Below are 120,199 nucleotides of genomic sequence, written 5' to 3' on the forward strand. Positions count from 1 at the left end.
TAGAATCCCCTTCTACAATCTCAGGGTTAGAATCCCCATGTACAGTCCCAGGGTTAGAATCCCCATGTAGAGTCCCAGGGTTAGAATCCCCATATACAATCCCAGGGTTAGAATCCACATGAACAGTCCCAGGGTTAGAATCCTCATGTACAGTCCCAGGGTTAGAATCCCCATGTACATTCCCAGGGATAGAATCCCCATGTCCAGTCTGAGGTTTAGAATCCACATGTACAGTCCCAGGGTTAGAATCCCCATGTACAGTCCCAGGGTTAGGATCCCCATGTACAGTCATGGGGTTAGAATCCCCATGTACAGTCCCAGGGTTAGAAAACCCATGTACAGACCCAGGGTTGGAATCTCCATGTACATTCCCAGGGTTAGAACCCCCATGTACAGTCCCAGGATTAGAATCCCCAAGTGCAGCCCCAGGGTTAGAATCCACATGTACAGTCCCAAGGTTAGAATCCCCATGTACAGTCCCAGGGTTAGAATCCCCATGTACAGTCCCATGGTTAGAATCCCCACGTACAGTCCCAGGGTTAGAATCCCCATGTATAATCACAGGGTTAGAATCCACATGTACAGTCCCAGGGTTAGTATCCCCATGTGCAGTCCCAGGGATAGAATCCCCATGTACAGTCCCAGGGTTAGAATCCCCATGTACAGTCCCAGGGTTAGAATCCCCATGTACTGTCCCAGTGTTAGAATCCCCATGTGCTGTCCCAGGGTTAGAATCCCCATGGACAGTCCCATGGTTAGAATCCCCATGTACAGTCCCAGGGTTAGATTCACCATCTCCAGTCCCTGGGTTAGAATCCCCATGTACAGCCCCAGGGTTAGAATCCCCATGTACAGGCCCAGGTTTAGAATACCCATGTACAGTCGCAGGTTTAGAATACCCACGTAGAGTCCCAGGGTTTGAATGCCCATGTACAGTCCCTGGGTTAGAATCCCCATGTACAGTCCCAGGGTTAGAATCCCCATGTACAGTCCCAGGGTTAGAATCCCCGTGTACAGTCACAGTGTTAGAATCCAAATGTACCGTCCCAGGTTTAGAATCCCCATGTACAGTCCCAGGGTTAGAATCCCCATGTACTGTCCCAGCTTTCGAATCCCCTGTAGAGACCCAGGGTTAGAATCCCCTTGTACAGTCCCAAGGTTAGAATCCCCATGTACAGTCCCAGGGTTAGAATACTCATGTACAGTCCCAGGGTTGAAACCCCATGTACAGTCCCAGGTTTAGAATCACCATGTACAGTCCCAGGGTTAGAATCCCCGTGTACAGTCCCAGGGTTAGAATCCCCCTGTACAGTCCCAGGGTTAGAATCCCCATGTACAGTCCCAGGGTTAGGATCCCCATGTACAGTCCCAGGGTTAGAATCCACATGTACAGTCCCAGGGTTAGAATCCCCATTTACAGTCCCAGGGTTAGAATGCCCATGTACGGTCCCAGGGTTAGAATCCCCATGTACAGTCCCAGGGTTAGAATCCCCAAGTACAGTCCCAGGGTTAGAAACCTCATGTAGAGCCCCAGGGTTAGAATCCCCATGTGCAGTCCCAGGGTTGAAACCCCATGTACAGTCCCAGGTTTAGAATCACCATGTACAGTCCCAGGGTTAGAATCCCCGTGTACAGTCCCAGGGTTAGAATCCCCCTGTACAGTCCCAGGGTTAGAATCCCCATGTACAGTCCCAGGGTTAGGATCCCCATGTACAGTCCCAGGGTTAGAATCCACATGTACAGTCCCAGGGTTAGAATCCCCATTTACAGTCCCAGGGTTAGAATGCCCATGTACGGTCCCAGGGTTAGAATCCCCATGTACAGTCCCAGGGTTAGAATCCCCAAGTACAGTCCCAGGGTTAGAAACCTCATGTAGAGCCCCAGGTTTAGAATCCCCATGTGCAGTCCCAGGGTTCGAATCCCCATGTAAAGTCCCAGGGTTTGAATCCCGATGAGCAGTCCCAGGGTTAGAATCCCCATGTACAGTCCCAGGGTTAGAATCCCCATGTACAGTCCCAGGGTTAGAATCCCCATGTACAGTCCCAGGGTTAGAATCCCCATGTACAGTCCCAGGTTAGAATCCCCATGTAGAGTCCCAGGGTTAGAATCCCCGTGTACAGTCCCTGTGTTAGAATCCACATGTACAGTCCCAGGGTTAGAATCCTCATGTACAGTCCTAGGGTTAGATTCTCCATGTACAGTCCCAGGGTTAGAATCCCCATGTACATTTCCAAGTTTAGAATCCCCATGTACAGTCCCAGGGTTAGAATCCCCATGTACAGTCCCAGGGTTAGAATCCCCATGTACAGTCCCAGGGTTAGAATCCCCATGTACAGTCCCAGGGTTAGAATCCCCATGTACAATCCCAGGGTTAGAATCCCCAAGTACAGTCCCAGGGTTAGAATCCCCATGTCCAGTCCAAGGTTTAGAGTCCACATGTGCAGTCCCAGGGTTAGAATCCCCATGTACAGTCCCAGGGGTAGGATCCCCATGTACAGTCATGGGGTGAGAATCCCCATGTACAGCTCCAGGGTTAGAATCCCCATGTTTAGTCCCAGGGTTAGAATCCCCATGTACAGTCCCAGGGTTAGAATCCCCATGTACAGTCCCAGGGTTAGAATCCCGATGTACAGTCCCAGGGTTAGAATCCCCATGTACAACACCAGGGTTAGAATCCCCATGTACAGTCCCAGGGTTAGAATCCCCTTCTACAATCTCAGGGTTAGAATCCCCATGTACAGTCCCAGGGTTAGAATCCCCATGTAGAGTCCCAGGGTTAGAATCCCCATATACAATCCCAGGGTTAGAATCCACATGAACAGTCCCAGGGTTAGAATCCTCATGTACAGTCCCAGGGTTAGAATCCCCATGTACATTCCCAGGGATAGAATCCCCATGTCCAGTCCGAGGTTTAGAATCCACATGTACAGTCCCAGGGTTAGAATCCCCATGTACAGTCCCAGGGTTAGGATCCCCATGTACAGTCATGGGGTTAGAATCCCCATGTACAGTCCCAGGGTTAGAAAACCCATGTACAGACCCAGGGTTGGAATCTCCATGTACATTCCCAGGGTTAGAATCCCCATGTACAGACCCAGGATTAGAATCCCCAAGTGCAGCCCCAGGGTTAGAATCCACATGTACAGTCCCAAGGTTAGAATCCCCATGTACAGTCCCAGGGTTAGAATCCCCATGTACAGTCCCATGGTTAGAATCCCCATGTACAGTCCCAGGGTTAGAATCCCCATGTATAATCACAGGGTTAGAATCCACATGTACAGTCCCAGGGTTAGTATCCCCATGTGCAGTCCCAGGGATAGAATCCCCATGTACAGTCCCAGGGTTAGAATCCCCATGTACAGTCCCAGGGTTAGAATCCCCATGTACTGTCCCAGTGTTAGAATCCCCATGTGCTGTCCCAGGGTTAGAATCCCCATGGACAGTCCCATGGTTAGAATCCCCATGTACAGTCCCAGGGTTAGATTCACCATCTCCAGTCCCTGGGTTAGAATCCCCATGTACAGCCCCAGGGTTAGAATCCCCATGTACAGGCCCAGGGTTAGAATACCCATGTACAGTCGCAGGTTTAGAATACCCACGTAGAGTCCCAGGGTTTGAATGCCCATGTACAGTCCCTGGGTTAGAATCCCCATGTACAGTCCCAGGGTTAGAATCCCCATGTACAGTCCCAGGGTTAGGATCCCCGTGTACAGTCACAGTGTTAGAATCCAAATGTACCGTCCCAGGGTTAGAATCCCCATGTACAGTCCCAGGGTTAGAATCCCCATGTACAGTCCCAGGTTTCGAATCCCCTGTAGAGACCCAGGGTTAGAATCCCCTTGTACAGTCCCAAGGTTAGAATCCCCATGTCCAGTCCCAGGGTTAGATTCCTCATGTACAGTCCCAGGGTTGAAACCCCATGTACAGTCCCAGGTTTAGAATCACCATGTACAGTCCCAGGGTTAGAATCCCCGTGTACAGTCCCAGGGTTAGAATCCCCCTGTACAGTCCCAGGGTTAGAATCCCCATGTACAGTCCCAGGGTTAGGATCCCCATGTACAGTCCCAGGGTTAGAAATCCCATGTACAGTCCCAGGGTTAGAATGGCCATGTACAGTCCCAGGGTTAGAATCCCCATGTACAGTCCCAGGGTTAGAATCCCCATGTACAGTCCCAGGGTTAGAATCTCCATGTACACTCCCAGGGTGAGAATCCCCATGTGCAGTCCCAGGTTTAGAATCACCATGTACAGTCCCAGGGTTAGAATCCCCGTGTACAGTCCCAGGGTTAGAATCCCCCTGTACAGTCCCAGGATTAGAATCCCCATGTACAGTCCCAGGGTTAGGATCCCCATGTACAGTCCCAGGGTTAGAATTCCCATGTACAGTCACAGGGTTAGAATGGCCATGTACAGTCCCAGGGTTAGAATCCCCATGTACAGTCCCAGGGTTAGAATCCCCATGTACAGTCTGAGGGTTAGAATCTCCATGTACAGTCCCTGGGTTGGAATCCACATGTACAGTCCCAGGGTTAGAATCTCCATGTAAACTCCCAGGGTGAGAATCCCCATGTGCAGTCCCAGGGTTAGAATCACCATGTACAGTCCCAGGGATAGAATCGCCATGTACAGTCCCAGGGTTCGAATCCCCCTGTACAGTGCCAGGCTTAGAATCCCCATGTACAGTCCCAGGATTATAATCCCCATGTACAGTCCCAGGGTTAGAATCCCCATGTACGGTCCCAGGGTTAGAATCCCCAAGTACAGTCCCAGGGTTAGAATCCCCATGTACAGTCCCAGGGTTAGAGTCCCCATGTACAGTCCAAGGGTTAGAATGCCCATGTACACTCCATTGGTTAGAATCCCCATGTAGAGTCCCAGTGTTAGAATCCCCATGTACAGTCCCAGGGTTAGAATCCCCATGTACAGTCCCAGGGTCAGAATCCCCATGTACAGTCCCAGGGTTAGAATCTCCATGTACACTCCCAGGGTTAGAATCACCATGTACAGTCCCTGGGTTAGATTCCCCATGCACAGTCCCAGGGTTAGAATCCCCATGCACTATCCCGGGGTTACAATCGCCATGTACAGTCCCGGGGTTTGAATACCCATGTGCAGTCCCGGGGTTAGAATCCCCATGTACAGGCCCAGTGTTCGAAACCTCATGTACAGTCCCAGGGTAAGAATCCCCAGGTACAGTCCCAGACTTAGAATCCCCATGTACAGTCCCAGGGTTAGAATCCACATGTACAGCCCAGGGTTAGAATCCCCATATACAGTCCTAGGGTTAGAATCCCCATGTACAGTCCCAGGGTTAGATTCCCCATGTACAGTCCCAGGATCAGAATCCCCATGTATAGTCACAGGGTTAGAATCCCCATGTACAGTGCCAGGGTTAGAATCCCCATGTACAGTCCCAGGGTTAGAATCCCCATGCACAGTCCCAGAGTTAAAATCCACATTTACAGGCCCAGTGTTAAAATCGCCATGGAGAGTCCCAGGGTTAGAATCACCATGTACAGTCCCTGGGTTAGAATCCCCATGTACAGTCTCAGGGTTAGAATCCCCATGTACTATCCCGGGGTTACAATCGCCATGTACATTCCCAGGGTTAGTATCCCCATGTACAGTCCCAGGGATGGAATCCCCGTGTGCAGTCCCAGGATTCGAATCCCCCTGTACAGTCTCAGGGTTAGAATCCCCATGTACAGACACAGGATTAGAATTCCCATCTGCAGTCCCAGGTTTAGACTCCCAATGTACAGTCCCAGGGTTCGAAAACCCATGTACAGTCCCAGGGTTGGAATCCCCATGTACAGTCCCAGGGTTAGAACCCCCATGTACAGTCCCAGGGTTAGAATCCTTAAGTGCAGCCCCAGGGTTAGAATCCCCATGTATAGTCCCAGGGTTAGAATCCCCATGTACAGTCCCAGGGTTAGAATCCCCGTGTACAGTCCCATGGTTAGAATCCCCGTTTACAGTCTCAGGGTTAGCATCCCCATATACAGTCCCAGGGTTAGAATACCCATGTACAGTCCCAGGGTTAGAATCCACATGTACAGTCCCAGGGTTAGAATCCCCATTTACAGTCCCAGGGTTAGAATGCCCATGTACGGTCCCAGGGTTAGAATCCCCATGTACAGTCCCAGGGTTAGAATCCCCAAGTACAGTCCCAGGGTTGGAAACCTCATGTAGAGCCCCAGGGTTAGAATCCCCATGTGCAGTCCCAGGGTTCGAATCCCCATGTACAGTCCCAGGGTTAGAATCCCCATGTACAGTCGCAGGGTTAAAATCACCATGTACAGTCCCTGGGTTAGAATCCTCATGTACAGTCCCAGGGTTAGAATCCCCATGTACAGTGCCAGGGTTAGAATCCCCATGTACAGTCCCAGGGTTAGAATCCCCATGTACAGTCCCAGGGTTAGAATCCCCATGTACAGTCCCAGGGTTAGAATCCCCATGTACAGTCCCAGGTTAGAATCCCCATGTACAGTCCCAGGGTTAGAGTCCCCGTGTACAGTCCCAGTGTTAGAATCCACATGTACAGTCCCAGGGTTAGAATCCTCATGTACAGTCCTAGCGTTAGATTCTCCATGTACAGTCCCAGGGTTAGAATCCCCATGTACATTTCCAAGTTTAGAATCCCCATGTACAGTCCCAGGGTTAGAATCCCCATGTACAGTCCCAGGGTTAGAATCCCCATGTACAGTCCCAGGGTTAGAATCCCCATGTACAGTCCCAGGGTTAGAATCCCCATGTACAATCCCAGGGTTAGAATCCCCAAGTACAGTCCCAGGGTTAGAATCCCCATGTCCAGTCCGAGGTTTAGAATCCACATGTGCAGTCCCAGGGGTAGGATCCCCATGTACAGTCATGAGGTTAGAATCCCCATGTACAGTTCCAGGGTTAGAATCCCCATGTATAGTCCCAGGGTTAGAATCCCCATGTACAGTCCCAGGGTTAGAATCCCCATGTACAGTCCCAGGGTTAGAATCCCCATGTACAGTCCCAGGGTTAGAATCCCCATGTACAACCCCAGGGTTAGAATCCCCATGTACAGTCCCAGGGTTAGAATCCCCTTCTACAATCCCAGGGTTAGAATCCCCATGTACAGTCCCAGGGTTAGAATTCCCATGTAGAGTCCCAGGGTTAGAATCCCCATATACAATCCCAGGGTTAGAATCCACATGTACAGTCCCAGGGTTAGAATCCTCATGTACAGTCCCAGGGTTAGAATCCCCATGTACATTCCCAGGGATAGAATCCCCATGTCCAGTCCGAGGTTTAGAATCCACATGTACAGTCCCAGGGTTAGAATCCCCATGTACAGTCCCAGGGTTAGGATCCCCATGTACAGTCATGGGGTTAGAATCCCCATGTACAGTCCCAGGGTTAGAAAACCCATGTACAGTCCCAGGGTTTGAATCTCCATGTACTTTCCCAGGGTTAGAACCCCCATGTACAGTCCCAGGATTAGAATCCCCAAGTGCAGCCCCAGGGTTAGAATCCACATGTACAGTCCCAGGGTTAGAAGTCCCATGTACAGTCCCAGGGTTAGAAAGGCCATGTACAGTCACAGGGTTAGAATCCCCATGTACAGTCCCAGGGTTAGAATCCCCATGTACAGTCCCAGGGTTAGAATCTCCATGTACAGTCCCAGGGTGAGTATCCCCATGTACAGTCCCAGGGTTAGAATCCCCATGTACAGTCCCAGGGTTAGAATCCCCATGTAGAGTCCCAGGTTTAGAATCACCATGTACAGTCCCAGGGTTGGAAACCTCATGTAGAGCCACAGGGTTAGAATCCCCATGTGCAGTCCCAGGGTTCGAATCCCCATGTACAGTCCCAGGGTTCGAATCCCGATGAGCAGTCCCAGGGTTAGAATCCCCATGTCCAGTCCCAGGGTTAGAATCCCCATGTACAGTCGCAGGGTAAGAATCACCATGTATAGTCCCTGGGTTAGAATCCTCATGTACAGTCCCAGGGTTAGAATTCCCATGTACAGTGCCAGGGTTAGAATCCCCATGTACAGTCCCAGGGTTAGAATCCCCATGTACAGTCCCACGGTTAGAATCCCCATGTACAGTCCCAGGGTTAGAATCCCCATGTACAGTCCCAGGTTAGAATCCCCATGTACAGTCCCAGGGTTAGAGTCCCCGTGTACAGTCCCAGGGTTAGAATACCCATGTATAGTCCCAGGGTTAGAATCCCCATGTACAGTCCCAGGGTTAGAATCCCCATGTACAGTCCCAGGGTTAGAATCCCCATGTACAGTCCCAGGGTTAGAATCCCCATGTACAACCCCAGGGTTAGAATCCCCATGTACAGTCCCAGGGTTAGAATCCCCTTCTACAATCCCAGGGTTAGAATCCCCATGTACAGTCCCAGGGTTAGAATCCCCATGTAGAGTCCCAGGGTTAGAATCCCCATATACAATCCCAGGGTTAGAATCCACATGTACAGTCCCAGGGTTAGAATCCTCATGTACAGTCACAGGGTTAGGATCCCCATGTACATTCCCAGGGATAGAATCCCCATGTCCAGTCCGAGGTTTAGAATCCACATGTACAGTCCCAGGGTTAGAATCCCCATGTACAGTCCCAGGGTTTGAATCTCCATGTACTTTCCCAGGGTTAGAACCCCCATGTACAGTCCCAGGATTAGAATCCCCAAGTGCAGCCCCAGGGTTAGAAACCACATGTACAGTCCCAAGGTTAGAATCCCCATGTACAGTCCCAGGGTTAGAATCCCCATGTACAGTCCCATGGTTAGAATCCCCATGTACAGTCCCAGGGTTAGAATCCCCATGTATAATCACAGGGTTAGAATCCACATGTACAGTCCCAGGGTTAGTATCCCCATGTGCTGTCCCAGGGATAGAATCCCCATGTACAGTCCCAGGGTTAGAATCCCCATGTACAGTCCCAGGGCTTTAAACCCCATGTACAGTCCCAGGGTTAGAATCCCCATGTACAGCCCCAGGGTTAGAATCCCCATGTACAGTCCCAGTGTTAGCATCCCCATGTGCTGTCCCAGGGTTAGAATCCCCATGGACAGTCCCATGGTTAGAATCCCCATGTACAGTCCCAGGGTTAGAATCACCATCTCCAGTCCCTGGGTTAGAATACCCATGTACAGCCCCAGCGTTAGAATCCCCATATACAGGCCCAGGGTTAGAATACCCATGTACAGTCGCAGGTTTAGAATACCCACGTAGAGTCCCAGGGTTTGAATGCCCATGTACAGTCCCTGGGTTAGAATCCCCATGTACAGTCCCAGGGTTAGAATCCCCATGTACAGTCCCAGGGTTAGAATCCCCGTGTACAGTCACAGTGTTAGAATCCAAATGTACCGTCCCAGGGTTAGAATCCCCATGTACAGTCCCAGGGTTAGAATCCCCATGTACAGTCCTAGGTTTCGAATCCCCCTGTAGAGACCCAGGGTTAGAATCCCCTTGTACAGTCCCAAGGTTAGAATCCCCATGTACAGTCCCAGGGTTAGAATCCTCATGTACAGTCCCAGGGTTGAAACCCCATGTGCAGTCCCAGGTTTAGAATCACCATGTACAGTCCCAGGGTTAGATTCCGCGTGTACAGTCCCAGGGTTAGAATCCCCCTGTACAGTCCCAGTGTTAGAATCCCCATGTACAGTCCCAGGGTTAGGATCCCCATGTACAGTCCCAGGGTTAGAATTCCCATGTACAGTCCCAGGGTTAGAATGGCCATGTACAGTCCCAGGGTTAGAATCCCCATGTACAGTCCCAGGGTTAGAATCCCCATGTACAGTCCCAGGGTTAGAATCCCCATGTACAGTCCCAGGGTTAGAATCCCCATGTACAGTCCCAGGTTAGAATCCCCATGTACAGTCCCAGGGTTAGAGTCCCCGTGTACAGTCCCAGTGTTAGAATCCACATGTACAGTCCCAGGGTTAGAATCCTCATGTACAGTCCTAGCGTTAGATTCTCCATGTACAGTCCCAGGGTTAGAATCCCCATGTACATTTCCAAGTTTAGAATCCCCATGTACAGTCCCAGGGTTAGAATCCCCATGTACAGTCCCAGGGTTAGAATCCCCATGTCCAGTCCCAGGGTTAGAATCCCCATGGACAGTCCCAGGGTTAGAATCCCCATGTACAATCCCAGGGTTAGAATCCCCAAGTACAGTCCCAGGGTTAGAATCCCCATGTCCAGTCCGAGGTTTAGAATCCACATGTGCAGTCCCAGGGGTAGGATCCCCATGTACAGTCATGAGGTTAGAATCCCCATGTACAGTTCCAGGGTTAGAAACCCCATGTATAGTCCCAGGGTTAGAATCCCCATGTACAGTCCCAGGGTTAGAATCCCCATGTACAGTCCCAGGGTTAGAATCCCCATGTACAGTCCCAGGGTTAGAATCCCCATGTACAACCCCAGGGTTAGAATCCCCATGTACAGTCCCAGGGTTAGAATCCCCTTCTACAATCCCAGGGTTAGAATCCCCATGTACAGTCCCAGGGTTAGAATCCCCATGTAGTGTCCCAGGGTTAGAATCCCCATATACAATCCCAGGGTTAGAATCCACATGTACAGTCCCAGGGTTAGAATCCACATGTACAGTCACAGGGTTAGAATCCCCATGTACATTCCCAGGGATAGAATCCCCATGTCCAGTCCGAAGTTTAGAATCCACATGTACAGTCCCAGGGTTAGAATCCCCATGTACAGTCCCAGGGTTTGAATCTCCATGTACTTTCCCAGGGTTAGAACCCTCTTGTACAGTCCCAGGATTAGAATCCCCAAGTGCAGCCCCAGGGTTAGAATCCACATGTACAGTCCCAAGGTTAGAATCCCCATGTACAGTCCCAGGGTTAGAATCCCCATGTACAGTCCCATGGTTAGAATCCCCATGTACAGTCCCAGGGTTAGAATCCCCATGTATAATCACAGGGTTAGAATCCACATGTACAGTCCCAGGGTTAGTATCCCTATGTGCATTCGCAGGGATAGAATCCCCATGTACAGTCCCAGGGTTAGAATCCCCATGTACAGTCCCAGGGCTTTAAACCCCATGTACAGTCCCAGGGTTAGAATCCCCATGTACAGCCCCAGGGTTAGAATCCCCATGTACAGTCCCAGTGTTAGAATCCCCATGTGCTGTCCCAGGGTTAGAATCCCCATGGACAGTCCCATGGTTAGAATCCCCATGTACAGTCCCAGGGTTAGAATCACCATCTCCAGTCCCTGGGTTAGAATACCCATGTACAGCCCCAGGGTTAGAATCCCCATATACAGGCCCAGGGTTAGAATACACATGTACAGTCGCAGGTTTAGAATACCCACGTAGAGTCCCAGGGTTTGAATGCCCATGTACAGTCCCTGGGTTAGAATCCCCATGTACAGTCCCAGGGTTAGAATCCCCATGTACAGTCCCAGGGTTAGAATCCCCGTGTACAGTCACAGTGTTAGAATCCAAATGTACCGTCCCAGGGTTAGAATCCCCATGTACAGTCCCAGGGTTAGAATCCCCATGTACAGTCCTAGGTTTCGAATCCCCCTGTAGAGACCCAGGGTTAGAATCCCCTTGTACAGTCCCAAGGTTAGAATCCCCATGTACAGTCCCAGGGTTAGAATCCTCATGTACAGTCCCAGGGTTGAAACCCCATGTGCAGTCCCAGGTTTAGAATCACCATGTACAGTCCCAGGGTTAGATTCCGCGTGTACAGTCCCAGGGTTAGAATCCCCCTGTACAGTCCCAGTGTTAGAATCCCCATGTACAGTCCCAGGGTTAGGATCCCCATGTACAGTCCCAGGGTTAGAATTCCCATGTACAGTCCCAGGGTTAGAATGGCCATGTACAGTCCCAGGGTTAGAATCCCCATGTACAGTCCCAGTGTTAGAATCTCCATGTACAGTCCCTGGGTTGGAATCCACATGTACAGTCCCAGGGTTAGAATCTCCATGTACACTCCCAGGGTGAGAATCCCCATGTGCAGTCCCAGGTTTAGAATCACCATGTACAGTCCCAGGGTTAGAATCCCCGTGTACAGTCCCAGTGTTAGAATCCCCCTGTACAGTGCCAGGGTTAGAATCCCCATGTACAGTCCCAGGGTTAGGATCCCCATGTACAGTCCCAGGGTTAGAATTCCCATGTACAGTCCCAGGGTTAGAATGGCCATGCACAGTCCCAGGGTTAGAATCCCCATGTACAGTCCCAGGGTTAGAATCCCCATGTACAGTCCGAGGGTTAGAATCTCCATGTACAGTCCCTGGGTTGGAATCCACATGTACAGTCCCAGGGTTAGAATCTCCATGTACGCTCCCAGGGTGAGAATCCCCATGTGCAGTCCCAGGGTTAGAATCCCCATGTACAGTCCCAGGGTTAGAATCCCCATGTACAGTCCGAGGGTTAGAATCCCCATGTAGAGTCCCAGGGTTAGAATCACCATGTACAGTCCCAGGGTTAGAATCACTATATACAGTCCCAGGTTTAGAATCCCCATGTACAGTCCCAGGGTTCGAATTCCCATGTACAGCCCAGGGTTAGAATCCCCATGTACAGTCCCAGGGTTAGAATCCCCATGTACAGTCCCAGGGTTAGAATGCCAATGTACATTCCCAGGGTTAGAATCCCCATGCCCAGTCCCAGGGTTAGAATCCATATGTACAGTCCCAGGGTTAGAATCCCCATGTACAGTCCCAGGGTTGAAATCCACATGTACAGTCCCAGGGTTAGAACCCCATTTACAGTCCCAGGGATAGAATCCCCATGTACAGTCCCAGGGTTAGAATCTACATATACAGTCCTAGGTTTAGAATACCCATGTACAGTCCCAGGGTTAGAATCCCCATGTACAGTCCCAGGCTTAGAATCCCCATGTACAGTCCCAGGTTTGAAATCCACATGTACAGTCCCAGGGTTAGAATCCCCAAGTACAGTCCCAGGGATAGAATCCCCTTCTACAATCCCAGGGTTAGAATCCCCATGTACAGTCCCAGGGTTACAAACCCCATGTACAGTCCCAGGGTTAGAATCCCCATGTACAGTCCCAGGGTTAGAATCCACATCTACAGTCCCAGGGTTAGAATCCCCATGTACAGTCCCAGGGTTAGAATCCCCATGTACAGTCCCAGGGTTAGGATCCCCATGTGTAGTCCCAGGGTTAGAATTCCCATGTACAGTCGCAGGGTTAGAATCCCCATTTACAGTCCCAGGGTTAGAATCCACGTGTACAGTCCCAGGGTTAGAATCCCCATTTACAGTCCCAGGGATAGAATCCCCATGTACAGTCCCAGGGTTAGAATCTACATATACAGTCCCAGGTTTAGAATCCCCATGTACAGTCCCAGGGTTAGAATCCCCATGTACAGTCCCAGGCTTAGAATCCCCATGTACATTCCCAGGTTTGAAATCCACATGTACAGTCCCAGGGTTAGAATCCCCATGTACAGTCCCAAGGCTAGAATCCCCTTCTACAATCCCAGGGTTAGAATCCCCATGTACAGTCCCAGGGTTAGAAACCCCATGTACAGTCCCAGGGTTAGAATCCCCATGTACAGTCGCAGGGTTAGAATCCACATCGACAGTCCCAGGTTTAGAATCCCCATGTACAGTCCCAGGGTTAGAATCCCCATGTACAGTCGCAGGTTTAGGATCCCCATGTACAGTCCCAGGGTTAGAATTCCAAAGTACAGTCCCAGGGTTAGAATCCCCATGTACAGTCCCAGGGTTGAAATCCACATGTACAGTCCCAGTGTTAGAATCCATATGTACAGTCCCAGGATTAGAATCCCCGTGCACAGTACCAGGGTTAGAATCCCCATGTACAGTCCCAGGGTTAGAATCCCCATGTACAGTCCCAGGGTTAGGATCCCCATGTACAGTCCCAGGGTTAGAATCCCCATGTACAGTCCCAGGGTTAAAATCCCCATGTACAGTCCCAGTGTTAGAATCCCCATGTACAGTCCCAGGTTTAGAATCCCCATGTACAGTCCCAGGGTTAGAATCCCCATGTACAGTCCCAGGGTTAGAATCCCCATGTACAGTCCCAGGGTTAGAATCCCCATGTACAGTCCCAGGGCTAGAATCCCCTTCTACAATCCCAGGGTTAACATCCCCATGTACAGTCCCAGGGTTAGAAACCCCATGTACAGTCCCAGGGTTAGAATCTCCCTGTACACTCCCTGGGTTGGTATCCACATGTACAGTCCCAGGATTAGAAACTCCATGTGCAGTCCCAGGGTTAGAATCCCCATGTGCAGTCCCAGGGTTAGAATCCCCATGTACAGTCCCAGGGTTAGAATCCCCATGTACAGTCCCAGGGTTAGAATCCCCATGTACAGTCACAGGGTTAGAATCCCCATGTAGAGTCCCAGGGTTAGAATCACCATGTACAGTCCCAGGGTTAGAATCACCATGTACAGTCCCAGGTTTAGAATCCCCAGGTACAGTCCCAGGGTTCGAATCCCCATGTACAGCCCAGGGTTAGAATCCCCATGTACAGTCCCAGGGTTAGAATCCCCATGTACATTCCCAGGGTTAGAATCCCCATGTACAGTCCCAGGGTTAGAATCACCATCTCCAGTCCCTGGGTTAGAATACCCATGTACAGCCCCAGCGTTAGAATCCCCATATACAGGCCCAGGGTTAGAATACCCATGTACAGTCGCAGGTTTAGAATACCCACGTAGAGTCCCAGGGTTTGAATGCCCATGTACAGTCCCTGGGTTAGAATCCCCATGTACAGTCCCAGGGTTAGAATCCCCATGTACAGTCCCAGGGTTAGAATCCCCGTGTACAGTCACAGTGTTAGAATCCAAATGTACCGTCCCAGGGTTAGAATCCCCATGTACAGTCCCAGGGTTAGAATCCCCATGTACAGTCCTAGGTTTCGAATCCCCCTGTAGAGACCCAGGGTTAGAATCCCCTTGTACAGTCCCAAGGTTAGAATCCCCATGTACAGTCCCAGGGTTAGAATCCTCATGTACAGTCCCAGGGTTGAAACCCCATGTGCAGTCCCAGGTTTAGAATCACCATGTACAGTCCCAGGGTTAGATTCCGCGTGTACAGTCCCAGGGTTAGAATCCCCCTGTACAGTCCCAGTGTTAGAATCCCCATGTACAGTCCCAGGGTTAGGATCCCCATGTACAGTCCCAGGGTTAGAATTCCCATGTACAGTCCCAGGGTTAGAATGGCCATGTACAGTCCCAGGGTTAGAATCCCCATGTACAGTCCCAGGGTTAGAATCCCCATGTACAGTCCCAGGGTTAGAATCCCCATGTACAGTCCCAGGGTTAGAATCCCCATGTACAGTCCCAGGTTAGAATCCCCATGTACAGTCCCAGGGTTAGAGTCCCCGTGTACAGTCCCAGTGTTAGAATCCACATGTACAGTCCCAGGGTTAGAATCCTCATGTACAGTCCTAGCGTTAGATTCTCCATGTACAGTCCCAGGGTTAGAATCCCCATGTACATTTCCAAGTTTAGAATCCCCATGTACAGTCCCAGGGTTAGAATCCCCATGTACAGTCCCAGGGTTAGAATCCCCATGTCCAGTCCCAGGTTAGAATCCCCATGGACAGTCCCAGGGTTAGAATCCCCATGTACAATCCCAGGGTTAGAATCCCCAAGTACAGTCCCAGGGTTAGAATCCCCATGTCCAGTCCGAGGTTTAGAATCCACATGTGCAGTCCCAGGGGTAGGATCCCCATGTACAGTCATGAGGTTAGAATCCCCATGTACAGTTCCAGGGTTAGAATCCCCATGTATAGTCCCAGGGTTAGAATCCCCATGTACAGTCCCAGGGTTAGAATCCCCATATACAGTCCCAGGGTTAGGATCCCCATGTGTAGTCCCAGGGTTAGAATTCCCATGTACAGTCGCAGGGTTAGAATCCCCATTTACAGTCCCAGGGTTAGAATCCACGTGTACAGTCCCAGGGTTAGAATCCCCATTTACAGTCCCAGGGATAGAATCCCCATGTACAGTCCCAGGGTTAGAATCTACATATACAGTCCCAGGTTTAGAATCCCCATGTACAGTCCCAGGGTTAGAATCCCCATGTACAGTCCCAGGCTTAGAATCCCCATGTACATTCCCAGGTTTGAAATCCACATGTACAGTCCCAGGGTTAGAATCCCCATGTACAGTCCCAGGGCTAGAATCCCCTTCTACAATCCCAGGGTTAGAATCCCCATGTACAGTCCCAGGGTTAGAAACCCCATGTACAGTCCCAGGGTTAGAATCCCCATGTACAGTCGCAGGGTTAGAATCCACATCGACAGTCCCAGGTTTAGAATCCCCATGTACAGTCCCAGGGTTAGAATCCCCATGTACAGTCGCAGGTTTAGGATCCCCATGTACAGTCCCAGGGTTAGAATTCCAAAGTACAGTCCCAGGGTTAGAATCCCCATGTACAGTCCCAGGGTTGAAATCCACATGTACAGTCCCAGTGTTAGAATCCATATGTACAGTCCCAGGATTAGAATCCCCGTGCACAGTACCAGGGTTAGAATCCCCATGTACAGTCCCAGGGTTAGAATCCCCATGTACAGTCCCAGGGTTAGGATCCCCATGTACAGTCCCAGGGTTAGAATCCCCATGTACAGTCCCAGGGTTAAAATCCCCATGTGCAGTCCCAGTGTTAGAATCCCCATGTACAGTCCCAGGTTTAGAATCCCCATGTACAGTCCCAGGGTTAGAATCCCCATGTACAGTCCCAGGGTTAGAATCCCCATGTACAGTCCCAGGGTTAGAATCCCCATGTACAGTCCCAGGGCTAGAATCCCCTTCTACAATCCCAGGGTTAACATCCCCATGTACAGTCCCAGGGTTAGAAACCCCATGTACAGTCCCAGGGTTAGAATCTCCCTGTACACTCCCTGGGTTGGTATCCACATGTACAGTCCCAGGATTAGAAACTCCATGTGCAGTCCCAGGGTTAGAATCCCCATGTGCAGTCCCAGGGTTAGAATCCCCATGTACAGTCCCAGGGTTAGAATCCCCATGTACAGTCCCAGGGTTAGAATCCCCATGTACAGTCACAGGGTTAGAATCCCCATGTAGAGTCCCAGGGTTAGAATCACCATGTACAGTCCCAGGGTTAGAATCACCATGTACAGTCCCAGGTTTAGAATCCCCATGTACAGTCCCAGGGTTCGAATCCCCATGTACAGCCCAGGGTTAGAATCCCCATGTACAGTCCCAGGGTTAGAATCCCCATGTACATTCCCAGGGTTAGAATCCCCATGTACAGTCCCAGGGTTAGAATCACCATCTCCAGTCCCTGGGTTAGAATACCCATGTACAGCCCCAGCGTTAGAATCCCCATATACAGGCCCAGGGCTAGAATACCCATGTACAGTCGCAGGTTTAGAATACCCACGTAGAGTCCCAGGGTTTGAATGCCCATGTACAGTCCCTGGGTTAGAATCCCCATGTACAGTCCCAGGGTTAGAATCCCCATGTACAGTCCCAGGGTTAGAATCCCCGTGTACAGTCACAGTGTTAGAATCCAAATGTACCGTCCCAGGGTTAGAATCCCCATGTACAGTCCCAGGGTTAGAATCCCCATGTACAGTCCTAGGTTTCGAATCCCCCTGTAGAGACCCAGGGTTAGAATCCCCTTGTACAGTCCCAAGGTTAGAATCCCCATGTACAGTCCCAGGGTTAGAATCCTCATGTACAGTCCCAGGGTTGAAACCCCATGTGCAGTCCCAGGTTTAGAATCACCATGTACAGTCCCAGGGTTAGATTCCGCGTGTACAGTCCCAGGGTTAGAATCCCCCTGTACAGTCCCAGTGTTAGAATCCCCATGTACAGTCCCAGGGTTAGGATCCCCATGTACAGTCCCAGGGTTAGAATTCCCATGTACAGTCCCAGGGTTAGAATGGCCATGTACAGTCCCAGGGTTAGAATCCCCATGTACAGTCCCAGGGTTAGAATCCCCATGTACAGTCCCAGGGTTAGAATCCCCATGTACAGTCCCAGGGTTAGAATCCCCATGTACAGTCCCAGGTTAGAATCCCCATGTACAGTCCCAGGGTTAGAGTCCCCGTGTACAGTCCCAGTGTTAGAATCCACATGTACAGTCCCAGGGTTAGAATCCTCATGTACAGTCCTAGCGTTAGATTCTCCATGTACAGTCCCAGGGTTAGAATCCCCATGTACATTTCCAAGTTTAGAATCCCCATGTACAGTCCCAGGGTTAGAATCCCCATGTACAGTCCCAGGGTTAGAATCCCCATGTCCAGTCCCAGGGTTAGAATCCCCATGGACAGTCCCAGGGTTAGAATCCCCATGTACAATCCCAGGGTTAGAATCCCCAAGTACAGTCCCAGGGTTAGAATCCCCATGTCCAGTCCGAGGTTTAGAATCCACATGTGCAGTCCCAGGGGTAGGATCCCCATGTACAGTCATGAGGTTAGAATCCCCATGTACAGTTCCAGGGTTAGAATCCCCATGTATAGTCCCAGGGTTAGAATCCCCATGTACAGTCCCAGGGTTAGAATCCCCATGTACAGTCCCAGGGTTAGAATCCCCATGTACAGTCCCAGGGTTAGAATCCCCATGTACAACCCCAGGGTTAGAATCCCCATGTACAGTCCCAGGGTTAGAATCCCCTTCTACAATCCCAGGGTTAGAATCCCCATGTACAGTCCCAGGGTTAGAATCCCCATGTAGTGTCCCAGGGTTAGAATCCCCATATACAATCCCAGGGTTAGAATCCACATGTACAGTCCCAGGGTTAGAATCCACATGTACAGTCACAGGGTTAGAATCCCCATGTACATTCCCAGGGATAGAATCCCCATGTCCAGTCCGAGGTTTAGAATCCACATGTACAGTCCCAGGGTTAGAATCCCCATGTACAGTCCCAGGGTTTGAATCTCCATGTACTTTCCCAGGGTTAGAACCCCTATGTACAGTCCCAGGATTAGAATCCCCAAGTGCAGCCCCAGGGTTAGAATCCACATGTACAGTCCCAAGGTTAGAATCCCCATGTACAGTCCCAGGGTTAGAATCCCCATGTACAGTCCCATGGTTAGAATCCCCATGTACAGTCCCAGGGTTAGAATCCCCATGTATAATCACAGGGTTAGAATCCACATGTACAGTCCCAGGGTTAGTATCCCCATGTGCAGTCGCAGGGATAGAATCCCCATGTACAGTCCCAGGGTTAGAATCCCCATGTACAGTCCCAGGGCTTTAAACCCCATGTACAGTCCCAGGGTTAGAATCCCCATGTACAGCCCCAGGGTTAGAATCCCCATGTACAGTCCCAGTGTTAGAATCCCCATGTGCTGTCCCAGGGTTAGAATCCCCATGGACAGTCCCATGGTTAGAATCCCCATGTACAGTCCCAGGGTTAGAATCACCATCTCCAGTCCCTGGGTTAGAATACCCATGTACAGCCCCAGGGTTAGAATCCCCATATACAGGCCCAGGGTTAGAATACACATGTACAGTCGCAGGTTTAGAATACCCACGTAGAGTCCCAGGGTTTGAATGCCCATGTACAGTCCCTGGGTTAGAATCCCCATGTACAGTCCCAGGGTTAGAATCCCCATGTACAGTCCCAGGGTTAGAATCCCCGTGTACAGTCACAGTGTTAGAATCCAAATGTACCGTCCCAGGGTTAGAATCCCCATGTACAGTCCCAGGGTTAGAATCCCCATGTACAGTCCTAGGTTTCGAATCCCCCTGTAGAGACCCAGGGTTAGAATCCCCTTGTACAGTCCCAAGGTTAGAATCCCCATGTACAGTCCCAGGGTTAGAATCCTCATGTACAGTCCCAGGGTTGAAACCCCATGTGCAGTCCCAGGTTTAGAATCACCATGTACAGTCCCAGGGTTAGATTCCGCGTGTACAGTCCCAGGGTTAGAATCCCCCTGTACAGTCCCAGTGTTAGAATCCCCATGTACAGTCCCAGGGTTAGGATCCCCATGTACAGTCCCAGGGTTAGAATTCCCATGTACAGTCCCAGGGTTAGAATGGCCATGTACAGTCCCAGGGTTAGAATCCCCATGTACAGTCCCAGGGTTAGAATCCCCATGTACAGTCCCAGGGTTAGAATCTCCATGTACAGTCCCTGGGTTGGAATCCACATGTACATTCCCAGGGTTAGAATCTCCATGTACACTCCCAGGGTGAGAATCCCCATGTGCAGTCCCAGGTTTAGAATCACCATGTACAGTCCCAGGGTTAGAATCCCCGTGTACAGTCCCAGTGTTAGAATCCCCCTGTACAGTGCCAGGGTTAGAATCCCCATGTACAGTCCCAGGGTTAGGATCCCCATGTACAGTCCCAGGGTTAGAATTCCCATGTACAGTCCCAGGGTTAGAATGGCCATGCACAGTCCCAGGGTTAGAATCCCCATGTACAGTCCCAGGGTTAGAATCCCCATGTACAGTCCGAGGGTTAGAATCTCCATGTACAGTCCCTGGGTTGGAATCCACATGTACAGTCCCAGGGTTAGAATCTCCATGTACAGTCCCAGGGTTAGAATCCCCATGTACAGTCCGAGGGTTAGAATCCCCATGTAGAGTCCCAGGGTTAGAATCACCATGTACAGTCCCAGGGTTAGAATCACCATATACAGTCCCAGGTTTAGAATCCCCATGTACAGTCCCAGGGTTCGAATTCCCATGTACAGCCCACGGTTAGAATCCCCATGTACAGTCCCAGGGTTAGAATCCCCATGTACAGTCCCAGGGTTAGAATGCCAATGTACATTCCCAGGGTTAGAATCCCCATGCCCAGTCCCAGGGTTAGAATCCATATGTACAGTCCCAGGGTTAGAATCCCCATGTACAGTCCCAGGGTTGAAATCCACATGTACAGTCCCAGGGTTAGAACCCCATTTACAGTCCCAGGGATAGAATCCCCATGTACAGTCCCAGGGTTAGAATCTACATATACAGTCCTAGGTTTAGAATACCCATGTACAGTCCCAGGGTTAGAATCCCCATGTACAGTCCCAGGCTTAGAATCCCCATGTACAGTCCCAGGTTTGAAATCCACATGTACAGTCCCAGGGTTAGAATCCCCATGTACAGTCCCAGGGATAGAATCCCCTTCTACAATTCCAGGGTTAGAATCCCCATGTACAGTCCCAGGGTTACAAACCCCATGTACAGTCCCAGGGTTAGAATCACCATGTACAGTCCCAGGGTTAGAATCCACATCTACAGTCCCAGGGTTAGAATCCCCATGTACAGTCCCAGGGTTAGAATCCCCATGTACAGTCCCAGGGTTAGGATCCCCATGTGTAGTCCCAGGGTTAGAATTCCCATGTACAGTCGCAGGGTTAGAATCCCCATTTACAGTCCCAGGGTTAGAATCCACGTGTACAGTCCCAGGGTTAGAATCCCCATTTACAGTCCCAGGGATAGAATCCCCATGTACAGTCCCAGGGTTAGAATCTACATATACAGTCCCAGGTTTAGAATCCCCATGTACAGTCCCAGGGTTAGAATCCCCATGTACAGTCCCAGGCTTAGAATCCCCATGTACATTCCCAGGTTTGAAATCCACATGTACAGTCCCAGGGTTAGAATCCCCATGTACAGTCCCAGGGCTAGAATCCCCTTCTACAATCCCAGGGTTAGAATCCCCATGTACAGTCCCAGGGTTAGAAACCCCATGTACAGTCCCAGGGTTAGAATCCCTATGTACAGTCGCAGGGTTAGAATCCACATCGACAGTCCCAGGTTTAGAATCCCCATGTACAGTCCCAGGGTTAGAATCCCCATGTACAGTCGCAGGTTTAGGATCCCCATGTACAGTCCCAGGGTTAGAATTCCAAAGTACAGTCCCAGGGTTAGAATCCCCATGTACAGTCCCAGGGTTGAAATCCACATGTACAGTCCCAGTGTTAGAATCCATATGTACAGTCCCAGGATTAGAATCCCCGTGCACAGTACCAGGGTTAGAATCCCCATGTACAGTCCCAGGTTTAGAATCCCCATGTACAGTCCCAGGGTTAGAATCCCCATGTACAGTCCCAGGGTTAGAATCCCCATGTACAGTCCCAGGGTTAGAATCCCCATGTACAGTCCCAGGGCTAGAATCCCCTTCTACAATCCCAGGGTTAACATCCCCATGTACAGTCCCAGGGTTAGAAACCCCATGTACAGTCCCAGGGTTAGAATCTCCCTGTACACTCCCTGGGTTGCTATCCACATGTACAGTCCCAGGATTAGAAACTCCATGTGCAGTCCCAGGGTTAGAATCCCCATGTGCAGTCCCAGGGTTAGAATCCCCATGTACAGTCCCAGGGTTAGAATCCCCATGTACAGTCCCAGGGTTAGAATCCCCATGTACAGTCACAGGGTTAGAATCCCCATGTAGAGTCCCAGGGTTAGAATCACCATGTACAGTCCCAGGGTTAGAATCACCATGTACAGTGTCAGGTTTAGAATCCCCATGTACAGTCCCAGGGTTCGAATCCCCATGTACAGCCCAGGGTTAGAATCCCCATGTACAGTCCCAGGGTTAGAATCCCCATGTACATTCCCAGGGTTAGAATCCCCATGTACAGTCCCAGGGTTAGAATCCCCATTTACAGTCCCAGGGTTAGAATCCACATGTACAGTCCCAGGTTTAGAATCCCCATGTACTGTCCCAGGGTTAGAATCCCCAAGCACAATCCCAGGGTTAGGATCCCCATGTACAGTCCCAGGCTTAGAATTCCCATGTACAGTCCCAGGGTTAGAATCACAATGTACAGTCCCAAGGTTGAAATTCACATGTACAGTCCCAGGGTTAGAATCCACATGTACAGTCCCAGGTTTAGAATCCCCATGTACAGTCCCAGAGTTAGAATCCCCATGTACAGTCCCAGGGTTAGAATCCCCATGTACAGTACCAGGGTTAGAAACCCCATGTACAGTCACAGGGATAGAATCCCAATGTAGAGTCCCAGGGTTAGAATCCACATGTCAGTCCCAGGGTTAGAATCCCCATGTACAGTCCCAGGGTTAGAATCCCCATTTACAGTCCCAGGGTTAGAATCCACATGTACAGTCCCTGGGTTAGAACCCCATTTACAGTCCCAGGGATAGAATCCCCATGTACAGTCCCAGGGTTAGAATCGACATATACAGTCCCAGGTTTAGAATCCCCATGTACAGTCCCAGGGTTAGAATCCCCATGTACAGTCCCAGGCTTAGAATCCCCATGTACAGTCCCAGGTTTGAAATCCACATGTACAGTCCCAGGGTTAGAATCCCCATGTACATTCCCAGGGATAGAATCCCCTTCTACAATCCCAGGGTTAGAATCCCCATGTCCAGTCCCAGGGTTACAAACCCCATGTACAGTCCCAGGGTTAGAATCCCCATGTACAGTCCCAGGGTTAGAAACCACATGTACAGTCCCAGGGTTAGAATCCCCTTCTACAATCCCAGGGTTAGAATCCCCATGTACAGTCCCAGGGTTGGAATCCCCATGTACAGTCCCAGGGTTAGAATCCCCATGTACAGTCCCAGGGTTAGAATCCCCATGTACAGTCCCAGGGTTAGAATCCACGTCTACAGTCCGAGGGTTAGAATCCCCATGTACAGTCCCAGGGTTAGAATCCCCATGTGCAGTCCCAGGGTTAGGATCCCCATGTATAGTCCCAGGGTTAGATTTCCCATGTACAGTCGCAGGGTTAGAATCCCCATTTACAGTCCCAGGGTTAGAATCCACATGTACAGTCCCAGGGTTAGAATCTACATATACAGTCCCAGGTTTAGAATCCCCATGTACAGTCCCAGGGTTAGAATCCCCATGTACAGTCGCAGGCTTAGAATCCCCATGTACAGTCCCAGGTTTGAAATCCACATGTACAGTCCCAGGGTTAGAATCCCCATGTACAGTCCCAGGGCTAGAATCCCCTTCTACAATCCCAGGGTTAGAATCCCCATGTACAGTCCCAGGGTTATAAACCCCATGTACAGTCCCAGGGTTAGAATCCCCATGTACAGTCCCAGGGGTAGAATCCACATCTACAGTCCCAGGGTTAGAATCCCCATGTACAGTCCCAGGGTTAGAATCCCCATGTACAGTCCCAGGGTTAGGATCCCCATGTACAGTCCCAGGGTTAGAATTCCCATGTACAGTCGCAGGGTTAGAATTCCCATTTACAGTCCCAGGGTTAGAATCCACATGTACAGTCCCAGGTTTAGAATCCCCATTTACAGTCCCAGGGATAGAATCCCCATGTACAGTCCCAGGGTTAGAATCTACATATACAGTCCCAGGTTTAGAATCCCCATGTACAGTCCCAGGGTTAGAATCCCCATGTACAGTCCCAGGGTTAAAATCCCCATGTACAGTCCCAGGTTTAGAATCCCCATGTACAGTCCCAGGGTTAGAATCCCCATGTACAGTCCCAGGGTTAGAATCCCCATGTACAGTCCCAGGGTTAGAATCCCCATGTACAGTCCCAGGGTTAGAATCCCCATGTACAGTCCCAGGGCTAGAATCCCCTTCTACAATCCCAGGGTTAACATCCCCATGTACAGTCGCAGGGTTAGAAACCCCATGTACAGTCCCAGGGTTAGAATCTCCCTGTACACTCCCTGGGTTGGTATCCACATGTACAGTCCCAGGCTTAGAAACTCCATGTACAGTCCCAGGGTTAGAATCCCCATGTGCAGTCCCAGGGTTAGAATCCCCATGTACAGTCCCAGGGTTAGAATCCCCATGTACAGTCCCAGGGTTAGAATCCCCTTGTACAGTCACAGGGTTAGAATCCCCATGTAGAGTCCCAGGGTTAGAATCACCATGTACAGTCCCAGGGTTAGAATCACCATGTACAGTCCCAGGTTTAGAATCCCCATGTACAGTCCCAGGGTTCGAATCCCCATGTTCAGCCCAGGGTTAGAATCCCCATGTACAGTCCCAGGGTTAGAATCCCCATGTACAGTCCCAGGGTTAGAATCCCCATGTACATTCCCAGGGTTAGAATCCCCATGTACAGTCCCAGGGTTAGAATCCATATATACAGTCCCAGGGTTAGAAACCCCATGTACAGTCCCAGGGTTGAAATCCACATGTATAGTCCCAGGGTTGGAATCCACATGTACAGTCCCAGGTTTAGAATCCCCATGTACTGTCCCAGGGTTAGAATCCCCATGTACAATCCCAGGGTTAGGATCCCCATGTACAGTCCCAGGCTTAGAATTCCCATGTACAGTCCCAGGGTTAGAATCCCAATGTACAGTCCCAGGGTTGAAATCCACATGTACAGTCCCAGGGTTAGAATCCACATGTGCAGTCCCAGGTTTAGAATCCCCATGTACAGTCCCAGAGTTAGAATCCCATGTACAGTCACAGGGTTAGAATCCCCATGTACAGTCCCAGGGTTAGAATCCCCATGTACAGTACCAGGGTTAGAATCCCAATGTAGAGTCCCAGGGTCAGAATCCACATGTCAGTCCCAGGGTTAGAATCCCCATGTACAATCCCAGGGTTAGAATCCCCATTTACAGTCCCAGGGTTAGAATCCACATGTACAGTCCCAGGGTTAGAACCCCATTTACAGTCCCAGGGATAGAATCCCCATGTACAGTCCCAGGGTTAGAATCTACATATACAGTCCCAGGTTTAGAATCCCCATGTACAGTCCCAGGGTTAGAATCCCCATGTACAGTCCCAGGCTTAGAATCCCCATGTACAGTCCCAGGTTTGAAATCCACATGTACAGTCCCAGGGTTAGAATCCCCACGTACAGTCCCAGGGATAGAATCCCCTTCTACAATCCCAGGGTTAGAATCCCCATGTCCAGTCCCAGGGTTACAAACCCCATGTACAGTCCCAGGGTTAGAATCCCCATGTACAGTCCCAGGGTTGGAATCCACATCTACAGTCCCAGGGTTAGAATCCCCATGTACAGTCCCAGGGTTAGAATCCCCATGTACAGTCCCAGTGTTAGGATCCCCATGTGTAGTCCCAGGGTTAGAATTCCCATGTACAGTCGCAGGGTTAGAATCCCCATTTACAGTCCCAGGGTTAGAATCCACATGTACAGTCCCAGGGTTCGAATCCCCATTTACAGTCCCAGGGATAGAATCCCCATGTACAGTCCCAGGGTTAGAATCTACATATACAGTCCCAGGTTTAGAATCCCCATGTACAGTCCCAGGGTTGGAATCCCCATGTACAGTCCCAGGCTTAGAATCCCCATGTACATTCACAGGTTTGAAATCCACATGTACAGTCCCAGGGTTAGAATCCCCATGTACAGTCCCAGGGCTAGAATCCCCTTCTACAATCCCAGGGTTAGCATCCCCATGTATAGTCCCAGGGTTATAAACCCCATGTACAGTCCCAGGGTTAGAATCCCCATGTACAGTCCCAGGGGTAGAATGCACATCTACAGTCCCAGGGTTAGAATCCCCATGTACAGTCCCAGGGTTAGAATCCCCATGTACAGTCCCAGGGTTAGGATCCCCATGTCCAGTCCCAGGGTTAGAATTCCCATGTACAGTCGCAGGGTTAGAAACCCCATTTACAGTCCCAGGGTTAGAATCCACATGCACAGTCCCAGGGTTAGAATCCCCATTTACAGTCCCAGGGATAGAATCCCCATGTACAGTCCCAGGGTTAGAATCTACATATACAGTCCCAGGTTTAGAATCCCCATGTACAGTCCCAGGGTTAGAATCCCCATGTACAGTCCCAGGCTTAGAATCCCCATGTACACTCCCAGGTTTGAAATCCACATGTACAGTCCCAGGGTTAGAATCCCCATGTACAGTCCCAGGGCTAGAAACCCCTTCTACAATCCCAGGGTTAGAATCCCCATGTACAGTCCCAGGGTTAGAAACCCCATGTACAGTCCCAGGGTTAGAATCCCCATGTACAGTCCCAGGGTTAGAGTCCACATCGACAGTCCCAGGGTTAGAATCCCCATGTACAGTCCCAGGGTTAGATTCCCCATGTACAGTCCCAGGGTTAGGATCCCCATGTACAGTCCCAGGGTTAGAATTCCCATGTACAGTCCCAGGGTTAGAATCCCCATGTACAGTCCCAGGGTTGAAATCCACATGTACAGTCCCAGTGTTAGAATCCATATGTTCAGTCCCAGGGTTAGAATCCCCGTGTACAGTACCAGTGTTATAATCCCCATGTACAGTCTCAGGGATTAGAATCCCCATGTACAGTCCCAGGGTTAGGATCCCCATGTACAGTCCCAGGGTTAGAATCCCCATGTACAGTCCCAGGGTTGAAATCCCCATGTACAGTCCCAGGTTTAGAATCCCCATGTACAGTCCCAGGGTTAGAATACCCATGTACACTCCCAGAGTTAGAATCCACATGTACAGTCCCAGGGTTAGAATCCCCATGTACAGTCCCAGGGCTAGAATCCCCTTCTACAATCCCAGAGTTAGAATCCCCATGTACAGTCCCAGGGTTAGAAACCCCATGTACTGTCCCAGGGTTAGAATCTCCATGTACACTCCCTGGGTTGGAATCCACATGTACAGTCCCCAGGGTTAGAAACTCCAAGTACAGTCCCAGTGTTAGAATCCCCATATGCAGTCCCAGGGTTAGAATCCCCATGTACAGTCCCCAGGGTTAGAATCCCCATGTACAGTCCCAGGGTTAGCATCCCCATGTACAGTCACAGGGTTAGAATCCCCATGTAGAGTCCCAGGGGTTAGTATCACCATGTACAGTCCCCAGGGTTAGAATCACCATGTACAGTCCCAGGTTTAGAATCCCCATGTACAGTCCCAGGGTTCGAATCCCCATGTACAGCCCAGGGTTAGAATCCCCATGTACAGTCCCAGGGTTAGAATCCCCATGTACAGTCCCAGGGTTAGAATCTACATATACAGTCCCAGGTTTAGAATCCCCATGTACAGTCCCAGGGTTAGAATCCCCATGTACAGTCCCAGGGTTAAAATCCCCATGTACAGTCCCAGGTTTAGAATCCCCATGTACAGTCCCAGGGTTAGAATCCCCATGTACAGTCCCAGGGTTAGAATCCCCATGGAGAGTCCCAGGGTTAGAATCCCCATGTACAGTCCCAGGGTTAGAATCCCCATGTACAGTCCCAGGGCTAGAATCCCCTTCTACAATCCCAGGGTTAACATCCCCATGTACAGTCGCAGGGTTAGAAACCCCATGTACAGTCCCAGGGTTAGAATCTCCCTGTACACTCCCTGGGTTGGTATCCACATGTACAGTCCCAGGGTTAGAAACTCCATGTACAGTCCCAGGGTTAGAATCCCCATGTGCAGTCCCAGGGTTAGGATCCCCATGTATAGTCCCAGGGTTAGATTTCCCATGTACAGTCGCAGGGTTAGAATCCCCATTTACAGTCCCAGGGTTAGAATCCACATGTACAGTCCCAGGGTTAGAATCTACATATACAGTCCCAGGCTTAGAATCCCCATGTACAGTCCCAGGGTTAGAATCCCCATGTACAGTCGCAGGCTTAGAATCCCCATGTACAGTCCCAGGTTTGAAATCCACATGTACAGTCCCAGGGTTAGAATCCCCATGTACAGTCCCAGGGCTAGAATCCCCTTCTACAATCCCAGGGTTAGAATCCCCATGTACAGTCCCAGGGTTATAAACCCCATGTACAGTCCCAGGGTTAGAATCCCCATGTACAGTCCCAGGGGTAGAATCAACATCTACAGTCCCAGGGTTAGAATCCCCATGTACAGTCCCAGGGTTAGAATCCCCATGTACAGTCCCAGGGTTAGGATCCCCATGTACAGTCCCAGGGTTAGAATTCCCATGTACAGTCGCAGGGTTAGAATTCCCATTTACAGTCCCAGGGTTAGAATCCACATGTACAGTCCCAGGTTTAGAATCCCCATTTACAGTCCCAGGGATAGAATCCCCATGTACAGTCCCAGGGTTAGAATCTACATATACAGTCCCAGGTTTAGAATCCCCATGTACAGTCCCAGGGTTAGAATCCCCATGTACAGTCCCAGGGTTAAAATCCCCATGTACAGTCCCAGGTTTAGAATCCCCATGTACAGTCCGAGGGTTAGAATCCCCATGTACAGTCCCAGGGTTAGAATCCCCATGTACAGTCCCAGGGTTAGAATCCCCATGTACAGTCCCAGGGTTAGAATCCCCATGTACAGTCCCAGGGCTAGAATCCCCTTCTACAATCCCAGGGTTAACATCCCCATGTACAGTCGCAGGGTTAGAAACCCCATGTACAGTCCCAGGGTTAGAATCTCCCTGTACACTCCCTGGGTTGGTATCCACATGTACAGTCCCAGGCTTAGAAACTCCATGTACAGTCCCAGGGTTAGAATCCCCATGTGCAGTCCCAGGGTTAGAATCCCCATGTACAGTCCCAGGGCTAGAATCCCCATGTACAGTCCCAGGGTTAGAATCCCCATGTACAGTCACAGGGTTAGAATCCCCATGTAGAGTCCCAGGGTTAGAATCACCATGTACAGTCCCAGGGTTAGAATCACCATGTACAGTCCCAGGTTTAGAATCCCCATGTACAGTCCCAGGGTTCGAATCCCCATGTTCAGCCCAGGGTTAGAATCCCCATGTACAGTCCCAGGGTTAGAATCCCCATGTACAGTCCCAGGGTTAGAATCCCCATGTACATTCCCAGGGTTAGAATCCCCATGTACAGTCCCAGGGTTAGAATCCATATATACAGTCCCAGGGTTAGAAACCCCATGTACAGTCCCAGGGTTGAAATCCACATGTATAGTCCCAGGGTTGGAATCCACATGTACAGTCCCAGGTTTAGAATCCCCATGTACTGTCCCAGGGTTAGAATCCCCATGTACAATCCCAGGGTTAGGATCCCCATGTACAGTCCCAGGCTTAGAATTCCCATGTACAGTCCCAGGGTTAGAATCCCAATGTACAGTCCCAGGGTTGAAATCCACATGTACAGTCCCAGGGTTAGAATCCACATGTGCAGTCCCAGGTTTAGAATCCCCATGTACAGTCCCAGAGTTAGAATCCCATGTACAGTCACAGGGTTAGAATCCCCATGTACAGTCCCAGGGTTAGAATCCCCATGTACAGTACCAGGGTTAGAATCCCAATGTAGAGTCCCAGGGTCAGAATCCACATGTCAGTCCCAGGGTTAGAATCCCCATGTACAATCCCAGGGTTAGAATCCCCATTTACAGTCCCAGGGTTAGAATCCACATGTACAGTCCCAGGGTTAGAACCCCATTTACAGTCCCAGGGATAGAATCCCCATGTACAGTCCCAGGGTTAGAATCTACATATACAGTCCCAGGTTTAGAATCCCCATGTACAGTCCCAGGGTTAGAATCCCCATGTACAGTCCCAGGCTTAGAATCCCCATGTACAGTCCCAGGTTTGAAATCCACATGTACAGTCCCAGGGTTAGAATCCCCACGTACAGTCCCAGGGATAGAATCCCCTTCTACAATCCCAGGGTTAGAATCCCCATGTCCAGTCCCAGGGTTACAAACCCCATGTACAGTCCCAGGGTTAGAATCCCCATGTACAGTCCCAGGGTTGGAATCCACATCTACAGTCCCAGGGTTAGAATCCCCATGTACAGTCCCAGGGTTAGAATCCCCATGTACAGTCCCAGTGTTAGGATCCCCATGTGTAGTCCCAGGGTTAGAATTCCCATGTACAGTCGCAGGGTTAGAATCCCCATTTACAGTCCCAGGGTTAGAATCCACATGTACAGTCCCAGGGTTCGAATCCCCATTTACAGTCCCAGGGATAGAATCCCCATGTACAGTCCCAGGGTTAGAATCTACATATACAGTCCCAGGTTTAGAATCCCCATGTACAGTCCCAGGGTTGGAATCCCCATGTACAGTCCCAGGCTTAGAATCCCCATGTACATTCACAGGTTTGAAATCCACATGTACAGTCCCAGGGTTAGAATCCCCATGTACAGTCCCAGGGCTAGAATCCCCTTCTACAATCCCAGGGTTAGAATCCCCATGTATAGTCCCAGGGTTATAAACCCCATGTACAGTCCCAGGGTTAGAATCCCCATGTACAGTCCCAGGGGTAGAATGCACATCTACAGTCCCAGGGTTAGAATCCCCATGTACAGTCCCAGGGTTAGAATCCCCATGTACAGTCCCAGGGTTAGGATCCCCATGTCCAGTCCCAGGGTTAGAATTCCCATGTACAGTCGCAGGGTTAGAAACCCCATTTACAGTCCCAGGGTTAGAATCCACATGCACAGTCCCAGGGTTAGAATCCCCATTTACAGTCCCAGGGATAGAATCCCCATGTACAGTCCCAGGGTTAGAATCTACATATACAGTCCCAGGTTTAGAATCCCCATGTACAGTCCCAGGGTTAGAATCCCCATGTACAGTCCCAGGCTTAGAATCCCCATGTACACTCCAAGGTTTGAAATCCACATGTACAGTCCCAGGGTTAGAATCCCCATGTACAGTCCCAGGGCTAGAAACCCCTTCTACAATCCCAGGGTTAGAATCCCCATGTACAGTCCCAGGGTTAGAAACCCCATGTACAGTCCCAGGGTTAGAATCCCCATGTACAGTCCCAGGGTTAGAGTCCACATCGACAGTCCCAGGGTTAGAATCCCCATGTACAGTCCCAGGGTTAGATTCCCCATGTACAGTCCCAGGGTTAGGATCCCCATGTACAGTCCCAGGGTTAGAATTCCCATGTACAGTCCCAGGGTTAGAATCCCCATGTACAGTCCCAGGGTTGAAATCCACATGTACAGTCCCAGTGTTAGAATCCATATGTTCAGTCCCAGGGTTAGAATCCCCGTGTACAGTACCAGTGTTATAATCCCCATGTACAGTCTCAGGGATTAGAATCCCAATGTACAGTCCCAGGGTTAGGATCCCCATGTACAGTCCCAGGGTTAGAATCCCCATGTACAGTCCCAGGGTTGAAATCCCCATGTACAGTCCCAGGTTTAGAATCCCCATGTACAGTCCCAGGGTTAGAATACCCATGTACACTCCCAGAGTTAGAATCCACATGTACAGTCCCAGGGTTAGAATCCCCATGTACAGTCCCAGGGCTAGAATCCCCTTCTACAATCCCAGAGTTAGAATCCCCATGTACAGTCCCAGGGTTAGAAACCCCATGTACTGTCCCAGGGTTAGAATCTCCATGTACACTCCCTGGGTTGGAATCCACATGTACAGTCCCAGGGTTAGAAACTCCAAGTACAGTCCCAGTGTTAGAATCCCCATATGCAGTCCCAGGGTTAGAATCCCCATGTACAGTCCCAGGGTTAGAATCCCCATGTACAGTCCCAGGGTTAGCATCCCCATGTACAGTCACAGGGTTAGAATCCCCATGTAGAGTCCCAGGGTTAGTATCACCATGTACAGTCCCAGGGTTAGAATCACCATGTACAGTCCCAGGTTTAGAATCCCCATGTACAGTCCCAGGGTTCGAATCCCCATGTACAGCCCAGGGTTAGAATCCCCATGTACAGTCCCAGGGTTAGAATCCCCATGTACAGTCCCAGGGTTAGAATCTACATATACAGTCCCAGGTTTAGAATCCCCATGTACAGTCCCAGGGTTAGAATCCCCATGTACAGTCCCAGGGTTAAAATCCCCATGTACAGTCCCAGGTTTAGAATCCCCATGTACAGTCCCAGGGTTAGAATCCCCATGTACAGTCCCAGGGTTAGAATCCCCATGGAGAGTCCCAGGGTTAGAATCCCCATGTACAGTCCCAGGGTTAGAATCCCCATGTACAGTCCCAGGGCTAGAATCCCCTTCTACAATCCCAGGGTTAACATCCCCATGTACAGTCGCAGGGTTAGAAACCCCATGTACAGTCCCAGGGTTAGAATCTCCCTGTACACTCCCTGGGTTGGTATCCACATGTACAGTCCCAGGGTTAGAAACTCCATGTACAGTCCCAGGGTTAGAATCCCCATGTGCAGTCCCAGGGTTAGAATCCCCATGTACAGTCCCAGGGTTAGAATCCCCATGTACAGTCCCAGGGTTAGAATCCCCATGTACAGTCACAGGGTTAGCATCCCCATGTAGAGTCCCAGGGTTAGAATCACCATGTACAGTCCCAGGGTTAGAATCACCATGTACAGTCCCAGGTTTAGAATCCCCATGTACAGTCCCAGGGTTCGAATCCCCATGTTCAGCCCAGGGTTAGAATCCCCATGTACAGTCCCAGGGTTAGAATCCCCATGTACAGTCCCAGGGTTAGAATCCCCATGTACATTCCCAGGTTTAGAATCCCCATGTACAGTCCCAGGGTTAGAATCCATATATACAGTCCCAGGGTTAGAAACCCCATGTACAGTCCCAGGGTTGAAATCCACATGTATAGTCCCAGGGTTGGAATCCACATGTACAGTCCCAGGTTTAGAATCCCCATGTACTGTCCCAGGGTTAGAATCCCCATGTACAATCCCAGGGTTAGGATCCCCATGTACAGTCCCAGGCTTAGAATTCCCATGTACAGTCCCAGGGTTAGAATCCCAATGTACAGTCCCAGGGTTGAAATCCACATGTACAGTCCCAGGGTTAGAATCCACATGTACAGTCCCAGGTTTAGAATCCCCATGTACAGTCCCAGAGTTAGAATCCCATGTACAGTCACAGGGTTAGAATCCCCATGTACAGTCCCAGGGTTAGAATCCCCATGTACAGTACCAGGGTTAGAATCCCCATGTACAGTCACAGGGTTAGAATCCCAATGTAGAGTCCCAGGGTCAGAATCCACATGTCAGTCCCAGGGTTAGAATCCCCATGTACAGTCCCAGGGTTAGAATCCCCATTTACAGTCCCAGGGTTAGAATCCACATGTACAGTCCCAGGGTTAGAACCCCATTTACAGTCCCAGGGATAGAATCCCCATGTACAGTCCCAGGGTTAGAATCTACATATACAGTCCCAGGTTTAGAATCCCCATGTACAGTCCCAGGGTTAGAATCCCCATGTACAATCCCAGGCTTAGAATCCCCATGTACAGTCCCAGGTTTGAAATCCACATGTACAGTCCCAGGGTTAGAATCCCCATGTACAGTCTCAGGGATAGAATCCCCTTCTACAATCCCAGGGTTAGAATCCCCATGTCCAGTCCCAGGGTTACAAACCCCATGTACAGTCCCAGGGTTAGAATCCCCATGTACAGTTCCAGGGTTAGAATCCACATCTACAGTCCCAGGGTTAGAATCCCCATGTACAGTCCCAGGGTTAGAATCCCCATGTACAGTCCCAGGGTTAGGATCCCCATGTGTAGTCCCAGGGTTAGAATTCCCATGTACAGTCGCAGGGTTAGAATCCCCATTTACAGTCCCAGGGTTAGAATCCACATGTACAGTCCCAGGGTTAGAATCCCCATTTACAGTCCCAGGGATAGAATCCCCATGTGCAGTCCCAGGGTTAGAATCTACATATACAGTCCCAGGTTTAGAATCCCCATGCACAGTCCCAGGGTTAGAATCCCCATGTACAGTCCCAGGCTTAGAATCCCCATGTACATTCCCAGGTTTGAAATCCACATGTACAGTCCCAGGTTTAGAATCCCCATGTACAGTCCCAGGGCTAGAATCCCCTTCTACAATCCCAGGGTTAGAATCCCCATGTACAGTCCCAGGGTTATAAACCCCATGTACAGTCCCAGGGTTAGAATCCCCATGTACAGTCCCAGGGGTAGAATGCACATCTACAGTCCCAGGGTTAGAATCCCCATGTACAGTCCCAGGGTTAGAATCCCCATGTACAGTCCCAGGGTTATGATCCCCATGTCCAGTCCCAGGGTTAGAATTCCCATGTACAGTCGCAGGGTTAGAAACCCCATTTACAGTCCCAGGGTTAGAATCCACATGCACAGTCCCAGGGTTAGAATCCCCATTTACAGTCCCAGGGATAGAATCCCCATGTACAGTCCCAGGGTTAGAATCTACATATACAGTCCCAGGTTTAGAATCCCCATGTACAGTCCCAGGGTTAGAATCCCCATGTACAGTCCCAGGCTTAGAATCCCCATGTACACTCCCAGGTTTGAAATCCACATGTACAGTCCCAGGGTTAGAATCCCCATGTACAGTCCCAGGGCTAGAAACCCCTTCTACAATCCCAGGGTTAGAATCCCCATGTACAGTCCCAGGGTTAGAAACCCCATGTACAGTCCCAGGGTTAGAATCCCCATGTACAGTCCCAGGGTTAGAGTCCACATCGACAGTCCCAGGGTTAGAATCCCCATGTACAGTCCCAGGGTTAGATTCCCCATGTACAGTCCCAGGGTTAGGATCCCCATGTACAGTCCCAGGGTTAGAATTCCCATGTACAGTCCCAGGGTTAGAATCCCCATGTACAGTCCCAGGGTTGAAATCCACATGTACAGTCCCAGTGTTAGAATCCATATGTTCAGTCCCAGGGTTAGCATCCCCGTGTACAGTACCAGGGTTATAATCCCCATGTACAGTCTCAGGGATTAGAATCCCCATGTACAGTCCCAGGGATATGATCCCCATGTACAGTCCCAGGGTTAGAATCCCCATGTACAGTCCCAGGGTTGAAATCCCCATGTACAGTCCCAGGTTTAGAATCCCCATGTACAGTCCCAGGGTTAGAATACCCATGTACACTCCCAGGGTTAGAATCCACATGTACAGTCCCAGGGTTAGAATCCCCATGTACAGTCCCAGGGCTAGAATCCCCTTCTACAATCCCAGAGTTAGAATCCCCATGTACAGTCCCAGGGTTAGAAACCCCATGTACAGTACCAGGGTTAGAATCTCCATGTACACTCCCTGGGTTGGAATCCACATGCACAGTCCCAGGGTTAGAAACTCCAAGTACAGTCCCAGTGTTAGAATCCCCATATGCAGTCCCAGGGTTAGAATCCCCATGTACAGTCCCAGGGTTAGAATCCCCATGTACAGTCCCAGGGTTAGAATCCCCATGTACAGTCACAGGGTTAGAATCCCCATGTAGAGTCCCAGGGTTAGTATCACCATGTACATTCCCAGGGTTAGAATCACCATGTACAGTCCCAGGTTTAGAATCCCCATGTACAGTCCCAGGGTTCGAATCCCCATGTACAGCCCAGGGTTAGAATCCCCATGTACAGTCCCAGGGTTAGAATCCCCATGTACAGTCCCAGGGTTAGAAACCCCATGTACAGTCCCAGGGATAGAATCTCCATGTACACTCCCTGGGTTGGAATCCACATGTACAGTCCCAGGGTAAGAAACTCCATGTACAGTCCCAGGGTTAGAATCCCCATGTGCAGTCCCAGGGTTAGAATCCCCATGTACAGTCCCAGGGTTAGAATCCCCATGTAGAGTCCCAGGGTTAGAATCCCCATGTACAGTCACAGGGTTAGAATCCCCATGTAGAGTCCCAGGGTTAGAATCACCATGTACAGTCCCAGGGTTAGAATCACCATGTACAGTCCCAGGTTCAGAATCCCCATGTACAGTCCCAGGGTTCGAATCCCCATGTACAGCCCAGTGTTAGAATCCCCATGTACAGTCCCAGGGTTAGAATCCCCATTTACAGTCCCAGGGTTAGAATCCCCATGTACATTCCCAGGGTTAGAATCCCCATGTACAGTCCCAGGGTTAGAATCCATATGTACAGTCCCAGGGTTAGAATCCCCATGTACAGTCCCAGGGTTGAAATCCACATGTATAGTCCCAGGGTTGGAATCCACATGTACAGTCCCAGGTTTAGAATCCCCATGTACTGTCCCAGGGTTAGAATCCCCATGCAAAATCCCAGGGTTAGGATCCCCATGTACAGTCCCAGGCTTAGAATTCCCATGTACAGTCCCAGGGTTAGAATCCCCATGTACAGTCCCAGGGTTGAAATGCACATGTACAGTCCCAGGGTTAGAATCCACATGTACAGTCCCAGGGTTAGAATCCCCATGTAAAGTCCCAGAGTTAGAATCCCATGTACAGTCACAGGGTTAGAATCCCCATGTATAGTCCCAGGGTTAGAATCCCCATGTGCAGTACCAGGGTTAGAATCCCCATGTACAGTCACAGGGTTAGAATCCCAATGTAGAGTCCCAGGGTTAGAATCCACATGTCAGTCCCAGAGTTAGAATCCCCATGTACAGTCCCAGGGTTAGAATCCCCATTTACAGTCCCAGGGTTAGAATCCACATGTACAGTCCCAGGGTTAGAATCCCCATTTACAGTCCCAGGGATAGAATCCCCATGTACAGTCCCAGGGTTAGAATCTACATATACAGTCCCAGGTTTAGAATCCCCATGTACAGTCCCAGGTTTAGAATCCCCATGTACAGTCCCAGGCTTAGAATCCCCATGTACAGTCCCAGGTTTGAAATCCACATGTACAGCCCCAGGGTTAGAATCCCCATGTACAGTCCCAGGGCTAGAATCCCCTTCTACAATCCCAGGGTTAGAATCCCCATGTGCAGTCCCAGGGTTAGAAACCCCATGTACAGTCCCAGGGTTAGAATCCCCATGTACAGTCCCAGGGTTAGAATCCACATCTACAGTCCCAGGGTTAGAATCCCCAAGTACAGTCCCAGGGTTAGAATCCCCATGTACAGTCCCAGGGTTAGGACCCCATGTATAGTCCCAGGGTTAGAATTCCCATGTACAGTCGCAGGGTTAGAATCCCCATTTACAGTCCCAGGGTTAGAATCCACATGTACAGTCCCAGGGTTAGAATCCCCATTTACAGTCCCAGGGATAGAATCCCCATGTACAGTCCCAGGGTCAGAATCTACATATACAGTCCCAGGTTTAGAATCCCCATGTACAGTCCCAGGGTTAGAATCCCCATGTACAGTCCCAGGCTTAGAATCCCCATGTACAGTCCCAGGTTGGAAATCCACATGTACAGTCCCAGGGTTGGAATCCCCATGTACAGTCCCAGGGCTAGAATCCCCTTCTACAATCCCAGGGTTAGAATCCCCATGTGCAGTCCCAGGGTTATAAACCCCATGTACAGTCCCAGGGTTAGAATCCCCATGTACAGTCCCAGGGTTAGTATCCACATCTACAGTCCCAGGTTTAGAATCCCCATGGACAGTCCCAGGGTTAGAATCCCCATGTACAGTCCCAGGGTTAAGATCCCCATGTACAGTCCCAGGGTTAGAATTACCATGTACAGTCGCAGGGTTAGAATCCCCATTCACAGTCCCAGGGTTAGAATCCACATGTACAGTCCCAGGGTTAGAATCCCCATTTACAGTCCCAGGGACAGAATCCCCATGTACAGTCCCAGGGTTAGAATCTACATATACAGTCTCAGGTTTAGAATCCCCATGTACAGTCCCAGGGTTAGAATCCCCATGTACAGTCCCAGGCTTAGAATCCCCATGTACAGTCACAGGTATGAAATCCACATGTAGAGTCCCAGGGTTAGAATCCCCATGTACAGTCCCAGGGCTAGAATCCCCTTCTACAATCCCAGGGTGTGAATCCCCATGTACAGTCCCAGGGTTAGAAACCCCATGTACAGTCCCAGGGTTAGAATCCCCATGTACAGTCGCAGGGTTAGAATCCACATCGACAGTCCCAGGGTTAGAATCCCCATGTACAGTCCCAGGGTTAGAATCCCCATGTACAATCCCAGGGTTAGGATCCCCATGTACAGTCCCAGGGTTAGAATTCCCATGTGCAGTCCCAGGGTTAGAATCCCCATGTACAGTCCCAGGGTTGAAATCCACATGTACAGTCCCAGTGTTAGAATCCATATGTACAGTCCCAGGGTTAGAATCCATATGTTCAGTCCCAGGGTTAGAATCCCCGTGTACAGTACCAGGGTTATAATCCCCATGTACAGTCTCAGGGATTAGAATCCCCATGTACAGTCCCAGGGTTAGAATCCCCATGTACAGTCCCAGGGTTAGAATACCCATGTACACTCCCAGGGTTAGAATCCACATGTACAGTCCCAGGGTTAGAATCCCCATGTACAGTCCCAGGGCTAGAATCCCCTTCTACAATCCCAGAGTTAGAATCCCCATGTACAGTCCCAGGGTTAGAAACCCCATGTACAGTCCCAGGGTTAGAATCTCCATGTAGACTCCCTGGGTTGGAATCCACATGTACAGTCCCAGGGTTAGAAACTCCAAGTACAGTCCCAGTGTTAGAATCCCCATATGCAGTCCCAGGGTTAGAATCCCCATGTACAGTCCCAGGGTTAGAATCCCCATGTACAGTCCCAGGGTTAGAATCCCCATGTACAGTCACAGGGTTAGAATCCCCATGTAGAGTCCCAGGGTTAGTATCACCATGTACAGTCCCAGGGTTAGAATCACCATGTACAGTCCCAGGTTTAGAATCCCCATGTACAGTCCCAGGGTTCGAATCCCCATGTACAGCCCAGGGTTAGAATCCCCATGTACAGTCCCAGGGTTAGAATCCCCATGTACAGTCCCAGGGTTAGAAACCCCATGTACAGTCCCAGGGATAGAATCTCCATGTACAATCCCTGGGTTGGAATCCACATGGACAGTCCCAGGGTTAGAAACTCCATGTACAGTCCCAGGGTTAGAATCCCCATGTGCAGTCCCAGGGTTAGAATCCCCATGTACAGTCCCAGGGTTAGAATCCCCATGTAGAGTCCCAGCTTTAGAATCCCCATGTACAGTCACAGGGTTAGAATCCCCATGTAGAGTCCCAGGGTTAGAATCACCATGTACAGTCCCAGGGTTAGAATCACCATGTACAGTCCCAGGTTTAGAATCCCCATGTACAGTCCCAGGGTTCGAATCCCCATGTACAGCCCAGTGTTAGAATCCCCATGTACAGTCCCAGTGTTAGAATCCCCATGTACAGTCCCAGGGTTAGAATCCCCATGTACATTCCCAGGGTTAGAATCCCCATGTACAGTCCCAGGTTTAGAATCCATATGTACAGTCCCAGGGTTAGAATCCCCATGTACAGTCCCAGGGTTGAAATCCACATGTATAGTCCCAGGGTTGGAATCCACATGTACATTCCCAGGTTTAGAATCCCCATGTACTGTCCCAGGGTTAGAATCCCCATGCACAATCCCAGGGTTAGGATCCCCATGTACAGTCCCAGGCTTAGAATTCCCATGTACAGTCCCAGGGTTAGAATCCCCATGTACAGTCCCAGGGTTGAAAGGCACATGTACAGTCCCAGGGTTAGAATCCACATGTACAGTCCCAGGGTTAGAATCCCCATGTACAGTCCCAGAGTTAGAATCCCATGTACAGTCACAGGGTTAGAATCCCCATGTACAGTCCCAGGGTTAGAATCCCCATGTGCAGTACCAGGGTTAGAATCCCCATGTACAGTCACAGGGTTAGAATCCCAATGTAGAGTCCCAGGGTTAGAATCCACATGTCAGTCCCAGAGTTAGAATCCCCATGTACAGTCCCAGGGTTAGAATCCCCATTTACAGTCCCAGGGTTAGAATCACCATGTACAGTCCCAGGGTTAGAATCACCATGTACAGTCCCAGGTTTAGAATCCCCATGTACAGTCCCAGGGTTCGAATCCCCATGTACAGCCCAGTGTTAGAATCCCCATGTACAGTCCCAGTGTTAGAATCCCCATGTACAGTCCCAGGGTTAGAATCCCCATGTACATTCCCAGGGTTAGAATCCCCATGTACAGTCCCAGGTTTAGAATCCATATGTACAGTCCCAGGGTTAGAATCCCCATGTACAGTCCCAGGGTTGAAATCCACATGTATAGTCCCAGGGTTGGAATCCACATGTACATTCCCAGGTTTAGAATCCCCATGTACTGTCCCAGGGTTAGAATCCCCATGCACAATCCCAGGGTTAGGATCCCCATGTACAGTCCCAGGCTTAGAATTCCCATGTACAGTCCCAGGGTTAGAATCCCCATGTACAGTCCCAGGGTTGAAAGGCACATGTACAGTCCCAGGGTTAGAATCCACATGTACAGTCCCAGGGTTAGAATCCCCATGTACAGTCCCAGAGTTAGAATCCCATGTACAGTCACAGGGTTAGAATCCCCATGTACAGTCCCAGGGTTAGAATCCCCATGTGCAGTACCAGGGTTAGAATCCCCATGTACAGTCACAGGGTTAGAATCCCAATGTAGAGTCCCAGGGTTAGAATCCACATGTCAGTCCCAGAGTTAGAATCCCCATGTACAGTCCCAGGGTTAGAATCCCCATTTACAGTCCCAGGGTTAGAATCCACATGTACAGTCCCAGGTTTAGAATCCCCATTTACAGTCCCAGGGATAGAATCCCCATGTACAGTCCCAGTGTTAGAATCTACATATACAGTCCCAGGTTTAGAATCCCCATGTACAGTCCCAGGGTTAGAATCCCCATGTACAGTCCCAGGCTTAGAATCCCCATGTACAGTCCCAGGTTTGAAATCCACATGTACAGCCCCAGGGTTAGAATCCCCATGTACAGTCCCAGGGCTAGAATCCCCTTCTACAATCCCAGGGTTAGAATCCCCATGTGCAGTCCAAGGGTTAGAAACCCCATGTACAGTCCCAGGGTTAGAATCCCCATGTACAGTCCCAGGGTTAGAATCCACATCTACAGTCCCAGGGTTAGAATCCCCAAGTACAGTCCCAGGGTTAGAATCCCCATGTACAGTCCCAGGGTTAGGACCCCATGTATAGTCCCAGGGTTAGAATTCCCATGTACAGTCGCAGGGTTAGAATCCCCATTTACAGTCCCAGGGTTAGAATCCACATGTACAGTCCCAGGGTTACAATCCCCATTTACAGTCCCAGGGATAGAATCCCCATGTACAGTCCCAGGGTCAGAATCTACATATACAGTCCCAGGTTTAGAATCCCCATGTACAGTCCCAGGGTTAGAATCCCCATGTACAGTCCCAGGCTTAGAATCCCCATGTACAGTCCCAGGTTGGAAATCCACATGTACAGTCCCAGGGTTGGAATCCCCATGTACAGTCCCAGGGCTAGAATCCCCTTCTACAATCCCAGGGTTAGAATCCCCATGTGCAGTCCCAGGGTTATAAACCCCATGTACAGTCCCAGGGTTAGAATCCCCATGTACAGTCCCAGGGTTAGAATCCACATCTACAGTCCCAGGTTTAGAATCCCCATGTACAGTCCCAGGGTTAGAATCCCCATGTACAGTCCCAGGGTTAAGATCCCCATGTACAGTCCCAGGGTTAGAATTACCATGTACAGTCGCAGGGTTAGAATCCCCATTCACAGTCCCAGGGTTAGAATCCACATGTACAGTCCCAGGGTTAGAATCCCCATTTACAGTCCCAGGGACAGAATCCCCATGTACAGTCCCAGGGTTAGAATCTACATATACAGTCCCAGGTTTAGAATCCCCATGTACAGTCCCAGCGTTAGAATCCCCATGTACAGTCCCAGGCTTAGAAACCCCATGTACAGTCCCAGGTATGAAATCCACATGTAGAGTCCCAGGGTTAGAATCCCCATGTACAGTCCCAGGGCTAGAATCCCCTTCTACAATCCCAGGGTGTGAATCCCCATGTACAGTCCCAGGGTTAGAAACCCCATGTACAGTCCCAGGGTTAGAATCCCCATGTACAGTCCCAGGGTTAGAATCCACATCGACAGTCCCAGGGTTAGAATCCCCATGTACAGTCCCAGGGTTAGAATCCACATGTACAATCCCAGGGTTAGGATCCCCATGTACAGTCCCAGGGTTAGAATTCCCATGTGCAGTCCCAGGGTTAGAATCCCCATGTACAGTCCCAGGGTTGAAATCCACATGTACAGTCCCAGTGTTAGAATCCATATGTACAGTCCCAGGGTTAGAATCCCCGTGTACAGTACCAGGGTTAGAATCCCCATGTACAGACCCAGGGATTAGAATCCCCATGTACAGTCCCAGGGTTAGGATCCCCATATACAGTCCCAGGGTTAGAATCCCCATGTACAGTCCCAGGGTTAAAATCCCCATGTACAGTCCCACGGTTAGAATCCCCATGTACAGACCCAGGGTTAGAATCCCCATGTGCAGTCCCAGGGTTAGAATCCCCATGTACAGTCCCAGGGTTAGAATCCCCATGTACAGTCCCAGGGTTAGAATCCCCATGTACAGTCCCAGGGCTAGAATCCCCTTCTACAATCCCAGGGTTAGAATCCCCATGTACAGTCCCAGGGTTAGAAACCCCATGTACAGTCCCAGGGTTAGAATCTCCATGTACACTCCCTGGGTTGGAATCCACATGTACAGTCCCAGGGTTAGAAACTCCATGTACAGTCCCAGGGTTTGAATCCCCATATGCAGTCCCAGGGTTAGAATCCCCATGTACAGTCCCAGGTTTAGAATCCCCATGTACAGTCCCAGGGTTAGAATCGCCATGTCCAGTCACAGGGTTAGAATCCCCATGTAGAGTCCCAGGGTTAGAATCACCATGTACAGTCCCAGGGTTAGAATCACCATGTACAGTCCCAGGTTTGGAATCCCCATGTACAGTCCCAGGGTTCGAATCCCCATGTACAGCCCAGGGTTAGAATCCCCATGTACAGTCCCAGGGTTAGAATCCCCATGTACAGTCCCAGGGTTAGAATCCCCATGTACATTCCCAGGGTTAGAACCCCCATGTACAGTCCCAGGGGTAGAATCCATATGTACAGTCCCAGGGTAGAATCCCCATGTACAGTCCCAGGGTTGAAATCCACATGTATAGTCCCAGGGTTGGAATCCACATGTACAGTCCCAGGTTTAGAATCCCCATGCACTGTCCCAGGGTTAGAATCCCCATGTCCAATCCCAGGGTTAGGATCCCCATGTACAGTCCCAGGCTTAGAATTCCCATGTACAGTCCCAGGGTTAGAATCACCATGTACAGTCCCAAGGTTGAAATCCACATGTACAGTCCCAGGGTTAGAATCCAAATGTACAGTCCCAGTGCTAGAATCCCCTTCTACAATCCCAGGGTTAGAATCCCCATGTACAGTCCCAGGGTTAGAAACCCCATGTACAGTCCCAGGGTTAGAATCTCCATGTACACTCCCTGGGTTGGAATCCACATGTACAGTCCCAGGGTTAGAATCCCCATATGCAGTCCCAGGGTTAGAATCGCTATGTACAGTCACAGGGTTAGAATCCCCATGTAGAGTCCCAGGGTTAGAATCACCATGTACAGTCCCAGGGTTAGAATCACCATGTACAGTCCCAGGTTTGGAATCCCCATGTACAGTCCCAGGGTTCGAATCCCCATGTACAGCCCAGGGTTAGAATCCCCATGTACAGTCCCAGGGTTAGAATCCACATGTACAGTCCCAGGGTTAGAATCCCCATGTACAGTCCCAGAGTTAGAATCCCATGTACAGTCACAGGGTTAGAATCCCCATGTACAGTCCCAGGGTTAGAATCCCCATGTACAGTACCAGGGTTAGAATCCCCATGTACAGTCCCAGGGTTAGCATCCCAATGTAGAGTCCCAGTGTTAGAATCCACATGTCAGTCCCAGGGTTAGAATCCCAATGTAGAGACCCAGGGTTAGAATCCACATGTCAGTCCCAGGGTTAGAATCCCCATGTACAGTCCCAGGGTTAGAATCCCCATCTACAGTCCCAGGGTTCGAATACACATGTACAGTCCCAGGGTTAGAATCACCATGTACAGTCCCAGGGTTAGAATTCCCATGTACTGTCACAGGGTTAGAATCCCCATATACAGTCCCAGGGTTAGAATCCCCATGTACAGTCCCAGGGTTAGAATCCCCATGTACAGTCCCAGGGTTAGAATCCCCGTGTACAGTCCCAGGGTTAGAATCCCCATGTACAGTCCCAGGGTTAGAATCCCCATGTACAGTCCCAGGGTTAGAATCCCCATGTACAGTACCAGGGTTAGAATCCCCATGTACAGTCCCAGGGTTAGAATCCCCATGTACAGTCCCAGGGTTAGGATCCCCATGTACCGTCCCAGGGTTAGAATCCCCATGTACAGTCCCAGGGTTAATATCCCCATGTACAGTCCCAGTGTTAGAATCCCCATGTACAGTCCCAGGGTTAGAATCCCCATGTACAGTCCCAGGGTTAGAATCCCCATGTACAGTCCCAGGGTTAGAATCCCCATGTACAGTCCCAGGGTTAGAATCCCCATGTACAGTCCCAGGGCTAGAATCCCCTTCTACAATCCCAGGGTTAGAATCCCCATGTACAGATCCAGGTTTAGAAACCCCATGTACAGTCCCAGGGTTAGAATCCCCATGTACAGTCCCGGGGTTAGAATCCACATCTACAGTCCCAGGGTTAGAATCATCATGTACAGTCCCAGGGTTCGAAACCCCATGTACATTCCCGGGTTAGAATCCCCATGTACAGTCCCAGGGTTAGAATCCCCATGTACAGGCCCAGGGTTAGAATCCCCATGGACAGTCCCAGGATTCGAATCCCCCTGTACAGTCCCAGTGTTAGAATCCCCATGTGCAGTCCCAGGTTTAGAATCCCCATGTACAGTCCCAGGGTTATAATCCCCATGTACAGTCCCAGGGTTAGAAGCCCCATGTACAGTCTTAGGGTTGGAATCCCCATGTACAGTCCCAGGGTTAGAATCCCCATGTACAGTCCCAGGGTTAGAATCCCCTTGTACAGTCCCGGGTTAGAATCCCCATGTGCAGTCCCAAGGTTACAATCCCCGTGTACAGTCCCAGGGTTAGAATCCCCATGTGCAGCCCCAGGGTTAGAATCACCATGTACACTCCCAGGGTTAGAATCCCCATGTACAGTCCCAGGGTTAGAATCCCCATGTACAGTCCCAGGGTTAGAATCCCCATGTACAGTCCCAGGGTTAGAATCCCCATGTACAGTCCCAGGGTTAGAATACACATGTACAGTCCCAGGGTTAGTATCCCCATGTACAGTCCCAGGATTAGAATCCCCATGTACAGTCCCAGGGTTAGAATCCCCATGTACAGTCCCAGGGTTAGACACCCCATGTACAGTCCCAGGGTTAGAATCCCCATGTACAGTTCCAGGGTTAGAATCCCCATGTACAGTCCCAGTGTTAGAATCCCCATGTACAGTCCCAGGGTTAGAATCCCCATGTACAGTCCGAGGGTTCGAATACCCATGTACAGTCCCAGGGTTAGAATCACCATGTACAGTCCCTGGGTTAGAATCCCCATGTACGGTCCCAGGGTTAGAATCCCCATGTACAGTCCCAGTGTTAGAATCCCCATGTACAGTCCCAGGGTTAGGATCCCCATGTACAGTCCCAGGGTTGGGATCCCCATGTACAGTCCCAGTGTTAGCATGCCCATGTACAGTCCCAGGTTTAGAATTCCCATGTACAGTCCCAGGAATAGAATCCCCGTGTACAGTCCCAGTGTTAGAATCCACATGTACAGTCCCAGGTTTAGAATCCCCATGTACAGTCCCAGGGTTAGAATCCCCGTGTACAGTCCCAGGGTTCGAATCCCCCTGTACAGCCCCAGCGTTCGAATCCCCATGTACAGTCCCAGGTTTAGAATCCCCATGTACGGTCCCAGGGTTAGAATCCCCATGTACAGTCCCAGGGATAGAAACCCCATGTACAGTCCCAGGGTTAGAATCCCCATGTACAGTCCCAGGGTTAGAATCCCCATGTAAAGTCCCAGGGTTAGAATCCCTATGTACAGTCCCAGGGTTAGAATCCCCTTCTAAAATCCCAGGGTTAGAATCCCCATGTACAGTCCCAGGGTTAGAATCCCCATGTACAGTCCCAGGGTTAGAATCCCCGTGTACAGTCCGAGGGTTAGAATCCCCATGTGCAGCCCCAGGGTTATAATCCCCATGTACAGTCCCAGGGTTAGAATCCCCATGTACAGTCCCAGGGTTAGAATCCCCATGTGCAGTCCCAGGGTTAGAATGCCCATGTACAGTCCCAGGGTTAGAATCCCCATGTACAGTCCCAGGGTTAGAATACACATGTACAGTCCCAGGGTTAGGATCCCCATGTACAGTCCCAGGGTTAGAATTCCCATGTACAGTCCCAGGGTTAGAATCCCCATGTACAGTCCCAGGGTTGAAATCCACATGTACAGTCCCAGTGTTAGAATCCATATGTACAGTCCCAGGGTTAGAATCCCCATGTACAGTCCCAGGGTTAGAATCCCCATGTACAGTCCCAGGGTTAGAATCCACATCTACAGTCCCAGGGTTAGAATCCCCATGTACAGTACCAGGGTTAGAATCCCCGTGTACAGTCCCAGGGTTAGAATCCCCATGTACAGTCCCAGGGTTAGAATCCACATGTACTGTCCCAGGGTTAGAATCCCCATGTACAGTCCCAGGCTTAGAATCCCCATGTACAATCCCAGGGTTGAAATCCACATGTACAGTCCCAGGGTTAGAATCCACATGTACAGTCCCAGGGTTAGAATCCACATGTACAGTCCCAGGGTTAGAATCCCCATGTACAGTACCAGGGTTAGAATCCCCATCTACAGTCCCAGGCTTAGAATCCACATGTACAGTCCCAGGGTTAGAATCCCCATATACAGTCCCTGGGTTAGATTCCCCATGTACAGTCCCAGGCTTAGAATCCCCATGTACAGTCCCGGGGCTGGAATCCCCATGTACAGTCCCAGGGTTAGAATCCCCATGTACAGTCCTAGGGTTAGAATCCCCATGTACAGTCCCAGGGCTGGAATCCACATGTGCAGTCCCAGGGTTAGAATCCCCATTGTAGTGTATGTACCTTTAAGAGAGAACTACTTTTACAGCTCCTGTATACTGTAGTACCGGCAGTGACCACACCTGTATATAAGCCTTGAGCAGGCATCTGTACTGTTAGTCTTTAGACTACCCTCCTCCAGTAATCACCTGTTGATTGTTAATCTGCAGCCTCCGTCTAGTTATTGAAGAACACCATACTTTAAGATTCACGGATTTAACAGTGGCGACGAGGTCGATTCGAATGTACCTGCAACTCTGCCTTTCCTTCGAAGGATTCGCTCCTGGAGGACGGTGGAAGAAAGTCGAGGCCAGAAGCATGAGCGTCGACCACGAGCAACCACCCAGTCATCCGGCAGAGAGTGAACATCGCAGGGGAGGGTGTTGAGAGCTGGGCTTGGTTCTCCAGCCACGACGATCCAGCAACAGACTGGCAACAGGTACAGTGCAGACCCTTCCCGGACAGCGGCGGCTGGAGCCGACCGACGGCACAGAAAAGGACGAGCAGCGTCGACGGGGTAAGAGAGAGGGTAAAGCGCACAGGGCGCAGCCGGGGGTTGAAGACCAAGCGGCGTCGACGGAAAACAAAAAGAGAGAGGGTAAAGCACAGCCGGGGTTCAGGACCGAGCGGCGGCAATGAGAGAGGCGCACAGGGGAACGCGCAGAGCACAGTCAGGGCTCAAGGGCTGAGCAGCGTCCGCGGGGAAAGAAAGGGAGCGCGGGAGACGCCATTTTTGAAGCTGCAGCGGAGAAGAAGGGCGAGCGCGGGAAGAAAGGAAAGCACGGGAGATGCCATTTTGAGCCAGCGGAGAAGAAGGGAGAGCGCGGGAGACGCCATTTTAGAAAGTCTAACCACACCCAGGGATGCCGAAGAGTGGCAGTGTCACTGCGTTCGACAATGAAGTCGAAGATTGGGCGACATATGTGGAACGCATTGAGGTGCACTGCAAGGCGAATGAAGTGCCAGATGCCAGGAAAGCATTGGTTTTGTTGAATTCAATGGGTGCAAAAACGTATGGCTTACTGCGAAACCTAATAACCCCAGAGAAGCCAGTGGATAAGGATTTCGAAAGCATAGTGGAAATCCTACAGGACCACTTAAACCCCACACCGCTGCTGATAGCAGAAAGATTTAAGTTCCACAAAAGGAACCAGCATAAAGACGAAAGTAATGCTGAGTATTTAACGGAACTGCGCAAGCTATCGAAACACTGCCAGTTTGGAATGGGACTAGCAGATACATTAACGGACAAGTTTGTGTGTGGGCTTCAAAGTGAAGGAACCCAGAAACGGTTTCTATCAGAAAAGGATCTTACGCTGGACAAGGCTTTCAGCATGGCAGTGTCACACGAAGCAGCCGCACGGGGCGCTGCAGAGATACAACGGAGACCGCAAGAATATGGCACCAATGAAATGTCATATGGAGCAGGGAAGTGTTATCGCTGCGGCAGAACAACACACGACCAGAAGGATTGTTGGTTCAAGGACCAAGTGTGCAGACTGTGTGGAAAAGCAGGACACATAGCAAGAGTCTGCAGGTCAGGGAAGAAAACCAGCAGCAAGAAATCTCCACAGGAGAAGTACAAAAAGGTACATAAGGTGATGGACAGTAGTTCAGACGAACAGAAAAGTGATACAGACTCCGGAAGCAAGGAGCTGGGTTGTCTGAAACGACATAAGGTAATCAAAATGGAGGATCACCAGACTATCTGGGTCATGCTCAAGATAGATGGAGTCCAAGTGAAAATGGAATTGGACACAGGATCAGCCCTAACAGTCATAAACCGAAGGGACTACAAGCGTCTATTCTCACATATACCCTTGAAAGCTACAGAGATTGTCTTGAAGACGTACATGGGGCAAAAAGTCTACCCCAAAGGAAAAATAAGGGTGAACGTGATATACAAAGGCCAGGAAATACCAAAAATGGACCTATATGCATTGCCAGATGGAGGACCACCACTACTAGGACGTGAATGGATCCGGAAGATACAATTAGATTGGCATTCCATACAGGCACTGAAGGTTGAGGCCAAAAAGGATGACGACATCACACCTGGATGACTGTCAAAAATGCTAACTGACGCACAAGAAGTGTTCCAGGAGGGACTCGGAACACTAAAAGGCATAAGAGCGACAATCAAAATAGAGGAAAATGCAAGCCCAAAGATTTTTAAGGCCAGACCGGTGCCTTATGCGATCCGACCAGCCGTCGAAGCAGAGCTGGAAGGGTTGGAACGTTCAGGAGTACTGTCCAAAGTGGACTGGAGTGAGTGGGCTACACCCATCCTTCCTGTAATGAAGAGGTCGTTGAGTAATACGCCTGGGGAACCAAAGAAGGTCCGCATCTGTGGGGATTTTAAGGTGACAGTGAACCCAGTCCTTCACACGGTACAATATCCGCTTCCACGGATTGAAGATATTTTCGCCTCGCTGTCTGGAGGAAAACGCTTCACTAAGATTGATCTGGCCCAGGCGTACCTGCAAATGGAGGTAGAAGAAGCCTCGAAACAATACCTCACGATAAACACTCACAAAGGTCTCTACCAATACAACCGGCTGGTGTTCGGGGTAGCATCGGCTCCGGCTATTTGGCAAAGGGCAATGGATCAAGTCCTGCAAGGGATTCCAGGGACCCAGTGTTACTTGGACGACATCCTGGTCACGGGCAAAACCCAGTCCCAGGGTTAGAATCCCCATGTACAGTCCCAGGGTTAGAATCCACATGTACAGTCCCAAGGTTGGAATCCCCATGTACAGTCCCAGGGTTAGAATCCCCATGTACAGTCCCAGGGTTAGAATCCCCATGTCCAGTCCCAGGGTTAGAATCCCCATGTACAGTCCCAGGGTTAGAATCCCCATGTACAGTCCCAGGGTTGGAATCCCCATGTACAGTCCCAGGGTTAGTATCCCCATGTACAGTCCCAGGGTTAGAATCCCCATGTACAGTCCCAGGGTTAGTATCCCCATGTACAGTCCCAGGGTTAGAATCCCCATGTACAGTCCCAGGGTTAGAATCCCCATGTACAGTCCCAGGGTTAGAATCCCCATGTACAGTCCCAGGGTTAGAATCCCCATGTCCAGTCCCAGGGTTAGAATCCCCATGTACAGTCCCAGGGTTAGAATCCCCATGTACAGTCCCAGGGTTAGAATCCCCATGTACAGTCCCAGGGTTAGAATCCCCATGTCCAGTCCCAGGGTTAGAATCACCATGTACAGTCCCAGGGTTAGAATCACCATGTACAGTCCCAGGGTTAGAATCCCCATGTACAGTCCCAGGGTTAGAATCCCCATGTCCAGTCCCAGGGTTAGAATCCCCATGTACAGTCCCAGGGTTAGAATCCCCATGTACAGTCCCAGGGTTAGTATCCCCATGTACAGTCCCAGGGTTAGAATCCCCATGTACAGTCCCAGGGTTAGAATCCCCATGTACAGTCCCAGGGTTAGAATCCCCATGTACAGTCCCAGGGTTGGAATCTATGCATTGGCAATGAGCTTGGGCCCCAGCACATGCTCACCGTAAAACCCAGGTCAAGGGCAAACCCACTGTGCCCACTCTGAACCCGGTTTGCTGCTCCCTCTGTGCCCAGCACTGCCTGCACCCCCAGTGCACTTAAGTGGAATTTCAGCCTCAGTGTTACAAGTTACATCGGTTACAGGCTGGAGAGAGGAATAGTTCAATCTGACACAGAGCTGTGTGATTGGTTCAGTCTGTATATCACCAATGGGCCCTTTTAAATTTGAGTGGTCAGGTATTCAAATTCTCGTACACGCTAATCCCAGATATAAAAGAGGGGAGAGCTGTGTTTAAATCAGAGTCCCCTTGGAGATTCTCTGAGCGACGCAACTGGTCAGCTTGAAATTCGAATCAGAAAAATCAGTGAGAAATTTCCAATTGGCAGATTTTGACCATAGAATCAATGGTTACAGCACAGGAGGCCATTCGGCCCATCGAGCCCGTGCCGAAACAGCGTAGCTCATCAGGACGGGGATTGAACCCAAGACATTGGTGTTATTAGCACCATGCTCGAACCATCTGAGCAAACTGACCAATATCAACTCCCACAGGGATGGGGAATTCTAGAATAAGGAGGAACCGGTCACGATTTGAAAGGTATTAAAGCATTCGAGGGGCCCTTATATTTGGGATATTTCTTGATTTCGTCCACTCGAGGAGTTAGATAACAGGCTTCCTCCTGTGAATGTAGAGCTGGATTATTGGGCCGTGATGTGTTTCCTTGTTGATCTTCTGTTAAATACATTTCCTGAGTTAATTTAAATATAAACCAGGTTCTGAGGCGTGATGCTCTATTTACACATCGAAGGTGAGAGAGATGCTGTGGGGCACACACTAAGCCCAGTAGCTGAAAGTGATTAACAGACTGGGTTTTGTGTTTAGTGATCCCGGGCATGTTACCGATACCTTCCCTGGATACCAAGGCTAGGAGAGGCACTCTGGAATGTATGGCGAGCTGGGACTTGTCCATGAGAGTAACCGAAGGTATGAGGACTGAAATAATCCAGAGTTAGAAAGGAGAAAAGGCCCAAAAATGGAGTTGTCGGTAACAGGACATCAATTAGTCTCTTATCTTGGAGAAATCAAGGACTCCACACACTGTGTGTTTGAAACAATGATGATTTATTTTGGCATATATCCAGAAGATTAAACTCCAGCCCAGTTAGGGAGTTATTAACATTAGAAACAAACCCCAATTATCAGAATGAACATGGTTCAGTCCCGATGGCAGGGGAGTCCAGAACCAGGGGTCACAGTCTAAAGGGGTAAGCCATTTAGGACAGAGATGAGGAGGAATTTCTTCACCCAGAGAGTGGTGAACCTGTGGAATTCTCTACCACACAAGGCAGTAGAGGCCAATTCATTAAATATATTCAAGTAGTTAGATATATTTCTTAAGGCTAAAGGGATCAAGGGATATGGGGAGAAAGCAGGGACAGGGTACTGAATTTGGATGATCAGCCATGATCTCATTAAATGGCAGAGCAGGCTCGAGGGGCCAAACGGCCTACTCCTGCTCCTATCTTCTATGTTCTATGTCCTGAATGTGATTAACAGCAGCACAATAGCAGAATCCAACCCTACAGTCACTTGTGAACTCGCTGGTGAGTCAGTAGGCTGGATGACTGAGTGAATCTCTTTCCACAAACGGTGCAGGTGAACGGCCTCTCCCCAGTGTGAACTCGCTGGTGAGTGAGTAGGCTGGATGACTGAGTGAATCTCTTTCCACAAACGGTGCAGGTGAACGGCCTCTCCCCAGTGTGAACTTGCTGGTGAGTCAGTCGGCTGGATGACTGAGTGAATCTCTTTCCACAAACGGTGCAGGTGAATGGCCTCTCCCCAGTGTGAGTGCGTTGGTGTGCCAGCCGGTTGAATGAACGAGCAAATCATTTCGCACACACGGAGCAGGTGAATGGCCTTTCCTCTGTGTGAGTGCGTTGGTGTGCCAGCAAAGAATTTCTGCTTTTAAAGCTCTTTTCACAGTCAGAGCATTTAAAAGATCCATCATCAGTGTGAACAAGTTGGTGTGTAGTGAGGTGGGATGAACGAGTGAATTCCTTCCCACACACGGAGCAAGTGAACGGCCTCTCCCCGGTGTGAATACGGTGGTGTACAGTGAGGTTCCTTGAACGAGTGAATCCCTTCCCACACATGGAGCAGATGAACGGCCTCTCCCCAGTGTGACTGCGCCAATGAATTTCCAGCTCAGATGGGCAAGAGAATCCCTTCCCAGTCTCCACATTCCCACGGTTTCTCCATGGTGCGGGTGTCCTTGTGTCTCTCCAGATTGGACGATCGGTTGAAGCCTCGTCTACACACAGAACACATATATGGTTACTCCCCGCTGTGAAAATTTTCCTCATATAACAGATTCTACAAACAAATACCAATTATGATATTCATACAATATTATAGTTGTGTAGTAAAGTACTTCTAACAGGCAGTGTCCACCAACTGAGCAGACCGATAGTTAGCAGATCTGGGAGGCACCACAAGATGTTCCACCTTGACTGCAGCAGTCAGCTTTCTTATCCCCGGGGTTCGGACTCTCAACCAAGCTGCTAACTGCCCTGCTATTCAGGCCTGAAAAGTAGAGCCTGCGTGATTCTTGTTACATCTGTCAATCAGATCATCCTGCTGAAGGAAAGTTACAGAACAAACAACCTCAAACTAATCTTACAATTAATGAACTAACAAAGGGCCTCCAGAGAACTGCAAGGAATATTACTTCCAGCTGCATTCCTTTTACAGATGTGCTCGCTCTAACTCGATCTTCCACAGACATAGGCTTGGCAGACTGTTTTTGTAACGTACAGCTCCTTCAGTATATTTTCTTCCCACAATTGAGTGTTGTGCCTCAGGAGTTAATTGGAACTATAAACTTCTTAAATTGATAGTTAAGACAGATGGCTTTGCCCATTGCCTAGACAACACAATGATGTTTATGGACCTCTCCAACAGGGAAGGTCTCTGTGTAGAGAATAACAACAACTTGCATTTATGTAGCACCTTTAACATAGTAAAATGGCCCAAGGTGCTCCACAGGAGCGTTATCAAACAAAATTTGACACCAAACCATATAAGGAGATATTAGCGCAAAAGAGGTAGGTTTTAAGGAGCGGCTTAAAAGAGGAGAGTCGGGGAGTTTGGGGAATTAATTCCAGAGCTTAGGGCCCAGTAGCTGAAGGCACAGCCGCCAATGGTGGAGCGATTAAAACTGGGGACGTGCAAGAGGCCAGAATTGGAGAAGCGCAGCAATCTGGGAGGGTTGTAGGGCTGGAGGAGGTTACAGAGATAGGGAGGGGTAAGGCCAAGGAGGGATTGAAAAAAGCTTCAATTCTAGAGTTTCTGGGCAGTTAGTCTTTTAATTCAGAATCTGGCAGCCTCTATGTAAACATACAATAGCAAAATACTGTGAATGCTGGAAATCTGAAATAACAACAGAAAATGCTGGAAACACTCAGCAGGTCATATGTATATGAAATAAAGAAAATCTGTCCTGTGTTTAGAATTTCATTCTAAATCTAATTTAATCGTGACAATATTTTCATTTTGACAATATTTTAATTTTAATTCCGAACTTCTAAAACCCCCTTTCCCACACTCGGTACCTCCCTATAAACTGTCCCTGTGTGATATTTCTCAGTTTAGGTGAAGGACGCTCCCAGACCAGTCTCCACTTCTCATCCATTTACAAGTGCTCCCTGACCAGTCTCCATTTCTCCTCCATTTATACACGCTCCCTGACCAGTCTCCATTTCTCCTCCATTTATAGAGGTTCCCTGAACAGCCTCCATTTCTCCTCCATTTACAGACGGTCCCTGACCAGTCTCCATTTCTCCATTTCTCCTCCATTTACAGAGGTTCCCTGAACAGTCTCCATTTCTCCTCCATTTACAGACACTCCCTGACCAGTCTCCATTTCTCCTCCATTTACAGACACTCCCTGACCAGTCACCATTTCTCCTCTATTTACAGACGCTCCCTGACCAGTCACCATTTCTCCTCCATTTACAGACCCTCCCTGACCAGTCACCATTTCTCCTCCATTTACAGACGCTCCCTGACCAGTCACCATTTCTCCTCCATTTACAGACGCTCCCTGACCAGTCACCATTTCTCCTCCATTTACAGATGTTCCCTGACTCACTTCCTGCCTGTCCCGGAGTTTGGCGCTTTGTTGAGATTCGGGCCGGAGTGAAACGAGAACCCGCGGGTGGAGGCGGATGATGTTCACTGCTCTTATAATTGGGCCTGGGGCTGCACTCGGGGTGTGTGAAGCCCGCGTCCCCCCGGGGTTCATTAACCCGCCGACCTGCTGCAGCCTCGCCACCCGCGCATGCTCAGCTTACACTGCCCAACAATCAGCCTCTCCCGCGCATGCTCAGCTCACCTTCTGTTGTTCAGGTTTAAAGGTCAAGCCCCGCCCCTCACACACTCCGATTGGTTGGAGGACCCGCCACCCACTCGGTCCTCCAGCCCCACCCCGCTCTTCCTATTGGTCGGGAGCTCACGTCAGTCACCCGGGCTGACCATGCTGAGCATGCGCGGACCTTGGCAGCAGCCACTGACACATCAGGTGAGAGAGCTCAGGGAGCGGGTTCACGAACCCCGGGGGGACGCGGGACGCTCACACCCTGAGCTCAGGGAGCAGGTTCATGAACCCCGGGGGGACGCGGGCTGCTCACACCCCGAGTACGGCCCCAGGCCCCATTATTATGTAGCCAAGTGGGAAAATGCAGTGAATATTTAAGTCCACTAGATGGCGCGGTTCATTTTCCCCTTTAGAATTTGAAAAAAGGAGAAAAGGGTTATGGGAAGGGCCATGTGATGCCAAAGGAACCTCCCCTTTCTTCACAGCCTCCATTTTCTAGATCCAGCGTGGGGGGGGTGCTCTGAGGAGAGTTGGGGTGAATATGACTTTTGAAATGAACTTAGTCTGCGTAAAGTACAACTAAAACAGCATTTAGTGCAGCCAGACATAGTTTTAAAGTGATATTGTTTCCCAAATCACTCGATATCACGGGGATGCTTGTAGATTGTCCCACCATGTGCTGGTGTTAACCTTTGTTAAAATTGTTGTTGAGTCCTTGGGGCTACGTTTCGAACGAGTTTAATACTTTCTGTTTGCTTGTAAGAGGTGACAAGTGATAACGGGACATACGAATGTATGGTATGATATGTTTTGTTTTGTATAATGATTGTTAGTTAATTAACTGCCTTCACCTGTGGTTTGCCTCATGTTCTGTTTTGCAGCAAGCCACTGCCGTATTTTGTTGACTGTGTTTTATGTATTTACAATTTCATCCTAAACCTAGACCCAAGTTATTAATACAGAATAAAAAACCCCAAAAACGAAAGTTCGTGTCCTGTGCTGCTCCCTTTTGCCAGGCTACACATTTTGGTACCAGGAGTGGGGTCTGTTAGCTTGGAGTTTCTCAGGTTTGGGAAAGTTACATAAAATACGGCAGTGGGGGAAGAGCGGTGTGGTGCCAAGTGGACCTGGAGACGGACGGAGAGTGCTGCCTGGAGTTGCTAAGGAGGACCAGACCAGACAGACGGGATCCAGAGGGCGCCAGGACCAATCTGGGAGAGGACCCATCAAGGCACCGAGGAGGGACACCATTGGAGAAGAATCGTCGCAGCGGCCATCCCATTCAGTGACTGTCAGGGACTTGTGAACTGAGTCAAAATGTTAGACCCTCCTGAGGAGGCGGGTGGAGCTCACAATTCGGATGGTGAGGACAATACCTCTAGTGTGGGTGAGGGCAACCAGATAGATGAACTCAAGGCACAGATTTCAGAGTTGAAAAAAAACCATGACCAAGCAATGGCAATTATTGCCACTCTAGGTAATGGGGCAACCAAGTCATATGTGTATGTACCCAGAGAGCGTCAGATCCAACCATTCAGTGGTGAGGTATCCAAAGATAGTCGTTCAGTTGATGAGTTCATTGAAGAGGTTGAAAGTGTACTACGAGCTAGAGATCAGACTCCTGCAGAGCAGGTAGATTTCATTCGATCTTTGTTGAGGGGGGCAGCCCTACAGGAAATTAGGTTACGGTTGGGTGGAGAGTCTAAGCAGCCCAGTGACCTGTTCAGTTACCTAAGGGGGGCTTTCACCGAAAAACGCAGTGAGTCCCAGCTGTTAGAAACTTTCTATGGACGCAAGCAAGAAGAGGGTGAAGATTTCCGAGAATACTCACATGCACTCTCTCAGATTATTAGAACTTTGGTAAAGCAATCACCTGATGCTGTGCCGGACACAAAACGGGTTGTCAGAAACAGATTTGTTGATGGTGTTAGAGATCCCTCACTCCGGAGAGAGTTGCGCAAGTTTGTACGAGACAACCCCCAGTCTACCCTGTTCGATGTACGTGAGGAAGCTGTCTTATGGTCCTTAGAAGACCAGCCCTGTAGCACTAAAGTTGCAAAGAGCAAGAATGTAGTGTGTGACAGTACGGGGAGGGATCTTCAGTGTTCTGCCATTGGGGTACCAGGCAGCCAGGCTGTCACTTTACAGGATGTTCTTAAAGTGGTGGCGGAACAGGGTAAAGCTATCGGGGAACTAACAGAGGCAGTACGGGGTCTTGCTCTACAGAAGGAAAACACGGGTAATGACAAGGTTGGGAAACCTAGAGCCAAGCCAAAGTTCACTGATGAAGGTCAGCCTATTTGCTTTAAGTGTAACGGGGCGGGGCACATTGCCAAACAGTGTCCTCAGAAGCACGAGGTAGCAAACACATCCACCACTGCCGGCTGGGGTGCAGGAAAACTAACTCCCTCGATTGCCATGAGCCGGGCAATGCGAGGAAAACCTGCAGGCTCTCAGAACAGTACTGGTATTCGTGACAGATTTCTTGACCGTGCAGTAGGTAAATGTCCAGTAGTAGATCTCAAGATTGGGGGGGTTACTGCTAACTGTTTACTGGATACCGGGAGCCAAGTCAGCACTATTACTGAAGTTTTTTTCAGAGAGCACTTACTTGGGAGGGATGAGGATATGCTGCCTACAATCGGGTGGCTTAAGATCACTGCCGCCAATGGGTTGGACATTCCCTACTTGGGCTACCTTGAGTTAGATGTTGAAACTATGGGCATAACCTTACCCGAATGTGGTTTCCTGGTAGTCAAAGAGCATCAGCAGTCACAGCCTGCAGCACCAGGTCTTATTGGTATGAACATCATCAGCCAATGCAGACAACTAGTTCATGCTGAGTTTGACACTACTCTAGGGGGAAAGTTGGATTCAGATTGGAGGGAAGCATTTCAGCAAGTACAACAGTGTAACATCACTCCAAAGTCATCTTCTGTCCGTGTAGCTGGTAGGGGTGCTGTACATGTGCCTGCGTCTTCCATAGCTACAGTCTATGTAAAGGGACTTAAAACTCAGTCAGGTGGCAGCACTAAAATGCTGTTGGAGCCAGGTAACACACCATTGCCAGGTGGCCTGGTAGTTGTCCCCACTCTAGTTGAATCAAAGGGACATTTATTTCCAGTGCAGGTGGTAAATTTCTCTGAGGAGGATGTGTGGTTAAGCCCCAGGACCAGGCTTGGTATTCCGACTCAGGCAGAGTGTGTAGACAAGGACTCCTGTGAGGTGCGATTTCAACGCATCTCCGCTGACACAGAGGAAGTAACTGTTGGCAGAAAAGAAGGACAGATGACAGACCAAGACATTCAGTTACTTTTGGACAAACTACACATTGGTGGCACACAGGGCCAACAAGCAGAGTTAGGTGCACTTTTAGCCAGGTATTCGGAAGTATTTGCTTTTAAAGATGAGGACCTAGGCTACACTGATAAAGTTGAGCATGAGATTAACTTGGTAGATGACGCACCAGTTACAGAGCCATACCGTCGTATCCCACCTACACTGTACAAAGAGGTGAGGGACCACATCACTAAGCTTTTAAGAAAGCGTGTCATCCAGGAGAGCAATAGTTCATACGCTTCACCCATAGTGGTAGTTCGTAAGACTGATGGAGACATACGACTATGTGTTGACTTTAGGAAACAACTCAAAAACCAGACGTGACGCATTTCCTTTGCCCCGCATTGACGAGAGTTTTGATGCCCTTCATGGTGCAAAGTTCTTCTCGACCATTGATCTTGCAAGTGGGTACCACCAGGTTGCTGTTCGTGAAAGTGACAGGCCTAAGACTGCTTTTACAACTCCTTTTGGCCTTTTTGAGTACCTCAGAATGCCTTTTGGTGTCTGTAATGGACCTGCGACTTTTCAACGACTTATGCAAGCGACTATGAGCGACTTAGTGTTCCACATCCTATTAGTGTATTTAGATGACATCCTTGTGTTCTCTCAGACCTTCCCGGACCATTTAGAGAGGCTTGAGACAGCCCTAAGACGACTGAAAGAGACAGGGTTGAAAGTAAAGCTTGAAAAGTGTCACTTCCTGCAGCAGGAAGTCAGGTTCCTTGGGCATCAAATTTCAGGGGAGGGTATAGGGACAGATCCAGAGAAAATTGCCGCCGTAAAGAAGTGGCCGGTCCCCAGTACAGTCAAAGATCTGAGGTCATTTCTTGGTTTCTGTAGTTATTACAGGAGGTTCATTGAGGATTTTTCTAAATGAGCTGGCCCTCTCCATGACGTAGTCAATGCATGCCTTAGGGAAGACAGCCCAGCAAAAGCAAAACGGTTGTTTGAAGGTTCATGGACAGCTGCGTGCCAAGCTGCTTTCGAACAGCTGAAAGAAAAGCTGATCAGTGCTCCAGTGTTAGGTTATGCAGATTTCACTCAGCCTTTTATTGTAGAGATGGATGCCAGTAACCTAGGATTAGGTGCCATCCTCCACCAGCAGCAGGGAGATAGGAAGAGAGTGATAGCATATGCCAGTAGGAGGCTCCATAATGCTGAAAGAAATGACAGAAACTACAGCAGTATGAAACTAGAGCTCCTCGCCCTCAAATGGGCTGTTTCAGAGAAATTTCGAGGTTACCTTCTAGGTTCCAAGTTCACTGTCATAACAGATAACAACCCCCTGTGTCACCTTTCTACAGCTAAGTTAGGTGCTGTTGAGCAAAGATGGGTGGCTCAGTTAGCTGTTTTTGACTTTGACGTCAAGTACCGCCCAGGCCGCTGTAATGCAGCAGCAGATGCCCTCTCTAGGCAGCCGTTAGCAGGGGAGCCCGAGTCAGACAGTGGGGATGCAGACTATGATGGTTGTGTGGCCATATGTAATGTCACTCACAAGGGAACAGCTCTAGGACCAGACTTAGGGACAGCAGGAGTCAAGTGCTGTAAAGTCAGACAGATCCATGTTTCGGACGCAGAAGAAAGTACTGAGCGTAGTGAGTTGCAGGGTAACACACCAACACTTCCCGGTTACTCTAAAGAGGAACTACGTAAGTTTCAGGACACAGACCCCACCCTCAGCGTGTTTAGGAAGTTTTGGGGTGAGCAGCGAAGGCCAACTTACAAGGAGAGGTCGCAGTTATCCAAGCTAGTATTATCCACGTTAAAGCAGTGGCCCCGTATTTGTGAGCAAGATGGTTTGTTGTACCGTGTAATCGAGGATGTCCATGTTGGTGAGTGTCACCAGCTACTACTGCCCTCTTGTTTGAAAGAAGTCGTGCTTGAAGGTGTGCATGATCGTATGGGCCATCAGGGAATAGAGCGCACACAGAACCTTTTGAGACAGAGATGTTTTTGGGTTGGGATGTATGGGGATGTGGAACAGTGGGTCAAGAAATGCGAGAGGTGTGTTTTGACAAAAATGCCCCACCCCAAGATACATGCCCCTATGAAATCATTTCTAGCCTCCCGGCCCCTTGAAGTAGTTGCTGTAGATTTCACCATGCTGGAACCGGCCTCCGATGGTCGTGAGAATGTGTTAGTGGTGACCGATGTTTTCACTAAATTCACACAAGCCTTCCCTACTCGGGACCAAAAGGCTGATACCACGGCAAAAGTCCTTCTCAAAGAGTGGTTCATGAAGTATGGGGTCCCAGAAAGATTGCATTCAGACAGAGGTCGAAATTTTGAGAGTGAAATCATTGCCGAGCTGTGTAAGCTTTATGGTGTAAAGAAAACCCGCACTACCCCACACCACCCGGAAGGAAATGCTCAATGTGAGAGATTCAACAGATCTTTACATGATCTTTTGCGTACACTGCCTCCAGAAAAGAAGCACCGCTGGCCTGAGCACTTATCTGAGTTGGTGTATGCCTACAATGTAACACCCCATGCTACGACTGGCTACTCACCGTACTATCTGCTTTTCGGGGTTCATCCACACCTTCCTGTAGATGCTTTATTAGGTCAGGAGCAAGTGTTAGACAAGAAACATGAGTGGTTGGTTGTCCACCAAGAGCGTTTGAAGGAGGCACATGCAAGGGCAAGAGAGTACACTGAAAAGAAATCAGCTCAAAGAATTGAACTTAACAAAGACAAAGTGTACTGTCCAACCATTGAGGTGGGTCAGTTGGTATACTTACGACACAGGCCTTTGGGTAGGAACAAAATTCAGGATGCTTGGGGTCCTACTGTGTACAGAGTGGTGGAGGTACAGGGTACTACACATGCAGTTGAGCCTGTAGAGGGCGGTCCTTTAAAAAGGGTCCATAGAGTTAATCTTAGGCCATGTGTTACCCCTGTCCCTGAGCCTAGGCGGACGAGAACCAAGTCCCCTGTCACCGTACCCCCTGTCACTCTTTTGACAGAATCGTTGCCAGAGCCCTCTGATACTGAGTTTGTTGTGGTAGAGGAAGTCACCTATCCAGAGTTAACTCAGGAGGAAAAAGTAAACAATGATCCTGTTGATAACGCCCAAGATGTACAGGAATCAGAGGCTGTTCCTGAGCCAGAGCATTCAGATCCTTCTGAGTGTGGGACTGAGGTTGAGGTACCCATTCCGGCTCCTCGCAGAACTAAAAGAGCCAATGCTGGGGTAAACCCTAACCCATACCATTTGCCTCAGTCAGCCTGTAATGCAGTCTCACTCAGTCCTGAGGTGTTCTCTCATGTTTTATCGAGTCTGGGTACTGCATTTTTTCGAGAAGCTGTAAAAGAAGTGAAAAACGGGTGCGAAGTCACCGAGGACGTTGACTTTAAAGCAGGGGAGAATGTAGCCAAGTGGGAAAATGCAGTGAATATTTAAGTCCACTAGATGGTGCGGTTCATTTTCCCCTTTAGAATTTGAAAAAAGGAGAAAAGGGTTATGGGAAGGGCCATGTGATGCCAAAGGAACCTCCCCTTTCTTCACAGCCTCCATTTTCTAGATCCAGCGTGGGGGGGGTGCTCTGAGGAGAGTTGGGGTGAATATGACTTTTGAAATGAACTTAGTCTGCGTAAAGTACAACTAAAACAGCATTTAGTGCAGCCAGACATAGTTTTAAAGTGATATTGTTTCCCAAATCACTCGATATCACGGGGATGCTTGTAGATTGTCCCACCATGTGCTGGTGTTAACCTTTGTTAAAATTGTTGTTGAGTCCTTGGGGCTACGTTTCGAACGAGTTTAATACTTTCTGTTTGCTTGTAAGAGGTGACAAGTGATAACGGGACATACGAATGTATGGTATGATATGTTTTGTTTTGTATAATGATTGTTAGTTAATTAACTGCCTTCACCTGTGGTTTGCCTCATGTTCTGTTTTGCAGCAAGCCACTGCCGTATTTTGTCGACTGTGTTTTATGTATTTACAATTTCATCCTAAACCTAGACCCAAGTTATTAATACAGAATAAAAAACCCCAAAAACGAAAGTTCGTGTCCTGTGCTGCTCCATTTTGCCAGGCTACAATTAAAACACTCAACATTATCTGCTTCACAAACACCCGGGGTTGGCCTCAGCGTTTTATTCCCGGAGTTTATGACAGCGAATTACTCGCTGTTGCGTCCTGATTGGACGAAGGGCGGAACTCCTTTTATGGCTTTACAGCTTGCTTATTCCCTATCACTTACCTTCAGCGACTGGTGCACAAGGACACCCAGGTCTCTTGCACTTCCCCTTCTCTCAATCTATTGCCATTCAGATAATAATCTGCCTTCCTGTTTTTGACACCAAAGTGGATAACCTCGCATTTATCCACATTATATTGCATCTGCCATGTTTCTGCCCAATCACCCAACCTGTCCAAATCGTACTGGAGTTTCTCAGCATCTTCCTCACAGCACACAGGCCCACCCAGTTTTGTGTCGTCTGCAAACTTGGAGATATTACATCTAGTTCCCTCCTAGGACCCCAGCTATTCACAATATATATATTAATGATCTAGACGAGGGAACTAGATGTAATATCTCCAAGTTTGCAGATGACACAAAGCTGGGTGGGTGTGTGTGCTGTGAGGAGGATGCTGAGAAACTCCAGTAAAATACTGTAATTCACTCATGAAATAGTATATTGAAAGAAGATGCCACAAAAAGTAGAACTATTTGAGCAAGAAACTGAGACAAGTTATTGAGGGTAGGCGAGAATGTGGAGTAATCGGATCAGCCATGATCTCATTGAATGGCGGAGCAGGCTCGAGGGACCGAGTGGCCTACTCCTGCTCCTAATTCATATGTAATGAAATAGAAACATAGAAACATGGAACATAGGAGCAGGAGTAGGCCATTCGGCCCTTCGAGTCTGCTCCGCCATTCAATGAGATCATGGCTGATCATCCAAATTCAGTACCCTGTCCCTGCTTTCTCCCCATATCCCTTGATCCTTTTAACCTTAAGAAATATATCCAACTCCTTCTTGAATACATTTAATGAATTGGCCTCTACTGCCTTCTGTGGTAGAGAATTCCGCAGGTTCACCACTCTCTGGGCGAAGAAATTCCTCCTCATTTCTGTCCTAAATGGCTTACCCCTTATCTTTAGACTGTGACCCCTGGTTCTGGACTCCCCGACCATTGGGAACATCCTTCCTGCATCGAGTCTCCCCAGTCCTGTCAGAATTTTTTAAGTTTCAATGAGATCCCCTCTCATTCTTCTAAACTCCAATGAGTATAAGCCCAATCGACCCAATCTCTCTTCATACGTCATTCCTGCCATCCCAGTTATCAGCCTGGAGATTCTTCACTGAACTCCTTCCATGGCAAGAACATCCTTCCTCAGATAAGGCGACCAAAACTGCACACAATACTCAAGATGTGGTCTCACCAAGGCCCTGTACAACTGCAGCAAGACATCCTTGTTCCTGTACTCAAACCCTCTCGCTACGAAGGCCAACATACCATTTGCCTACTTAACCGCCTGCTGCACCTGCATGCTTACCTTCAGCGACTGGTGCACAAGTGATAGAGTCATAGAGTTTTACAGCACAGGAAGAGGCCCTTCGGCCCATCGTGTCTGCGCCGCCCATCCATCCCTGTCCAGTCTAATCCCATTTTCCAGCATTTGGTCCATAGCCTTGTATGCAATGGCATTTCAAGTGCTCATCCAAATGCTTCTTGAATGTTGTGAGGGTTCCTGCCTCTACCACCCTTTCAGGCATTGAATTCCACATTCCAACCACCCTCTGGGTGAAAAAGTTCCTCCTCAAATCCCCTCTAAATCTCCTGCCCCTTACCCTGAATCTATGCCCCCTTGTTATTGACCCCCCCACTAAGGGGAAAAGTTCCTCTTTATCTACCCTATCTATGCCTCTCATCATTTTGTACACCTCAATCAGGTCCCCCCTCAGCCTTCTCTGCTCCAAGGAAAACAACCCCAGCCTGTCCAGCCTCTCTTCATAGCTGAGGCGCTCCATCCCAGGTAACATCCTGGTGAATCTTCTCTGCACCCTCTCCAAAGCAATCACATCCTTCCTATAGTGAGGCGACCAGAACTGCACACAGTACTCCAGCTGTGGCCTCACCAGCGTTTTGTACAGCTCCATCATAACCTCCCTGCTCTTATATTCTATGCCTCGGCTAATGAAGGCAAGTATCCCATATGCCTTTTTAACCACCTTATCTACCTGCTCCGCTGCCTTCAGGGACCTATGTACATGTACACCAAGGTCCCTCTGACCCTCTGTACTTCCTAGGGTCCTACCACTCATTGTGTATTCCCTTGCCTTATTTGTCCGTCCAAAATGCATCACCTCGCACTTTTCAGGGTTAAATTCCATTTGCCACTTTTCCGCCCATCTGACCAACCCGTTTATATCGTCCTGTAGCCTGAGGCTTTCCTCCTCGCAATTTACCACCCCACCAATTTTCGTGTCATCTGCGAACTTACTGATCATACCTTTTACATTCTCATCCAAATCATTTATGTAGATCACAAACAACAAGGGACCCAGCACCGATCCCTGAGGTACCCCACTGGACACAGGCTTCCAGTCACAAAAGCAACCTTCGACCATCACCCTCTGCCTCCTGCCACTCAGCCAGTTTAGGATCCAACGCGCCAAGGCACCCTGGATCCCATGGGCTCTTACCTTCTTGACCAGTCTCCTATGCGGGACTTTGTCAAAAGCTTTACTGAAGTCCATGTAAACCACATCCACAGCATTTCCCTCATCCACCCCCGTAGTCACCCCCTCGAAAAATTCAATCAGATTTGTCAGACATGATTTACCCTTGACAAAGCCATGCTGACTATCCCCGATTAATCCTTGCCTCTCCAAGTGGAGATTAATTTTGTCCCTCAGAATTTTTTCCAATAATTTCCCCACCACAGATGTTGGACTCACTGGCCTGTAATCCCCTGGTTTATCCCTGCTACCCTTCTTGAATAATGGTACTACGTTAGCTGTTCTCCAGTCCTCTGGTACATCCCCTGTGGCCAGAGAGGTTCTGAAAATTTGTGTCAGAGCCCCTGCAATCTCCTCCTTTGCCTCCCACAGCAGCCTGGGATACATCTCGTCCGGGCCTGGGGATTTATCCACTTTTTGGCCTGCTAAAACCGCTAGCACCTCCTCCCTCTCGATGCTAATATGTTCAAGTATGTCACAGTCCCCTTGCCCGATTTCTATGTCTGCATCGTCTTTCTCCATAGTGAACACAGATGCAAAAAATTCATTTAAAACCCCGCCTACATCCTCTGGCTCTACACACAGATTGCCACTTTGGTCCCTAATGGGCCCTACCCTTTCCCTGGTTATCCTCTTGCCCTTAATATACTTATAAAACATCTTAGGATTTTCCTTTATTTTGCTCGCCAGTGTTATTTCATGGCCCCTCCTCGCCCTCCTAATTTCTTTTTTAAGTATGCCCCTGCACTTTTTATACTCCTCTAGGGCTTCTTCCGTCTTTAGTCTTTTGTAACTGCCAAAAGCCCCCCTTTTATTTCTAATGCATTTTTGTATATCCCTTGTCATCCAAGGTTCCCTTTGCTTGTTGGTCCCACCCTTGATCTTTACAGGAACATGTTGGCGTTGTACTCTCTCTATTTCCCTTCTGAAAGTCTCCCACTGTTTTGATGTGGATTTTCCTATAAGTAGCTGCTCCCAGTCCACTTTGGCCAGATCCTGCCTTATCATATTAAAATCGGCCTTCCCCCAATTTAGAACCCTTATTTCCGGGCCGTCTTTGTCTTTTTCCATGACCACCTTAAATCTCACCGTATTATAGTCACTGTCGCCAAAATGCTCTCCTACTGACACTTCCACCACTTGCCCGGCTACATTCCCCAGAATTAGGTCCAGTACCGCCCCCTCTCTTGTAGGACTTTCTACATGTTGGCTCAAAAAGCTCTCCTGGATGCACTTTAAGAATTCTGCACCCTCTAAGCCTTTCACACTCTGACTGTCCCAATTTATATTGGGGAAGTTGAAATCCCCCACTATTATTACCCTATTATTTTCGCACTTTTCTGAGATTTGCCTACATATCTGTTCCTCTATCTCCCCCTGACTGTTTGGGGGCCTATAGTACACTCCCAGCAAAGTGCTTGCCCCCTTTTTGTTTTTAAGTTCTACCCATATGGCCTCATTAGAGGAACCCGCTAATATATCATCCCTCCTTACAGCAGTAATTGACTCCTTAATTAATATTGCAACACCCCCTCCCCTTTTACACCCCCCTCTGTCTCGCCTGAAGATTCTATACCCCGGAATATTGAGCTGCCAGTCCTGACCCTCCCTCAACCATATCTCCGTGATAGCAACAATATCGTACTCCCATGTGTTCAACAACAACTTCAGTTCATCCACCTTATTTGCAAGACTCCTTGCATTAAAATAAATGCCTTCCATCCCTGCCATATTCTCTTTTGCCTTCACATATTTGCTCTGCCTTCCCAGCTGACTTGTTTTTCCCTCTGTATTTGGCTGTAAATCACCCCCTACTATAGCTCCACTCTGTACCCAACCCCCTGCCAAGTTAGTTTAAACCCTCCCCAGCAGTGCTAGCAAACCTCCCCGCAAGGATATTGGTTCCCCTCTGGTTCAGGTGTAAACCATCCGACTTGTACAAGTCCCACCTTTCCCAGAAGCAGACCCAGTGATCCAGGAAACTAAAGCCCTCCCCCCTGCACCATCCCTTTAGCCACGCATTCATCTGTTCTATCTTCCTATTCCTATACTTACTAGCACGTGGCACCGGGAGTAATCCAGAGATTACAACCTTTGAGGTCCTGCTCTTGAATCCTTCACCTAGCTCCCTAAATTCTTGCTGCAGGACCTCATCCCTCTTTTTACCTATGTCGTTGGTACCAATGTGGACCACGACCACTGGCTGTTCACCCTCCCCCTCCAGAATGCCCTGCAGCCGCTCAGTGACATCCTTGACCCTGGCACCAGGGAGGCAACAAACCATCCTGGATTCACGTCTACGGCCACAGAAACGCCTATCTGTTCCCCTTACTATAGAATCCCCTACCACTATTGCTCTCCCACTCTTTTTCCCCCCTTCCTGGGCAGCAGGAGCACCCCCAGTGCCAGGAAGTTGGCTGCTGCTGCCTTCCCCTGGTGAGTCATCCCCCTCAACAGTATCCAAAGGTCCCAGGTCTCGTTGCACTTCCCCTTCTCTCAATCTATTGTCATTCAGATAATAATCTGCCTTCCTGTTTTTGACACCAAAGTGGATAACCTCGCATTTATCCACATTATACTGCATCTGCCATGTTTCTGCCCAATCACCCAACCTGTCCAAATCTTACTGGAGTTTCTCGGCATCCTCCTCGCAGCACACACGCCCACCCACCTTTGTGTTGTCTGCAAATTTGGAGATATTACATCTTGTTCCCTTGTCTAGATCATTAATATATATTGTGAATAGCTGGGGTCCAAGCACCGATACCTGCGGTACCCCACTAGTCACTGCCTGCCACTCGGAAAAAGACCCATTTATTCCAACTCTTTGCTTTCTGTCTGCCAACCAGTTCTCTATCCAAGTCAATACCTTGCCCCCAATCCCATGTGCCTTAACTATACTCGCTAATCTCTTAGGCGGGACCTTATCAAAAGCCTTCTGAAAGTCCAAATACACCACATCCACTCGTTCTCCCTTATCTATTTTACCAGTTATATCCTCAAAAAATTCCAGTAGATTAGTCAAGCACGATTTACCTTTTGTAAATCCATGTTGACTTTGTCCGATCCTGTCACTGTTTTCCAAGTGCTCTGCTATTACATCTTTTATAATGGACTCTAGCATTTTCCCCACTACCGATGTCAGGCTGTAATTCCCCGTTTTCTCTCTACCACCTTTTTTGAATAGTGGGGTAACATTAGCTACACTCCAATCCATGGGTACTGTTCCAGATTCCATCGAATGTTGGAAGATGATCAGCAATGCATCTACTATTTTGAGGGCCACTTCCTTAAGTACCCTAGGATGTAGATTATCAGGCCCTGGGGACTTATCGGCCTTCAATCCCATCAATTTCCCTAACGCTATTTCCCTACAAATACTGATTTCTTTCAGTTCCTCCCTTTCATCAGACCCTATGTTCCCCGACATCTCTGGGAGGTTATTTGTGTCCTCCTTTGTGAAGACAGAACCAAAATATGTATTTCATTGATCTGCCATTTCTTTGTTCCCCATTATAAATTCCCTGATTCTGACTGTAAGGGACCTATGCTTGACTTCACCAATCTTTTTCTCTTCACATATCTATAAAAGCTTTTACAGTCAGTTTTTATGTTCCCTGCAAGCTTACTCTCATATTCAATTTTCCCCTTCTTAATTAATCCCTTTGTCCTCCTTTGTTGAATCCTAAACTGCTCCCAATCCTCAAGTTTACTGCTTTTTCTGGCCAATTTATATGTCCTCTCCTTGGATCTTATGCTATCCCTAATTTCCCTTGTTAGCCATGGTTGAGTCACCTTTTTTGCTTTATTTTTATGCCAAACTGGGATGAACAAATTCTGTAGTTCATCCATGCGGTCTTTGAATGTTTGCCATTGCCTATCCACCGTCAACCCTTTGAGTGACATTCCCCAAACAATTCTACCCAACTCACGCCTCAGACCATCGTAGTTTCCTTTATTTAAATTCAGGACCCTGGTCTCTGAGTCAACTACTTCATTCTCCATCTTAATGAAGAATTCTATCATATTATGATCGCTCCGACCCAAGGGGCCTCGTACAACAAGATTGCTAATTAATCCTTTCTCGTTACATAATACCCAGTCTAAGATGGCCTGATCTCTGGTTGGTTCCTCGACATATTGGTCCAGGAAACCATCCCGTAAACACTCCAGAAATTCCTCCTTCTCAGTATTGTTACTAATTTGGTTAGCCCAATCTATATGTAGATTAAAGTCACCCATGATGACTGCTGTGCCCTTATTGCACGCTTCTCTAATTTCCCTTTTAATGCCATCCCCAACCTCCGCATTACTGTTTGGAGGTCTATATACCACTCCCACTAACGTTTTCTGCCCCTTGGTATTTCTCAGTTCTACCCATACAGATTCCACATCATCAGAGCTAATATCCTTTTTACAATTGTGTTAATTCATTCTTTAACCAGTAATGCTACCCCACCTCCCTTTCCTTTTTGCCTATCTTTCCTGAATATTGAATAGCCCTGGATGTTGAGTTCCCAGCCTTGGCCACCCTGGAGCCATGTTTCCGTAATCCCAGTCAAATCATCTTCGTTTACCTCTATTTGCGCAGCTAATTCATCCACCTTATTACAAATGCTCCTCGCATTAAGACACAAGGCCTTCAGGCTTGTTTTTTTTTAACGCTCTTAGACCTATTAGAATTATTATTTACTGTGGCCATGTTTGATTTAAACCGTTGATTTCTCTGACTGCCACTTTTGTTATTCTCCTTCCAATCTTTTGCTTTTATCCTTGTTTCCCTTTCCTCTGTCCCCCTGCTCACGTTCCCAATCCCCTGCCATTTTAGTTTAAACCCTCCCCCAGTGCACTAGCAAACACTCCCCCTAGGACATGGGTACCAGCCCTGCCCAGGTGCAAACCATCCAGTTTGAACTGGTCCCACCTCCCCCAAAACTGGTTCCAATGTCCCAGGAATTTGAATCCCTCCCCCTCGCACCATTCCTCTAGCCACGTATTCATCTGAAATATCCTTCTATTTCTACTCTGACCAGCATGTGGCACTGGTAGCAATCCTGAGATTACTACCTTTGAGGTCCTATTTTTTAATTTACCTCCTAACTCCCTATATTCAGCTTTTAGGACCTCATCCCGTTTTTTACCTATATCGTTGGTACCTATATGCACCACGACAGCTGGCTGTTCACCCTCCCCTTACAAAATGTTCTGCAGCCGCTCTGAGACATCCTTGACGCTTGCACCAGGGAGACAACACACAATCCTGGAGTCTCGTTTGCGGCCGCAGAAACGCCTATCTATTCCCCTTGCAATAGAATCCCCTATTACTATAGCTCTACCCCTCTTTTTCCTCCCATCCTGTGCAGCAGAGCCACCCCTGGTGCCAGGAAGTTGGCTGCTGCTGCCTTCCTCTGATAAGCCATCCCCCTCAACAGTACTCAAAGTGGTGTATCTGTTTGAGAGGGGGATGTCCACAGGGGACCCCTGCACTACCTGCCTGTGCCTAGCACTCTATCTGTTGGTCACCCCCTTCCCTTTCTGCCTGTCCAACTTTTGCCTGCGGTGTGACCAACTGCTTAAACGTGTTATCCACGACTTCCTCAGCATCGCGAATGGTCCAGTATGTATCCAATCGCAGCTCCAGCGCCTCAATGCGGTCTGCCAGTAGCTGCAACTGGACACACTTCCTGCACACGTAGTTGTCAGGGACACAGGAAGTGTCCCTGAGTTCCCACATAGCACAGGAGGTATTTACTCAGACGGGCGGAAGGTGGGAAGTGGTGTTCCATGGGGATCGGTGTTGGGACCACTGTTGTTCACCATTTACATGAATGATTTCCACTTGGGAATCAGAAGTACAATTTCAAAATTTGCAGTTGACACTAAATTGGGGGGTGTAGTTAATACTGAGGAAGACTGCGATAGCATCCTTGTAGAATTATTCAGTTGTGTTCAGTAAATAGCAGCATATTTTAATTTGCTTTGACTGATCACATCACTATATAATTATGTGAAAAACAGAAATCATTACCAGCTCCCAATTTCAGAATTGTTAGATTCAAACTCAACTTCTTCCAAGTACAATCTAACATTTCAAAAATTGTAATGAATGTAGGCGAGATATTAGGACTGTTGTCTGACACAATCCAAACACAGTGACACACAGACAGATGGGCAGGTGTAGCTTCACAGCGAATCCTTTCAAGCCTCACTAAAAAGTGGCAAACTGGCAATCCATTGTTCACTAATGGAGTTGTGATCTTTGTAAATTAAGAAAGGAAATGTGTCAAAGACTTGATTAACAGAGTGGGGCATCATCTCCCTTTGATTTCTATTTCTGACACCAGGCAACAGAAAAAGGTCATTACAACACGACATAAACAGACTCTTTAGGTGTGAGACATCAGACTTCAGAACAACACGTCTGCCAGCTCTGGCCACAAACCTCAGTACAGTCAACCTTTCAGCAGCTGCAGCCCTGATTAAATAATTAGTAGTTTAACATGTCTAGTAGAACTTTTGTATCAAAATAGAAGAAATGTATTTGTGACACACACACAATTAATAATTACATCACTCGGGAACAGTACCCGTGGATTGGAGGGTAGCTAATGTTACCCCCAATATTTAAAAAGGGGGTAGAGAGAAAGCAGGGAATTATAGACCAGTAAGCCTTACATCGGTTGTGGGCAAAATGCTAGAGTCCATTATTAAGGATAAAATAGCGGAGCACTTGACAAATGGGGAAAGGATCGGACAGAGTCAACATGGATTTACAAAGGGTAAATCGTGTTTGACTAATCTGCTGGAATTTTTTGAGGAAGTAACTGGTAAAATAGATGGGGGAGAGCCAGTGGATGTGGTGTACCTTGACTTCCAGAAAGCCTTCGATAAGGTTCCACACAAAAGATTATCATGCAAAATTAAGGCTCATGGGATTGGGGGCAAAGTATTAACGTGGATAGAGAACTGGCTGGCGGATAGAAAACAGAGAGTTGGAATAAACGGCTCGTTTTCGGAGTGGCAGGCAGTGACCAGCGGGGTGCCGCAAGGATCTGTCCTGGGACCCCAGCTGTTCACAATATATATAAATGATCTGGATCAGGGAATTGGATGCAATATTTCCAAATTCGCTGACGACACTAAACTAGGAGGAGGGGTGGGCTCTGATGAGGATGTCAGGAGGCTACAGTGCGATTTGGACAGGTTGGGGGAATGGGCGGATACGTGGCAGATGCACTATAATGTGGATAAATGCGAGGTTATCCACTTTGGGGGTAAAAACAGGAGGGTAGATTATTATCTAAATGGCAATAGATTGGGAGATGGGGAAGTGCAGAGGGACCTGGGTGTTCTTGTGCACCAGTCACTGAAGGAGAGCATGCAGGTGCAACAGGCGATTAAGAAGGCAAATGGTATGTTGGCCTTCATATCAAGGGGGTTCGAGTATAGGAATAGGGATACCTTACTACAGCTGTACAAGGTGCTGGTGAGACCGCATCTGGAGTATTGTGTACAGTTTTGGTCGCCCCATCTGCGGAAGGATGTTCTTGCCATGGAAAGAGTGCAGCGGCGATTCACCAGGCTGATACCTGGAATGGCGGGAATGACCTACGAGGAGAGATTGAATAGTTTGGGCTTGTACTCACTGGAGTTTAGAAGATTGAGAGGGGATCTCATCGAAACATATAAAATTATGGCAGGCCTGGACAGGCTGAATTCAGAGAGAATGTTTCCAATGGCAGGGGAGCACAGAACCAGGGGCCACAGTCTAAAAATAGCGGGCAAATCATTTAAAACAGAGATGAGGAAGAATTTCTTCACTCAAAGAGTGGTGAGCCTGTGGAATTCCCTGCCACAGAGGGCTGTGAAGGCTAATTCAATAAATATTTTCAAGAGAGAATTGGATATATTTCTGAAGGCTAAGGGGATTAAGGGTTACGGAGAAAAGGCGGGGACGGGGTACTGAACTGGTAAGATCAGCTAAGATCTCAGACGAAGATCAGCCATGATCTCATTGAATGGCGGAGCAGGCTCGAAGGGCCGAATGGCCTACTCCTGTTCCTATCTCTATGAAACTATGAAACAATGTAATTGTGAGGATCGATTATCGCCTCTTGATACCTTCCGTGCCCACCGGTCGAGGAAGGTATCAAGTGAACCAGTGGACACCGCCTGCTCCCTCTCCAGGGCCACCTGGGCAGGGACAAGACTACGGGAGAGAGGCAGGCAGCTACAGCGACCCCCCCATGGGCCCCGTCCATCCTGGGCCTACAAATTGCTGTTTTCGCCAGGCCCAAGAGCAGGTCCAGGAGAAGATCCTCCGACTTACCCACAACCCTCTGCTCCGGGCGGCCAAAGATTAGGAGCGTGGGGCTAAAGTGTAACCAAGAGTTGAGGAGCAGCCCCTTCAGGCAACTATACAGAGGCTGCAACCTCTCACACTGAATATATACACGGCCTGTGGACTCCGCTAGGCCGCAAACATCACATCTGGCCTTGGAGTCCGGAAAGGTGCTTAAAAACTGTTGCTCACGACAGCTCCTTGTAACAGTCTCCACCCCAGATCCCCAATGGTGCAGGAAAGGACCCCCTCATAGAGAGCCCTCCATTGGGGAACCTCGCCTCCGCCAGACAGCAAGATTACCCGCCAGTCTGATTGAGATTGGGCAATAAACGAAATATATATATATATGAGTATGTCTCTCTGTCTGTCTGTCTGTCTGTCCGGCTATACAATCAAAAGTTATAGAGCGTACCTACACATATGTTATATCAAAAGACAGCTCATCATTAGGGGACTCTTGTAGGTGTATTTACTTTTTGGTCGGGCAAAAATTGTGCCGACGGTATCCAAAAAACTTTCAAAATTCCGCTCATTATCCGCTCATTTGCATCGTGTGGGGGCAGGTTCATTGTGTGTGCGGGCGGGCCATCCTACAGTTGAGTGACGTGATGATTGACCAATCCTACAGTTCAGCGACCTGACGGTTGACCAATCAGTGCGTGTGTGGGCGGGCCTTGTTGTTCTGAAATGAGGTGAGTGGCCGCCATCTTGATTCCAAACTCGTTTCTTTTTCCCACTTTCTGCGTGTTTCTTTTCAAATCTACATTTCCAGCAAAAAAAAAGTTGCTTTTAAAACACAAATTATTTCTTAAAAAAGTTAATTAATTTGTAAATCTTTTCTCTAACCTCTATAATTTTCCTACCTTTCACCGTTTTTCCAGGCCTCGAAGCCTGGGCCTCTGTTGCCCAGCCACGCCCGAGCTAGGCACCTCCCATCGCGATCAAAAAAAGGCCCGCGATCGCCGCCATCTTTGTGAAGGCTGGAGGGGGCGTGCCTGAGCTGAGCATCGCCAACTTAGTAAAGGCGGGCGGGGCGGGAGTCAGCGCGCACGTCAACTTCCGCCCGGAGCGTGATTTGAGTCCGGCCGGGCCTCACGCGGTAGGTTGTGCGGCAGCGTCTCTCTCTCTGGTCTTGAAGCCAGCTCGGGCGGGGCTTGGGAGGGCGGAGCTCGGGAGAGCGGGAGCGCGGGGCTCGGGGATGCAGGGCGCGGGAGAGTGGAAGCGCGGGGCTCGGCTCTCGGGAGAGCGGGGCGGCGGGGCTCGGGAGAGCGCGGGGCTCGGGGGCGGTGCTCGGGAGAGCGGGAGCGCGGGGCTCGGGAGCACGGGTCTCAGGAGAGTGGGAGCACGGGGCTCGGGGAGGCGGGGCTCGGGAGAGCGCGGGGCTCAGGAGAGCGGGAGCGCGGGGCTTGGGTGCAGGGGAGCGGCCACTCGCCTTCCCTCTGTCACTCTCCTCTCCCCCCCTCCCTCCCCCCTCTCTCCCTCCCTCTCCCCCTCCCTCTCCCCCCTTCCCCTCCACCCCTTCCCCTCCCCCTCCCCCCTACCGCTACCCCCCTTGCCCCCCTACCCCCCCTTCCCCCAGTCGCTCTCTCTCTTCCCCCAGTCGCTCTCTCTCTTCCTCCAGTCGCTCTCTCTCTTCTCCCCAGTCGCTTTCTCTCTTCCCCCCAGTCGCTTTCTCTCTTCCCCCCAGTCGCTCTCTCTTCCCCCAGTCGCTCTCTCTCTTCCCCCCGTCGCTCTCTCTTCCCCCCAGTCGCTCTCTCTTCCCCCCAGTCACTCTCTCTCTTCCCCCCAGCTCTCTTCCCCCGTCACTCTCTCTTCCCCCAAGTCGCTCTCTCTTCCCCCAGTCGCTCTCTCTCTCTTCCCCCGTCGCTCTCTCTCTTCCCCCCAGTCGCTCTCTCTTCCCCCCAGTCGCTCTCTTCCCCCAGTCGCTCTCTCTTCCCCCCAGTCGCTCTCTCTCTTCCCCCCAGTCGCTCTCTCTCTTCCCCCCAGTCGCTCTCTCTTCCCCCGTCGCTCTCTCTCTTCCCCCCAGTCGCTCTCTCTCTTCCCCCCAGTCGCTCTCTCTCTGTTCCCCCAGTCGCTCTCTCTCTTCCCCCCAGTCGCTCTCTCTCTTCCCCCCAGTCGCTCTCTCTCTCTCTTCCAACAACAGCATGCCCTCAAAGAAGCCTCGGCACCGCCGGGCACTTCAGCTAGTTAATCAATAAATGATACAGAAACCCGAGTCCCCGGGTCCTCAGCCCTGGTGTGAAGTACGCTGGCCACCAATTTTCCGTTACTAACTCGCACCTCAGGCCCCGCCCAGTCTGGTTTAATTACTAAATGTTTTCTAACTGTGATTTCTAACTCGAGTTCGGGCCTGTCATTCTGACAGAAACTTATGAGGCCTCATTTTTTTGTGTGGCCTACCCAAGAGGCTTTAATAAACTGCCAATAAGATTTTTATTTTAATGGTGGAAAGAGGTGAAAAACACCAGTAGCAATGCCTCAAAACTCACGGACAGAGAAATCCACTTCATCAGTGCCCCTGCCACAGGACTCACTATCCACCCCCTCCACCACTGGCGCACTGTGTCTGCAGTATGTACGGTCTACAAGATGACCATGGTCATGTCGTGTGGAGTCAAAGGTCAGGTAAGAGAACGGATGGAAAGATCGCTACAAATTTCCCTTAACTCCAACCCTCTGATTTCTGTTTTGTAGCCATCTTTCCATCCATTCTGCTGCCTGGCCCTTCATTCCACATGGCCTGACCTGGGTCATCTTGTCGATCTTACAAACTGTTTATGGATAGCAAGCTGGTCACAAAACAGAAAACGGAGAGTAGGGGTTGGGAGTAGCTACTCAGACTGGCAAAAGGTGGGAAGTGGTGTTCCACAGGGATTGGTGCTGGGACCACTGTTGTTCATAAATGATTTGGACTTGGGAATCAGAGGTACAATTTCAAAGTTTGTCAATGACACCAAATTGGGAGGTAGAGTTAATACTGAGGAAGACAAAATGCAAGAAGACATTAATAAATTTCAGAATGGGCGTGTAATTGGCAAAGGAATTTCACTATAGATCAGTGTGAGGTGGTGTGTTTTGGTGGGAAGAATAAGGAGGCCACACACTACTTGGACAACAAGGGGGTGAAATTGGGTTGCTTTGTGCCTCCCGCGATATTCAGCGGGAGGTTAGCGGCGGCGGTAGCCGGTAGCGCCCCGCGGCACTGCACCGCCGGCAATGACGTCATCGCCGTGCGCAGCACCTCGGCTGCAACCTTGGGTTGCGACCCCTGACCTATTGCCAGACGATATGTCCGACATTCTGCAGCCGTGGCGACGCCACTTAAAGGGCAGGTGTCGGGCGGCAACTTTTAATTTTAGCTGACTGCCAGCACCTGCCCCCTTCTTTTTCGGTGTGCCGGCTGCAATCGCTCAGCTCGGCGCTCCTCTTGATCTGACACCCCGCTCCCCGGTGGTCCAGCAGGGCCCCAGTGTGTGCAATTCTAGGCCCCTCCCCTTTAATCAGGGAGGGAGGTCTGCTATGACACGGTGCTATGTGCCGACGGGCGTGGCGCTGTTGCATGAAGTGCCGTGAATTTCACTGGTTGCGCCTCAAGAGGGAGGGGAGCGCTTCCAGTAGCACCCCGCCTCCTGCTTGGGGTGCTACCACTGAATTTAATGGGCAGGGGCGCTGACTTTATCGGGGAACTAAAATTAGCCCCGGCGACGTTAGCGACCCAAAGGGGGCATCACCGAATTTTTCCCCCTAAGAGTCTAAATGGGCTGGAGGAGCAGAGGGATCCCGGGATACAGATACACAAATCACTAAAAGTAGCAACACAGGTTAATAAGGCCATTAAAAAAAAAGCACTGGGGTACATTCCTAAAGGAGCCTTCTGTTCCGTGCCTAGGAGCTCTGAACCATGGTGGAGAGCGGCTGGGACACGTTTCTCACACGCCTCGAGATTAACCCGCACGGAGCTGGGGGAGAGCCAGTGGATGTGGTGTACCTTGACTTCCAGAAAGCCTTCGATAAGGTTCCACACAAAAGATTATCATGCAAAATTAAGGCTCATGGGATTGGGGGCAAAGTATTAACGTGGATAGAGAACTGGCTGGCGGATAGAAAACAGAGAGTTGGAATAAACGGCTCGTTTTTGGAGTGGCAGGCAGTGACCAGCGGGGTGCCGCAAGGATCTGTCCTGGGACCCCAGCTGTTCACAATATATATAAATGATCTGGATCAGGGAATTGGATGCAATATTTCCAAATTCGCTGACGACACTAAACTAGGAGGAGGGGTGGGCTCTGATGAGGATGTCAGGAGGCTACAGTGCGATTTGGACAGGTTGGGGGAATGGGCGGATACGTGGCAGATGCACTATAATGTGGATAAATGCGAGGTTATCCACTTTGGGGGTAAAAACAGGAGGGTAGATTATTATCTAAATGGCAATAGATTGGGAGATGGGGAAGTGCAGAGGGACCTGGGTGTTCTTGTGCAACAGTCACTGAAGGAGAGCATGCAGGTGCAACAGGCGATTAAGAAGGCAAATGGTATGTTGGCCTTCATATCAAGGGGGTTCGAGTATAGGAATAGGGATACCTTACTACAGCTGTACAAGGTGCTGGTGAGACTGCATCTGGAGTATTGTGTACAGTTTTGGTCGCCCCATCTGCGGAAGGATGTTCTTGCCATGGAAAGAGTGCAACGGCGATTCACCAGGCTGATACCTGGAATGGCGGGAATGACCTACGAAGAGAGATTAAATAGTTTGGGCTTGTACTCACTGGAGTTTAGAAGATTGAGAGGGGATCTCATCGAAACATATAAAATTATGGCAGGCCTGGACAGGCTGAATTCAGAGAGAATGTTTCCAATGGCCGGGGAGCACAGAACCAGGGGCCACAGTCTAAAAATAGCGGGCAAATCATTTAAAACAGAGATGAGGAAGAATTTCTTCACTCAAAGAGTGGTGAGCCTGTGGAATTCCCTGCCACAGAGGGCTGTGAAGGCTAATTCAATAAATATTTTCAAGAGAGAATTGGATATATTTCTGAAGGCTAAGGGGATTAAGGGTTACGGAGAAAAGGCGGGGACGGGGTACTGAACTGGTAAGATCAGCTATGATCTCAGACGAAGATCAGCCATGATCTCATTGAATGGCGGAGCAGGCTCGAAGGGCCGAATGGCCTACTCCTGTTCCTATCTCTATGTTTCTATGTTTCTATAATCCAAACCCTGCAGTCACTTGTGAACTCGCTGGTGTCTCAGCAGGTGGGATGAACGAGTGAATCCCTTCCCACACTCAGAGCAGGTGAACGGCCTCTCCCCAGTGTGAACTCGCTGGTGTGTCAGCAGGGTGGATGAATGAGTGAATCCCTTCCCACATACGGAGCAGGTGAATGGTCTCTCCCCGGTGTGAGTGCGCTGGTGTACAGTGAGCTCAGATGATCGCCTGAACCCAGTCCCGCAGTGAGAGCACTGAACGGTCTCTCCCCAGTGTGAAAACGTTGATGGTACGTCAGATCCCAGGAAGTTTTATAGCACTTCCCACAGTCCGAGCATTTAAATGGTCTCTCATCAGTGTGAACTCGCTGATGATTCAGCAGGATGGATGACTGAGTGAATCCCTTCCCACACACAGGACAGGTGAACGGCCTCTCTCCAGTGTGAACTCGCTGCTGTCTCATTAGGTGGGATGAATTAGTGAATCCCTTCCCACACACAGAGCAGGTGAACGGCCTCTCCCCGGTGTGACTGTGCTTGTGTGTCGATAAGCCAGAGGATCGGCTGAAGCCTCGACCACACACAGAACACGTGTATGGTTTCTCCCCGCTGTGAACGGTGCTTTTTGCTTCCATGTTCAGAGGCCGATGATATTCAGATCCGATGAGTTGAGTGACTCTGTCAGATCTTGACGTGATGTGTGGTTTGAGTTTGCTGTCTGTAAATCCTCCTCTTCCAATGCCCTGTAAAATTACTTTAAAATAGGGTGCGTGAGAGAGAACCCACAAGAAAACAAAGGTAGGTTGTGAAATTGAGTCCAATGAATCTGGTCATTTGTGGGGCCAGCACTAGAAGGAGAGAGAGAGAGGTGGGAGGGGGAGGGGGAGGGGGCAATGGAAAGTAACTTTATACATCTGCAACTCGACCAGAACTTTGACAGAACCTCCAAAACCCGCAACCTCCACAACCTAGAAGGACAAGGGCAGCTGTTGCATGGGAGCACCATCATCTCCAAGTTCCCCTCCAAGTCACACACCATCCTGACTTAGACATATTCATCGTTGCTGGGTCAAAATCCTGGAACTCCTTACCGAACAACATTGTGGGAGTACCTTCACCACACGGACTGCAGGAGTTCAAGAAGGCGACTCACCACCACATTCTCAACGGGCAACTGGGGATTGGCAATATTTGCTGCTCCTGCTAGCGACGCCCACATCCCAAGAATGAATTAAAACAAATCTGTATATGTAAACTGGATTAAAAGCCCCATCAGAGATACTTGTTCCTAAAACAATACTCTTTTACTTTGTAGGGACAGTGACCAACCAGAGATCAGGCCATCTTAGACTGGGCATTATGTAACAAGAAATGATTAATTAGCAATCTTGTTGTACGAGGCCCCTTGGGTCGGAGCGATCATAATATGATGGAATTCTTCATTAAGATGGAGAATGAAGTAGTTGACTCAGAGACTAGAGTCCTGAATTTAAATAAAGGAAACTGTGATGGTCTGAGGCGCGAGTTGGGTAGGATTGATTGGGGAATGTCACTCAAAGGGTTGACGGTGGATAGGCAATGGCAAGCGTTCAATGACCGCATGGATGAACTACAGAATTTGTTCATCCCAGTTTGGCATAAAAATAAAACAAAAAAGGTGACTCAACCGTGGCTAACAAGGGAAATTAGGGATAGCATAAGATCCATCGGTAGTGGGGAAAATGCTAGAGTCCATTATAAAAGATGTAATAGCTGAGCACTTGGAAAACAGTGACAGGATCGGACAAAGTCAACATGGATTTACAAAAGGTAAATCGTGCTTGACTAATCTACTGGAATTTTTGAGGATGTAACTGGTACAATAGATAAGGGAGAACCAGTGGATGTGGTATATTTGGACTTTCAGAAGGCTTTCGATAAGGTCCCGCATAAGAGATTAGCGTGTAAATTTAAGGCACATGGGATTGGGGGCAAGGTATTGACTTGGATAGAAAACTGGTTGGCAGACAGAAAGCAAAGAGTTGGAATAAACGGGTCTTCTTCTGAGTGGCAGGCAGTGACTAGTGGGGTACCGCAGGGATCGGTCCTTGGACTCCAGCTATTCACAATATATATTAATGATCTAGACAAGGGAACTAGATGTAATATCTCCAAATTTGCAGACGACACAAAGCTGGGTGGGCGTGTGTGCTGTGAGGAGGATGCCGCGAAACTGCAGGATGATTTGGACAGGTTGGGTGATTGGGCAGAAGCATGGCAGATGCACTATAACGTGGATAAATGTGAGGTTATCCACTTTGGTGGCAAAAACAGGAAGGCAGATTATTATCTGAATGGCAATAGATTGGGCGAAGGGGAAATGCAACGAGACCTGGGTGTCCTTGTGCACCAGTCGCTGATGGTAAGCATGCAGGTGCAGCAGGCGGTTAAGAAAGCAAATGGTATGTTGGCCTTCGTAGCGAGAGGCTTTGAGTACAGGAACAAGGATGTCTTGCTGCAGTTGTACAGGGCCTTGGTGAGACCACATCTTGAGTATTGTGTGCAGTTTTGGTCACCTTATCTGAGGAAGTATGTTCTTGCCATGGAAGGAGTTCAGCGAAGATTCACCAGGCTGATACCTGGGATGGCAGGAATGACGTATGAGGAGAGATTGGGTCAATTGGGCTTGTACTCGCTGGAGTTTAGAAGAATGAGAGGGGATCTCATTGAAACTTATAAAATTGTGACAGGACTGGACAGACTAGATGCAGGAAGGATGTTCCCGATGGTCGGTGAGTCCAGAACCAGGGGTCACAGTCTAAGGATAAAGGGTATGCCATTTAGGACAGAAATGAGGAGGAATTTCTTCACCCAGAGAGTGGTGAACCTGTGGAATTCTCTACCACAGAAGGCAGTAGAGGCCAATTCATTAAATATATTCAAGAAGCAGTTAGATATATTTCTTAAGGCTAAAGCGATCAAGGGATATGGGGAGAAGGTAGGGATAGGGTACTGAATTTGGATGATCAGCCATGATCACATTGAATGGCGGAGCAGGCTCGAGGGGCCGAATGGCCTACTCCTGCTCCTATCTTCTATGTTTCTATGTGTCTGTGTAACAACATAATCTCCTTTAGAATCCACCTCCCTTGACAGTCTCACATTTGAAATTGTTGGGTCCTCCTGGGCTCAGAAGTACCTTGATACATGTTGGTAGGAAGAACGAGGAGAGGCAATATAAACTAAAGGGTACAATTATAAAGTGGATTCATGAACAGAGGGACCTGGGGGTATGTGTGCACAAATCGTTGAAGGTGGCAGGGTCGGTTGAGAAAGTGGTTAAAAAAGCATACGGGATCCTGGGCTTTATAAAGATGAGGATATAGAATGCAAAAAAATGGTAACAACTTGCTTCGCATAGCCAAGGACCCTGTCAATCTAAAATGGAGGATCCTGTCAGCATAAAATGGTGGTGAAATGTCGACATCGCTGAGTCTGCCTAGCAAGCCGAACTGTTTGCACTCATACGAGCTTGTACTTTGGGAGAAGGATTAAAAATCAATGTACATACAGACCCTAGATATGCCTTTGGAGTAGTTCACGACTTTGGACAATTGTGGAAAAATCGAGGATTTCTGACCTCTTCGGGCAGTTCGATCTCTCACCGTCAGTTAGTCTCAGATCTCTTGCAAGCCCTTTTACTCCCCAAACAGATAGCTGTGATTAAATGCTCTGCCCATACCACTGGCCAAAACCCGCTAGATATAGGAAACCGCCGCGCTGATGAGGCGGCCAAAAATGCTCCTAGGAGTCACCAAATGATTGTGCCCCGAATGATGAGGCAGACTAAAAATTCCAAAAAGAATCAGTCTACCTCGGAAAAACTAATGCCAACCATCCAAGAGGTGATTAAGTTACAGGAGGACGCTCCTGATAGTGATAAGCATTTGTGGAGAGAATTGGGATGTGTATATAACCCTTTATCAAAACTCTGGACTACTCCCGCGGAACAGACTTGCATGTCTGATGAGCTAGCTTTATGGGTTATTGAATGTGTACACTTTGCAACTCATTGTGGTGCCAGGGCAGTGGGTGATTTGCTTCTAAGTACTTGGTGGCATCCAAGGCTTCAAGCAATAGCACAGAACATTCGCGATCGATGCCTGATTTGTCAACAACACAACCCTGGAAAGGGAGTGCCTTGCGAATGAGGAAAAACCCCTTTACCTGAGGGTCCCTTTGAGACCCTGCAAATGGACTACATTGAGTTGGAAAGATGTCAGTGTTACAAATACGTACTTGTCATTGTAGATGTATTTAGTAAATGGATCGAGGCATATCCAACCACAGACAATAAAGCCTCTACTGTTGTTAAGGTATTGCTGAGAGAGATCATACCTCGGTATGGTATTCCAACTCGGTTAAGTTCTGACAACGGTCCTCACTTCACTGCCGAAGTGAACAAGGAACTTTGTACCCAGTTGAACATTCATCAGCAATTGCATTGTGCTTATCGACCACAGGCTGCAGGACTTGTCGAAAGAACCAATCAGACTCTGAAGAACAAACTTGCTAAACTGGTAGCCGAAACCGGCTCCACTTGGTTGAAATTGCTTCCTGTGGCTCTCTTTCAGATCCGCACCACACCAGCGGGTAAAGCACGACTTACACCTGCTGAGATTATCTATGGTAGACCACTCAAGACTCCCTGGAACCAAAATGCTCCTACAACGGTGCATTTTCACCATATGACTGAAGAAATGACGACCTATGTCTTGGCTTTTACTAAGGTTTTGCGCGGGCTGCATTCACAGGTCCGTGCTGCATATGGTGAACTTCCTGACTTATCTGGTTCTCTAAAAATTGAACCAGGTTCGTATGTGATGGTTAAGAACTGGACTCGTAAAAGTCTAGATCCAAGGTGAGAAGGTCCATATCAGGTCTTACTAACAACCCCGACTGCAGCTAAGGTCGAGGGAAGAAGCGCATGGGTGCATTTCCACCACTGTAAATTGATTGGAGAAACCAATCAAAAGGGGGGGAGATAATCAGTAGTAAATCAGTACAGTATAGTAAATCAGTACAGTATATAGTAGATTTTACGAACAATCATTAATTTTATTTTGATTGATCAGCCATTGATAGGAGACTACAGAACTCGTGCTCGGCCTTGATAGAGGTGACTGCAGCTTTTACGAGGTCTGGTGTTGTGTTTGGATTGTTCTGGCCTGCTGAAATCCTACTCTTATTACACTTATTATACGATTTTAATTTTTAATTTTTAAAATTTTAGTTTTAAGTTTTTAACTTTTGATCTTGTGTAAGCACTTTGTTTTCCAGATTAATAGTTACTAAGTAGCATTGATTGATCACCAAGAATCAAGATGAGGACTTTATTACTGCTTCTGAGCGTTATCCTGCTCGCGGGCGGGGCGTTCAATCGACTGAAGAAATGTAAGAAAATCACACCTGGAACAACAGTCCATCTGTGCCGAAGAGATATTCTCCAGTACAAAGACAAGAATCTTAAAGCTTTCGGATCCTGGAACGTGACTAAATGGGACTTCTGTAATGGACTATTAAAAAAGGAAATCATCATCAGAAGAAGAAATTGAATTACTAAATATAGAGGGTGAAGCGAGTGAGATGGTAAAGGAGCAAGTTGAGAAAGAATTAATGGAGGAGGAGTATAATAGACTCAATAAGATAGAGATGGACCAGTAGGATGAAGCCCAGAATCACTGGGTACCTTAGATGGTTATCATAGAATGATAAAAGGGGGGAATGAGGATATAGAATGCAAAAAAATGGTAACAACTCGCTTCGCATAGCCAAGGACCCTGTCAATCTAAAATGGAGGATCCTGTCAGCATAAAATGGTGGTGAAATGTCGACATCGCTGAATCACTTGCATATTGTAAGAAATAATCATGTTAACTCAAGAAACAGTGAAGGCAGCAGGAAGTAAAATAAAAGAAGCTAAACTGATCTGTGGCTGCTAATATGGCTGGCACCCACGATGTCACACCTTGCTGGTGGAAACAGTGTAGGGCGGAGTGCAGAGGTTATACAGACAATAGGCGATCAGAAAACACATTACCATGATTGCAAACGCATTACCATAATGATTAGGTGATCGTGAAACCATTACCAGCATATTTACTTAACTATAAACCATTCAGTGAAATGTGACTTCTTTGTTTCATACTGCCAGGCCAGGAAATCAAATTAAATGTATACGTGTACAGCTCGGGATTGGTGCAGACTGTACGATGTGTTAATGTCTTCTCAAATGCAAGTATAATAATGTGGCACACTGTATGAAAGATTGCTTGCTCTGGTTTAACCTGTCGGACTCTTCTGGAGTCAGGACTGTGCTGTATCAGAGTAAGTCTCCCGGGATGACGGAATAAAAACTGTTGAACTCCACCAGTATTCGACTCAGTGTTTGTACTGAACCAGATTGAGGACCAAAAGAATCCGTTTCAACATTGAGAGGCATAGAGTACAAAAGGAAGGAAGTTATGATGAACCTTTATAAAACACTGGTTCGGCCTCAACTGGAGTATTGTGTCCAATTCTGGGCACTGCACCTTAGGAAGGATGTGAAGCCCTTAGAGAAGGTGCCGAAAAGATTTACAAAAATGGTTCCAGGGATGAGGGACTTCAGTTACGTGGATAGACTGGAGAAGCTGGGGTGGTTCTCCTTAGAGCAGAGAAGGTTGAGAGGAAATTTGATAGAGGAGTTCAAACTCATGAGGGTTCTGGACAGAGTAGATAGAGGGAAACTGTTTCCAATACCGGAAGGGTCGAGAACCAGAGGACACAGATTTAAGGTGATTGGCAGAAGAACCAAAGGCGACATGAGGAAAAACTTCTTTACGCAGCGAGTGGTTAGGATCTGGAATGCACTGCCTGAAAGGCGGATTCAATCACGGCTTTCAAAAGGGAATTTGATAAGTATCTCAAGTAAAGAAATGTGCGGGGTTACGGGGAAAGGGCGGGGAGTGGGACTAGCTGAAGTGGTCTTGCAGAGAGCCGGCACGGGCTCGACGGGCCGAATGGCCTCCTTCTGTGCTGTAACCATTCTATGATTCTATAAAATATTAGAAAGTTTGTTCCACAGAAGCACGAGGTTTATCTGCTTTTATTGATGAATTAAAAAAGTCTGTATTAAAACCTGAGCCAGTGTGTTGTGTGACAAAGAGCCTTGTGTCCAATGCGGGGAATAAAGGCCCACAGCCTCCCCTGGTCCCGGGCCCTGAACAAGGAACTCGTTGCCCTGCGGTTCAGACAATCAGCCGGCACTAGTCCCGCCCCTCGGGCTTCCCGATTGGTTGGAGGACCCGCCGCCGGCACGCTCCTCCTGCCCCGCCCCGCTCGCTCCCTATTGGAGGGGATGTTCCCGTCAATCAGGCCGTGGGCCCGGGTCCGCGAAGGGATCACGTTGACCGTCCAACTGACGCCGCTTGGTCTGGGGCCTCGCGGACTCTCAGGTTTTTCTGTTTCACTTTATTCTCTCCCGATCCACCCCTCCCCCCTGTAAAGTCTGTGGGTTGTGCAGTAAATAAATACACAGACTTTTGAAGTACAAACAAACAGGTCTTTACTATTCAGAGGTCAGGGCGAATCTGCCCTAGTTATCCTGTAACATCACTTATATACTGGTGTGGTCACTGTCGGTATTACCGTATACAGAAGCCAATCAAATAGTGCCACACCTAAAGTAGTTCTCTTAAAGATGAACGGTTACACTCAATCATTCCCTTAAAGGTAGACGGGTACATACACTACAATCCTCCCTTTTTAGCTTATTACTTACAGGGTCCCCGTTAAACATACATATCTTCAACTTCACATAACAATTTACAGATATACTCTCGGTGGAGAACAAACAATTTACAGAGATAATTCCGGTGGAGTCAACGTCATATAAAACAGTTTACAGATATACTTTCAGTGGGAACAGTTCACAGGTTCAGTCTCTGCGGAAACAGTTCATAGATTCAGTCTCTGATCTTGACTCATTCCGAACAGCATCTCTTTGGTGTAGCCGGTTCACATGGCTAGCGTGACTCCTCCATAGCCTTTTTCTTAACGTAACAGCTTGACCTTCCGTCCTGTTGAACCAGCAGTGCGGACTTTTACAACCAACTGGCTGTCTTGATAATTTTCGGGTTTTCAACTAATTTAGCTCCTTTCATGGTGTCCCGCCTGAGATGATAGTATTTTAGACAGTTATTATCTCCTGCTTCTTCTTTTTCTTTTCTGCCTTTTTGAAACTCTCGGAGCTCCTTTCTCTGCGGCCATCTGTAGCGCCACCAACTTTCTATGTTCCTTAGACCTTAAGTGCTTCATGCGGATTTCTGTACTTTGGGAGTTTTCATCACAAACTGGGCAGACCAGATCCTCATAATATTCAGTGTCACTCAATAGGTCATGATAGTATTCGGGGTCGTCCTGAGTTAGGCCAGTGAGGGGCCCTTCTACTTCCTTCTTATCCAACTGGACGTTAGCCGACGGTGGTTCCTTCTCTGACCATCTTTCTTGAAAAGACTTCTTCAAGCATTCATATTCATCCCGCTCTTCCTGGGATGTCTGCCATTCCTTCACGCCTGGCCTCATTTGTGAGTTCAATACCTTCCCTTCCATCGGGGATTCCGTTATCAGGCTATTTAATCCTTCTACTGAAGTAGCTGTTTCCGCATTCTTCTGTTCCCCTTGACGTAATTCAGCATACTTTTGACATCCATGTGCCAGCTGTGTTGCCCCCTCAGCTCTCTCCGTGACTTTTGGAAGCTCCGAATTCTTTCCCTTTGAAACCTGAAACTCGTGTTCCCATTTTGGAGTCTTGTCCCTCAGCGTGTATAAGAGTTGGCTGGCCGTTAACTCTTCTACGGGGATACTGTGGATTAGCGCCTTCTCCATTTCATCCACCTTTCCCTCCAATGTTTTCACCTTCCTTTCCTCCGGTCCTTTGGTTTTAAGCGCTCGAAGAAATTGCGCCTTGGTGTTCTCTAACTCCTGATCAGGGGCCATTCCTACAGTCTCTGTGTTCCTTCCATTGGCCTTTCCTTCCACTGCCCGGATTCCTAGTTGAATATGTTCTTCAAGTTGTTGGACCTCTGCCATTGCTGCCTCATATTTGTCTTGGGTTTCCTTCAATAATTTAACGAGTTCTTGGACATCTTGAATTTCACGTTCTGCTATGTCTTCCACCTCTAATTTTCCATCTACGGATGGAATCTCTACCGATGAATCTGTCTTGGCCTGGAGCTCGTCAAACATTTCCTGCAGCCTTTGTAATTCTCGCTCATGTTCAAACTTTAGTTGTTCATATGCTTTCACTAAAACTAGCTTTTCGGAGGTTGCCGAGTTAACCCCTTCCAGGATTGTAGTCTGGGCCCGTTCATACTGTTCCTTCAACTTGTTACACTCTGCTTGCAACGAGTCGTAGAGATGAACTGGGATAAAATCCTGGCTTCCTGAAGATTCCTCTTCCTTTAGGTCGTTCTGTAAATAGTGTAGTTCCTGAACAGTTTCAGGGAGATGTGATCGGTACTTGGCCATGATGGCTCTATGGTCGCTCTTTTCTCGAGCTAGCTGTCTCTGTTGTCTTTCCAGGTTCTCCCATTCAGTGTCCCAGAACTTTTCCATATTTTTCATCTCTTGTACGAGACGGTCACTCCACTGTTCTAATTGTTGTCGTACTTTGACATAAGTTTGAGTCCGAGCTCGGTGTTCTTCCATCGTGGATGAATCCTTAGCTTGAACAGGCTCAGAATTCTCTGTCAACCTGGAGTTCTGCTCTGTAACTTTATTCTTCTTGGTGACATAAGTCTTTCTGCATGTCTTTGTTTCCTTCCCCATCGTCGGCAAGTCCCCTTTAGCCTTGTCATGCATATTTGAATTGGTCTTATCGTCATCCATCTCAGAATCTGAGCTGATAGCTTGCACCGAATCCTCCTTCATTATGGCTTTTAGGTAGTGCCATTCCATGTCTATTTTCTTAATCCACTCCCGTCCTAGAAGTGGTGGTCCTCCCTCAGGTAATACGTACAAATTCATTCTTGGGTGTTCTTTCCCTCTATCTCTCACCTTGACTCTTATTTTCCCCATGGGGTATACATTATGCCCCGTGTATGTCTGTAATACGAACTTGGTATTTCTCAAAGGTATGTGAGAGAACAGCCGGTGGTAGTCCCTTCGGTTGATGACTGATAGAGCTGATCCAGTGTCCAGCTCCATTCGTACTTGGACTCCAGCTATTTTTAGTACGACCCAAATCGTTTGTAGATCAGTTTCTTTCCCCACATTGTGGATCTTCAGACTACCCAGCTCCTGGTTGTTTGGGTCTGAGTCTGAATTCTGTTCGTCTGAACTCTTTTCAGCCACCTTGTGTACCTTGTTGTACTTTTCTTGTGGTGGCTTCCGTTGATTGTTGGTCTTTTTCCCGGACCTGCATACCTTCGCGATGTGACCCAGTTTGCCACATTTCCGACACTCTTGGTTCTTAAACCAGCAGTGATTCTGGTCGTGCGTGGTCTTCCCACAACGGTAGCATTTTGTTGTGCTCGAAGTAATTTGGTCCACCCCGAGTGCCGCCGCCTTTAGCTGCATTTCGGCCGTTCCTTTCGCTGCGGCTTCGTGTGATGCAGCTATGAGGACAGCCCTGTCCAGTGTGAGGTCGTTTTCTTCCAGTAGTCGCTTCTGCGTTCCTTCTTTGGACAATTCGCATACGAACTTGTCCCGCAGTGCCTCTGTCAGATTCCCTCCGAACTGGCAGTATTTCGCTAGCCTACGCAGTTCGACCAAGTATTCCGCATTGCTTTCGTCTTTCCTCTGCGTTCTTGCGTAGAATTTGAATCGCTCAGCCAGCATCAACGGTGTGGGGTTCAAGTGGTCCTTCAGCACAGCCACAATTTCTTCGAAGGTCTGATCCGCTGGTTTAGCTGGTGCTATTAGATGCTTCAAGAGCCCATATGTTTTTGCCCCCATCGAGTTTAGCAATGTTATCGCCTTGTCGTCTTCCTCTATTTTGTTGGCTTCGCAATAGATCTCTATGCGTTCCACGTACGTGGCCCAGTCTTCTATTTCAGAATTAAAATCGTTAATATTCCCTCGCTTAGGCATCTTTCTTTCTTTGAAGCAGCACAGTATTTCTTTAAGTATTATTTACTTTCTTTTTTTTTTCTAAAATGGCGGTTTTCCTGTGAAAATGGCGGTTTCCCGCTCTTCCCTTCTCTCTCTCTCTCTCTCTCTCTGCCCACTTCAATGGCAGTTAAGATGGCGGTTCTTTTCCCGCAAAAATGGCGGTTTCCCGCTCTTCCTTTCTCTCCCCGCCCACTTCAATGGCGGTTTCCCGCCTCTGTCGTCTTCTCCGCCTAATGGCGGCTTTCCGCGTTTCTCCCTGGTGTAAGGGGTACGCTTTCCCCACAGCAGACAGGTTCAGCCGCTGGGCTGGCTCTCGCACAGCTTCCCTTACTCGGCTCTGTCTTTTCCTCCCGCCCGCACGGCTCTACCGGCGCTGGGTACACCCCGTTAACGGAGGACAGTTCAGCCGCTGGACTGGCTCTCGCGCAGTCTCTCTCTCCCCATGCTCGGCTCTGTCTCTCCCTCTCCCGCACGTTCGGTTCTACCGGCTCTGGGTACTCCGTAGGTGGAGAACAGTTCAGCTGCTGGACTGGCTCTCGCGCAGTCTCTCTCCCCGTTCTCGGCTCCTGCTCGCTCTCCCGCTCCCGCACGTTCGGTTTTGCCGGCTCTGAGTACCCCGTTGGTGGAGAACAGCTCAGCCGCTGGACTGGCTCCTCGCAGTCTCTCACTCCGCACCCGGCTCTCGCCCGCACGGTTCCCGTTCGCCTCCCCAGCCCTCTCGCAGACCGGTGTTTCCCTCCCCGGCTGCGGCTGGGTTTCTCCTCCCGCGCCTACTCGCAGGTTCAGCGCTTCGTGGCTGCGGTCGCTGCCCGGATTTTTCCCGCCGATCGCGGTCCGGCTGTCACCCGACGCCGTTGGACCCGACTTTTGGCCGGTACAGCTTCCCCTCGACCGAGGTCAAGTGCTCTGCCCTTCTCCTCCGGATACTTCTACCCCTTCCCCTACTCACAGTCTCTTCGGCCGCCTTGTTTCTTGCTGGTCGGCTCACTCCACACCGTGGTAGCAGGGTAATCAGTGCCTGTTGCTGATGAAGCTTTTGTTGCTAGTCTTCCAGCTTCTGTAAAGTACCACACTTTCTGTTGTTGTAGCCTCGTGTTTTCTTTTGGTAGCACGGCGAGGGCGGTTGCCTCTCTTCAACGCTCTTTGTTACTTTGCTATTCTTGCCGCAGGGTACGATCGGACTCGTCGCCACTGTAAAGTCTGTGGGTTGTGCAGTAAATAAATACACAGACTTTTGAAGTACAAACAAACAGGTCTTTACTATTCAGAGGTCAGGGCGAATCTGCCCTAGTTATCCTGTAACATCACTTATATACTGGTGTGGTCACTGTCGGTATTACCGTATACAGAAGCCAATCAAATAGTGCCACACCTAAAGTAGTTCTCTTAAAGGTGAACGGTTACACTCAATCGTTCCCTTAAAGGTAGACGGGTACATACACTACACCCCCCACCCCGGGTGATTCTCCACCCCACCCTGCGTGATTCTCCACCCAATCGGAGTGGAGAAAACTCACTGTGCATCACCGATCGCGACTCTGTAACCGACACCAAGGCCTTCCCCGGAATGCACCGCGCCGACTCCGTCCAAAAGGATCCGTGTGCGCAGGCGCAGCTCCGAGTGGGGGAGGGGAATTGGTGTCCTCTGGGCATGCGCAGTTATTACCCTTTGTGACCGGGAGGGGGCGCTGCGCCGGACTCGGCGCAAACTGCCGTCCCGCGTGCGCATGCGCGGACTCGGCTGTCAATCAGCCAGAAGAGGTCGCTGGTGAGACCAGTGAAGAAAGAAAGACTTGCATTTATATAGCGCCATTCGCCTCCACCGGACGTCCCAAAGCACTTTACAGTCAATGAAGTACTTTTGAAGTGTAGTCACTGTTGTAATGTGGGAAACGCAGCAGCCAATTAGCGCACAGCAAGCTCCCACAAACAGCAATGTGATAATGACCAGATAATCTATCATTTTGTTACTTTTATTGAGGGATAAACATTGACCAGGACACCGGGGATAATTCCTCTGCTCTTTCCCACATTACAACAGCGACTACACTTCAAAAGTACTGCATTGGCTGTAAAGCACTTCAAAGCGTCTGGTGGTCATGAAAGCACTGTATGAATGCAAGCTTTTCCTTCTTGAAATAATGCCATGGGATCTATTATATCCACCTGAGAGAGCAGGCAGGGCCTCAGTTTAATGTCTCATCCGAAAGACACCACCTCCGACAGTGCCGCACCTCCCTCAGTACTGCACTGGAGCATCAGCCTAGATTTTTGTGCTCAAATCTCTGGAGTGGGACTTGAACCCACAACTATTACTGACTTGGAGATGAGGGTGCTACCAACTGAGCCACTGGCTGACACTAAAGGACAAGTAGTTCTGACGAAAGGTCATCGACCTGAAACGTTAACTCTGTTTCTCTCTCCACAGATGCTGCCTGACCTGCTGAGTATTTCCAGCATTTTCTGTTTTTATTAAAGAAACGAGGGAGTGATTGCTGACAGGAAGAATGTTGGGTCGTCCTGCGCATGCGCACCTCCCTGGCGGCTGAGGCGAAACACCGACTCGCCCCCACCTGAGCCGCGCACGCGTACCAGATGTTGCGGCTCCGCATGCACACCCGATGTTCCAACCGCGGGGTTTTGTGCGCTGAGCATGCGCATCGTGGATCGATCGGGACGGGCGATTGTGGAGCAGGAGGGAGAGCATGGGGGCCATGAGCACATGCGCGGGACTCAGAGTCAACAGAGTGCTTTCTGCAGCGCTGGGGCTTGTGGGTATTACAGCCGCCATTACTGCTGATCCTTTCAACCAACCTGTGCAGCAGCTGGGGCCTGAAAATCAGCTTCACTGCCCCTAGGGTCGGAAAGGGGAAAATTAAACAACAGTTTGCCTCTGATTCTTTTCTGAACTCAATTTACAGGGTTATAGAAGTGGAGCAGTTACAGGCGGGAAGCTCAGACCAAACATCATGTCAAAATCTGACAGAGTCACTCGATTCATCCGGACCTGAATATCATCGGCCTTTGCACATGGAAGGAGAAAGCAGCGATTGCAGCGATGACAAACCGCACATGTGTTCGGTGTGTGGACGCAAATTCAGCTGATTGCCTGACCTGGTGAGACACGTGCACCGTCACACCGGGGAGAAACCGGGTGATATACCTATCAATTCGTCCAATGAAAAGCGACGAGTTAGGAAAGTAACTATAGGTTTTTATTGACTAAATAACAGAGCCCACCCTCATGGGTGATCGGATCCAACAAGGAGGAATACCAGCCAGTCGACTACCTTTATACCTGGGCAGGTAGGTGGAGCCATGGGCGGAGTCAGTGATGGTCAGCCCAGGTATAACAGCGTGACAAGAGGCGACCTCGTATAGTGATACAACAGTGAGAACAGTGATAACAATATAACAGTGATAACTATAGTGTAACGATAGTGAACGATAAAAGTGGTTTACCACATTCACCCCTTCTTTAGATTTGAGTCCGGCGGGGTGAAGTGTACTACCAGTTCTGGTATGTCAGTCTGTCCGGAGGCCTCGTAAGCCTCTCCGATCGTCGCAGCGGCGGTGTTGCATTATCCGGTGTTAATGCTGGTGTCTGCGTGGTCGGCGAAGGCTCGTGGGGTTCCGGCGAAGGCTCGTGGGGTTCCGGCATGCCGTCTACCTGGGCTGGGATTGGGGGGGTGGTGGGGGGGGGTAAAGGTGGTGTCTCCGGAGTGCCCGAGGGTGCGAGGTCTCGTAAGGAGACAGTATCCTCCCGCCCGTCTGGTTAGGCCACGTAGGCGTACTGGGGGTTGGCGTACAGGAGGTTCACCCTTTCTACCAGGGGGTCCGTTTTATGGGCCCTCACGTGCTTTCGCAGCAAGACGGGCCCCGGAGAGGTCAGCCAGGTTGGTAGAGTGGTTCCCGTAGTCGACTTCCTGGGGAAAACAAACATTCGTTCATGGGGGGTGGCGTTAACGGCAGTGCAAAGTAGTGACCGGATGGAATGCAGCGCTGTCGGGAGGACTTCCTGCCAGCGGGAGGTTGGGAGGCCCTTAGACTTTAGGGCTAAGAGGACGGCCTTCCATACCGTCGCGTTCTCTCTTTCCACCTGGCCGTTCCCTCGGGGGTTGTAGCTGGTGGTCCTGCTTGCAGCAATACCTCTCGCTAGCAGGAACTGATGGAGTTCCTCGCTCATGAAGGAGGAGCCCCGGTCACTATGTATATAGTTTGGGAACCCAAACAAGGCGAAGAGGTCGTTCAGGCATTTGATGACCGTGGTACTGGTCATGTCTGGGCAGGGGAAGGCAAAGGGGAAACGGGTGTACTCATCAACGATGTTGAGGAAGTACACATTACGGTCGGAGGACGGGAGGGGCCCCTTAAAGTCGATGCTCAGGCGCTCGAAGGGGCGGGTGGCCTTGATCAGGCTTGCTCTGTCCGGCCGAAAGAAGTGCGGTTTGCACTCAGCACAGGTCTGGCAGTTCCTGGTCATGGTCCTGACCTCCTCGATGGAGTATGGCAGGTTGCGGGCCTTAATGAAGTGGTAAAGTCTGGTGACCCCGGGGTGGCAGAGGTCGTTGTGGAGGGTCTGAAGTCTATCACTTTGCGCGCTGGAGCATGTAATTCGTGACAGAGCATCAGGGGGATCGTTCAGCTTACCTGGCCGGTACAAGATATCATAATCATAGGTGGATAGTTCGATTCTCCACCTCAATATCTTGTCATTCTTGATTTTGCCCCTCAGCTTGTTATTAAACATAAAAGCGACCGAACGCTGGTCGGTGAGGAGGGTAAATCGTTTGCCTGCCAGGCAATGCCTCCAGCGTCGTACCGCCTCCACAATCGCTTGGGCCTCCTTCTCGACCGACGAGTGTCGGATCTCAGGGCCCTGTAGGGTCCTTGAGAAGAAGGCCACTGGTCTCCCCTCCTGGTTAAGGGTAGCGACTAGGGCGAAGTCGGATGCATCGCTCTCCACTTGGAAGGGGATGGACTCGTCCACTGCGTGCATTGTGGCCTTGGCGATGTCTCCCTTAATGAGGGAGAAGGCTGCGCACGCTTCCTCCATAAGGGGGAAGGATGTGGACTTCATGAGGGGTCTGGCTTTGTCTGCATAATTGGGCACCCATTGGGCATAGTAGGCGAAGAGCCCCAGGGTTCTCTTCAGAGCCTTTGGACAGTGGGGGAGGGGTAGCTCCATGAGGGGACGCATTCTTTCGGGGTCGGGGCCGATGACTCCGTTCTCTACTACACAGCCGAGGATGGCAAGGCGCGAGGTGTTAAACACACATTTCTCCTTATTGTAGGTGAGGTTCAGCCGTTGGGCCGTACGGAGGAATCTCTCCAGATTAACGTCATGGTCCTGCCGGTCGCGGCCGCAGATGGTGACGTTATCTAGGTAGGGGAACGTGGCATGCAGCCCGTTCTGGTCAACCATCCGGTCCATCTCCCTTTGGAAGACCGAAACCCCATTGGTGACGCCGAAGGGAACCCTAAGGAAGTGGTAGAGGCGGCCGTTCGCCTCGAAGGCTGTATACTGGCGGTCCTCAGGGTGGATAGGGAGTTGGTGGTAGGCCGACTTAAGGTCGATGGTCGAGAATACTCGGTATTGTGCAATCTGATTGACCATGTCAGATATGCGGGGAAGGGGGTATGCGTCCAGCTGGGTGTACCTGTTTATGGTCTGGCTGTAGTCGATGACCAGGCGATTTTTATCGCCGGTCTTAACGACCACGACCTGGGCACGCCAGAGGCTGCTGCTCCCCTCGATAATGCCCTCTTTCAGGAGGCGCCGCACCTCATAGCTAATGAATGCTCTGTCCCTGGCGCTGTACCGCCTGCTCTTGGTAGCGACGGGTTTGCAGTCGGGGGTTAGGTTAGCGAACAGGGAAGGTGGCGGGACCTTGAGGGTGGATAGGCTGCAGGTGTTACGCGGTGGGCGGTTTAACATCCGCTGGTTGTCGACTGTGAGTGGGGGGAGGGGTCCACCGTATGCTAGGGTGACACTTTGGAGGTGGGATTGGAAGTCCAGCCCTAGTAGGACGGCAGCGCAGAGCTGGGGGAGGACGAGGAGTTTAAAGTTTTTATACTCCGTACCCTTAACCGACAGGGTCACAGCACAGTAGCCGCTGATGTCCGTGGCGTGGGAGCTCGATGCCATTGAGATTCGGTTGCGCATTGGCAGGACAGGGAGGGAGTAGTGGCTCACCGTGTCTGGGTGGATGAAGCTCTCCGTGCTTCCGCTGTCGAACAGGCAGGTCGTGGCGTGGCCGTTTACTTTGATGTCCATCATCGACTTGGACAGGTGATGCGGGCGGGCTTGATCCAGAGTGACGGAGGCTAGTGTGTAGTTGAGCGAGTCATTGTCGTCTGCGGGTGAGGCGGTCATCGGGTCCGGAGGCACGGTGGCAGTCGAGCGTGGTGGGTAAAATGGCGTCTCCCACGAGGTTAGACAAAATGGCTGCCCCCATAACTCACATGAGGCACTATTGGTGTCGGTTGCCTTGATCAAAGATGGCCGCCCCATGACTCACGTGTGGGGATGCTGGCCTCTGTTGCCTTGAAGGAAGATGGCCGCCCCCACAGTTCGCATGAGGCACTGCTGGCCTCTGAAGATCCACTCCTGCAGGCCTTAGCAAAATGGCCTTTCTTCCTGCAGGTTGAGCAGGTGGAGTTCCTAGCTGGGCAGCGCGGCCTCGGGTGTTTCTCCTGGCCGCAGAAAAAGCAGCCGCGGGGGTCCGATGTCGGAGCCGGTACCGGGGGTGGCAGTCCCGATCGGGTCCGGGACGCCGACGCTGAGGTAGGTCCCGGGGGCGGCGCGGTGAAGGGTATTGTGGTAGGGGTCGGGCCCGAGGCCCTGGGTCGCAAACAGTACCTGGAAAACGCCTCCTGGTCCCAATGGGCCACCTCCAGGGAGAGAGCGAGGGCTGCAGCTTTGTCCAGGTCGAGGTCCCTTGCTTCCAGTAATCGCTGCCGTGAGTAGTCGGACCGTAGGCCTTTCACGAAGGCATCGCGGATGTTGTCTTCCGTATTTTCTGCCGCCGTTACTGCTTTAAAGTTACAGTCTCTGCCGAGTGCTTGCAGCACCCGTAAAAATTCCTCCACCGGCTCCCCTGGCAGTTGCGGGCGGGACCTTAGGAGGTGCCTGGTATACATGGGGTTTACCGGGGTTTGGTACTGTCTTTTCAGCCGGTTGATGGCGTCCTCGTATGTTTTAAGGTCCCGGATGAGCGCGAATACTTTAGGGCTCAGTTGGGCATTCAGGACTCTTAGCTTGGATCTCTGAGGCACGCTGGACTCTTCCAGGTAGGCTTCAAAGCAGCCCAGCCAGTGATCGAAGTCGAGGGCTGAGTTCGCTGCCCGTGGATTTAGATCCAGGTACGGTGGTCTGAGGGCTCGCAGCCAAGCCGGCTGCTGTGACTGTTGTGGCTCGGCGTCTGAAGGTTGCTGTGGCTGTTGTGGCTGGGCGTCTGGCTGGTCAAACATCTTAAAATTTAGTCAATAAAATTGATATACCTATCAATTCGTCCAATGAAAAGCGACGAGTTAGGAAAGTAACTATAGGTTTTTATTGACTAAATAACAGAGCCCACCCTCATGGGTGATCGGATCCAACAAGGAGGAATACCAGCCAGTCAACTACCTTTATACCTGGGCAGGTAGGTGGAGCCATGGGCGGAGTCAGTGATGGTCAGCCCAGGTATAACAGCGTGACAAGAGGCGACCTCGTATAGTGATACAACAATGAGAACAGTGATAACAATATAACAGTGATAACTATAGTGTAACGATAGTGAACGATAAAAGTGGTTTACCACACCGGGTAAAAGTGGGGACGGTGGGAAGGGATTCAGTTCCCCGTCTGCATTGGAAGTTCAACGGCGCAGTCACACCAGGGACAGTCCGTTCACCTGCTCCGTGTGTGGAAAGGGATTTGTTTGTTCATCCCACCTGCAAACACACCAGCGAGTTCACACTGGGGAGAAACCATTTCAGTGTTCTGACTGTGGGAAGAGCTTTAAAAGCCCCGGGCATTTCAAGCAACACCAGCGAGCTCACACTGATGAGAGACCATTTCAATGTTCTGACTGTGGGAAGAGCTTTAAAAGTGCCCAGTATCTGAAGGGACACCAGCTTGTTCACACTGATGAGAGACCATTCCAGTGTTCTGACTGTGGGAAGAGCTTTAAAAGCCCCGGGGAACTGAAGGGACACCAGCTTGTTCACACTGGGGAGAGACCATTTCAGTGTTCTGAGTGTGGGAAGAGCTTTAAAAGCCCCTGGGATCTGAAGGAACACCAGCTTGTTCACACTGGGGAGAGGCCGTTTAAATGTTCTGACTGTGGGAAGAGCTTTAAAAGCCCCCAGTATCTGAAGCAACACCAGCGAGCTCACAGTGATGAGAACCCCTTTAAATGTTCTGACTGTGGGAAGAGCTTTAAAAGCTCCGGGGAGCTGAAGAGACACCAACACCTACACACTGGGGAGAGGCCGTTCACCTGCTCCGTGTGTGGGAAAGGATTCGCTCGGTCCTCCAACCTGCTGGCACATCAGCTTGTTCACACTGACGAGAGACCCTTTAACTGTCCTGACTGTGGGAAGAGCTTTAAAAGCTCCGAGGAGCTGAAGAGACACCAGCGAGTTCACACCGGTGAGAGACCGTTCACCTGCTTCATGTGTGGGAAGGGATTCACTGAGTCATCGCACCTGATGTCACACCAGTTTGTTCACACTGGAGAGAATCCCATTAAATGTACTGACTGTGGAAAGATCTTTAAAAGCTCCGGGAATCTGAAGAGACACCAAAACCTACACACCGGGAAGAGACCGTTCACCTGCTCTGTGTGTGGGAAGGGATTCACTCAGCCCTCCAACCTGCTGGTACACCAGCTTGTTCACACTGGGGAGAGACCATTTCAGTGCTCTGACTGTGGGAAGAGCTTTAAAAACCCCGGGGATCTAAAGCGACACCAGCTTGTTCACACTGATGAGAGACCATTTCAGTGTCCTAACTGTGGGAAGAGCTTTAAAAGCCCCGAGGAACTGAAGGAACACCAGCTTGTTCACACTGACGAGAGACCCGTTAAATGTTCTGACTGTGGGAAGAGCTTTAAAAGCTCAAAGAGCCTTAAGAGACACCAGCGTGTTCATACTGATCATTGAATCTAACAGCACAGAAGGAGGTGATTCGGCCCATCGTGTCTGTGCCGGCTCTTTGAAAGAGCTGTCCAATTTAGTCCCAAACCCCAGCTTTATCCCCAGAACTCTGCAAACTAGTCCTCTTCAAGGACATAGAAACATAGAAGATAGGAGCAGGAGTAGGCCATTTGGCCCCTCGAGCCTGCTCCGCCATTCGATGAGATCATGGCTGATCATCCAAACTCAGTACCCCGTACCTGCCTTCTCCCCATATCCCTTGATACCTTTAGCTCTAAGAAATATATCTAACTCCTTCTTGAATATATTTAAAGACTTGGCCTTAACCGCCTTCTGTGGTAGAGAATTCCACAGGTTCACCACTCTCTGGGTGAAGAAATTCTTCCTCATCTCTGTCCTAAATGGCTTACCCCTTATTCTTAGACTATGACCCCTGGTTCTGGACTCTCCGACCATCGGGAACATTCTACCTGCATCTAGTTTGTCCAGACCTGTCAGAATTTTATAAGTTTCGATGAGATCCCCTCTCATTCTTCTAAACTCCAGCGAATATAAGCCCAATCGACCCAATCTCGCCACATATGTCATTCCTGCCATCCCAGGGATCAGCCTTGTGAATCTTCGCTGAACTCCTTCCATGGCAAGAACATCCTTCCTCAGATAAGGTGACCAAAACTGCACACAGTACTCAAGGTGTGGTCTCACCAAGGCCCTGTACAACTGCAGCAGGACATCCTTCCTCCTGTACTCAAACCCATTTGCTATGAAGGCCAACATACCATTTGTCTTCTTCACCGCCTGCTGCACCTGCATGCTTACCTTCAGCGACTGGTGCACAAGAACACCCAGGTCTCTTTGCACTTCCCTTTCTCCCAATCTCGCAGCACACACGCCCACCCAGCTTTGTGTCGTCTGCAAACTTGGAGATATTACATCTAGTTCCCTTATCTAGATCATTAATGCATATTGTGAATAGCTGGAGTCCAAGGACCGATCCTTGCGGTACCCCACTAGTCACTGCCTGCCACTCGGAAAAAGACCCGTTAATTCCTACTCTCTGCTTTCTGTCCGCCAACCAGTTCTCTATCAAAGTCAATACCTTGCCCCCAATCCCATGTGCCTTAACTTTACACGCTAATCTCTTATGCGGGACCTTATCGAAAGCCTTTTGAAAGTCCAAATACACCACATCTATTGGTTCTCCCTTATCTATTTTCCCAGTTACATCCTCAAAAAATTCCAGTAGATTAGTCAAGCACGATTTACCTTTTGTAAATCCATGTTGACTTTGTCCGATCCTGTCACTGTTTTCCAAGTGCTCAGCTATTACATCCTTTATAATGGACTCTAGCATTTTCCCCACTACCGATGTCAGGCTTACCGGTCTGTAATTCCCCGCTTTCTCTCTGCCACCCTTTTTGAATAGTGGGGTAACATTAGCTACCCTCCAATCCATGGGTACAGTTCCAGATTCCAGCGAATTTTGGAAGATGATCAGCAATGTATCTACTATTTCTAGGGCCACTTCCTTAAGTACCCTAAGATGTAGATTATCAGGCCCTGGGGATTTATTGGCCTTCAATCCCATCAATTTCCCCAACACCATTTCCCTACAAATACTGATTTCTTTCACTTCCTCCCTCTCATCAGACCCTATGCTCTCCAACATCTCTGGGAGGTTATTTGTGTCCTCCTTTGTGAAGACAGAACCAAAATATGCATTTAATTGATCAGCCATTTCTTTGTTCCCCATTATAACTTCCCCTGCTTCTGACTGCAAGGGACCTACACTTGATTTCACTAATCTTTTTCTCTTCACATATCTATAAAAGCTCTTACAGTCAGTTTTTATGTTCTCTGTCCAATTACCATTTGAAAGTTCCTGTGGAACCTGATTCCAGCATCCTTTCAGATGGTGCATTCCAGATCTTAACAACCCTCTGTGTGAAAACAATTCTCCTCATTCCCCTCTAGTTCTTTTAGCAACTATTTTTAATCTGCAACCTTTGGTTACCGACCCACTTGCCAGAGTGAACAGTTTCTCCCTACTTGCTCGATCAAAACCCCTCATCATTTTGAACACCTCTATTAGGTCTCCTCTTAACCTTCTCTGCTCTAAGGGGAACAATCCCAACTTCTCCAATCTCTCCACATAACTGAAGTCCCTCATCCCTGGTACCATCCTGGTCAACCTCCTCTGTACCCTCTCCAAGGCCTTGATATCCTTCCTAAAGTGTGATGCCCAGAACTGTACACAAGACTCCAGCTGAGGCCAAAACACTGCAGCTGTACAAAACCCTGGTTAGACCACACCTGGAGTACTGTGAGCAGTTCTGGGCATCACACCTTAGGAAGGATATATTGGCCTTGGAGGGAGTGCAGCGCAGGTTTACCAGAATGATACCCGGACTTCAAGGGTTAAGTTATGAGGAGAGATTACACAAATTAGGGTTGTATTCCCTGGAATTTAGAAGGTTGAGGTGTGATCAGATCGAAGTTTTCAGGATATTAAGGGGAACAGATAGGGTAGATAGAGAGAAACTATTTCCGCTGGTTGGGGATTCTAGGACTGGGGGCAGACCTTTCAGGAGTGAAATTAGGAAACACTTCTACACACAAAGGGTGCTGGAAGTTTGGAACTCTCTTCCGCAAATGGCAATTGATGCGAGATCAATTGTTAATTTTCAATCTGAGATTGAGAGGTTTCTGTTAACCAAAGGTGTTAAGGGATATGGGCCAAAGGCGGGTGTATGGAGTTAGGTCACAGATCAGCCATGATCTCATTGAATGGCGGAACAGACTTGAGGGGCCGAATGGCCTCCTCCTGTTCCTCTGTTCCTAGTGATTTGTAATGGTTTAGTGTAACTTCCTTGTTTTTGTATTCAATGGCCCTATTTACAAAGCCAAGTATCCCATACACTTTCTGAACCGCCTCACCAACTTGCCGTGGCACTTTCAAAGATTTGTGAATATGGACCCCCAGGTCCCTCTGCTCTTGCACCCCCTCAAAATAGTCCCATTTAGATTATACGGCCTCTCCCTGTTGTTTCTCCCAAAGTGCATCACTTCTCACTTATCCTCATTTAATTTCATCTGCCTTGTGTCTGCTCATTTCACAGTCTGTCTCTGTCCTTCTGAAGTCTGCTATTACTATGCTCACTATTTACAACGTTGCCAAGTTTTGTATCATCCGTAAATTTTGAAACTTGTACACCTATACCCAAGTCCAGGTCATTTATATATAACAAGAAAAGCAATGGTCCTAATCCCGACCCCTGGGGGAACCCACTGCATACTTCCCTCCAGTCAGAAAAACATCCCTCAGCACTGCTCACTGTCTCCTCTCCCTTAGCCAATTATATACCCAAATTACCATCAGCCCTTTAATTCCCTGTGCTTCTATTTTCCGAGTAAGTCTCTTGTGGTACTTTATCAAATGCCTTTTGAAAGTCCATATATACAACATCTGCTGCACTACCTTCATCAACCCTCTGTTAATTCATCAAAGAACTCAATCAGTTTAGTCAGACACGATTTACCTTTAACAAATCCATACTGGCTGCCCCTTATTAACCCATGCTTCTCCAAGTGAGAATTAATTTTGTCCTTGACACTGGTCTCTAGTCGTTCACCCACCACTGACATTAGACTGATTGGCCTGTAGTTACCAGGTTTATCCCTCTCCCCTTTTTTAAACAGGGTGTAACATTTGCAATTCTCCAGTCCTCTGGCACCACTCCCATATATCTGAGGGAGATTGAAAGATTGTGGTCAGAGCTTCTGCTGTCTCCACCCTAGCTTCCCTCAGCAATCTAGGATGCATCCCATCTGCACCGGGTGACATGTTAACGTTGAGTGATGACAACCTATTGAGCACCTCCTTTCTATCCAATTTTATCCAATTTCTCTACTCCCCCTCCTCTACTGCGACATTAACTTCATCCTCTTCTTTTGTGAAGACAGATGCGAAGTACTCATTCAGTACCTCAGCCATGCCCTTTGCCTCCGTATGATGAGCTCCTATTTGGTCCCTAATCGGCCCCACCATTCCTTTAACTATCCTTTTACTTTTCATATCTTTATAGAAGATTTTTGGGTTCTCTTTTATGTTACCCACTAATCTTTTCTCATATTGTCTCTTTGCCCTTCTTATATCCTGTTTCAATTTCCCCCGCACTCTCTGTATTCTGCCTGGTTTTTGACTGTATTTTGCACCTGACATTTGTTGTAAACCTCCTTTTTCTGTTTTATTCTAACCTCTCTATCCTTTCTCATCCAGGGAGCTCGAGCTTTGGATGGCCCATCTTTCCCCCTTATGGGAATATGCTTGGTTTGTACCTGAACTATCTCAGCCTTGAAGGCCTGCCATTGGTCATTCGCTGTTTTCCTGGACAATCTTTGTTTCCAGCCCACCTGTGCTCAATCCCTTCTCAAATCACTGAAATTGGCTCTCTTCCAGCTGGGTATTTTCACAATTGATTCTTCTTTGTCCCTTTCCATAACTACTTTAAACCTAATGATATTGTGATCACTGTTAACCAGATCCCTCCTGCCCCAGAACCGATGAGAGACCCTTTAAATGTTCTGACTGTGTAAAGAGGTTTCAGAGTTCATCCAACCTGCTGAGTCACCAGCGAGTTCACACAGCTCTTCAAAGAAAGGAAGATGTTTTAGAAAGGCTGGCGACATTAAAAGTTCACAGCCATCTCAGAGTAGTGTCCCTTTAATTACAATCTCGCAGAACAAGAAGAATCACTGTCCCTTTAACTACCACAAATCCCTGTGTGGAGGAGAGGGGAGATACAGTATGTCCCAGTAACTGTCGCAGAACAGAATTAGTGACCCTGTCCCATAAGGGCTTGTCCCTCCCCCACTCCCTGTTTTTCCTCAAGTGTCTCATCCTTAAAATTCTCATCCTTGTTTTCAAATCCCTCCATGGCCTCGCCCCTCCCTATCTCTGTAATCTCGTTCAGTCACACAACCCCCCGAGATGTTTGCGCTTCTCTAATTCTGGCCTCTTGAGCATCCCCGATTTTAATCGCTCCACCATTGGCGGCCGTGCCTTCAGTTGCCTGGGCCCTAAGCTCTGGAATTCCTTCCCTAAACCTCTCCATCTCTCTACCTCTCTCCTTCTTTAAGATGCTCCTTAAAACCGACCTCTGACCTTTTCTAACGCCCCTGTGAAGAGCCTTGGGACGTTTCGCAACATTAAAGGCGCTTTATAAATACAAGTGGTTGTTGTTGTTTCCTGAAACTAATAATAAATTCCCCAGAGGGAAAAAAACTTGTATTTTTACTCCCAAATATTAATAAGTTTGTTCTACAGAAACACGAGGTTTAACTGCTTTTATTGATGAATTTAAAAAGTCTGTATTAAAATCTGAGCCAGTGTGTTGTGAGACAAGGAGCCTCGTGTCCAATAAGGGGAATAAAGGCCCACAGCCTCCCCTGGCCCCGGGCCCTGAACAAGGGACTGGAGAAACTCGCTGCCCTGCGGATCAGACAATCAGCCGGCGCTAGTCCCGCCCCTCGGGCTCCCTGATTGGTTGGAGGGCCCGCCGCTGGCTCGCTCCTCCAGCCCCGCCCCGCTCGCTCCCTATTGGTCGGATGCTCCCGTCAATCAGGCCGTGGTCCGGGTCATGTGTCCCTCACCGACTTTATAAAGAAAGCCTCACGTGGTCACCACGGGTGGAGCTGCAGGTCGGCGGGAGTGGGGTCGGGAGATTAATAAACTGGAGCCAGGAATCTTGTGCTGCTGCTGTGCCAGTAGAGAGGGGAGGGGAGGAGAGGAGAGGAGAGGTCTCTCTCTGTGTCCAGGAGGAGAGACCACATCTGTTGCTGCTGCAGCTACTATTGGGGTGCCGGAGGAGGGGAGAGACCAGGAGACCAGACCAGACCAGAGCTAACAACAAAGGGAAGCCATTCCATCACTGCTTCCCCAAGTGGTCTCCATTACAGGAGAGGGAGAGAGGGGAGAAAAACAAACATCCTACATCTGTTCAGAAGGAGGGAGAGCCATTGGAAAACTTCTACAGGTGGGTGTTTCATGGTGCACTCTCAAAGACTTTGTATTTAAGTGGGGGGAGGAAAGAAGAAGGAGAAGAAAACATCTAGGGGTGTGTGTGAGCCACACACACCACTAGCAAACACCCCTCCCTAATGCTTGACCTGGGACAGCTGGAGCTGACCAGGCGAAGTCATCATTTAATTATCACATCGTTAAGACCTGGTGGTGGACTGAGCCTGGGCATCTCCAGCTTTATTTTCCCAGGTGAAGACATCTTCTCCCCCCACAAGAAGACCATCAATAGAGACTTATTTTTACAGAGAGTGCACCCCTGCGAGCACCCACCCACCATCTTGAGTGGAGACCCAGCCCCTGCGGCCTCCCTCCTTCCCACCCCACTTTCTCTCTCTCTTTGTCTCTCTCTAAGAAGCACCTCATATCCATTAATTGCCCGTTGAGCAGAGGGGAGAAGGCCCCTCTCCCAATTTAATCAACAAGGGGAGAGGTGTGCCTTCACTTTTAAAGCTCCCTCTGCTCAGGGAAAAACTACCATTGAGGTCATTAACATCACCAGGCCTGTGACTTGGGGTGGGTGTAGCCCTTTATAATAAGCACCCCACGATGGCGACCACATCATCGCCAGTGACGGGGCCAGCAAAATCATACACAAGTGTGGCAGCCATGGCCACGGCTGCTCCCGCTGCTTCTGCTGCCCCGTCACCTTTCCGCCTACTCACTAAAAAACACGGGGTGAAGAGCTACACTCACCTCAACATGACTATCGAGGCGTGCGTGAAGGCCATGGCTGGGGTTGTCGGCCCTTCAGCCATCGTCGCCGCCTCAAAAATGTACGGCAAGGCTGTGTTCTTCCTGGGGTCGGAGCGGGCGGTGTCCCTGGCCGTAACTAAGGGGCTCACCGTGGGCAGGACCATCCTGCCGGTGGATCCTCTCGAGGCTACCGTGCAGAGGATCCTTTTATCAAATGTCCCGCCCTTTGTTTCGGCTGAGCTCCTCCTCCCCCACCTACATCAACTGGGGGAGGTGAGGTCGGGGATCACACCGATCCCGCTCGGTTGCAGGGAAGCCAGCCTCCGGCACGTCTTCTCCTTCCGGCGCCAGCTTTTTGTTCAGCTGGCGCGGGAGGAGGACACCGAGGGCACTTTTATTGTATGCCATGAGGGGGCTGCCTACCGCATCTTTTGGACGTCGGACGGTGTGTGGTGCCACCCCTGTAAGGAGGTGGGGCATGTATGAAAGAACTGCCCTGCCTCCAAGGCCGCCAGAACATCTGAGGCGGCCAAGGCTGGCGCCGCCACTGCTCCCCCCCCCGTGATTCTGTCCGCGCGTCCTCAACACCTGATGCGCGGTCGACGTTGGAGGCCAACGCCATCACGGCCTCTGGTGGGGGGGAGGGAGAGCATCTGCATGGAGCGAAGGTGCAGAAGAAGATGAAGCACCTTAGGGCGGGTCCCCTCGGTGAGCACACGGTTACGGACAATCTGGCGGAACTTACGACCGCATACCTTGCGCTGGTGGCGGCGGAGTTTCAGAGTTTCGGGGGCCTCATGCCCGGGCCCGTGATCGTAACCGCTGAGGCGGAAGAATTAAGACCTGCGACCGGGCTCGGGCTCGAGGGACCCGAGCAACCTGCACGACGGGAGGGAGCGGAGGAGGAGGCCCCGGTAGGTATGGAGGTCTCCCAGCCTTCGTGTCCCTCCATGACAAAAAAGAGGCGCAAGTCCCTGGGAGAGGAGGAGGACCACGAGAGACAATGTCCCTCCTCGCGAAGGGAATCATCGCCCGCCGTGGGTGCTGCGCCCCCCCTACCGTTACTGACATCTGTGTTCGGCAGGAGTTGCCTGTCCCTCAAGAAGGTACGACAGATGAGTCTGTCCCGCCTGCACCTCCCGGGGATGGGGAAGAGACCCTGCACGTGGGGGGGACCACGGATCTACCCACGGAGGAAATAACAAAAGAATCATTACATCTCGCCATGTCGGGCGCCCTGGAGACTGGGGTGGGCGAGGCCAGTGAGGCTGGGCTCACCCAGGACAGTCCGGACCATCCCCAGGCACTGCTCGACGTGGCTGAGGAATGTATTCAAGCTCCCCAGTCCACTGGGTCGGTGGCTGATGGCGGTGAGGGGGAAGGCCCCCTGACTCCGTCTCCGACGCTGGCGCCAGGGGTGTTGGGGGAAATGGGAAAATGTTCTCCCCGGTTTCCCCGTGCACCCCGATGCCTGGGGCAGAGGGGGGCCCCGAACCTCCGACACCTCCTGACCCGGCACCTCCGGAGGAGCCCAGGGAGGAATCCTCTGCCGCCGATCCTGGGGGTGGGATCGGGACAGAGGCGAGGCTGGCTGATGACGACCTCCCGGAGGAGGACGGGGACCCAGTGCAGAGCACCGGGGATGAGTCAGACTCCGTCGCCAGTGAGGCGGCAGATACCCTCGTGCCCCCCTCCGAGTCCCCCCTCATCCTTGTTGTGGAACTCCGGGACTTTCTGGCTGCATGCCGGTGTCGCCCTGGCAAAATCCGGCTGGCCCTAGACAGATGGTCGGATTTGACGTTGCTCGTCGGCTCCGTCCTTGCCGCTGTCAAATCCATGGGCGTGGACGAGAGCGCGGGGCCGCGCAAGCAGCGTCGGATCAACAAGTTCCTCGCTGGGCTGCTGAGGGAGTAGCGGTCGACAAGTGGCCGCTCTCCCTCCTCCCGTTAGGTTAAGTAGAGGTTGCACTATGCTCTTGTCATGAAGATAACCACAGCCAGCCTCAACATCAGCGGCAGCAGAGATGCTCGCCGTAGATTTAATAACTTCTCAGTCCTCCGGGACGGAAGGTATGCAGTGTGCTTCCTGCAAGAAACCCCCACCATTCCAGAGGATGAGGCCACGTGGCTCCTGGAGTGGCAAGGAGGGGTCAGCATGAGTCACCTCTCCAACTATTCCAGCGGGGCAGCTATCTTGCTGGCCCCGCATTTTCAGCCGGAGATCTTGGGGGTCAAGGAGCACGTGCCGGGCCGCTTGCTCCAGGTCACTGTTCACCTGGGGGGCGTGCCGCTCCACCTAGTGAACGTGTATGCCCCCGTGGTCGGTGCGCAGCAAGTGCGCTTCTTTGAAGAAGTGTCCGCTCTTCTGGGCTCCATCGATGTCGGTGAGTGCGTCATCCTCGGGGGGGATTTTAATTGCACCCTCGAGGCGAGGGACCATTTGGGTCCCCCGTACAGCCTGGCGTCGATGGAGAAGTTGAGGGACCTGGTCGGGTCCTTCGATTTGGTGGACGTCTGGCGAAATCTCCATCCCGACTCCAGCGCCTTCACTTACGTGAGGTCTGGAGGAGGAAGGTCCAGAATCGACCGCCTTTACATTTCCCGGGCATACGTCTCCTGCGTTCCAGCGGCTTCCATGCGGCCGGTGCCATGCACGGACCACCACCTGGTGTGGGCGGAGCTCGCTCCGTTACGCGCGCCGGGGGGGTCCGCGTACTGGCATTTTAACAACCTGCTGCTGGAGGATGAGCGGTTCCGGGACTCGTTTCGTTGGTTCTGGGCCGACTGGAGAAGGAAGCGGGGGGGCTTCCCCTCCTTGAGGCTATGGTGTGACGTGAGCAAGGCTCACATCCGTCTCTTCTGTCAGGAGTACGCGAGGGGGTCGACCAAGAGGCGGGAGGCACGGGTCGAGCGGTTGGAGAGGGAGGTGCTCGACCTGGAGTCCCGTCTCGGTCAAGTCGTCGATGACCCGGCCCTGCGGAAGGTGTACGAAGAGAAGAAGGGCGCGCTGAAGGACCTGCAGCTCGTCAGGTCCCGAGGCGCGTACGTGAGGTCGCGGATCCAGATCCTCCGGGACCTGGACCACGGCTCCCCCTTCTACTCGCTGGAAAAAAGATGGAGGGTCCGTAAGCAGCTCTTGGGGCTGCTGGCCGATGATGGATCTCTGGTCTCGGATCCGGAGGGGATCAGCGCAGAGACCCGGGCCTATTACGGGGCTCTGTTCTCTCCGGATCCGTCCAGCGAGGATGCGCGCAGAGCTTTGTGGGAGGACCTGCTGAAGGTCGGCCTGGAGGGTGCCGAAAAATTGGATGCTCCGCTAAGCTTGGCGGAGCTGACCGGCGCCCTCAGCCAGCTCTCGAGGGGAAAGTCCCTGGGGCTGGACGGGCTGACCGTGGAGTTCCACAGAGCGTTCTGGGACGTCCTGGGGGGCGACTACGCGTGGGTCCTGGGGGAAAGTCTGATGACCGTGGAGATGCCCATCTCATGGCGCAGGGCAGATGCCCCTCTTGTGGCGCAGGGTGGTCATTGTCCTGCTGCCTAAGAGGGGCGATCTCCGCCTTTTAAAAAACTGGCGCCCAGTCTCCCTCCTCAGCATGGATTATAACATTTTTGCCAGGGCCATGTCTGCCCGCCTTGGCACCGTGCTGGCCCACCTGATCCACCCCGACCAGTCCTACACGGTCCTGGGCCGGACTATCCATGATAACATCCATCTGGTCCGGGACCTGGTCCACCATTCCCAGAGGGCTGGTCTGTCGGTCGCCTTCCTTTCCCTGGATCAGGAGAAGGCGTTCGACAGGGTGGATCACGAGTATCTCTTCGGAACTCTATGCGCATTCGGGTTCGAGACGCATTTCGTCGCCCGGATCCAACTTCTGTACGCCGCCGCGGAGTGTCTGATTAAAGTTAACGGGTCTTTGACGGCGCCCCTTCGCTTCGGGAGGGGGGTGCGTCAGGGATGCCCAATGTCCGGTCAGTTATATGCCGTCTGCGTGGAGCCTTTCCTGCGCCTCTTGCAGAAGAGGTTAATGGGACTTGCTCTGCAAGGGCCGGGCGTGGAAGTCGTCCTCTCGGCTTACACCGATGACGTGCTCCTCATGGTCACGGATCCCGCTGACTTGCGGAGGATGCGAGAATGCCAGCAGATTTACTCGGACGCATCCTCCGCCAGGATCAACTGGGAGAAATGTTCTGGACTCCTGGTGGGCCTGTGGCGGGTGGACTCCCTGCCGGAGGATTTCAGGCCCTTCACCTGGAGCAGCACGCACCTCCTCTACTTGGGAGTCTACCTCAGCCCCGCCGAGCACGCCTGGCCGGCGAACTGGACAGAGCTGGAGGCCAAAGTCACCGCTCGCCTAGGACGCTGGACAGGACTGCGCCGAGTGTTGTCCTACAGGGGTCGAGCACTGGTCATAAACCAGCTGGTGGTCGCCATGTTGTGGTACCGGTTGGTCACTTTGATCCCGCCCCTGTGTTTGTCGCAAAGATGCAGAAGAAGCTCATCGACTTCTTCTGGGACAAAGGGAAGCACTGGGACTCTGCCGCGGTTCTGAGTCTCCTTCTTACGGAGGGCGGTCAGGCGCTGGTGTGCCTTCACACCAGGGCAGTGACTTTCCATCTTCGGACCCTGCAGAGATACCTGTACGTCGAGAATCCTCATAGATGGTGTGCGCTGGCGATGTATTTCTTCCGCCAGCTGCACGGCCTCAACTATGACACGCAGCTCCTGTTTGTGGAATTGGGCCGTATGCATGCCTACCTGCGGGAGTTGCCTGTCTTCTACCAGGAACTGCTATGGGTCTGGAACAGCATCACCTCCAGGTGGAGTTCTCCCCCATCAGGAGTGGCGGCTCTCCTTCGGGAGCCGCTGCTCAGGAATCCGCACCTCCGTGCCCGCTGGATCGGGCGGCTGGCGGAGGGCAGGGCTGTGCCAGGTAAGGTGACCAGGGTCGAGGACCTGCTCGATGGCGGAGGAGCGGGTTGGATGGTGCTGGAGGAGCAGGCGCAGCACCTGTCCTGGGCCAACATCCGGCTCGCGGCCAAAGCCATCGAGACGCTGAAAGCGGCACTGGGCCCCGACTCCACTAGGTGTATCGAGGAGGCTCAGGCACGTCGGGCGATCCCGTCCGAACTGACCCCTGTTCGGACGGAATTCCTCATCGGCGCGCGGCCCCAAAACCCCTCTCGGGAACCAGCGCCTCACAGCTTGAGCCATCTCGAGGAAATGCCCTCCATGCCTTTTAGCTCTGCGCGGAGGGGTTTCCTGTACGGGCTGCTCCTGCACACTCTCCACTTTGTCATCTTCGCCTGCCGTCCGGACACGCCTTGGTGTGCCATCTTGGCGGAGGCAGAAGTCCCCAATGGGGGGCTCTCTACGCGGGAGTCCTCCCTTTATCTATTGGGGACTTGGCCTGGAAGGTGTTGAATGGAGCAGTCCCGTGCAATAAGATTTTAAGTAAGTTCACGGACTCCTGGGCTGCTTGCCATTTTTGCGGCCTAGAGGAGTCCGTGTTCCACGTTTATGTGGAATGTGAGAGGTTGCAGCCCCTGTTCCATTATTTGAAGGGGCTGCTCCTTGATCTTTGGCTGCACTTCAGTCCCACGCTCCTGATCTACGGCCACCCGGTGCGGAGGGGAGAGGGCAGGTCGGAGGACCTCCTTGTAGGACTGCTCCTGGGCCTGGCAAAGTGGCCATAAACAGGTCCAGGCAGCGGGCGGTTGAGGGGGTCGTTCGGCCCGATTGCCTGCCTCTCTTCCGCGGCTATGTTCGCGCCCGGGTGGCCCTGGAGATAGAGCACGCGATGTCTGCCGGCACACTCGAGGCCTTCCGAGACCGGTGGGTGCCACGGGGACTGGAGTGCATCGTCACCCCGGCCGGGGTGATTTTAATTTAATTTGATAAGTTTTAAAAATTAATCCAGTGTTTTTGAGCTTCTTTACAGTCCATTTGTTCGGCTGGGAGAGCGGGAGGCTCCGCTCGGCGATGCAGAGAGCCCTGCAGATGGAGAAGAATGTCGACCAGAGTCTGCTGGATCTGCACAAACTCTCCACTGGGAGCGCCGACCCTCAACTGTGTGAATTCCTGGAGACCCACTATCTGGATGAACAAGTGAAGATGATCAAGAAGCTTGGAGATCACATCATTAACTTGAAGAGACTGGGACCCCTGCCTTGTAGGCATGAGGGCTTGTGACTTTGTACAGAGAGCCGAGACTTGAGCTCTGTAAATGACATTTATATTTAAAAAAAATTTTAAAAACAAGAAAGAAAAAAAAATGAACCCGGGGGGACGTGAAAAATAAAACCCCGGGGGGACACAGGCTGCACACACCCCGAGAATTTTTAAAAAAAAAAACATTATCCGCCTCCCCACAACTACCCACCAGTTTAAGACACAAACTCCGGGACAACCAGGAAGTGCTGGGAAATCCCCAGCGAGTCAGGAAGCGTCTGTAAATGGAGCCGAAATGGTGATTGGTCAGGGAGCGTCTGTAAATGGAGGAGAAATGGGAACTGGTCAGGGAGCGTCTGTAAATGGAGGACAAATGAGGACTGGTCAGGGAGTGTCTGTAAATGGAGGACTGGCAGCTCAATATTCCGGGGTATAGAATCTTCAGGCGAGACAGAGTGGGATGTAAAAGAGGAGGGGATGTTGAAATATTAATCAAGGAGTCAATTACTGCAGTAAGGAGGGATGATATCTTAGCAGGTTCCTCTAATGAGGCCATATGGGTAGAACTTAAAAACAAAAAGGAGGCAAGCACTTTGCTGGGAGTGTGGTATAGGCTCCCAAACAGTCAGGGGGAGATAGAGGAGCAGATATGTAGGCAAATCACAGAGAAGTGCAGAAATAATAGCGTAATAATAGTGGGGGATTTCAACTTCCCCAATATTAACTGGGATAGTCAGAGTGTGAAAGGCTTAGAGGGTGCGGAATTCTTAAAGTGCATCCAGGAGAGCTTTTTGAGCCAGCATGTAGAAAGTCCTACAAGAGATGGGGCGGTACTGGACCTAATTCTAGGGAATGTACCCAGGCAAGTGGTAGAAGTGTCCATAGGAAAGCATTTTGGTGACAGTGACCATAATTCGATGAGATTTAAGGCAGTCATGGAAAAGGACAAAGATGGACTGGAAATAAAGGTTCTAAATTGGGGGAAGGCCGATTTTAATATGATAAGGCAGGATCTGGCCAAAGTGGACTGAGATCAGCTACTTAGAAACATAGAAGATAGGAGCAGGAGTAGACCATTCGGGCCCTCGAGCCTGCTCCGCCATTCAATGAGATCATGGCTGATCATCCAAACTCAGTACCCTGTTCCTGCCTTCTCCCCATATCCCTTGATCCCTTTAGCCTTAAGAAATATATCCAACTCCTTCTTGAATATAATTAATGAATTGGTCTCCACTGCCTTCTGTGGTAGAGAATTCCACAGGCTCACCACTCTCTGGGTGAAGAAATTCCTCCTCATCTCTGTCCTAAATGGCTTACCCCTTATCCTTAGACTGGTTCTGGACTCCCCGGCCATCAGGAACATCCTTCCTGCAACTAGTCTGTCTAGTCCTGTTAGAATTTTATAAGTTTCAATGAGAACCCCTCTCATTCTTCTAAACTCCAGCGAGTATAAGCCCAATCGACCCAATCTCTCCTCATAAGTCATTCCTGCCATCCCAGCGTATCAGTCTGGCGAATCTTCGCTGCACTTCCTCCATGGCAAGAACATCCTTCCTCAGATAAGGCAACCAAAACTGCACACAATACTCAAGATGTGGTCTCACCAAGGCCATGTTCAACTGCAGCAAGACATCCTTGTTCCTGTACTCGAACCCTCTTGCTACGAAGGCCAAAATGCCATTTGCCTTCTTAACCACCTGCTGCACCTACATGCTTACCTTCAGTGACTGGTGCGCAAGGACACCCAGGTCTCGTTGCAATTCCCCTTCTCCCAATCTATTGCCATTCAGATAATAATCTGCCTTCCTGTTTTTGCCACCAAAGTGGATAACCTCGTATTTATCCACATTATACAGCATCTGCCATGCTTCTGCCCAATCACCCAACCTGTCCAAATCATACTGGAGTTTCTCGGCATTCTCCTCACAGCACACACGCCCACCCAGCTTTGTGTCGTCTGCAAACTTGGAGATATTACATCTAGTTCCCTTGTCTAGATCATTTATATATATTGTGAATAGCTGGGGTCCCAGGACCAATCCCTGCGGTACCCCACTAGTCACTGCCTGCCACTCAGAAAAAGACCCGTTTATTCCAACTCTTTGCTTCCTGTCTGCCAACCAGTTCTTTATCCAATCAGTACCTTGCCCCCAATCCCATGTGCCATAGCTTTACACACTAATCTCTTATGCGGGACCTTATCGAAAGCCTTCTGAAAGTCCAAATACACCACATCCACTGGTACTCCCTTATCTATTCTACCAGTTACATCCCCCAAAAATTCCAGTAGATTAGTCAAGCACGATTTACCTTTTGTATATCCATGTTGACTTTGTCCGATCCTGTCACTGTTTTCCAAGTGCTCTGCTATTACATCTTTTATAATGGACTCTAGCATTTTGCCCACTTGTCGGAAAATCCTCATCAGAGCAGCGGGAGTCTTTCAGAAAGGAAATAGAGAGAGTACAACGCCAACATGTTCCCGTAAAGGTCAAGGGTGGGACCAACAAGCCCAGGGAACACTGGATGGCAAGGGATATACAAGAATGGATTAGGAAAAAAGGGAGGCTTTTGGCAGATACAAAGGACTAAAACCAGTGGAAGCCCTAGAGGAGTATAGAAAGTGCAGGGGGGTACTTAAAACAGAAATTAGGAGAGCGAAGAGGGGCATGAAAATACACTGGCGAGCAAAATAAAGGAAAATCCCAAGGTGATTTATAAGTATATTAAGGGCAAGAGGATAACCAGGGAAAGAATAGGGCCCATTAGGAACCAAAGTGGCAATCTGTGTGTAGAGCCGGAAGATGTGGGTGAGGTTTAAAATGGATATTTTGCATCTGTGTTCACTATGGAGAAGGACGATGTAGGCATAGGGATTGTGATATACTTGAACAAATTAGTATTGGGAGGGAGGAGGTACTAGCGGTTTTACCGGGTTTAAAAGTGGATAAATCCCCAGGCACAGACGAGATGTATCCCAGGCTGCTGTGTGAGGCAAGGGAGGAGATTGCAGGGGCACTGACACAAATTTTCAGAACCTCTCTGGCCACAGGGGAGGTGCCAGAGGACTGGCGGATAGCTAACATAGTACCATTCTTCAAGAAGGGTAGTAGGGTTAACCAGGGAATTACAGGCCAGTGAGCCTAACATCAGTGGTAGGGAAATTAGTGTAAAAAATTCTGAGGGACAGAATTAGTCTCCACTTGGAGAGGCAAGGATTAATCAAGGATAGTCAGCATGGCTTTGTCAGGGGGAGATCATGTCTAACCAATTTGATTGAATTTTTCAAGGGGGTGACTAGGTGTGTGGATGCGGGTAGTGCAGTTGATGTAGTCTACATGGACTTCAGTAAGTCTTTTGACAAAGTCCAGCATGGGAGACTGGTCAAGAAGGTAAATGCCCATGGGATCCAGGGCAATTTGGCACATTGGATCCAAAATTGGCTTATTGGCAGGAGGCAGAGGGTGATGGTCAAAGTTTGTTTTTGTGACTGGAAGCCTGTGTCCAGTGGTGTACCACAGGGATCGGTGCTGGGTCCTTTGCTGTTTGTAGTGTACTTTAGTGATTTAGATATGAATGTAGAAGGTATAATCAGTAAGTTCGCAGATGAAACGAAAATTGGCGGAGTGGTAAATAGCGAGGAGGGAAGGCTCAGGCTACAGGACTATATAGGCGGGTTGGTTAGATGGGCAGAACAGTGGCAAATGGAATTTAACCCTGAAAAGTGTAAGGTGATGCATTTTGGGAGGACTAACAAGGCAAGGGAATACATAATGAATGGTAGGACCCTAGGAAGGACAGTGGATCAGAGGGACCTTGATGTGCATGTACATAGATCCCTGAAGGCAGCAGGACAGGCAGATAAAGTGGTTAAAAAGGCATATGGGATACTTGCCTTCATTAGCCGAGGCATAGAATATAAGAGCAGGGAGGTTATGATGGAGCTGTACAAAACGCTAGTTAGGCCTCAGCTGGAATACTGTGTGCAGTTCTGGTCGCCACACTATAGGAAGGATGTGATTGCATTGGAGAGGGTGCAGAGGAGATTCACCAGGATGTTACCTGGGCTGGAGTGCTTCAGCTATGAAGAGAGACTGGACAGGCTGGGGTTGTTTTCCTTAGAGCAGAAAAGGCTGAGGGGGGACCTGATTGAGGTGTACAAAATTATGAGGGGCACAGATAGGGTAGATAGAAAGGAACTTTTCCCCTTAGTAGAGGGGTCAATAACCAGGGGGCATAGTTTCAAGGTAAGGGGCAGGAGGCGTAGAGGGGATTTGATGAAAAACCTTTTCACCCAGAGGGTGGTTGGAATGTGCAACTCACTGCCTGAAAGGGTGGTAGAGGCAGGAACCCTCAACATTCAAGTAGCATTTAGATGAGCACTTGAAACACCATAGCATACAAGGCTACGGACCAAGTGCTGGAAAATGGGATTAGAATAGACAGGGCTTGATGGCCGGCGCGACACGATGGCCTCTTTCTGTGCTGTATGACTCTTTGAGAAATGGGCCTGATCAGGGGGCATCTGTAAATAAAGGAGAAATAGTGACTGGTCAGGGAGCATCTGCAAATGGAGGAGAAATGGTGACTGGTCAGGGGGCGTCTGTAAATGAATGAGAAATGGTGACTGGTCAGGGAGTGTCTGTAAATGGAGGGGAAAGGGAGATTGATCAGGGAGCATCTGTAAATGGAGGAGAAATGGGGACTGTAGTGTCCGTGTGTTGATAAAGACACTGAAGACAGGAATTGGTTCATAGGTATTTACTAAGCAAAGTCTGGGGGGGGGGTGGTTCCAACGGATATACACAATACACAGGCTTATATAGCCCGAGTGGCAATCACCGGCACCACAGCACACCTGGGGCTCTTAAAGGCACATACACTACAATTCCTCCCCTTTTAGCTAACCAGTACATCATATTTTAAGTAATTATTAATTACATGTTATAAGCAAAATAATATACATTGCTGTAGTTAATTAATTATAAGTCAGTCTCTCAGGAGGCTTCCTGACTCAGTCCAGATAACACCTCGGGGGTGTAGTAGTTTCTGGTGGTGTAGTAGGTTCTTCTGGCAAGGCTGATTCGGCTTGAATGCCAGTGTCGGGTTCATCGGGTTCCAGTATCACCGGATCGGAGGTAGATATGGGTATCTCTACTTCATCGTTAGATGTATAGAGTTGTGGTGTAGGTTGTCCCTTTCCGGATGACTTTATGATTTGGTCAGCATGGTGCCTTATTACGCTTTCTCTGATGTCCACGGTATACATCAGTGGTCCTAGTCGTGTGCAGATAGTTCCAGGCTGCCATTTCTCGGTACGGTAGTCCCGGGCCAAAACTTGTTGACCTATCTGGAAGGTTCTAGTTGGCCTTTCATTCATGCCTTGAAACTGCCGGTTCTCCACGTCCCTTCTGATGTTGGGCTTGACCAAATCCAGCCGGCATCTTAGGTTTCTATTGAAGAACATCATGGCGGGAGTTTGGTTGGTAACCATATGTGTTGCATTCCTGTATGCGAATAAGAAGTGATCCACCTTGTGCTGAAGTTTTATGTCTTCATTACCCATGGCCTTTATGGCCTTCTCGAAGGTCTGGACAAACCTTTCAGCCAATCCATTGGTGGCGGGATGGTATGGGGCAGACGTGTAGGGCTTAACCCCATTGTTTTTTAAGACAATGGGGTTAAGCCCCGCGATTAAGAACATTGAGTCCATAAATGGACCAGCAAAGTCGATGTGTACCCTTTGCCAGGGAGATGAGGGCCACTCCCATGGATGTAGAGGGGCTTGTGGTGGAGCGTTTTGGACCTTCTGGCATCCTAGGCAGCTCTTGGTCATTTCTTCGATGTCTCCATCGATACCTGGCCACCATACAAACGCCCTGGCTAGGTTCTTCATTTTCACTCCATCCAGATGCCCCTCGTGAAGCTCCTTTAGCACTTTATCCTGGAGTTTGGGTGGAATCACCACTCTGGATCCACACATCAAGGTTCCTCGGCACACTGACAGCTGTTCTCTTCTTTGCGAGAACACTGGCAACAGTGGTTCGCCATGTGCTGGCCATCCCTTCACTGTTAAATCGTAGACCCGTGAAAGAGTCGGGTCATTTCTCGTTTCCCTTTCAATGGCAGAATTTGTTACTGGTAGACATTCCACTATGGTAGAGTGGAACATCTCCATTGGGTCTACTGTAGGTGCCTCTTCTACCATTGGCAACGGTAGGCACGATAAATTGTCAGCATTCCCATGCTGTTTTGACCCTTTGTATTCTATGTTGTATTGGTGTGCCCCCAGAAAAAGGGACCACCTCTGTAGCCTTTGTGCTGTCATAATGGGAACACCCTTTTTAGGGTTGAATATGGAGATGAGGGGTTGATGGTCAGTCAACAAGGTAAATTTTTGTCCGTGTAGGTAATGGTTGAATTTCTTTACTCCCCATACCAGGCTGAGTGCTTCCCTGTCGATTTGGGCATAGTTACGCTCAGCTGAGTTCAATGAGCGTGACGCAAAAGCTATCGGCCGTTCCGAGCCATCAGGGAATTTATGCAATAATACTGCTCCTATGCCGTAAGGGGATGCATCGCACGCCAGTCTGATTGGCAGTGGTGGGTTGTAATGAGCCAAAACTTCTTTGGATGTGATTAAGTCTTTGCATTTATGGAAGGCACGTTTACAGTCTTCGTTCCATTTCCAAATTACTCCTGTTTGTAGCAGTTCATGAAGAGGGTGTAGAAGAGTTGATAAGTTCGGTAAAAATTTATGATAGTAATTTATTAATTCCAGGAACGACCTTAATTGTGAAACATTTTCAGGTGCTGGGGCTTTTATGACCGCCTCAATTTTTTCAGGTGACTTATGCAACCCTTCCTTATTTATTATGTGGCCACAATATGATATTTGATTTTGGAAAAATTCGCACTTGGGGCGATTTGCTCGTAGGCCCCGTTCTCTCAGCCTAGTGAGCACCTGCTCTAAATTGGCAAGGTGCTCGTTGTCGTTTTCTCCTGTTACAAGGATGTTGTCTAGGTAGCATTGAGTCCCCGGAATCCCTTGGAGGACTTGCTCCATAGCTCTTTGCCAGATAGCTGGAGCGGATGCTACTCCGAAAACCAGTCGATTGTACTGGTACAGACATTTGTGTGTATTTATCGTGAGATATTTTTTAGAGACCTCTTCAACCTCCATCTGTAGTTATGCCTGTGCCAAGTCAATTTTGGTGAAACGTTTCCCTCCGGATAGTGAGGCGAAAATATCTTCTATCCTCGGAAGAGGATACTGTACCGTGTGAAGGACCGGGTTTACAGTCACCTTGAAGTCTCCACAGATGCGAATTTTTCTCTGTTCTTCAGATCCATCATCCTTCAATGCTTTCTTCATGACTGGGATGATGGGTGTTGCCCACTCGCTCCAATCTATTTTAGATAATACGCCTGCCTTTTCCAAATTCTCCAGCTCTGCCTCGACTGCTGGACGAATTGCGTATGGCACCGGTCTTGCCTTAAAAAGCTTGGGAATTGCTGCATCTTCCACTTTTATTGAGGCGGTGATGCCTTTCAAGGTTCCTAGTTTCTCTTGAAACACTTCCTTGGCGTTGGCCAAGATGTCTTTTAATCGTTCAGGTATGACGTCATCATCATTTTTTTCCTTACTGGTCACCGTCAGTGCCTGAATGGAGTGCCAGTCTAAACGTATTTTTCTGATCCATTCATGTCCCAAAAGCGGTGGACCACCACCTTGTAGAACGTATAAATACAACTTCTGTATTTCCTTGCCGTTGTATACAACAGGCACCCTTATTTTTCCTTTGGGGTATACTTTCTGCCCCGTATATGTTTTCAAGATAATGGATGTGTCTTTTAAAGGTATATGCGGAAATAGCCGCTCGTAATCCCGTCGATTTATGACGGTCAGAGCTGATCCTGTATCGAGCTCCATTTTAACTGGGGACCCTGCTATTGTGAGGGTAACCCAAATGGTCTGGTAATCTTCTTTGGCAATTACAT

The 120,199-nt window shown here is 49.7% G+C and overlaps 1 pseudogene across 1 annotated transcript; it reads right to left on the reverse strand.

The window, feature by feature from the left end:
* Positions 1-52,122: 52,122 nt before the first annotated feature.
* LOC147118512 (uncharacterized) lies at positions 52,123-105,942 on the reverse strand (annotated as a pseudogene). The gene is made up of 4 exons (XR_015077865.1): positions 105,875-105,942; positions 79,018-79,539; positions 55,163-55,343; positions 52,123-53,323 (listed from the first exon to the last, which is right to left on the reverse strand). The product of XR_015077865.1 is annotated as an uncharacterized LOC147118512 (transcript).
* Positions 105,943-120,199: the final 14,257 nt, after the last annotated feature.

Source organism: Somniosus microcephalus, chromosome 4 (assembly GCF_052327205.1).
Source record: "Somniosus microcephalus isolate GS21.2 chromosome 4, FLI_Smic_1.0, whole genome shotgun sequence".
Classification (NCBI taxonomy): domain Eukaryota; kingdom Metazoa; phylum Chordata; class Chondrichthyes; order Squaliformes; family Somniosidae; genus Somniosus; species Somniosus microcephalus.